This window comes from Anomaloglossus baeobatrachus, chromosome 4 (assembly GCF_048569485.1).
Source record: "Anomaloglossus baeobatrachus isolate aAnoBae1 chromosome 4, aAnoBae1.hap1, whole genome shotgun sequence".
In the NCBI taxonomy this organism is placed as follows: domain Eukaryota; kingdom Metazoa; phylum Chordata; class Amphibia; order Anura; family Aromobatidae; genus Anomaloglossus; species Anomaloglossus baeobatrachus.
The window spans coordinates 19,040,253-19,172,752 of NC_134356.1; the positions used below are offsets into that span (position 1 = coordinate 19,040,253).

Genomic DNA, 132,500 nt, shown 5'->3' on the forward strand with positions numbered 1-132,500 from the left:
TTTATAGTGTGGTGGTGTTTTTTTTTTTTTTTTCTTGTTAAAGTCCATGTATATAGACACCAGAAAATATGACCTAAACACTTAATTTTACACCACATTTTTAGGGATCTATGCACTTTTTTAGCAAGAAAAGTGTGTGTGTGTGTGTGTGTGTGTGTGTATGTTGCATAGATCCCTAAAAATGTGGTGCAAAATTAAATTTCTTTGTCGCTCCATTGGGAGACCCAGACAATTGGGTGTATAGCTTCTGCCTCCGGAGGCCACACAAAGTATTACACTTTAAAAAGTGTAACCCCTCCCCTCTGCCTATACACCCTCCCGTGGATCACGGGCTCCTCAGTTTTATGCTTTGTGTGGAAGGAGGCACACATCCACTCATGCATTCTCATTTTAGTTATGTCGGTTGGAAGAAAAGAGGGCCCCCACGGGGCCCCCGGCATGTTCCCTTCTCACCCCACTACGTCGGCGGTGTTGTTAAGGTTGAGGTACCCATTGCGGGTACAAAGGCCGGAGCCTCATGCCGTCTCCTTCACCATCCCTTAGCGGCTCTGGGAGAAGTGGGATCCTGAGCGGTCATCCATTTGCTGGGACCGTGCTCCCTCCGCAGCCCCTGTGGGAATCTGCCGGACCGGAGTCTATTCAACCTCAGGGACCGGGCCCTGCAACTCTAAGGTACTCTGTGTCCCCATTGGGGTCTGTGCAGGAGCGCACCTTCTTCCCGGACGCTGCGGCAGCTGCTGAATTGAGAAGGCCAGCGGACTCCGCGCCGACCGTGCCTGCTTGTCGGGCGCGGTCTCAAATTTAGTCCCCGGCTTCATCGCGGCCTAGTCGCAAAAATCCCGCCCCCGGGCCTGCCTGTCAGGGGTAAGGGCGGGACTGCCGACCTGACGTCGGATGTGAGAACTGGAGCATCCTGCATGTTTCCTCCCCCCTCACTGATCACTGTGGGGACCCCAGATTCCCGCACTTCTCTGGCGCCGCCCACGGCTCCTCTCCTCCCCTGAGAGCTCCGGCAGCCATTTTTTGGGCATTCTGCCGGTGGAGGATTCTCAGGAACAGCTCTGCAGCTCCGGGGGACCTAAGGCAGGGAATCTGGAGGACACACACTCTCCGCTTGTTAGCGGTCGGTAAGCCACACCGGTCACCCGGTGCTGGTCCCCCCCTAGGGTGCCGGAATAGATACGTATTTATATATATATATTTCTGTTCGGTCGGGCTGTATACCCTTTTTTGCCCATATACCCTCAGTGATCATTCTCCTAGGAGACAACAGCATGTCGTCCACAAGGAGCAAAGCTGCTAAGGCACAGGGTTTTTTTGCGGCCTGTACCTCTTGTAGGGCTATGTTACCTGCGGGTTCCACCTACCCTCACTGTGAGCAATGCTCGACCCCTGTTTCGCTTGCTCAGCCGGAGCCTCGGTCACTAGTGGGCCCCTCGGCTCATGTAGACCCCCCTGCTCCCCCTGTCCAGGCGGCAGGGACAGAGTTCGCCTCTTTTGCTGAGAAACGCTCTGAGTCACTTTCACAATCCATGGCTCAGTCTATGGACAAATGGTCTGCCAAGCTGCTAGAAGCTTTGCAGTCCAGACCGGTCCTTACACAGGCCCCAGCCCCTGTTGGATCGTCGCCTCCAGGCCCCTCTCGGTCCGCGCCGCAGCGCGCTCCCAGGTCGGGCCCTAGGTCCCACGTGGAGGACTCCTGCCCGGACCACAGTCCTAGACTGGCTAAGCGGGCTCGCTGGGAATCTTCCCCGACTTCTTCACGCTGCTCGGGTTCCCAGCTTGAGGACTCTCTGGAGGACGAGGCGGACGTCGCAGCTCAGGGCTCTGACCCTGACGTCGCCCTTAACCTTGATACACCTGAAGGGGACGCCTTAGTGAATGATCTTATCTCGTCCATCAACCAGGTGTTGGATCTCTCTCCCCCGCCTCCTACTGAAGAGGAGTCGGCGTCTCAGCAGGAGAAACACCAGTTTCGGTTCCCCAAACGTACACGTAGTGCGTTTTTCGATCACTCTAACTTCAGAGACGCTGTCCAGAAGCCCAGAGCGGTTCCGGACAAGCGCTTTACTAAGCGCCTCACTGACACGCGTTACCCCTTCCCCTCTGAAGTCGTTAAGGGTTGGGCTCAATGCCCCAAGGTGGATCCTCCAGTCTCTAGATTGGCGGCTAGATCTGTGGTATCGGTTGCAGATGGCTCATCGCTAAAGGATGCCACTGACAGGCAGATAGAGCTCCTGGTGAAGTCCATCTATGAGGCCACGGGCGCGTCTTTTGCCCCGGCCTTTGCAGCCGTATGGGCACTCCAAGCTATCTCAGCTTGTCTGGCTGAGATTAATGCTGTCACACGTAATTCTGCTCCGCAAGTTGCGTCTTTGACTTCTCAAGCGTCAGCTTTTTCTTCCTACGCCATGAACGCAGTCCTAGACTCTGCTAGCCGTACAGCTGTGGCATCTGCTAACTCTGTGGCAGTCCGCAGGGCCATGTGGCTGCGCGAATGGAAGGCAGACTCGGCCTCCAAGAGGTTTTTAACCGGTTTGCCGTTTTCTGGCGAACGATTGTTTGGCGAACGATTGGATGAGATTATTAAGGAATCCAAGGGAAAGGACTCCTCCTTACCCCAGTCCAAACCTAAGAGACCTCAGCAACGGAAAATACAATCGAGGTTTCGGTGCTTTCGTCCCTCCGCCAAGCCCCAATCCTCTTCGTCCAGCAGGCCGGAGAAAGGCCAGAGGAACTCCTATGCGTGGCGGTCCAAGTCACGCCCCCAAAAGGCCGCAGGAGGCACTGCCTCCAAGGCGGCCTCCTCATGACTCTCGGCATCCCCTAGCCACATCCTCGGTCGGTGGCAGGCTCTCCCGCTTTGGCGACGCCTGGTGGCCACATGTTCAAGACCGATGGGTGAGAGACATTCTGTCTCACGGTTACAGGATAGAGTTCAGCTCTCGTCCTGCGCCTCGTTTCTTCAGAACCTCTCCGCCCCCCGCTCAGGCCGACGCACTTTTTCAGGCAGTGGACGCTCTGAAGACAGAAGGAGTTGTGACCCCCGTTCACCTTCAGGAACGTGGTCGCGGCTTTTACTCCAACTTGTTCGTGGTGCCAAAAAAGGACGGATCATTCCGTCCCGTTCTGGACCTCAAGCTGCTCAACAAACATGTGAGAACCAGACGGTTTCGGATGGAATCTCTCCGCTCGGTCATCGCCTCGATGTCACAAGGAGACTTCCTAGCATCGATCGACATCAAGGATGCTTATCTCCACGTGCCGATCGCACCCGAACATCAACGCTTCTTGCGTTTCGCCATCGGGGACGAACACCTTCAGTTCGTGGCATTGCCTTTCGGCCTGGCGACAGCCCCACGGGTTTTCACCAAAGTCATGGCATCCGTCGTGGCGGTCCTACACTCTCAGGGCCACTCGGTGATTCCCTACTTAGACGATCTCCTAGTCAGGGCCCCTTCTCGGGTGGCGTGTCAACACAGCTTTACCGTCGCTCTGGCGACTCTCCAGCAGTTCAGGTGGATCATCAACTTCCCGAAATCCAAGTTGACACCGACCCAATCACTGACTTACCTCGGGATGGAGTTTCATACACAGTCAGCGGTAGTCAAGCTACCACGGGACAAAGAGCTTTCTCTGCAGGCAGGGGTGCAATCACTTCTTCGGAGTCAGTCACACCCCTTAAGGCGCCTCATGCACTTCCTGGGGAAGATGGTGGCAGCGATGGAGGCAGTGCCGTTTGCGCAATTCCATCTACGGCCACTCCAATGGGACATTCTCCGCAAATGGGACAGAAGGTCGGCTTCCCTCGACAGGAACGTCTCTCTTTCCCTTGCAACCAAGACGTCACTTCAGTGGTGGCTCCTTCCCAATTCTCTATCGCAGGGAAAATCCTTCCTACCCCAACCTGGGCTGTGGTCACCACGGACGCGAGCCTGTCAGGGTGGGGAGCGTTTTTTCTCCACCACAGGGCTCAGGGAACCTGGACTCCGATAGAGTCTTCCCTTCAGATCAATGTCCTGGAGATAAGGGCAGTGTATCTAGCCCTATTGGCTTTCCATCGGTGGCTGGAGGGCAGGCAGATCCGTATCCAGTCGGACAACGCCACTGCCGTCGCATACATCAACCACCAATGCGGCACTCGCAGTCGTCAAGCCTTCCAGGAAGTCCGGCGGATTCTGCAGTGGGTGGAAGCCACAGCCTCCACCATCTCCGCAGTTTACATCCCGGGCGTAGAAAACTGGGAAGCAGATTTTCTCAGTCGTCAGGGCATGGATGCGGGGGAATGGTCTCTGCACCCAGAAGTGTTTCGAGAGATCTGTCGCCGCTGGGGAACGCCGGATGTCGATCTCATGGCGTCACGGCACAACAACAAAGTCCCGGCATTCATGGCACGGTCTCAGGATCACAGAGCTCTGGCGGCGGACGCGTTAGTTCAGGATTGGTCGCAGTTTCGACTGCCTTATGTGTTTCCTCCTCTGGCGATGCTGCCCAGAGTGTTACGCAAGATCAGGTCCGACTGCCGTCGCGCCATTCTCGTCGCTTCAGACTGGCCGAGGCGGTCGTGGTACCCGGATCTGTGGCATCTCACGGTGGGTCAACCGTGGGCGCTTCCAGACCGCCCAGACTTGCTGTCACAAGGCCCATTTTTCCATCTGAATTCTGTGGCCCTCAACCTGACTGTGTGGCCATTGAGTCCTGGCTCCTAGCGTCTTCAGGGTTATCTCCGGATGTCATTGCCACCATGAGACAGGCCAGGAAGCCAACGTCCGCCAAGATCTATTACAGGTCTTGGCAAATCTTCTTATCCTGGTGCTCTGATAACGGTTTTCCTCCATGGCCGTTTGCCTTACCCACTTTTCTTTCATTCCTTCAATCCGGAATGGACAAGGGTTTGTCACTCGGCTCTCTCAAGGGCCAAGTATCGGCGCTCTCCGTATTTTTTCAAAAACGTCTAGCCAGACTTCCGCAGGTCCGCACGTTCCTGCAGGGAGTTTGCCACATAGTCCCACCTTACAAGCGTCCGCTGGAACCCTGGGATCTTAACAGGGTGCTAACGGCTCTTCAGAAACCACCTTTCGAGCCGCTGCGGGATGTCTCCTTATCACGCCTTTCGCAGAAGGTGGCCTTTCTAGTGGCAGTTACATCACTCCGGAGAGTGTCTGAGCTTGCAGCGCTGTCATGCAAAGCCCCCTTCCTGGTGTTTCACCAGGATAAGCTGGTTCTGCGTCCGGTCCCGGAATTTCTCCCTAAGGTGGTATCTCCTTTTCATCTCAATCAGGATATCTCCTTGCCTTCATTTTGCCCTAATCCAATTCACCAATGTGAAAAGGATTTGCACTCTTTGGATCTGGTGAGAGCACTCCGGCTCTACGTGTCTCGCACAGCGCCCCTGCGTCGTTCAGATGCGCTCTTTGTCCTTGTCGCTGGCCAGCGTAAGGGTTCGCAGGCTTCCAAGTCAACCTTGGCTCGGTTGATCAAGGAACCGATTCTCGAAGCCTACCGTTCTTCTGGGCTTCCGCTTCCTTCAGGGCTGAAAGCCCATTCTACCAGAGCCGTGGGTGCGTCCTGGGCTTTGCGGCACCGGGCTACGGCTCAGCAGGTGTGTCAGGCAGCTACCTGGTCTAGTCTGCACACTTTCACGAAACACTATCAGGTGCATACCTATGCTTCGGCAGACGCCAGTCTAGGTAGGTGAGTCCTTCAGGCGGCGGTTGCCCACCTGTAAGAGGGGGCCCTTTCGGCTCTTTTTATTGAGGTATTCTTTTACCCACCCAGGGACTGCTCTTGGACGTCCCAATTGTCTGGGTCTCCCAATGGAGCGACAAAGAAGAAGGGAATTTTGTTTACTTACCGTAAATTCCTTTTCTTCTAGCTCCTATTGGGAGACCCAGCACCCGCCCCTGTTCCCTTCGGGCTGGTTGTTCTTTTGTGTGCACATGTTGTTCAGATTGAATTGTTCTTGGTTATGGTTTCAGTTCTCCGAACATCCTTCGGATTGAATTTACCTTAGACCAATTTATAAGTTTCCTCCTTCCTGCTTTTGCACCAAAACTGAGGAGCCCGTGATCCACGGGAGGGTGTATAGGCAGAGGGGAGGGGTTACACTTTTAAGTGTAATACTTTGTGTGGCCTCCGGAGGCAGAAGCTATACACCCAATTGTCTGGGTCTCCCAATAGGAGCTAGAAGAATAGAAATTTACGGTAAGTAAACAAAATTCCCTTCGTTTAGGTCATATTTTCTGGTGTCTATATACATGGACTTTAACAAGAAAAAAATGCGTGTGTGTGTGTGTGTGTGTGTGTGTGTGTGTGTGTGTGTGTGTATATATATATATATATATATATATATATATAATATAATATAATATATAATATAATTTTATAAAAAAAAAATGTATTTTATTTTTTTGTGGGGGGGGGGGGGGGGTCTTTTAGTCTGAGAGCAGCTAACTCCAATTTTCCTCCCACGCTCCAAAGACAGTATTAGAGAATTCGGAGTGAGCCCCAATGGTGACAGTGGTGACAATGTTTGTAAAGTGCTGCAGAATGTAAAGGAGCTACAAGTATCCAAAATAAATATATATTGCACTTGCATATTTCCGTGTGGTTTACAATTATGTGTCTTTTTGTTTTTTCAATGTTTAATATCTTCCTCCTCTCAGATATTTGACTTCTCGCTGACTGACCAGGAAATGAAGGACATTGAAGCCCTAAACAAAAACATTCGTTATGTGGAGCTGTTAATGTGAGTATATAATAAATGGCTCCTTTTTTATACTTTGCGAATAGAGGGATCACCACAGTCTCAGGTTTATAATTCAGTCTGAATTGATTAGTCTCCTACATTCCCTTCTTCACCAGAAAAATCTGGAGCATGTACTGGGCGACCACTCGACAATGCTCTCCTTGACCCACCCAGTGTCATCTTTCAAGTTTAGTGTACAGGGATGCGCATATGTGCAAGGAAAGCTCAGTGTATGCGCCATGTGCTCATGGGATGGCGCACGCATAAAGGGAAGGATGTAGGTTGATGGTATGAATTCTGAGATGGGAGACATGACCATTTTTACAGGTGCTATGCTAAGAAGGTACCAGTTCATTACATTTGTTTTACTACATAATAGGAGATTACTAGATGAGCAGCCATATAGGAACAGTAAGATGAATCATTCCCATGTTGTCATTTTAGATGGAGAGATCATCCAGAATATCCCTTCAATGATGAATACTGAGGTGTGACATATACAGGATTATTCCTCTAGTCCACTTTGTGGTGATGAGGATGACCCACCTACTCTCATTCGATGATGAGAATCAATGCTGAGGCCTCTATCAAGCCTGTACCATGATCGTCTGCAGCAGTGTTTCTCAACATTCCTGCCTCGATACTTCCTTCCTGTCCACAATGGTATTATGGAACCAATATTTTAATAAACAATTATTTATACAATTCTTTGTGTTATTGACTTTGATTTTTATTACTGTATGTCCAGTTATTAATACTTAGGATCCCACCTCCCATTGATTGTTACCCAAAAACAGGCGTCCAATCGGGGCTACCACTACCCGTCAAGTACAGGTGAAGAAACTTGGCACTTGTGGTATCGAGAGGTTTAGAAAGTCCTGAGAGGTGTCTTCATATTTATTTAGTTGGGGAGGAGTGTGAGGCCTAACAACTGTTTACACACTTTTTTTCTTTCTTTGGGTGAGGATGACAACTAGGACATCCGAAAGAAGAAATGACCAGTTCTTAGTTTTTGGATTTTCCTTCAACTTGCTCAGGTTCTGGTTCTGGTACAGGTGATGTACTAGTATTAGTTGACAAAAATAATACTAATATCCATGCACCGTGATAGATCAGAATTCCTTAGGGGTGCTTCACACATAGCGAGATCGCTACTGAAATCACTGCTGAGTCACGGTTTTGGTGACGCAACAGTGACCTCATTAGCGATCTCGCTGTGTGTGACACTGAGCAGCGATCTGGCCCCTGCTGCGAGATCGCTGCTCGTTACACACAGCCCTGGTTCGTTTTCTTCAAAGGCGCTCTCCCGCTGTGACGCACAGATCGCTGAGTGTGACAGCGAGAGAGCGACGAAATGAAGCGAGCAGGGAGCAGGAGCCGGCATCTGGCAGCTGCGGTAAGCTGTAACCAAGGTAAACATCGGGTAACCAAGGTGGTTACCCGATATTTACCTTAGTTACCAGCCTCCGCAGCTCTCACGCTGCCAGTGCTGCCGGCTCCTGCTCTGTGCACATGTAGCTGCAGTACACATCAGGTTAATTAACCCGATGTGTACTTTAGCTAGGCGAGCAGGGAGCCAGCGCTAAGCATTGTGCGCGGCTCCCTGCTCTCTGCACATGTAGCTGCAGTACACATCGGGTTAATTAACCCGATGTGTACTGTAGCTAGGAGAGCAAGGAGCCAGCGTTAAGCATTGTGCGCGGCTCCCTGCTCTCTGCACATGTAGCTGCAGTACACATCGGGTTAATTAACCCGATGTGTACTGTAGCTAGGAGAGCAAGGAGCCAGCGCTAAGCAGTGTGCGCGGCTCCCTGCTCTCGCGGTTATGATCGCTGCTTCGGCTGCTGTGTTTGACAGCTAAGCAGCGATCATAACAGCGACTTACAAGGTCGCTGCTACGTCACAGAAAATGGTGACGTAACAGCGACCTCGTTGTCGCTGTCGCTTAGTGTGAACTAGCCCTTAGTCTAAAACTAAGCTCCTACCACAGTGATAGTGATCAGAGATAACCATTTACTCCTTAGCGTCTGCAGTTAATATTGATTGTGGTGTCTAGGCCGTTGGAAATCGATCAGCTTATTTATTGCCTTCCTATTCTCAAAATGCTTCTAGCAATGTAGTAAGATGTAGGTTGAAATTGGGTATATACCGCGCTGATACTCAATGGTATATTAATATAAATATATGCCTATGCGTTTCAGAGACATCCGTCTCCTTCCTCAGGACATCAAAAGAACAAAGGCTGTACGAACAATAAAAGAATTATATTAATATACCATTGAGTATCAGCGCAATATATACTCAATTTCTACCTATGTCTTACTACATATCCTGTACTTCGGGGCTGCAGCTGATACCACTACTGAAGGTGTTACATAGGTGCTGTGACTTTCACAACCCGAAAAGGTGAGTGTACCATGATCCCTTTGTGTCCTATATCCCTACCAGGTAAGACCCTAGTGTGCTCTCTCTTCCACAGCATTTTTTTACTGAATGCTTGTAGCAAGACTTGGCCAAGAGGTAAACCATAGCATCCAGGCATAGCTGAAGCTGACCAAATGGATTCCAGGGTAATCATACTTGGCTCCAATGTTACAAATAAAAAATTGGATTTGTGCAAACTTAAAGGCAATCTGCCATTTTTGCTCTGGTTTTTGTTTGTTTTTTTATGTAAACCACCCCAATGTGGTTTAAATGATGCATTGTGCATCCCTAAAGTTGTTTTTAATTACATGATTTTTCTTTTTATTCTTTTTATCTTGAAAAAATAATTATATATATATATATATATATAATATATATATATATATATATATATAATATTTAATGTGTATGTATATAATATATGTATATTGGCAATATAGGCAATAAATACCTTAGGTTTCAGTCATAGGGGTGGAGCTTGTGCTGGGATCAGTCACTTTCACTCAAGTTCAGGCCAGATTCATTTTATAACTTGGTCACAACCACTTTTCTTCTGCTGATTTTTACCACAGGTCCTTCACTATCACTACTCTTCTGAGCTCCGCCCATTATGGTCACATGATCATGACATCAGCACAGGCTCTTCACCACCAGTTCTCCAATGCACATCTCTGGCGCTCAGCATTGGAGAAGTGCTGGTGAAGGACCTGTGGTGTAATTAATTATAATGTTGGCAGCATGACTAAGTTCAAAAAAGAATCCTGCCTCAACTTGAGTGACGGTGACTGATCCCAGCAAAAGTGCCACTGTAGCGCCCCTGAACCCAACAGGGCACTACAAGGCACTGCATCCTGTCAAAGATGCAGGGCCTACCCCCAGGGACCTGGAAGACTAGTGCTGGTAACAGAAAAAAAACATTAAAATCCCAGTGGTCTCCCCATCCACAGACTTGTGACAGACTAGAGTGGACCCAATGGATGGCCACCCAGGGGTGGAGCCGATCCAGTCCACTAGACGACAACCAGGTGGGAGGGGACAGACAGTAAGACAGTTAGTAAGTGAGAGTGAGAGGAGACTAATGTAACTGCACTGACACGGGAGAGTGACAATGACCTGAGGGCCTAAGCGTGTGGTTGCCAGTGGAGTACTCCTGGAACCATAGCACAGGCGGGGTACAGAGCCCTAGGTCAGGCAAACGCTCCAGGCAGACCTGATAAAATCTGCACAGTGAGGGGACCATCAAGGACCTCCCTGACCTTAGTAGTCCGGGGGCACCACAAGTAACTGGAGAACCAGGGATCGGAGCAGAACACAGACTCTACAGGGTTCACACTGCCATATGGACCAGAGACTGTGACTAACAGGAGGGGACCCCCAGACGCTCCAAACCATTTGGACCCACCAACCAGAGACAGGTGTAGGGGAAAGAAGCCACCAGGTCACTAAACTGGGACTAATGGGACCAGCGGTGAGAACCAGCCTTCCTCCGGGTACCAGTTACCATCCACTGTGAGTAAAGAGAACTAGTTACACAGTAACCCCTCATGTGGCCTACCTTACTTTCCACGCCTAACACCATCACCAACCCCCCTGGGGCCCCGGCCCTACTTGCGGACTTGCGGAGGGCCCAACATCTAGGCCGCTGTCGCGGGCGGAGGAGGGGACGCCGCGCTCTCCCTCTGCTGCTTGGGTCCGGCTGCTGCGGCTGCTGCGGCCTGCCGCTGCTCGGTGGCTCGAGCTATGGGCCGGATCCCGGGGACTCGAGCGGCGCTCCTCGCCCGTGAGTGAAAAGGGGAATTGGTGTTTTGGAATAGTTTATTGTCCGTGACGCCACCCACGGTTGTGGTGATTGAATGTACACCACCGCTGCTCTGGCTGGGGATCCCGGGAGTGATGGTGTGGAGCAGCCAGTTGTTGTGTTGCCCCTCCGTGGGTAGGGGTTGGTGATCCCGGGGCCCAGTGATGGGGTTGGGATGGTGGACAGGCGGGTATGGGGCCTGTGGAGGTTCAGGGGCGCGGGGACAGCGCTGTGCCGCACGGCACGGTGGTGCTCACTCAGCCCAATGAAGCACACAGAGTCTCTGCTGAAACAAACGGCTGGATGGACGGGTCCCACAGGCGGCTGCCGTGTTTTTCCCCTGACCCCAGGTTGTTAGTGTAAGTCCTTTCCTTCGCCTCCGTGCACACTCTTCCTGCTCTCCGGTTTCCAGCTGGCTCCCCGATTCAGTACCGGGGGGCCACCGCCCAGCCCCGGCTACCTGCGGTTCCACCAACTGGCTCCCCGGCTCCCTGCAGACGGCCACCACCGTCTGCCTGACTTTCTGCACAGGGGCCCTAGGCTCCAACCTAGGCCCCAGTCTGCGTCTGCCTCTCTGCAGACTTCCTCTCTCCTTCACTCCTGAACTTCTCTCTCCGCTTGTTTCCTGCCTCCGGCCAGCTCACTCCAGGGTGGGCGTCCTCATCTCCTGACTCCGCCCACCTGGTGTGTCAGTCTGAGCCCGAGGCAGAAAGCAGGTCCCTTTGGGGATGTCTGCTGTGAACTGCTGGGGGTGGGTGTGTGTGTGTGTTGTTACCTGTGTCCCCTGGCTTGTCCAGGGCGACACACCGCCATCATCATCAGCCCCAGTGGAGAGATTGTGCAGCAGCAGCTCTATCTCTATAACCGCAACCTGCAAGTGGCGTCACGACAAACTGTATTCCTTGTACACAACCCCTTTTAAAGCGACCCCCCACCCACCCCCTCAGGGTCACGGAAGCGGGCAACAGCCACCCAGTGACACATCCCAGTAGTACACCGCCCAGGACAGAGTACCCCATAGAACCTGGGGCGAGTCACCACCCCTATGACTGAAACCAAAGAGATTTACTGCATTCACCTAAATATAAAGTATATTTTTAAGATAAATACAGACATGTTCCCTTTAAATATTTCCCAATCTGCTTTACATACATCCAGGAAATTGGCAGCCAACTGGACAATATTTAGGTCAATTGGGAAGGGGTTAAAAAAATTGCATTGACCTCTCCCTGCCCGGTCCTCACGCCTCATTCTTCTTCACAAGTCCCGTCTGGCCCACGGCGCCTGACTAGTCTTTGTAATGTTGTGAGGCCCAGTCAGTGCCTGATGGGACCTGTGACTGAAGACTGCCCCAGACATGTGAGGTGCATCAAGAGTTGAGAATCTTCTCCCTTTTTTACTTTTATCTTTTCTTAAATCTTTTCCTTTTTAGTTCTGGTTAGTAAGGACAAGGGTTACCGTCAAAATGAAGAAAAGATTTGATTGCCCGAAGATCAATGTTCAGATTTGGCATCACAGCCACATGCTTAATTTCCAAATTTGATACATTGCTTGCAGATGGGTTAACATTTCAGCTGCCTGCGATTTAAAGTTGAGTGGTCCAATGGATTTCACTGGCTCAGCGTCCTTACACTGCAAGGAAAGTTACATGACTCCCCCCAACTCCACCTGGGGTACCGGTACTTAGGCTGAAACATTTGGATCTCGCTCATGTCCTGGAAATCTGATCAACTAACGACCAAAAGCATATTGTGCTGTTGGTGCACACTGCAGGGATTATATGTTGAATTTAGGTAATCTAAATTATATAATATATATTTATATAATATAATCTAATATATAAATACGACTCTGAGGCCAAGTGTGTAAGATTGTGTAATGTGGAATCCGTCCAAGAAGGTTATAATTCTGCTACAAGCCCTGAGAACATCGTGAAATGTTTTCTAAGCCGGAGAAGTGTAAGATCCGTGTCTGCGGTATTAATGATATTTTTACAGTTGGTGCTGCCATAAAGGAGGCTCGCTGTAATAAAACTATAAATATACGGTAACCAAACGACACCATCATGGGAAGAGTGCCAAACAATTCAACTTTACTTTCAGTGCCCTTATATTATTGCTTGGCACAGTATTAAATGGGTTTTACAACAAAGTATATTTTAATTAGTAGATATTGGAATAATAAGTTACACTTTTGGATGTGTTTTTAATAAAAAAAAAAAACAAAAAAAAAAAACACTGTTCTTGTGCTGAGAATTTTAGACTTCCCCCTACTATATACTATTATTTGCTTTGTTTGACCATGCAGAGCTGTTTCAGATCATGGTCAGCAAACACCACAGCTCCTGGCCAGAGGAGGAAGTTTAAGTAACCCTTAGGCCCCTTTCACACATCAGTTTTTTGCCATCAGTCACAATCCGTTGGCTCAACGGATCTGTCACAGATTGTGGAGAAACTGATGCGACGGATCCGTTTATCGACGCATCCGACAAGCGGATGCGAAATAATAAATTGGAGCATGCTCAGTTACAAAAAAAGCAGAATCAATCGCCGGATTCCGTTATTTGACAGGTTACAACGGATCCTGCGCCTATAGGCTTCCATTCTACCGAATGGCGACGTATCCATCGCTGTCCGAATTTTTGATGTAGACAAAAAAGTTACTTTGTCCGTTGTCTCCATCCGCAGGACAAACCATTTTCGTTGGGTCTGTTGAACAACGGATGGAACGTGAGGCCATCGGTCGCTAATACAAGTCGATGAGAAAAAAACTGATCCAGCGGCATCAGTCGCCGGATCCGTTGTTTTCAAAATTTGATGAATTGTGACTGACGGCAAAAAACTGATGTGTGAAAGGGGCCTTTACAGGTAAAACCGCAGGGGCTCGCACCTGCTGCTTTCTGCGGTAACACATTTCCCTGCCTGTTTTATCACAGGACTGAGTTCTTCTGCCACATCTCCAGCCTTTTGAGCTCCTCAGAAATCATATATCATATATGTGACATATATCTGCTCAGTTTCTGCCGGAGATCCTACATCACTGGCTTGATTATTGATGAGTCCAGAGGGTTGGAGATTGATTCACTCCTGTGATAAAACACGCAGGGATTTTTTTTTTTTATTTTTTTTTTTTTAAACACACATCCAATTATAGAACTTATTATTGATCTATTCATTAAAATTATACCTTTCTCAAACGGCAACCCGTTTAATCCCTGCTGGAATGATCCCATTATAGTGATTTCTATACTACACTGTATGCAGAATTATTAGGCAAATGAGTATTTTGATCACATGATACTTGTTATACATGTCGTCCAACTCAAAGCTGTATAGGCTGAGAGCCAACTACCAATTAAGTAAATCAGGTGATGTGCATCTCTATAATGAGGAGGGGTGCGGTGTAATGACATCAACACCCTATATAAGGGGTGCTTAATTATTAGACAACTTCCTTTCCTTTGGCAAAATGGGTCAGAAGAGAGATTTGACGGACTCTGAAAAGTCCAATATTGTGAGAGGTCTTGCAGAGGGACGCAGCAGTCTTCAAATTGCCAAACTTTTGAAGCGTGATCACCGAACAATCAAGCATTTCATGGCAAATAGCTAACAGGGTCGCAAGAAGCGTGCTGGGCAAAAAAAGGCACAAATGAACTGCCCATGAATTGAGGAAAATCAAGCGTGAAGCTGCCAAGATGCCATTTGCCACCAGTTTGGCCATATTTCAGTGCTGCAACATTACTGGAGTATCAAAAAGCACAAGTTGTGCCATACTCAGGGGCATGGCCAAGGTAAGGAAGGCTGAAAAACCACCACCTCTGACCAAGAAATATGAGATAAAACGTCAAGACTGGGCCAAGAAATATCTTAAGACTGATTTTTCAAAGGTTTTATGGACTGATGAAATGAGTGACTCTTGATGGGCCAGATGGATGGATCAGAGGCTGGATCTGTAAAGAGCAGAGAGCTGCACTCCGACTCAGATGCCAGCAAAGTGGAGGTGGGCACTGGTATGGGCTGGTATCATCAAAGATGAACTTGTGGGACCTTTTCGGGTTGAGGATGGAGTGAAGCTCAACTCCCAGACCTACTGCCAGTTTCTGGAAGACAACTTCTTCAAGCAGTGGTACAGGAAGAAGTCGGTATCGTTCAAGAAAAGCATAATTTTCATGCAGGACAATGCTCCATCACATGCATCCAACTACTCCACAGCGTGGCTGGCCAGTAAAGGTCTAAAAGATGAAAAAATAATGACATGGCCCCCTTGTTCACCTGATCTGAACCCCATAGAGAACCTGTGGTCCCTCATAAAATGTGATATCTACATAGAGGGAAAACAGTACATCTCTTGGAGCAGTGTCTGGGAGGCTGTGGTGTCCACTGTGTTGTATCCTTTCACAGGACCTGCAATGTAGTACTTGGCACAACAACAGTACCATTATAAGAGAAGCGCAAAGTTACGACCCATAAACGTCTTGCTGTAGTGGTCCAATAATTATTGCCCTTCACTGTACCCATTTAGTGTTGACCTCAGGGCTTTTTTTATTTATTTTATATACAGTTGTGCTTAAAAGTTTACATACCCCGGCAGATTTTTTTCTTTCTTGGCCTTTTTTCAGAGAATATGAATGATAACACGTTCTTTTTTTTCCCCACTCATGGTTAGTGGTTAGATTGAGCCATTTATTGTCACTACTGTGTCTTCTCTTTCTAATTAATAATGTCAACCAAAAACATCTAAATGACTCTGATCAAACGTTCACATACCCCAGTTCTTAATACCGTATATTGCTGCTTCTAACATCAATGACAGCTTGAAGTCTTTTGTGGTAGTTGTGGATGAGGCTCTTTATCTTCTCAGATGATAAAGCTGCCCATTCTTCTTGGCAATGAGCCTCCAGTTCCTGTATATTCCTGGTCTTTCTTGCATGAACTGTTCCCTTGAGTTCTCCCCAGAGTGGCTCAATGATATTGAGGTCAGGAGACTGAGATGGCCATTCCAGAACCTTCACTTTATTCTGCTGTAGCCAATGACAGGTTGACTCGGCCTTGTGTTTTGGATCATTGTCATGTTGGAACGTCCAAGTACGTCCCATGCTTAGCTTCCGGGCTGATAAGTGCAAACTTGCCTCCAGTATTTGCTAATAACATGCTGCATTCATCTTTCCTTCAATTTTGACCAAATTTCCTGTGCCTTTTGTAGCTCACACATCCCCACATCATCGGTGATCCACCTCCATGCTTTACAGTAGGATGGGTGTTCCTTTCATCATAGGCCTTGTTGAAACCTCTCCTAATGTAACGTTTTGGAGTGATGAGATCAAAATCAAACTTTTTGGCCTCAACCATAATTACCTTGTTCCACAAGTTTGGACACTTGTCTCTGTGTTGTTTAGCGTATTGTAGGTGAGATACTTTGTAACATTTACGCAGTAATGGCTTTCTTCTGGCAACTTGATCATGCAGCCCATTTTTCTTCAAGTGCCTCCTCATTGTGCATCTTTAAACAGCCACACCGCTAGTTTTCAGTGAGTCCTGTATTTCAGCTGATATTATTTGTGGGTTTTTCTTTCCATTTCAAACAATTTTCCTGGCAGTTGTGGCCGAAATGTTGGTTGGTCTACCTGTTTGTGGTTTTGGTTTTTACAGAGCCCCTGATTTTCAATTTGTTAATCATAGTTTGAACACTGTTGACTTGCATTATGAACTTCTTGGATATCTATTTGTATCCCTTTCCTGTTTTATATAGTTCAACTATCTTTTCCCATAGATCCATTGACCATTCTTTTGCTTTCGCCATGACTCACAATCCAGAAACGTCAGTGGCTGGATGAAAAGATGTAAGAGTCTGGATACCAGAAAGTCGCTCAGCTTTTATGCACACACACTGATTACAAGCAAACAGGTCACAGGTGAGGATGTTACCTTTTATTAGCCATTCACACCCATTTGTGTCACCTTCTGTGCATGTTATCAGCCAAAATCACCAGGGTATGTGAACTTTTGATCAGAGTCATTTGGATGTTTTTGGTTGTCATTATGATTTAAAGAGAAGAAACAGTAGTTTGACAACAAATGGCTTCACCCGACCGCTAACCATGAGTGGGAAAAAACATTGTGTTATCATTCATATTCTCTGAAAAAAGGCCAAAAAAAGATAAAAATCTTCTGGGGTATGGAAACGTTTGAGCACAACTATATGAATTTGTGTATGCATATGTATATATGTATGTATAGCTATACCTTGCCATGGTGCCAGCTGTGATTTGCTTTCTCTGAGCTCTGAATGTTAAGGGTATGCAAACTAGGCAGAAGGGCAGGCACTATTTATAGGACCAATAGGGGCTCACTGCTTGGCGGTTTATCCAGCTTCTGTTTATTTTTTTGGTGCACCCTTTCTTCTGTAAGTCATTTATCTAGTTTTAGCCCCAAAAGACGAGTGAGCATACTCTGCGCTTGTTCAAGCATCGGGATGCTCAGATCCTCCCAGTGTTTGGCCGACTATCGCAGGTGCTGAGATGTGTCGTTCATGGAAAACCTAACACAAAGCACAGGCTCACTTCACTGTTCCAATGTTGGGACCCGGCACCACCATGAGAGTCACTTGCAGTCTCTGGCTCTCACCAGGGGTTAGACAAAATGTATTCAAATGTGGTGTGTTCCCAAAAAAAAAACAAAACCCTGTCCTCCCTCCCCAGAAATACTTTGTTTATGGCTGCCTGTATGTGTGCGGAGAGCTGAACTGCCTAATCATTGAATTCCATTATATTCTTTACTCAAGTTGGTCTCATCTGAGTAGTGAGCACGTTTGCCCACCATGTATAATTGGTAGATTCTAATTCCATTACCTTCTTCTGTAATCTGATAATGGAGGTCCATTTCTTCTCCAGTTGGCCAGCGTATTTCTTGTCTAACTCTTCATTCATGTACTAAATGGTTAAACTCACTGAAAAAGACTTGGGTGTATGGGTGAACGATAATGATGAGGGAGTGTGTCGGCACTGCTTCGCGATCGCATATTGGCTTTCTTGGGTATGCTTGGTACTCGGCTGAGTAACTTGGGTGCTCGGGTGTGCTATGCGTAAACGATCCATCACAAAGAGCCAGCTCCCTTCAGTGAAAGATTGGATCCAGCACCAGGCTCTATTACTGGAAGATGCACGCAAACCTCACATCCAGCCTACTGTATATTACTAGGGAGAGACCCACAAACCTCAAATCCAGCCTTTATTACAGGGAGAGACACACACAGATCTCACATCCAGCCTATATTACTGGGAGAGATACACAGAGCTCACATCCAGCCTATATTACTGGGAGAGATACACAGAGCTCATATCCAGGCTATATTACTGGGAGAGACACACAAAGATCTCACATCCAGCCTATATTACAGGAGGAGAGACACACAGAACTCACATCCAGCCTATATTACTGGGAGAGACTCACAGAACTCACACCCAGCCTATATTATAGGGAAAGACACACAGACCTCACATCCAGCCTATATTACTGGGAGAGACACAAAAACCTCACAATCCAGCCTGTATTACTGGGTGAGACACACATATCTTACATCCAGCCTATATTACTGGGAGAGACACACAGACCTAACATCCAGCCTATATTACAGGAGGAGAGACACACAGAGCTCACATCCAGCCTATATTACTGGGAGAGACACACAGAGCTCACATCCAGCCTATATTACTGGGAGAGACACACAGAGCTCACATCCAGCCTATATTACTGGGAGAGACACACAGACCTCACATCCAGCCTATATTACTGGGAGAGACACACAGAGCTCACATCCAGCCTATATTACTGGGAGAGACACACAGACCTCACATCCAGCCTATATTACTGGGAGAGACACACAGAGCTCACATCCAGCCTATATTACTGGGAGAGACACAGAGCTCACATCCAGCCTATATTACTGGGAAAGACACACAGAGCTCACATCCAGCCTATATTACTGGGAGAGACACACAGAACTCACATCCAGCCTATATTACTGGGAAAGACACACAGAGCTCACATCCAGCCTATATTACTGGGAGAGACACACAGAGCTCACATCCAGCCTATATTACTGGGAAAGACACACAGAGCTCACATCCAGCCTATATTACTGGGAAAGACACACAGAGCTCACATCCAGCCTATATTACTGGGAGAGACACACAGAGCTCACATCCAGCCTGTGTTACAGGGAAAGACACATAGACCTCACATCCAGCCTATATTACTAGGAGAGACACACAGACCTCAGTTACAGCCTGTATTACTAGGACTCTACATCAAACCTTCATCCATTATTGCGGACTAGTAGAGCCTCTTTACACCAATGGTCTGGACATTTCTGTCATGTCATACTTAAAGGTCTCCTACTCCAGATCTTCCCCAGCAGCCTGTAGTTCAAGATTTCACCATCACTGGTCTGCAGCCCAGAAGGAGAACGTGAGCCAACCCCTCCCCACAAAGGAGTAATTAGGCCGCCACATAGGGATCTCAAAACTAATTGAAACAACCATCACAATAAGATTATTCTTATTTTAGGTTTATTATGACAGATAAATATCATGGCCTGAGGCCGAGAGTGAGATTGTGTGATATAGAACATTCAATCCTTCCAAGAAATCTGTCCAAAGATCCGTCCATGCACAAACCCAGGGAGAATATTTTGAAAGATTTTCTACATTGGAGAAATAAATCTGTGCAATAGTAAAAAAAAAAAATTGGAAGAATGTGGGGACAATGTGGTAGTTTTATGGTGGGAGCATTAGTAAAGGGACCCAAAAATGTTGCTATAACTATCAAAGTGTATGAAATTAGACAGTATCTCAATTATGGACATGACAAGGTATAAACCGATCACTGTGTACATTATCCCTGTTATACTGTGACATCACTGTGTGTATTATCCCTGTTATACTGTAACACTGTGTATTATCCCTGTACTGTGACATCACTGTGTGTATTATCCCTGTTATACTGTAACACTGTGTATTATCCCTGTACTGTGACATCACTGTGTGTATTATCCCTGTACTGTGACATCACTATGTGTATTATCCCTGTACTATGACATCACTGTGTGTTATCCCTGTTATACTGCGACACCACTGTGTGCATTTTCCCTATACTGCGGCATCACTGTGTGTATTATCCCTGTACTGTGACATCACTGTGTGTATTACCCCTGTACTGTGACATCACTGTGTGTATTACCCCTGTACTGTGACATCACTGTGTGTATTATCCCTGTACTGTGACACCACTGTGTGTATTATCCCTATACTGCGACACCACTGTGTGTATTATCCCTATACTGCGACACCACTGTGTGTATTATCCCTATACTGCGACACCACTGTGTGTATTATCCCTATACTGCGACACCACTGTGTGTATTATCCCTATACTGCGACACCACTGTGTGTATTATCCCTATACTGCGACACCACTGTGTGTATTATCCCTATACTGCGACACCACTGTGTGTATTATCCCTATACTGTGACATCACTGTGTGCATTTTCCCTATTCTGCGGCATCACTGTGTGTATTATCCCTGTACTGTGACATCACTGTGTGTATTACCCCTGTACTGCGGCATCACTGTGTGTATTATCGTGACATCACTGCATTATCCCGATACTGTGACATCACTGTGTGCACAATCCTTGTGTATTATTCCTTCACGGTTACATCACTGATTTTATTATCCCGATACTGTGACATCACTGTTTGTTATTCCTGTTCTGTGACATCACTAATTTTGGAATATCCTGATATAGTTACACTGACGAGCAAAATGGTATGAATGTTCTGAACTTTTGACTTTCAGTCTTCACATCTCACCGTCCACTACAGCTCTGAGCGTGAGATGGCCTTCATTTTATAGACAATAATCTTGGCTATCTCATACATAAATGTGACTTGAAACTATTTAGCATATGTTTAGTTACTGTTTTGCGCCTAAAAATCAAAAATTTTATTTTTATTATTTTGATCCTTCTGGTCATGCTCTCAATCAGATTCAATCATGTTTCTATCTAAATCTGATCCCAGGCCTCTTCTACTCATTCCCAATGTTGGTACTTACTGGTCGGCTCATTTCGGTATGTATAAAGCTCTTTCTTCAACTCTATCCGCAAGTGTTGGATTGGGTTGGGGTCTGGGGACTGTGGGGACAATTCCGCACCTCTACTTCATTACCATTGAACCATGTCTTTATGAACCATGTCTCGCCGTATGCTTCGCGTCGTCCTGCTGGAACACTGTCGTCCTTTTCATACCCATAGTATTCATGTGTATGAAGCATCTCTTTTTGTAGGATCCTCACATATAGATCAGCATTGAGACCACCATTGATCCTGGTCAAGTATCCAACGCCTTTGGATGAGAAACAGCCCCATATCATCAGGTTTCCTCCACTGAACTTGACAGTTTCTTCAATTTCTCTGTCTCTTTCCTTTAGCCCCTTTTTCCCTTGTTTGTTACAGACCCATTTGCTCTCATAACTGCCGTCTATTGACTTTCATCTCATCACTCCAAATCATCGGTTTCCAATCTTCTACTGGCCACTTTTTGTACTTTTCAGAAAACTCGAGCCAATGCTTCTTATGATGATATTGTAGTCAAGCCTTCACCTTTTTTCGAGCCACCATTCCAGACTTGTGTAACGTGTGTCACATGGACATCTGTGATCTCACTATTATGAAGTATACAAGCCACCTCTACTGCCGGGTTTGTCGCCAGAACTGATAAACTTTGTGATGAGCCAACTCGTTGACTCCGATATTTTCCATGGACTTCACCTCTTGGCTTTTGGATTGATGGATGGACCTCAATTCGTGTTCTTCTTCCTGTCATGGCCTCACATGATGCAGTTTGGCAATTTTCTTGGTCGAGAGACCACTATCGATGAGCTGGATGATGCTGTTTCTCTTTAGGAAATCTTCATGGCTTTTGCTCAATTAGAGCTTGGGAATCAACCTAATAACACACTGAGGTATTAGGGAATGTGCAGAGCAAAACTCAGCACAGAAGTCCGCTCCTCCCAGGAGACGGTTTCATGGAGATTGAATTTGATTAACGCTTTTGAGTTCCTTCTAAAATAAAGGTTGAGTTTTATTTATTATTACTAATATCAGATGCTACACACAAAAAATTAAAAGATCATCCTGTATAACAAAGGTGACAGATTAATTACATAGGCTAAATATGGCGGCATTCCGAGGATGTACAACAGCAATGCTCAGACCATTTTCTTCAGTATTCATCCTTAAAGGGGTACTCGGGATGAACAGCAAATCTGTAAAATATGGAAAGTATAGAGTATATGAGACCATCACGGAAAAACGCTATTATGTGAGGATTCTGATTAATAAATCCCAAATAAAAGCTGAATTCTAGGATCACTGTTGTTATTCTTGAAAAAAAAAAACACCCTAAATTTCAGAAGAAAACTGGGAGTTCAGATCAGAGCATCTTAACCCCATCTGCCCCCGGGCACTTTCCATTTTTGCGTTTTTGTTTTTTGCTCCTTTTCTTCCGAGAGCCGTAACTTTTTTACTATTCCGTCAATCTTGCCATATGAGGGCTTGTTTTTTGCGGGACGAGTTGTAATTTTAAATGAAACCATAGGTTTTACCATATATTGTACTGGAAAACAGCAAAAAAATTCCAAGTGTGGAAAAACTGCAAAAAAAGTGTAATCACACAATAGTTTTTGGGATGTTTTATTCACCGTGTTCACTATATGATAAAACTGATGTATCTATGTGATGCCTCAGGTCGGTGCGAGTTTGTAGACACCAAACATGTATAGGTTTACATGTATCTAAGGGGTTAAAAAAATTCACAACTTTGTCCAAAAAAAGTGGCGCACGTTTTGCGCCATTTTCTGAAACACGTAGCGTTCTTATTTTTTGGGATCTATGGCTCAGTGATGGCTTATTTTTTGCGTCTCGAGCTGACGTTTATAATGCTACGTTTTGATCGCCTGTTATTGCATTTTGCGTAAAACTTGCGGCGACCAAAAAACGTAATTTTGGCGTTTGGAATTTTTTTGCCACTACGCCGTTTACCAATCAGATTAATTTATTTTATATTTTGATAGATCGGGCATTTCTGAACGCGGCGATACCAGATATGTGTATATTTATTTATTTGTTAACTCTTTAATTTTCAATGGGGGGAAAGGGGGGTGATTTGAACTTTTAGGTTTTTTTTTGTTTTTTTTTTATTTTTTAAAACTTTTTTTTTTACTTTTTTTTTTTTTTTTTTACTAGTCCCCCTAGGGGGCTATAGCGATCAGCAATCCGATCGCTATTATCTATCTGCTGATCACAGCAATACAGCTGTAAACAGCAGATTCAGTCACTTTGTTTTTCCCTCTGCTCTCGGCCGAGGGAAAACGAAAGTGAAACTTCGTAGCTGCAGGCGTAATCACATGACCCTGTGCTACGATGGCAACCACCGATAGTCACGTGATAACACACGTGACTTCCGGTGGGGGCGGCGGTAAGTAAAAAACATGGCCGCGCGCATTTAGATCTTGCTGCCAGACTTTGGCAGCAAGATTTAAGGGGTTAATGGCCGCGGGTGGAAGCGATTCCACCCGCGGCTAGCAGGCACACGTCAGCTGTTAAAAACAGCTGACATGTGTGCCGATCCACGCCGCCTGCCCGCGGCAGGGGGCGGGGCTTAACGGGACACTATCCTGGATGGATAGATCCGTCCAAGGTCGTGAAGGGGTTAAAGTTGAAAAATTTCAAAACTTAGTGTTAGCCTAAAATTAGCTTTTAGGGAGTGTCTGTAGGGTGATGCTTTACCTGATGCCACTTATAGGACCCTAACTTATAGGTGGCACTATACACAGTGCAGAATTATTAGGCAAGTTGTATTTTAGAGGATTTTTTTTATTATTGATCAACAACTATGTTCTCAATCAACCCAAAAGACTCATAAATATCAAAGCTTAATATTTTTGGAAGTTGGAGTGTTTTTTTTTAGATTTGGCTTTCTTCTGAGGATATCTGTTTGTGCAGGTAACTATTACTGTGCAGAATTATTAGGCAACCTAATAAAAAAAAAATATATTCCCATCTCACTTGTTTATTTTCACCAGGTAATCCAATATAACTGCACAAAATTTAGAAATAAACATTTCTGGCATGCAAAAACAAAACCCCAAAAACTTAGTGACCAATATAGCCACCTTTCTTTATGATGACAGTCAACAGCCTACCATCCATAGATTCTGTCAGTTGCTTGATCTGTTTACGATCAACATTGCGTGCAGCAGCCACCACAGCCTCTAGACACTGTTCCGAGAGGTGTACTGTTTTCCCTCCCTATAGATCTCACATTTTATGAGGGACCTCAGGATCTCTATGGGGTTCAGATCAGGTGAACAAGGGGGCCACGTCATTATTGTTTTAGACCTTTAATGGCCAGCCACGCTGTGGAGTAGTTGGATGCATGTTATGGAGTACTGGCCTACATGAAAATCATGTTTTTCTTGAACGATACCGACGTCTTCCTGTACCACTGCTTGAAGAAGTTGTCTTCCAGAAACTGGCAGTAGGTCTGGGAGTTGAGGTTCACTCCATCCTCAACCCGAAAAGGTCCCACAAGTTCATCTTTGATGATACCAGACTGTTATGATTTAGGGACCTAGAAGGATAAAAAAATGCGGAAAACCAAAAAGGTAACAGAGTGGCTGGAACCTTAATGGACTGCAGACCTAATACTGACACACAACTAGAAGAAGCCGTGGGATGAGCCTACGATGACCTGGTCGTCTCAACACAGCCGGATAACTAAATATTCTTACAGAGAGAAATATTAGAAAAGCTAATCTGCCTCAGAGCAATCCCCAAAGAAGAGATAGCCCCCCACATGTAAAGACTATGGTGATATAGGAAAACACAAAGAAATACAAAGCAAGAAAACAAAAAAATACAAAGCTAGAAAAAAAAAAAACTATCTTTATAGGAAAGGATAAAAACCCTAATAAATACCAGCACGCCTGATATGGAAAAAAACCTGATGTCACACGACTTCTCCCACACTATATCAGCACACTGTTACTGGAATCCAAAAACACTAATATATATGAGGGACTGAATTAACACCAAGCATGACAAAACGCATTGCAGAATCATGGAGCTAAGTATACAGACACTCCCAGCAGGGAATGATCCAATTCTACAAAGAACTCCATGCAGACAAAATTGGAATCAAGCATTAGTATCAAAGCAGAAAAAAACAACAAGAAAGTGGAAACAATAAGCAGGGGTACAAAGACCACTTATCTGAGAGGAGTTCTGGTAGTGAGCAGGGCTGGTTACAGAATGTCCTTAACACACAGGATATCCATTGAGCACCGGTAAGTAACAGGAGAAAACTGCTCAGTTATATAGTCCAATCAGAAATACCTGATTGGCAGTCCTCCACAGGTGTGTGGCTTTCATTCCACACATTAACTGCACCACCAGAACTGACCACAAGAGGGAGCCCCAAACTGGAAAATGTATTCACAACACCAGCCCATACCAGTACCCCACCTCCACCTTACTGGCGTCTGAGTCGGAGTGGAGCTCTCTGCCCTTTACTGATCCAGCCTCTGGCCCATCCATCTGCCCATCAAGAGTCACTCTCATTTCATCAGTCCATAAAACCTTTGAAAAATCAGTCTTAAGATATTTCTTCAAAATAGTAATAGTTCTGGCACACTAAAGGGGGCTTTACACGCTACGATATCGTTAATGTTTGGTCGCCGGGGTCAAGTTGTTAGTGACGCACATCTGGCGTCATTAACGATATTGCAGCGTGTAATACTTACCAGCGACTTTAGGCGACCTCAAAAATGGTGAAAATCGTTCACCATGGAGAGGTCGTCCCAAAGTCAAAAATCGGTAAGGGTTGTTTAGCGTTGTGGTTCATCGCTCATGCAGCAGCACACATCGCTATGTGTGACACCGCATGAGCGAGGAACGTCTCCTTACCTGCCGCCGGCCGCAATGAGGAAGGAAGGAGGTGGGCGGGATGTTACGTCCTGCTCATCTCCGCCCCTCCGCTTTGATTGGCCGGACGCTTAGTGACGTTTCGGTGACGTCGCTGTGATGCCGAACGTCCCTCCCCCTTGAAGGAGGGATTGTTCGGCAGTCACAGCGACGCCGCCGACCAGGTAAGTATGTGTGACGCTGCATAGCGATAATGTTCGCTACGGCAGCGATCACAAACAATCGCATGCGCGACGGGGGCGGGTACTTACACGGTCGCTATCGCTAGAAATTGCTAGCGATATCGCTACCGTGTAAAGCCCCCTTTAGAGGAATGAGGACAAGATTGTCCTCATTCCTCTTAGTGTGCCAGAACTATTACTATTTTGATTGTCTCCTATTTTTTCTGGGCACCTAATTTATACACAGTGAGCCAGACATATTCGCTCTCTTAAGATATTTCTTGGCCCAGTCTTGACGTTTTATCTTATGTTTCTTGTTCAGAGGTGGTGGTTTTTCAGCCTTCCTAATCCTTACCTTGGCCATGTCCCTGAGTATGGCACACCTTGTGCTTATTAATACTCCAGTAACGTTGCAGCTCTGAAATATGGCCAAACTGATGGCAATGGTATCTTGGCAGCTTCACGCTTGATTTTTCTCAATTCATGGGCAGTTATTTTGCGCCTTTTTTGCCCAACACACTTCTTGCGACCCTGTTGGCTATTTGCCATGAAACGCTTGATTGTTCGGTGATCACGCTTCAAAAGTTTGGCAATTTCAAGACTGCTGCATTCCTCTGCAAGACAGCTCACAATATTGGACTTTTCAGAGCCCGTCAAATCTCTCTTCTGACCCATTTTGCCAAAGGAAAGGAAGTTGCCTAATAATTAAGCACATTTTCTATAGGGTGTTGATGTCATTACACCGCACCCCTCCTCATTACAGAGAGGCACATCACCTGATTTACTTCATTGGTAGTTGGCTCTCAGCCTATACAGCTTGGAGTAGGACGACGTGTATAAAAAGCATCATGTGATCAAAATACTCATTTGCCTAATAATTCTGCACACAGTGTAGGGACGATAATTTTTTAGTTTTTTGTCTTTTCTAGTAAAGCTAATTCTTTAACTTCATTATTTAAAATTCCACATTTTTCTTCACATCTGAATTACCTTGTTGAATACTTTTTATTTTTATTGGACCTAATTGTTTTTGTAATTCTTCTTCTTTTTGTCAGCAGGGCTCTGGATAATGTTTCTTTAGGATGTTGTAATGATAAATGGATATTCTTCTAAATATTAACTGATAAGAATATGTTTTAGATTTCGGGAATATGTTGGAGTTGTGGAGTCAGAACATTTCACAAAGCCCCATTGTTATAAGTTGATGGTGATTATGGAGAGTTTCTTTTTTTTTTCTTCTTCATTACTTTTAGTCTTGAGGGGGGTTAGTTTTCGTTGCCAAAATCTATTCCTGGCAACCTCGCTTTGGCTCGTTCCCCCATACACCTCAGCGCTAATGGAGGCCGCTCATGAACTGTTTATATCAGGGGATGTGATTGCACCACAGCTCTGTTTCCCCTCCAGCCAAGAAGGAAATGAATGTTTTAATTTGTACAGATTTATGTTAACAATGAGACCCAAAGGGATCGATGCGGCTCAAAAGTCCTGACAAAATCTAAACATTTCTTATAAAAAAAAAAGAATTAAAATATAGTTTTGAAAAAACAATTTAGAATTTTCGCTGACTTAACAAAAAACAAACAAAAACCCTTTAAGACCTAAAATTTATTTTTGAAATAACATTTTACAATTTCCTCTGACTTTAAAAAAAAAATCCTTAAAAAAAAAAATATATATAGTTTTGTTTTCACATCATTTTTCAAATCTCTGCTTCTGGTGGCTGCAACTGGGCCGATGGATTTACTTTTATCCAAGCTGAAACATTGGAACCATTACCCTGGAGATCAGGGTTAAATTTATCAATTTTGTTTCAATTTACGGACAGAGAATATAAATCATGAATACTTGAATTTTAACTTAACCCTTCCCGAAGTAGCATCGGCTCTTTAAACATGGACGGGCTCAGGAGCTGAGGCCGAACCATAACCGGAAGATATCCACTTTGATTGTTACTGTTTAACAATTTAAATATCAATCACAGGTCACATTCACTAAGGGGACTAAAAAATATAATAAAAAAAAAGTTTTTTAAAAATTAAAAAAAAAAAACTAAAAACAAATGATAAAAAAAATCATGCCTGGTATTGCCGCATTCGTAAAGTTATATAAAATTATAAAATGAGTGCAGTAAACAGTATAAAAAGAAAATAAGACTATAACGTGCCAGAACTGCTTTTTTTTTCCAGTTGCCAAGAAAAAAAATTTCATAAAAACCAGTCGAACATGGTACCAATAAAAAATGGTATAGAAGCAATCCCTTTATTAAGTATTTGATACACCGTCAATTTTGCATGTTTTCCCACCTACACAGAATAGAGAGATCTGTAATGTTTATCATAGTTAACTTCACCTGTGAGAGACAAAAATCCAGAAAATCACATTGTATGATCTTTAAATACCGTAATTAATTTGCATTTTATTACAGAAAATAAGTATTTGATATAATTGAAAAACAGAACTTAATATTTGGTAGAAACCTTTGCAGCTACAGAGGTCGGACGTTTCCTGCAGTTCTTGACCAGGTTTGCAGACACTGCAACAGGGATTTTGGCGACTCCTTCATACAGATCTTCTCCAGATCTTTCAGGTTTCGGGGCTGTCACTGGTTAACATTGAGTTTCAGCTCCCTCCAAAAATTTTCTATTGGGTTCAGGTCTGGAAACTGGCTCGGCCACTCCAGGACCTTGAAATGCTTCTTACGGAGCCACTCTTTAGTTGCCCTCGCTGTGAGTTTTGGGTTATTGTCATGCTGGAAGACCCACCCATGACCCATCTTTAATGCTCTTACTGAGGGAAGGAGGTTGTTAGCCACAATTTTTTGATCTATGAACCCATCCATCTTCCCTTCAAGACTGAGCAGTCGTCCTGTCCCCTATGAAGAAAAGCACCCCCAGTCTCAAAGATTACCATTAGTAACACACTTCATCATCATGGGTTAAAATCCTGCACGCAAGGCAAGGTCCCCCTGCTCACGCCCAGGCCTGTTTGAAGTTCACTAATGCCCATCTGGATGATCCAGAGAAGATCGCAGTCAGATGAGACAAAAATAGAACTTTTTGGTATCAACTCCATTCGCTGTGTTTAGAGGAAGAAGAAGGATGAGTACAACACCATGATCAACGTCCCCATGCTTTATAGGCGGGACGTTGATCATGGTGTTGTACTCATCCTTCTTCTTCCTCCAAACACAGCGAATGGAGTTGATACCAAAAAGTTCTATTTTTGTCTCATCTAACCACATGACTTCTCTGGATCATCCAGATGGTCATTGGTGAACTTCAAACGGGCCTGAGCGTGAGCAGGGGGACCTTGCCTTGCCTGCAGGATTTTAATCCATGACGATTTTAATGTGTTACTAATGGTAATATTTGAGACTTTGGTCCAGCTCTGTTCAGGTCATTGAGCAGGTCCTCCTGTGCAGTTCTGAGCTGATTCCTGATGACTTTTCTCAGAATCATCCTTACCCCACAAGACGAGATCTTGCATGGAGCCTCAAACTGAGTAAGATTGACAGTAATCTTGTGTTTCTTCCTTTTTTTAATTGCACCAACAGTTGTTGCTTTCTCACCAAGCTGCTTGCCTATTGTCATGTAAACCATCCCAGCCTTGTGCAGGTCTAAAAATGTGTCACTGGGGTCCTTAAACAGCTCTTTGGTCTTGGCCATGGTGGAGAGGCTGGAGGGTGTCTGAGTGTGTGGAAAGGAGTCTGTTTACAGATAATGAGTTCAAACAGGAGCAATTAATACAGGTAATGAGTGCAGAGTAGGAGAAAAAATAACATATCTATGAGAGCCAGAATTCCTGCTGGTCGGTCGGTGATAAAATACTTATCTCATACAATAAAATGCAAATTAATTATTTAAAAATCATACAATGGGATATTCTGGATATTTTTTGTGATTCTGACACAGTTGAAGTTGCCTATGATAAAAATTGCTTTTTTTCTAATAAATTGAACGATATAAAATAAATATTAATAAAATAAATAATATTGTAATAAATATAACGTACTGTGGTATTGCCACATAGCGCAGGTTCTTGTTGATTCCATGAATGTTTTTTATGTCCCCGGTTGTCAATTCAAAGTCAAAAACCTGCAGGGAGAAATTAGTTCCAATAAATAAAGGTTTAATTGGGTTCAGTAGAGATGCGGCATCTCTTTCATGTATACCAGGCACAGTGCCACACTTTTAATAGTGGCTATGTTTGGTATTACAGCTCAATGCGACTGTCCTATTAAGGCTAGTTTCACACATCCGGCTTTTCGTCGGTTTGCCGGATTCGGCGCATGCCAGTACAGTGTATACAGTACAATGGCAGCGCGAGAAGCGCCGGTCCCATGCTATCATGTGACCAGAGCATGTGACCCAGAAGTTGCGGCGCTGCAATTTACTGTATACACTGTACTGGCGTGTGCCGGATCCGGCAAACCGGCGAAAAGCCGGATGTGTGAAACCGGCCTAAGGCTGCTTTCACACATCCGTTTTTTGCCATCAGGCACAATCCGGTGAAATGCGGATAAAACGAATCCGGTGCCGGATCAGTTTTATTCACCATTGACTTGTATTAGCGCCGAATGGCTTTGTGTTGCATGTGGCGAAGAAATTTCTTAAGCGGGCTTCACACGCTGCAATCTCGCAAGCAATCGTACCCGCCCCCGTCGGTTGTGCGACACGGGCAAATCGCTGCCTGTGCCGCACAACCTAACTTACCACCGTCACACGGACTTATCTGCCCTGCGACATCGCTTTCTAAGGGGGCGGGTCGTGCGGCGTCACAGCGACGTCACACGGCAGGCGTCCAATAGAAGCGGAGGGGCAGAGATAAGTGGGATGTAACATCCCGCCCACCTCCTTCATTCCGCATTTCCGGTAGAGGCAGGTAAGGAGATGTTCGTCGCTCCTGCGATGTCACACATAGCGATGTGTGCTGCCACAGGAACGAGGAACAACATCGCTAATAACCAGAAAACAATTTTTTGTTTCAGGACGACCTCTCCGCGTTAAACGATTTTGACCGCTTTTGCGATCGTTTAAGTTTGCTCATAAGTGTCACACACGATATCGTTAATGATGCCGGATGTGCGTCACAAACACCGTGACCCCGACGATAATTCATTAACGATATCGTAGCGTGTAAAGTCCGGCTGCTGGAAGGTACGCAGCATGGAACATTTTTTGTCTCCGGCAAAAAAAAAAACGGACCACGCCATCCTGCATGTTGTATAATGGAAGTCTATGGGCGCCGGATCCGTCGTCATCCAGCATATGACGGAATCCAATGACTCATCTGGTTTTTTGAACTGAGCATGCTCAGTATCACAACGGATCCGCCAAAAAATGGAAGTAATGCATGGAAAAGACTAATGCGACGGATCAGTTTTTTCGCCGGATCGTACCCGATGGCAAAAAACGGATGTGTGAAAGCAGCCTAAAGTGAATAATGCTGAGCTACAATAATAAGCACAGCCTCTACTGTTCGTACGGCCCTGTTCCTGATATACTTGTAAAGGTCAATTGAATAATCACTAAAAATCCAGATTAAAATATATGTGGTATATTTTTTTTTTTGCCTTGAAGTTTTCTCTGATTCGTGCTGGAGTATAACTTTTGGTGATGGCCACTACTCCACGCTGGATTTGGTAGCGAATGACAATGTGTGCTGAAGTTTTACCATATTTCTTCCCAATTTCCACTAATACAGGGTCTTCCAGTAAGACGGGGGAGTTCGGATCCACCCTGAGGATATTAAAAGTGGTAATTTATTTAATTTTATTAAAAAAGAAAATCCAATAAAAGATAGTTATGTGTCTCATTGCAGGCTGTGAATTGTATCCGCTGCTTGCTGTAATGTATTACAGTATCTTGTTGCCACCACTGGAGGGAGCTGTCTGCAAAGAGATTTGTACTGCTCCCCTTCAGTTGAATACAGACTGCATAAATCTATATGCAATGACCTCCCTCTAGTGGTGGCTGCAACTGGACAGAATTATAGACATATACAGTGGAATGCAAAAGTTTACGCACCCCTGGTCGAAAAAAAACTTATTGTGAACAGATATGCAAGTTGAAGATTAAATGATCTCTATAAGGCATAAAGTTAAAGATGACACAGTTCCTTTGTATTTCAGGCAAAAAACAACACTTTCATCTTTTACATTTTTAAATTAACAAGAAAAGAAAATGGGATGATGCAATAGTTTGGGCACCCTGCATGGTTACTTCCTAGTAGCACCCCCTTTGGAAAGTATCACAGCTTTATAAACACATTTTGTAGTAACCAACATTCTTTCAGTTCTTGTTTGAGGGACTTGCATACATTCTTCCTTTAAAAAGTCTTTAAGTTTCATGATATTCCTGCCTCTTCTTCCAGTTCTGTGAGATTCCTGTCTCATCTTTCAGTTATGTGAGATTCCTGGCTCTTCTTCCATTTCTGTGAGATTCCTGGCTCGTCTTCCAGTTCTGTGAGATTCCTGGCTCATCTTTCAGTTATGTGAGATTCCTGGCTCTTCTTCCATTTCTGTGAGATTTCTGGCTTGTCTTCCAGTTGTGTGGGATTCCTGGCTCATCTTCCAGTTCTGTGAGATCCCTGGCTGGTCTTCCAGTTCTGTGAGATTCTTGGCTGGTCTTCCAGTTCTGTGAGATTCCTGGCTCGTCTTCTAGTTCTGTGAGATTCCTGGCTAGTCTCCCAGTACTTTGAGATTCTTAGCTCGTCTTCCAGTTCTGTGAGATTCCTGGTTCATCTTCCAGTTCTGTGAGATTCCTGGCTGGTCTTCCAGTTCTGTGAGATTCGTGGCTCGTCTTCCAGTTCTGTGAGATTCTTAGCTCGTCTTCAAGTTCTGTGAGATTCATGTCTCGTCTTCCAGTTTTGTGAGATTCTTGGCTTGTCTTTCAGTACTTTGAAATTCTTAGCTCGTCTTCCAGTTCTGTGAGATTCCCGGCCCGTCTTCCAGTTCTGTGAGATTCCTTGCTCGTCTACCAGTTCTGTGAGATTCCTGGCTCATCTTGCTTGCTCTGCTCTTTTGAGGTCTAGCCACAGATTTTCAATGATGTTTAGATCAAGGGACTGTGAGGGCCATTGTAAAACCTTCAGTTTGCGCCTTTTGAGGTCGTCTATTGTGGATTTTGACGTGTTTAGGATCATTATCCATGTGTAGAAGCCATCCTCTTTACTCTCTTTTCTCCTCTTTTCATCTTCAGCTTTTTATTTTTTACAAACGGTGTTATGGTTGCATCAAAACTTTGTTGAAACTTAATTTAATCCATTATTCCTTCTACCCGTGAAAAGTTTCCAGTGCCATTGGCTGCAACACAACCCAAAAGCATTATTGATCCACCCCCATGCCTAATGGTTGGCAATATGTTCTTTTCCTGAACTTCTGTGCCCTTTTTTTTCTCCACACATACCTTTGATCATTGTGTCCAAAGAATTCTATTTTAACCTTATTGGTCCACAGGACTTGTTTTCAAAATGCATGAGGCTTGTTTAGATGTTGTTTTGCAGTCTTCTAACATTGAATTTTTATGGTGAGAAAGCAGTAGAGTTTTTTTCTGATGACTCTTAAAGGAAGGCCATATTTGTGCAGGTGTCTGTAAACAGTAGAATAATGCACCATAACTCCAGAAGCTGCTAAATCTTCCTGAAAGTCTTTTGCAGTCAGGCATGGGTTCTGATTTGTCTCTCTAGAAATCCTATGAGCAGTTCTCAAAACTTTTGCTTGGTTTTCCAGACCTTATCTTGACCTCCACTGTTCCTGGTAACTGCCAAGTCATAATTATTTTTCAAAGCGAGGAAAGGGCAACTTGAAAACTCTTTTTTATGCCTTTTCCTGCGTTGTGGGCCTCCACCATGTTCATTTTCAGAGTGCTAGGCAGCTGCTTAGAAGAACCCCTGGCTCTACTTGGCCTTTTTGTAATTTCTAAAATGCAAATGATCAAATGAGATATATATATATATATATATATATATATATATATATATATATATATATAAAATTATTTTTTATTTTATTTTTTTTGCCTAAAATACAAAGGAAATATATCATCTTTAAATGTATGCCTTTTAGAGATTATTTCATCTTTAACTTGTTTAACTGTTCACAATGACAGTCATTTTGACCAGGGGTGCCCATACTTTTGCTTGCCACTGTAATAGATCAAGTCAGAGAACTAGCGCACCAATAAAAGATTATTCATTCCCAATTTTGGGTCCTAATCTTATATGTATATACTTTAAAGGAGAGGTGGAAAACTAAAGAATTTGAATAACTTAAAAAATGTAAAATCTTACTATTTTAAAGTTTTTTGTTTAAATATTATTATTTTTAATTGAGCAAAATATAAAAAAAACAAACAAAAGTTTGATATTTTTCACTCTTAAACACAAGGGGGAGCAGCTGGAGTAAAAATAGGCAGAATCTGCTCTCTGATGTCACGCATCTACCTCCATTCTAAAGGGTCAAGGGAAGATTAAGTTTAGGTACACAGTGCGGAGCCATTTTGTTGGTGACAGCAAAGTGATCCTGATATGTCTAAAGTTTCACCAAGGACAGCTGGCATAGTGCTCCACTTGTATACTGTATTCCACTGTATACTATGCCCCATATACTCTGACACCATATTCCTGTGCTTCCATATACCATGGCCTGATATTTCTGTGATCCTATAATTCTGTGATCCCATAATTCTGTGCCCCCATATACTGTGCCCCAATATTTCTTTGCCCCCATATTTCTGTGGCCCTATATTTCTGTGGCCCTATATTTCTGAGCCCCCAAGTTTCTGAGCCCCTATATTTCTGTGCCCCCATATTCCTGTGTCCCCGATATTCCTGTGTCCCCGATATTCCTGTGTCCCCAAACTTCTGAGCCCCCATATTCGTGCCTCAAATTTGAGCCCCCTAATTTCTGAGCCCACCAATTTTTGAGCCCCCCTATTTCTGGGCCCCCATATTGATGAGCCCCCCTATATGTGTGCCTTCCTATATCTGTGCCCTTCCTCTTAGCTCTAGTCAGCCTGCTGTCGCTCGGAAGCTCCTCGTGGCAGTGCACAGAGCAGCTGCTGAGAGCGGAGCTCCAAGGTGAGTACATGATGCGGTGAGCGGTGATCACAGCCTGCCATCTATAATACAATACCAGGCTCACGCTGCAGATTGCCGCTGTGCTCAGGGTGAAAGTGGAATGCACAGCATACAGTGTGGGCTCTAAAATGATGGCGGAGGTCTCCTCCCCGAGCTGTGATCTGAACAGCAGGAAGCACACAGTGTAAAAGATAGGGTTGGAGCATGACTATCAGCCTTTATGCACAGGGGTTGTCATATTTGAGGTGTGTAATCCAAGATGGCAGCTCCCAGTATTTCAGTAAAAGTAGAATTAAATAAAAACTAAATTAACAGTGAATTTCAGTTTGTATTAAAAATAATTGATTCCATAATCACTATTACTAATACAAAAAATAAAAAACACGACATCTTCCTTTTAAGTGAGGTCCACAAGCTCCCAACACCAATGCATATTGCCCTTGAAGCAGGGTTGTTGCTATGTTGCTGAAACTGGAGTCACTTTTGAACACTTTGTCTGAGGGGCCTAAAGCCCCTGTGACATGTAAGACACTAGTAATATAAATAGCACATGTTAGTCAGGAGAAAATTAGGATCTCAACAGTTTAACCCCCTTTAGATGCTGCACTCAATAGTGACGTCAGCATCTAAACAATCACTTACTAAGGACCAATGAAAACTGTAGCTAAAATGAAGCCACAACACTCTACATACCCGTACTTGTTTCTGTGTGACCCCAGAACGCTGTACCCAGAAAGCAAGATGTCCTTGGATTTGCAGTATTTCAGCAGGTTGCTCTGGTTCAAGTATGGGTGACATTCAACCTGAAAAATATCATATATTAGACAGAATTATATAATGTAAGGATCTTCCTTCAGCCACCACTAGGGGGAGCTTAGGAGGCAACTGCAGATTGTTTATTCACTTAACTCTATTGTATAACAGTCTGCAATAAATTCCTAATCTCCCCCTAGTGGTGAATGAAGGAAGTCATAATATTAATATGTAACTGTATTTCATCTCTTCAGGCAGAGGATTTAGAGCTCCTTATAGGGATAGAATAAGAAGTTAATGAACACAGAATTTTGGCTCTATCAGAATTGTTTTTGACTACCTGGTTCAAGACTGGTTGATACTTCAGTCCGGGCTTATTGAGAATCATTTCCAGCTGACGTCGGTTAAAATTGGACACTCCAATGGATTTCACCAGTCCGGCGTCTTTACATTTCTCCATGGCCTATAAATAAAGGACATTCATTGGATGAGAAGAAAATCCCCCTTTTGCAATGCATTTATGATCATTAATGGGAGCGTAATGTATATATTTTTTATGTATACAAAGCGTCAAACTCCTTCATAGCCATAGGGTTACCATAAATAATACAATTCTATTTGCAGCCACCACAAGAGGAAGCTCTGTAACTCATTACATACTGTCTATATATTAGACATTGTGCGGTGAGCTCCCTCTAGTGGTGATTTTACCTGTGCTGTGACCTGCTCAATCAGCTGATCATAGGAGATAAGTAGGCCCCCACCAATCTGATATTGATGACTGGGAAAAGTGGAGTGAAATCTTAAAATAAAACCCTTTCAAGCTATCATACAAAAGCTCTACCTTTCCTGACCAATTTGTTGTGAGGACTTAACATTTCAATCCAATGCGATCACTTACCTCCCAAGTCGCACATAGGTCCGTACTGGTGTCAATAAGAAATTTCCCATTTTCATCCTTAGGGTGTAAATTTCCTGCAGCCTAACAAATAAGAGCAATTTATCAATCCTGATGGCTCCTCATAGAGTTTATAACAAGACTGGAAAATAATCTGGTATCTGAATCTAACTGGTGAAAACCAAACCCTCAAGGGACTGGGGCTAGGTGTTCATCTCAATGTCATGGTATGTACATGTGACCGTGTGGAGCTTACGCAGTAATGGTCGCTACCAGAATAAATGGAGAAGAAGGAAGAGGAGCTAATTGGAGAACCTGGTGGCATGGGTGGGACAGACTGGAGAAGAGTTGACTATGCTTTTGTAGCCCCTTCCAGGTCATCATAATCTGTAAATATGATGGATGGCCAGTCATGGTAGAATTTTACTCTACAAATGCTTCTTCCATGGTCAAAATGTCCTACCTGGAGAGAAATGGGCCAGTGTATGAGGAAAAGGTCCATGTAGTCCATCTGAAGGGTCTCCAATGATTGTCGCAAATTTGGTTCCACCAGATCCGGTTTGTGAAATGTCGACCATAGCTAAAGAGAAATATATATATATATATATATATATATATATTAGAAATGTAGACCCATGAGAATAGTAGAGGAATATGCTCTGCTTTACAACTTTCTGTGTCCACTTCAGTGCCCAGGTTGTGGTCACCTAGACAGTATGCCAATGGGTAACTTAAAAGTCTCGTTCATCTTGGCCCCTAGAATGCTCAGTCAACCAAAACCTTAAGTCTCTTTGGATTAGTGGGGGTATAGGGGAAGAGGGCATCTTATAGAGGTCCTCCTGAGCTGACAGGGTCTATTTGATGGAAGAGGCCCATTGACCTGCAGATGTTTGGCACAGAATAAACCGCAAATCCTTCCCACAGCCAGCAGCACAAGTTAAGACACCGAAGCTTCGTAATATGTTTTACATGCAGATATTTGACCCCTGCCTGGAGTACGTTGGCTGTCCTCCATTTCTAATAGCAAGAAACTTCCATTCCTCAAGGAATAGACGGCTTAATCCATCCACATGTGTTCGAGACCGTGTCCAAAAACACATTTACTGCTGGAGTTCCTCGGTCAGGAAGAGGCCACCTGAAGAGGGAAGCGCTGCAGGAGGACGAATGGAAATTCACAGTAAATATATAATACACCGAGTCATCCTGTTATAGCTGCAATCAAAACTGTTAATTTGGTATATCGGCAAGATTTACGAGTTTTCTGCTATTTTCAATAAACAAATGAGATGAGAACAATGTCAACATCTAAACACAACTGTGCCGCCCCTTCAGCGGTCGAACCGCTCGGATCCGGGGGTGGTTACTCGTGACTCAAGGGTCTCCGGACCCGGGGGCTTGGGGCCACTCTAAATGTAATGGGGGATTATTTACAGGGGGTAGCTATATAGGATGTGACGCCACCCGTGTTGTGCGGTAACGGGGAGTACCGCTGCTGCCTGTGGAAGTACCCGGGTGATGGAATGGGGGCAGCCAGATGACATTACCCTCCACAAGTAGGGAAGGCCCCGGGACTCTGGATGATGGGGTTGCGGGGAGCACAGGCTCGCTGAGAGCAGGGAGGAACGCAGGTACTCACTCAGATACAAAAGCAGACACTGAGAACGTGGTAAACCAAGTGTCTGGTTGCCGCTGCCCTCTTGGGAGAGCTCGTCTGGGTATCCGTCCCCTGCAGTACTGCCTGATGGTCCAGAGCCTGCCTCCGTGCACAAATTTTAGTAGTGTCCAAGCGGCCCGTAAGCTTGAAGCTGTCCGGGCCCCGCTTCCCACTTTTTGAGTGAAGGAGCTGTGCTCTCAGGAGCTCACGCTTGGGATTTCAGTGGGCTGCTTTGCTTGGAAAGCCCTATCCCCCTCGTTGCGCTAGTGACCCCGATCTCTGAGCTTCGTGGGGACAGTCCATAAAGGCCCTATCCTCCGCAGGTTAATTGACGGGTTGCTTGAAGCTTCTCCCCGACCTAGGGTCCAGTACCCCGACGTGCTTTCAGTCCCAGATCGGCTATTGTACTTGCTGCTGACCGTCCTCCGAGACTAAGTCAGGCACCCAGTCCCAATATGCCGCGACCGGGTGTCCGACTCCTCCGGGTCCAGACCACCGTCTGCAACCCAATCTTTTACTCAGCTTCCCTGGGAGCTCCAAATCCCTCCTAGCTCCTCACTGCTCGATGGCTACCACTCAACTGACTTGTCACCTCCCTGGCTGACCCCTAGGTGGGCAGCCCTATTCCAGCTTAGCAGCCCACTGGTGTGTCTGACAGGGTGTTGTGCAAGGTGTGATTGGGATTTTTGGATGCTGATGGAGGCAGTGCTGCAGGTTAGGAACCCAGAACCAAGAGGGGTTGAGTCCTGCACTAAGAGTAAAGAGCGTGCAGTACCCTGTGACGCCCTGACTAGTTCAGGGGCGTCACACAACTAACAAGCTTTTTTTTATTTTGTTTATTTTTTATGTGTAGCAAAAAATGCAACTTTTATTTATTCCTGCAGTCTCAGGACTATTCATCCCTCCATTACCAGCATCTCTGGCTGTTATGACTCACTGACCTTCTGACTGTTGTGATCTGCTGCCCCTCTGGCAGTTGTGAAGCGTTGCCTCTCTGGCATAATAGCCAGAGGGGCGCAAGATCACAACAGCCAGAGGGGCGCAAGATCACAACAGCCAGAGGGGCGCAAGGTCACAACAGCCAGAGGGGCGCAAGGTCACAACAACCAGAGGGGCGCAAGGTCACAACAGCCAGAGGGGCGCAAGGTCACAACAGCCAGAGGGGTGCAAGGTCACAACAGCCAGAGGGGCGCAAGGTCACAAGAGCCAGAGGGGCTCAAGGTCACAACAGCCAGTGGGGCACAAGGTCATAACAGCCAGAGGGACCGGTAGCAATATGTTATATGCTGTACGGCTTCTAGGGGTCTGACTACTTATTTGTGAGCACCACAAGCAAGTGGGAAGTCACTGGTACTGGAGAAAGTGCAGGAAGCTGAGAGAGATATAATGGCTGACAACACTGCTTAATAAAGAGCCTGAAGATATCCACTGAGTGTGATTACTGAGAGACGCAACAAAAAGAACAGGGCCCAAGGTCATAAGAGCCAGAAAGGCCCAAGGTCATAACATGCAGAGGGGCACAAGGTCATAACAGGCAGAGGAGTATAAGATCATAACAAGCAAAGGGGATCTACTAGGTGCCTATGTAGCGCACTGTGACGCCCTGGACAAGCCAGGGGTCACAGGTCATAACACCACACGCACCCCACATTCCCTGCAGGAACACCAAGGTGAGACCAGAAACCCTTGTTGCCTTCCTCCAGGGGCTGGTGTCCACACCAGGGGGTGGGCCAGGCGGTTGGCTCCACCCACCGAGGAGTTCACAGCTCTGGAGGCGGGAAAACCAGGCAGTTGAGTCTAGTGAAGAGTTGAGAGTAGAAGGAAGTGGTAAAGGAGCAAGTGACAGTAGTGGAAGAGACAAGAGAAAAGTGACAGCAAGAAGCCTGAAGTTGATCCGGGTGTGTGCCCCGGACTGAGACAGCAAGGTTGACAGACGGCGGTGACCGTCTGCAGGAGAGATTGCTCGGAGGTTGCCGAAAGGACCGTGGACGGGTGGTGACCCGGCGGTACCGGAGCGGTATACAAAGAACAGTCAGCACCAGGGCAGGGGCCTTTCGGATCCCGGCAAGGCTAGGAGTCGCCATAATTTGCCAAATCCGTCAGTGAAGGGGACCTCTGTCTCCCAACAACCAAGTCCCGTTTGAAGGCAACAGTCCGACCGTTAAGGGGAGACACCGCCACCGCCAAGGCACCAGTTTCCCAGGGCCAGCGCCTGCGGGCAAGAGAGGGGCTCCTCCGGCTCATATCCAAGCTGGGGAGCGGGTTACCGGTGGGAATCCATCGCTACCAACAGACTACACATAGGTGCAGGAAGAGACCGTTACCGTCAACTGCAGGGAACATCAGCACCGTAACCGTCCGAGGGACCCGTCCAACCAGCCGTTTGTTTACCGAGAACTGTGTCGTGTTTACTGGCTGAGTGAGTACCTCCGTGCCGTGCGGCACAGCGCTGCCCCTCCGCCCCTGCACCTCCACAGGCCCCATAACCCGCCTGTCCACCATCCAACCCCCTCACTGGGCCCCGGGATCACCAAACCCCCTACCCACGGAGGGGCAAATCAACAACTGGCTGCTCCATACCATCACTCCCGGGCTCCCCAGACAGAGCAGCGGTGGTGTCCACTCAATCACCACAACCGTGGGTGGCGTCACGGACAATAGACTATCCCAAAAACCAAACCCCTTTCACTCACGGGCGAGGAGCGCCGCTAGAGTCCCCGGGATCCGGCCCATCGCTCGAGCCACCGAGCAGCAGCAGGCCGCAGCCGCAGCGGCAGCCGGACCCGAGCAGTGGGAGAGCGCGGCGTCCCCTCCTCTGCCCGCGACAACTTGGCGTCACGAACAGGATCTTACCGCTCTGCCGTCTAGTAGAGGTGCGCCTTGTTACCACCGGAGGTGTCCGGCCAGAAAATTTCAGAAGCCGCCATCTTTGGCGCGAAGAGTTCCCGCTCGAGCATCTTCTCGAGTAGCAGAGGTGCGAAGGCCAAAACCCCGCCCTGATAGAGGAGGGGCCGGAAAGAAGCTAAGGGGGACGGAATGGCGGCTGGGCGCATGTGAGTGTGGCGGTGCAAAGAGAAACGCTGAGACCCCATGATCCGCCGACCTTCGCAAAGAATGTCCATCCCGCCTAGTTATGCGGAGGCTACCGAGCTGGTGCCCGGGACAGCGGCATGGCTGAGGGCCCGAACGGCAGGGATCTGCCGGCACTACCGGAGCCTGATCTGCAGGCTGATGGAACAGTGGACCGCAGAGGTGGAGGATGCAGCTGCGGTTGCACGGGTGTATGGGATGGAGGCCATGATGAAGGAGCTGGTGAGTAACCCACGCCCCTGTGTGCCCGAGGGACCGGCCGCTGCGGCTGAGGGACCGGGTCTACCCCTGGCCCCCATGCCACCTCCGCCCTCCTTGCTCGTGCACCGCACTGCGCCTGGCCCGTCGGGCGTATATCCCTCTGTGACAGTGGCGGAGAGAGTGGCAAGCCTGGAAGCTGAGGCAGCTGGCGGCAACCCGCCTGACGCAAGGACGGACGACAGTGACTCTGGGCCTGATACCGAACCCGTTTCGGAGGAGGATAAAGGAGTCGTCGCCCTGCATGGCATGGAGGCCACGTATGTCCCCCGAAGTGGAAATAACCGGGTATCGGGCGGCCCTTCCACGCCGTGCTTGCTACGCATTGGAGGGGCTGGTGCCCGTGTTCTTCCACCCAGAGCCGGGTGAGGAGGACGAAAGTGCACAGTAATGGCAGCGGAGCACCGTTGCACCGTCCCCGTTGGGACCACCACTGTGTTTGTTTGAAAAAGTTTGAAAGTTTGCAAATGAGAATGATGACAAATGATTACCGTGAAAGTCACCTGATCTAAAGCTGTGATTTGGAAAACCGGCCGTTGCCGGCATCGTTGTCCCCGTGGGGACCGTTTAAAAAGTTGCATGAGGAACTGCTCATGGACAAGCCCGTGAACTTGCAGGGCAACCACAAACGTTAGTGGCATGTAAATAAGTTATGTTACCGGTACCGTTTCCGCAATTGCCGCCTCCGGAGAGGCAGATTGGAGGGAGGGCCCGCAGCAGAGCAGGCTGGGGCCCAGCCACCACCGGAACCGGTGGCTACCCTCTGGAGGGGAAGGACAGATCCCGCTCGGGTGACTTGGTGCAGGACTGGGGTCAAGGGGTGCTGCCTGTTTTCTAGGGGCAGCATCAGGGCCAGGTTGCTTGGGTGGGAGAGAGCGGAAACCGTAACCGTTAACCGTTAAAACCGTAACGTTTAAGAAATGTGCCTCCCGATGTGGGATGATGTTTTTCTATATGTATTATGCTTTATCTTTTTCAGAAAAACAAAAAGGAAAATAAAACCGGTGTTGGACGGGCAGCCCGAGGACGGTCTGCGTTTTACTAAGGGGGAATGTGACGCCCTGGGCAAGCCAGGGGTCACAGGTCATAACACCACACGCACCCCACATTCCCTGCAGGAACACCAAGGTCAGACCAGAAACCCTTGTTGCCTTCCTCCAGGGGCTGGTGTCCACACCAGGGGGTGGGCCAGGCGGTTGGCTCCACCCACCGAGGAGTTCACAGCTCTGGAGGCGGGAAAACCAGGCAGTTGAGTCTAGTGAAGAGTTGAGAGTAGAAGGAAGTGGTAAAGGAGCAAGTGACAGTAGTGGAAGAGACAAGAGAAAAGTGACAGCAAGAAGCCTGAATTTGATCCGGGTGTGTGCCCCGGACTGAGACAGCAAGGTTGACAGACGGCGGTGACCGTCTGCAGGAGAGATTGCTCGGAGGTTGCCGAAAGGACCGTGGACGGGTGGTGACCCGGCGGTACCGGAGCGGTATACAAAGAACAGTCAGCACCAGGGCAGGGGCCTTTCGGATCCCGGCAAGGCTAGGAGTCGCCATAATTTGCCAAATCCGTCAGTGAAGGGGACCTCTGTCTCCCAACAACCAAGTCCCGTTTGAAGGCAACAGTCCGACCGTTAAGGGGAGACACCGCCACCGCCAAGGCACCAGTTTCCCAGGGCCAGCGCCTGCGGGCAAGAGAGGGGCTCCTCCGGCTCATATCCAAGCTGGGGAGCGGGTTACCGGTGGGAATCCATCGCTACCAACAGACTACACATAGGTGCAGGAAGAGACCGTTACCGTCAACTGCAGGGAACATCAGCACCGTAACCGTCCGAGGGACCCGTCCAACCAGCCGTTTGTTTACCGAGAACTGTGTCGCGTTTACTGGCTGAGTGAGTACCTCCGTGCCGTGCGGCACAGCGCTGCCCCTACGCCCCTGCACCTCCACAGGCTCCATAACCCGCCTGTCCACCATCCAACCCCCTCACTGGGCCCCGGGATCACCAAACCCCCTACCCACGGAGGGGCAAATCAACAACTGGCTGCTCCATACCATCACTCCCGGGCTCCCCAAGACAGAGCAGCGGTGGTGTCCACTCAATCACCACAACCGTGGGTGGCGTCACGGACAATAGACTATCCCAAAAACCAAACCCCTTTCACTCACGGGCGAGGAGCGCCGCTAGAGTCCCCGGGATCCGGCCCATCGCTCGAGCCACCGAGCAGCAGCAGGCCCGCAGCGGCAGCCGGACCCGAGCAGTGGGAGAGCGCGGCGTCCCCTCCTCCGCCCGCGACAACTTGGCGTCACGAACAGGATCTTACCGCTCTGCCGTCTAGTAGAGGTGCGCCTTGTTACCACCGGAGGTGTCCGGCCAGAAAATTTCAGAAGCCGCCATCTTTGGCGCGAAGAGTTCCCGCTCGAGCGTCTTCTCGAGTAGCAGAGGCGCGAAGGCCAAAACCCCGCTCTGATAGAGGAGGGGCCGGAAAGAAGCTAAGGGGGACGGAATGGCGGCTGGGCGCATGTGAGTGTGGCGGTGCAAAGAGAAACGCTGAGACCCCATGATCCGCCGACCTTCGCAAAGAATGTCCATCCCGCCTAGTTATGCGGAGGCTACCGAGCTGGTGCCCGGGACAGCGGCATGGCTGAGGGCCCGAACGGCAGGGATCTGCCGGCACTACCGGAGCCTGATCTGCAGGCTGATGGAACAGTGGACCGCAGAGGTGGAGGATGCAGCTGCGGTTGCACGGGTGTATGGGATGGAGGCCATGATGGAGGAGCTGGTGAGTAACCCACGCCCCTGTGTGCCCGAGGGACCGGCCGCTGCGGCTGAGGGACCCGGTCTACCCCTGGCCCCCATGCCACCTCCGCCCTCCTTGCTCGTGCACCGCACTGCGCCTGGCCCGTCGGGCGTATATCCCTCTGTGACAGTGGCGGAGAGAGTGGCAAGCCTGGAAGCTGAGGCAGCTGGCGGCAACCCGCCTGACGCAAGGACGGACGACAGTGACTCTGGGCCTGATACTGAACCCGTTTCGGAGGAGGATAAAGGAGTCGTCGCTCTGCATGGCATGGAGGCCACGTATGTCCCCCGAAGTGGAAATAACCGGGTATCGGGCGGCCCTTCCACGCCGTGCTTGCTACGCATTGGAGGGGCTGGTGCCCGTGTTCTTCCACCCAGAGCCGGGTGAGGAGGACGAAAGTGCACAGTAATGGCAGCGGAGCACCGTTGCACCGTCCCCGTTGGGACCACCACTGTGTTTGTTTGAAAAAGTTTGAAAGTTTGCAAATGAGAATGATGACAAATGATTACCGTGAAAGTCACCTGATCTGAAGCTGTGATTTGGAAAACCGGCCGTTGCCGGCATCGTTGTCCCCGTGGGGACCGTTTAAAAAGTTGCATGAGGAACTGCTCATGGACAAGCCCGTGAACTTGCAGGGCAACCACAAACGTTAGTGGCATGTAAATAAGTTATGTTACCGGTACCGTTTCCGCAATTGCCGCCTCCGGAGAGGCAGATTGGAGGGAGGGCCCGCAGCAGAGCAGGCTGGGGCCCAGCCACCACCGGAACCGGTGGCTACCCTCTGGAGGGGAAGGACAGATCCCGCTCGGGTGACTTGGTGCAGGACTGGGGTCAAGGGGTGCTGCCTGTTTTCTAGGGGCAGCATCAGGGCCAGGTTGCTTGGGTGGGAGAGAGCGTAAACCGTAACCGTTAACCGTTAAAACCGTAACGTTTAAGAAATGTGCCTCCCGATGTGGGATGATGTTTTTCTATATGTATTATGCTTTATCTTTTTCAGAAAAACAAAAAGGAAAATAAAACCGGTGTTGGACGGGCAGCCCGAGGACGGTCTGCGTTTTGCTAAGGGGGAATGTGACGCCCTGGGCAAGCCAGGGGTCACAGGTCATAACACCACACGCACCCCACATTCCCTGCAGGAACACCAAGGTCAGACCAGAAACCCTTGTTGCCTTCCTCCAGGGGCTGGTGTCCACACCAGGGGGTGGACAAGGTGGTTGGCTCCACCCACCGAGGAGTTCACAGCTCTGGAGGCGGGAAAACCAGGCAGTTGAGTCTAGTGAAGAGTTGAGAGTAGAAGGAAGTGGTAAAGGAGCAAGTGACAGTAGTGGAAGAGACAAGAGAAAAGTGACAGCAAGAAGCCTGAAGTTGGTCCGGGTGTGTGCCCCGGACTGAGACAGCAAGGTTGACAGACGGCGGTGACCGTCTGCAGGAGAGATTGCTCGGAGGTTGCCGAAAGGACCGTGGACGGGTGGTGACCCGGCGGTACCGGAGCGGTATACAAAGAACAGTCAGCACCAGGGCAGGGGCCTTTCGGATCCCGGCAAGGCTAGGAGTCGCCATAATTTGCCAAATCCGTCAGTGAAGGGGACCTCTGTCTCCCAACAACCAAGTCCAGTTTGAAGGCAACAGTCCGACCATTAAGGGGAGACACCGCCACCGCCAGGGCACCAGTTTCCCAGGGCCAGCGCCTGCAGGTAAGAGAGGGGCTCCTCCGGCTCATATCCAAGCTGGGGAGCGGGTTACCGGTGGGAATCCATCGCTACCAACAGACTACACATAGGTGCAGGGAAGAGACCGTTACCGTCAACTGCAGGGAACATCAGCACCGTAACCGTCCGAGGGACCCGTCCAACCAGCCGTTTGTTTACCGAGAACTGTGTCGTGTTTACTGGCTGAGTGAGTACCTCCGTGCCGTGCGGCACAGCGCTGCCCCTGCGCCCCTGCACCTCCACAGGCCCCATAACCCGCCTGTCCACCATCCAACCCCCTCACTGGGCCCCGGGATCACCAAACCCCCTACCCACGGAGGGGCAAATCAACAACTGGCTGCTCCATACCATCACTCCCGGGCACCCCAGACAGAGCAGCGGTAGTGTCCACTCAATCACCACAACTGTGGGTGGCGTCACGGACAATAGACTATCCCAAAAACCAAACCCCTTTCACTCACGGGCGAGGAGCGCCGCTAGAGTCCCTGGGATCCGGCCCATCGCTCGAGTCACCGAGCAGCAGCAGGCCTCAGCCGCAGCGGCAGCCGGACCCGAGCAGTGGGAGAGCGCGGCGTCCCCTCCTCCGCCCGCGACAGCACCACAGGGCAAGGGGTTAACCTTCTCGTTGCTGAGCCGGTGTCTCAGATCTTGAAAGGTAACAGGTGGCTCTGCCCGGTTTCGTGGCTCCGAGGCATACAGTAATGAGGAGGAGACATGATGGAAGATGGGGGTGGATGATAGGGATTGTTGTCGTGACGCTACATGTGGTATTCGGCCATGGATCTGCCGCCGCTGCAGGGTTCCTTGCTGGGGCTGGTGAGGATGCAGCTCGGGTGTTATTGCTCCGCATAGGTGGAGCGTGCCCCTGGAGGATGATGTGAAGGTAGTGGTGCAATGGAGGTGCAGGACTGGGACGCCGAAGAAACTGGACGACACAGGCTGGAAGTTTCCTTTTTATCTTTACTGTTCGGGTGATATACAGTTAGGTTCAGAAATATTTGGACAGTGACACAATTTTCGCGAGTTGGGCTCTGCATGCTGTCGCGGGCGGGGAGGAGGGTGTCGGCACACTACGCTCACCCCTTCTGCTCGGGTCCGGCGGCTGCTGCTCAGTGGTGGCTCGAGCGGTGGGCCGGATCCCGGGGGTTTCTCGAGCGGCACTCCTCGTTCGTGAGTGAAAGGCGGGTTGTTGGGTGTGGGGATGATTATTGCCCGTGACGCCACCCACGGTTGTGGTGATTTCACCACCGCTGCTCTATACGGGGCTCCCGGGGATGGTGATGCGGAGCAGCCAGGTGTTGTGTTGCCCCTCCGTGGGTAGGGGTTGGTGATCCCGGGGCCCGGTGATGATGAGGGAGGTGCAGGGCCTGGTGGGCGCAGGGACGCGGGGGCAGCGCTGTGCCTTGCGGCACTGTGGTACTCACTCAGCCCAAGACGTTGACACAGTTTTTACGGTAAACCAAACGGCTGGATAGACGGGTACCCTCAGGCGGCTGCGGTTGTTGTTTCTCCCCTGACCCAGTTTGATGGTGTAAGTCCTTTCTTCCACCTCCGTGCACCCCTCTCCTGCACTCCAGCTTCCAGCTGGCTCCCCGACTCCGTACCGGGGGGCCACTGCCCAGCCCCGGCTACCTGCGGTTCCACCAGCTGTCTCCCCGGCTCCCTGCAGACGGCACTTAGCATCTGCTGGACTTTCTCTACGAGGCCCTAGGCTCCAACCTAGGCCCCTGGCTCCGTCTGCCTCTCTGCAGACCTTCACTCTTCCTCTCCTAGGACTAGACTGGGCTTGTTTCCTGCCTCTCGTCAGCTCACTCCAGGGTGGGCGTTTCATCTCCTCACTCCGCCCACCTGGTGTGTCAGTCTGAGGCAGAAAGCAGGTCACTTTGGGGATGTCTGCTGTGAACTGCTGGGGGTGGGGGTGTGTGTGTGCTGTTACCTGTGTCCCCTGGCTTGTCCAGGGCGACACATTCCCCCTTAGCAAAATGCAGACCGTCCTCGGGCTGCCCGTCCATCACCGGTTTTATTTTTCTTTTAAACTGCAAAAGATCAAAACAGTAACACAACATTTTTCAATCCTCCCAAAACGGGATGCACATTACTTTAACATTACAGTAACAGTCCAACACTTTTAATCATAACAGTATAACGGGTCCTTCAGTCACCCACCCAAATAACCTAGCCTTGGTGCTGCCCCTAAAGCCCAGGCAGCACCCCTTGACCCCAGGCCAGGAACGGCTCCAAATTGGTCAACGGGACCGGTACTTCGCTGCCGTTGCGGCCGGGCGGACTGCCGGAGCCGTCGTCATCTCCGTCGCGGCCGGGCGGACTGCTGGGGCCGGTGGCATGGCGGTGACAAAGGTGAGGCCTGGGGACCCCAGGTCTGGGTCCTCCCCCACAGACGCTGCGGACTCCGCTACCGGTAACAGGGGTAACGGGTCGGTGCATCACTGCGGCGGCCTCTTCCAGGAACCAAATGCTGGCAGAGTCCTGGCGTCCCTGCTTCTACAGCCGCGGTTCACATGCGGCCGGACGCCATCCCGTCCCCCTTAGCTCTTTCCGGCCCCTCCTCTCTCGGGGCGGGGTTTTGGCCTTCGCGCCTCCACTACTCGAGAAGACGCTCGAGCGGGAACTTTTTGCGCCAAAGATGGCGGCTTCTGAAATTTTTCTGCCGGATACCTCCGGCGGTAACAAGGCGCACCTCTACCAGACGGCAGAGCGGTAAGATCCTGTTCGTGACGCCAAGTTGTCGCGGGCGGGGAGGAGGGTGTCGGCACACTACGCTCACCCCTTCTGCTCGGGTCCGGCGGCTGCTGCTCAGTGGTGGCTCGAGCGGGGGGCCGGATCCCGGGGGCTTCTCGAGCGGCACTCCTCGCCCGTGAGTGAAAGGGGGGTTGTTGGGTGTGGGGATGATTATTGTCCGTGACGCCACCCACGGTTGTGGTGATTTCACCACCGCTGCTCTATACGGGGCTCCCGGGGATGGTGATGCGGAGCAGCCAGGTGTTGTGTTGCCCCTCCGTGGGTAGGGGTTGGTGATCCCGGGGCCCGGTGATGGTGAGGGAGGTGCAGGGCCTGGTGGGCGCAGGGACGCGGGGGCAGCGCTGTGCCTTGCGGCACTGTGGTACTCACTCAGCCCGAGACGTTGACACAGTTTTTACGGTAAATCAAACGGCTGGATAGATGGGTACCCTCAGGCGGCTGCGGTTGTTGTTTCTCCCCTGACCCAGTTTGATGGTGTAAGTCCTTTCTTCCACCTCCGTGCACCCCTCTCCTGCACTCCAGCTTCCAGCTGGCTCCCCGACTCCGTACCGGGGGGCCACTGCCCAGCCCCGGCTACCTGCGGTTCCACCAGCTGTCTCCCCGGCTCCCTGCAGACGGCACTTAGCACCTGCTGGACTTTCTCTACGAGGCCCTAGGCTCCAACCTAGGCCCCTGGCTCCGTCTGCCTCTCTGCAGACCTTCACTCTTCCTCTCCTAGGACTAGACTGGGCTTGTTTCCTGCCTCTCGTCAGCTCACTCCAGGGTGGGCGTTTCATCTCCTCACTCCGCCCACCTGGTGTGTCAGTCTGAGGCAGAAAGCAGGTCACTTTGGGGATGTCTGCTGTGAACTGCTGGGGGTGGGGGTGTGTGGGTGTTGTTACCTGTGTCCCCTGGCTTGTCCAGGGCGACACACATGCCACCACATTGGATTTGAAATGAAATCTCTACAACAGAATTCAAGTGCAGATTGTAACGTTTAATTTGAAGGTTTGAACAAAAATATCTGATAGAAATTGTAGGAATTGTCACATTTCTTTACAAACACTCCACATTTTAGGAGGTCAAAAGTAATTGGACAAATAAACCAAACCCAAACAAAAATTTTTAGTTTCAATATTTTGTTGCGAATCCTTTGGAGGCAATCATTGCCTTAAGTCTGGAACCCATGGACATCACCAAACGCTGGGTTTCCTCCTTCTTAATGCTTTGCCAGGCCTTTACAGCCGCAGCCTTCAGGTCTTGCTTGTTTGTGGGTCTTTCCGTCTTAAGTCTGGATTTGAGCAAGTGAAATGCATGCTCAATTGGGTTAAGATCTGGTGATTGACTTGGCCATTGCAGAATGTTCCATTTTTTTTGCACTCATGAACTCCTGGGTAGCTTTGGCTGTATGCTTGGGGTCATTGTCCATCTGTACTATGAAGCGCCGTCCGATCAACTTTGCGGCATTTGGCTGAATCTGGGCTGAAAGTATATCCCGGTACACTTCAGAATTCATCCGGCTACTCTTGTCTGCTGTTATGTCATCAATAAACACAAGTGACCCAGTGCCATTGAAAGCCATGCATGCCCATGCCATCACGTTGCCTCCACCATGTTTTACAGAGGATGTGGTGTGCCTTAGATCATGTGCCGTTCCCTTTCTTCTCCAAACTTTTTTCTTCCCATCATTCTGGTACAGGTTGATCTTGGTCTCATCTGTCCATAGAATACTTTTCCAGAACTGAGCTGGCTTCATGAGGTGTTTTTCAGCAAATGTAACTCTGGCCTGTCTATTTTTGGAATTGATGAATGGTTTGCATCTAGATGTGAACCCTTTGTATTTACTTTCATGGAGTCTTCTCTTTACTGGTGACTTAGAGACAGATACACCTACTTCACTGAGAGTGTTCTGGACTTCAGTTGATGTTGTGAACGGGTTCTTCTTCACCAAAGAAAGTATGCGGCGATCATCCACCACTGTTGTCATCCGTGGACGCCCAGGCCTTTTTGAGTTCCCAAGCTCACCAGTCAATTCCTTTTTTCTCACAATGTACCCGACTGTTGATTTTGCTACTCCAAGCATGTCTGCTATCTCTCTGATGGATTTTTTCTTTTTTTTTCAGCCTCAGTATGTTCTGCTTCACCTCAATTGAGAGTTCCTTAGACCGCATGTTGTCTGGTCACAGCAACAGCTTCCAAATGCAAAACCACACACCTGTAATCAACCCCAGACCTTTTAACTATTTCATTGATTACAGGTTAACGAGGGAGACGCCTTCAGAGTTAATTGCAGCCCTTAGAGTCCCGTGTCCAATTACTTTTGGTCCCTTGAAAAAGAGGAGGCTATGCATTACAGAGCTATGATTCCTAAACCCTTTCTCCAATTTGGATGTGAAAACTCTCATATTGCAGCTGGGAGTGTGCACTTTCAGCCCATATTATATATATAATTGTATTTCTGAACATGTTTTTGTAAACAGGTAAAATAACAAAACTTGTGTCACTGTCCAAATATTTCTGGACCTAACTGTAGTCCAGGAATACGGTGGTCCGGTCAGCCCAGAAGCAGCGTGAGTCTCTCCTTGCCTGGCAGGATAAAGACCTTCCTTAATACGCTTTTGGTGGGAGTCGCTGTGGCCTGGAGCAGCACAGCGTCCCCTTCTCTCTCTCTCTGGTAGATGACTGTCCCCTGTGATAGGCAGCGCGAACCAGTGATGGGACCCGCTTGTATTACTGCGATCCCGGGCTCTATATTGCTGCTGCATCGTGGAACTATTGAGGGCCAGGAAATGTAGAATCTCCTACCCTCCGGGTTTTAATACTAGGCCGTTTGCACCCAGTAGCCGAGGACCCCGGGGTCCTGTTCTAGCGCTTGGTCCCGGAAAGTTCACACTACAGCTCTCAAACAGACTCCTGTGACCACTGGAGTGCCACACTCATATATTTGTAGACCTTTAGTCTAGGGGAGGCATGACACTAGGATAGGGCACCATCAACCTTGCCACGGTTGATGGACACACAAGAATTGGACAATTTTTGCGCAAAGAACCTTTGTTTTTCTAAGTATATTCTATGTAGCATTGATGCAGTTTAAATTTCACATATTCTATGTTTGCATATGTCTTGGCACCTACACAATGCTGCTGTATTTATTTTGCTTGTGTTTAAGAACTAGAGATGCTGACTATAAAGGGCTTGAATAATTCTGAGTACAGTAGTCAGTAAAGATGTCATTTTTTATGGATTTGGAAAAACAACTTGGTACATTAGTTGTGTTCAGTTATTGTTCTTGCTTCATTGATTTATTCTATTCATGAATCAGACAGATCAGGATGAGCAGATGTAAAGTCATGTAATGAGTGGGAGCGCTCGCCTTTCCAGTGTAAAACAGCTCTTCTCGTCTTACGGTCCCATCTGCGATCTTCTTCTTAATCGCCCAGCCAACCTCCTTTTCATTGCGGTACAGGTGAGCCCCGTCAATGTGGCGAAAACCAACTTCTGTCGCAACTTCAGTGGCCAATTCACTCTCAGAGACCGGAGTCTGGAAGTAAAGACGGAAAAATGTAGATCTACAGTTACAGATGGGAGAACATAGGAAAAGAAACACATAGCGAAGAACATGGAGACAGCAACAATGTCCAACCAAAAGCATGAAGATGTGCGTATATGTGTAGACACACCTGCCCTTAATGAAGCTCAGGGTTTGGTTAATATGAACAATTGTATAATAAATCTGTAAAGGGGACTCAGGGTAAGAGATGTAATAAATTATAGAATTATTTTTGCCTGTGGCTACCACGACATGAAGAAAACCTAACGAGAGCTCTAAAAATCAGACAGCAGTGAGCGCCCTCTAATTGTGGCTTCAGGGAACTGTTAGGACAGTGCCGAACGGGCAGGGAAGCAGTCCAGCGTCAGTACAGGATTAGTAATGTAATGTATGTACACAGTGACTGCACCAGCAGAATAGTGAGCGCAGCTCTGGAGTATAATACAGGATGTAACTCAGGATCAGTAATGTAATGTATGTACACAGTGACTGCACCAGCAGAATAGTGAGCGCAGCTCTGGAGTATAATACAGGAGGTCACTCAGGATCAGTAATGTAATGTATGTACACAGCGACTGCACCAGCAGAATTGTGAGTGCAGCTCTGGAGTATAATACAGGATGTAACTCAGGATCAGTAATGTAATGTATGTACACAGTGACTGCACCAGCAGAATAGTGAGTGCAGCTCTGGAGTATAATACAGGATGTAACTCAGGATCAGTAATGTAATGTATGTACACAGTGACTGCACCAGCAGAATAGTGAGCGCAGCTCTGGAGTATAATACAGGAGGTCACTCAGGATCAGTAATGTAATGTATGTACACAGCGACTGCACCAGCAGAATTGTGAGTGCAGCTCTGGAGGATAATACAGGAGGTAACTCAGGATCAGTAATGTAATGTATGTACACAGTGACTGCACCAGCAGAATTGTGAGTGCAGCTCTGGAGTATAATACAGGAGGTAACTCAGGATCAGTAATGTAATGTATGTACACAGCGACTGCACCAGCAGAATTGTGAGTGCAGCTCTGGAGTATAATACAGGAGGTACCTTAGGATAAGTAATGTAATGTATGTATACAACACAAAAACATTGAACCAAAGCACATCTCGCATCAGAATCAACGCCACTCCATAAGGCACATGACCAAGGAAGAAAGAACTGGAGCTTACAAAGGCTGTTCGTATAAAATATCAAAAAGCTTTATTATATAAATTTCTTTTTTTAAAAAATTGGTTTCAATCATTTTAGAAGATATACATATATGGTGCTAATAGAGGACAAGGTGAATTACCACATATAAGTGGGGGAGCAAAGGTGATACACACCCCAAGTAGGGGATAATTACTAACAGGGACAAAGGGTCATGAGTAGTCATGAAGTAGATAGCTAATAAGTATGGCGCCTCTGTCCTGACAGGATACGTAAATATGTATAGCCAAATCGGCATAAGTCGTTTAGACAGGGCAGAGGTTCCAAAAATCAGACTAATCATAGAAGAGAGGTCAAAAATGACTAGCTAACAGATATGGCGCCTCTGTCCTGGCAGGGCACATAAAAAAGTATAGCCAAATCGGCATAGGTCCGTTAGACAGGGCAGAGGCCACCCAATAACAGACTAGTCATACGAAAAAGACCCTAAAAACCCATAACTTACACATAGTCAGAAGGGTGATCACCAGAGCGTCCCCCACCAGTGAAAGGAGCCTTGGTTAGATTAAATCCATAAGTTAAAAGGTTAACCTATGGATTTAATCTAACCAAGTTGCTGTTTTTGCTCACGATTCCATTTTTTGCATATATTATAAAGACGTGAGGAACATAGCTTTCTCCCGTCTTGGATGGTCAGACGACCATGTACGTACGTTTCTGAATTTTTACATGACAACATTCAGTTTATTACCCATACTGCTTATAAATACGTATATCCTATGTCTAACATCCATGTTATTGGTTACACAGCTTCTTAAACAAATCTAATCTAATAAGAGGACGTTAGTCATCCTACCATCTATGTGAGGGTATTAAGGTAATTACACTTATCTCCTATAGTGTCATTGTCCTTTGATGACTCATATGACCTCATCTCCGTTTGTGCATTTAACTTTACTCATGCTATTACTGATTTATCCCTCTCTTGGTCTTAGGCTATAAGGGTATGTGCGCACGTTGCTTTTTACCTGCTTTTTACCTGCTTTTTTGCTGCTTTTTCTTCTGCGCTGTTTAATGCCAAAATGGATGTGTTCTTCTATTCAAGCAAAGTCTATGGGAATTTGGGTTTCTTGTTCACACTATGTTGTTCAAAATGCTGCCTTTTTGAGGCAGAACTTTGGTCAAAAACTCAGCTTTTCAAAGAAGCAACATGTCAATTGTTTTTGCCATTTGGGTTTTGCACTGCAAAGCTGAGTTTTTGACCAAAGTTCTGCCTCAAAAAGGCAGCATTTTGAACAACATAGTGTGAACAAGAAACCCAAATTCCCATAGACTTTGCTTGAATAGAAGAACACATCCATTTTGGCATTAAACAGCGCAGAAGAAAAAGCAGCAAAAAAGCAGGTAAAAAGCAGGTAAAAAGCAACGTGCGCACATACCCTAAGAGTGAGATATATATAAAATCCATGCGAGTGAATATCCCATGTGATACACATCACACCATAACCCTTTGAGGTTTGTGTAAGGGTATGTGCGCACGTTGCTTTTTACCTGCTTTTTACCTGCTTTTTTGCTGCTTTTTCTTCTGCGCTGTTTAATGCCAAAATGGATGTGTTCTTCTATTCAAGCAAAGTCTATGGGAATTTGGGTTTCTTGTTCACACTATGTTGTTCAAAATGCTGCCTTTTTGTGGCAGAACTTTGGTCAAAAACTCAGCTTTGCAGTGCAAAACCCAAATGGCAAAAACAATTGACATGTTGCTTCTTTGAAAAGCTGAGTTTTTGACCAAAGTTCTGCCTCAAAAAGGCAGCATTTTGAACAACATAGTGTGAACAAGAAACCCAAATTCCCATAGACTTTGCTTGAATAGAAGAACACATCCATTTTGGCATTAAACAGCGCAGAAGAAAAAGCAGCAAAAAAGCAGGTAAAAAGCAGGTAAAAAGCAACGTGCGCACATACCCTTATTCAGCAACTTCCTTTGATATCTTTCTTCTGTTTTTCTTTTCATTGAAAATATGATGTATGAATACTGTCAAAATGAAATATTGTATTTAACTTCATAAAAATTGAGAGCTCTTGCGGAGAATACTTATTGTAATCCCTGTTTTTCCTTTCCCTATTGGGTCATTTATTTATTTTTATTTTTCTTTCTACATTTTGAAATAGTTCCTACTGTAACTGTATGTTTTACTTTACTGTTTGTGATTATCTTCTTTGACATATTGTTTCTATTTCACAGTCCTTGAAACAGACCATAAGTTTTGGTCGAAACGTTCGACTTGTTCACATACGATTTTTTTATATCCTCACAAGAACAATAAAATATATTCAAACGAAATATCATCTTTGGAAATTACTTTATTTAGTGTGCCGGATTCTTTATATCTACTGGACTTATTTTTTCCGAGCACCTTAAACTTCTTCGTCTTAGTGAGCCAGGCATTTCTACTATACTTATTATACATGGAGGCCTGGGGAGTTTGGCTGCATTATACACGGAGGCCTGGGGAGTTTGGCTGCATTATACATGGAGGCCTGTGGGGGCTGCATTATACGTGGACTATAGGGGTGTATTATACATGGAGGTCTAGGGGGCTGCATTATACATGGAGGTCTATGGGGCTGCATTATACAACATGAAGGACACCTTATACATGGACTATAGGGGTGCATTATACATGGAGGAGTGTGGAGCTTCATAATACAATATGAAGTTTTATGGGGTTGTGTTATAATACATATAGGCCTATGGGGGCTACATTATAATATATGGAGGACTATGGAGCCTACGTTATATATGGACTATGGGGGTACATTGTAAAACATGGAGGATTATGTGGTGTAGTATAATATATGGAGTACTATGGGGTGAATTATAATACATGGAGAACTATGGGAAATGCATTATAATACATGGAGGACTATGGAGCTGCATTCTAATATATGAAGGATTATGTGGGACCCTTTATACTATTTGGAAGGCTATGTGGGGGCCATTATAGTATTTGGAGAATTATATACAAGGGGGGGGGGGCAAAGATACAAGCATGGGATGGGAATATTTTGTGCTGAGGGAAAAGGCTCCTTCCCTCAGCACCCAGCTTTACCATGCTCTGATATGGGAAAGCTGGGTGCTGAGGGAATGATGTATAGCAGAGCATGGGGAAGCTGGGTGCCGAGGACAAGATGGATATCAGAACATAGGAAAGCTGGGCGCTGATAGAGGGATTTCAGATCATGGGAAACCTGGGTGCGGTAAGAGCCAAGTGTCAGCGTCATTATCCTGTACCCCGAGTGTCAGTTTCATTATCCCGTACCCCAAGTGTCGTGTATATGGAGAGGTGAGGGGGCCCCAGGTCCGAACTTTGTACTGGGGCCCATCAAACTCTAGTTACGCCACCGCTGTTATGTAACCTCCTCCAAGATAGGACAATTTCATGTAACCTTAAAGCTAAATGCTTCTCGCAACCTCAAAACTAAGTGCCCCTCATTTATCCTTATCACCTCCAACCTAGGTGCCACACATGTAACCTCAAAGCTAAGTTCCTCTCTGCCCTCCTTTGGATAAATCAGACATCCAGAAGAAGTGAGGGCTTCAGGAGCTCTGTCACTTCCTATGGTTGTTTGAATTTTATGAAGGAGGGGAGAGTGAAGCAGCCATCGTTATACCAGCCCAGCCCCATACATGTCATGGTTGCCATGCCCTGATGGCGCCTCTTCGAACCCTATATGAGGAAAGGCGCCTGCACCGGAGGTGAGTATAGCGGATGTTTATTTGGTGCCACTCATGTAACTTCGAAGCTAAGATTCAGTTAATGCCAGATTAAAGAACGTTCCTAGAATAAATAACATAAGAAATGTTGTGGACTTAGATTTACTTTTTGATTGGAGTCAACTGAATGTTTAATGTAAAATAATTGGGTATTTTTAATACTGATTATTGAAAACTAAGGCAGCTATGGTGTCCCCATAACACAGCCAGCCACAATGTCCCCATATCAGAGCCAGTCATAGTGCCTCTGTGGCGCCCTGGACAAGCCAGGACGTCACAGGTACTACAACAACACACCCCACACCCCGGTTAGGCACATCAGTCACACACACAAATCCTTGTTGCCTCCCTTCAGGGGCTGATGTCCACACCAGGTGGGGTGGAGCCAGGCGGTTGGCCCCACCCACTGAGGAGTTCACAGTCCTGGAGGCGGGAAAAGGAAGGCAGTTGTTTTGGAGAGAGCAGTTGGAGAGTGAGGGAAGTGGTAGCGGAGCAGACTGGCCGTGTCCGGGTACGTGCCCCGGGCACAAACAGCAAGGTTGGCAGACGGTGGTGACCCCGACCAGGCTTGGAGTCGCCGTTAAACCGGTCAAATCCATCAGCGACGGGAACCTCCGGGGTTTCCCAGCAGCAAAGACCCGACTGAAGGCAACCGCTCAACCGTGAAGGGAAATACAGCTACCGCCACAGATAGAGTTCCCAGGGCCAGAGCCTGCGGGCAAAAAAAGGGCTCCTCTGGCAAATACACTGCTGGGGAGCGGGCTACCGGTGGGAAGCCATCGGAGCCGACAACACAACATAGGTGTAGGGAGAGACAGTCACCGCCAACCTACCAGGAGTGACCATCGCAGCCGGCTGCGGGACCCGTCCATCCAGCCGTTTGTTTTACCAGAGACTCTGTCTACATCATTGGCTGAGTGAGTACCATCGTGCCATCTGGCACCGCGCTGCCCTCCCGCGACCCTGCACCTCACCAAACCCCGCCATCCACCTTCCAGTCACCATCATCGGGCCCCGGGACCACCAAATCCCCCTACCCACGGAGGGAAGAGAAAAACATCTCGGCTGCTCCCTGTCATCGCTCCCGGGATCCCCATCTAGAGCAGCGGTGGTGTCCCAACCTCACCACAACCGTGGGTGGCGTCACGGACAACATCCCCAAACCAAACCATCCCCTTTTCACTCATGGGCGAGGAGCGCCGCTCGAGTCCCCGGATCCGGCCCACCGCTCGAGCCACCGAGCAGCAGTAGCAGCAGCGCCGGACCCGAGCGTGGTGAGCGCAGCGCGCCCTCCCCGCCCGCGACACCTCCATAACATAACCAACGAACAAAGAGATGGCGTGCCCCCATAACAGTACCAGCCAGAGTGCCTCCATAACAGTACCAGTCAGAAAGCCACCATAAGAGTAGCAGCCAGAGTTCCCCCATAACACTACCAGTCAGCCCCATAACAGTACCAGCCAGAGTGCAACCATACCAGTACTAGACAGAGTGCCACCATAACAGCTTCTATAAAGAAGTCAATATAAGGCTGTAAAAACACACAAACTAGTCAAGAAAAGGATATGTTAAGGAATCTCAAGAAGCTTGGAACTGTGACGTGGATACTCGTGAAATCCGTGCCATTAATTACTAAATTACTTTACGAGAACCCATCAAAGAGTAAAAAAACAGCATAAACATATCAAATTCTGTGTAGTCCTATAGTCCTAGTCCAAAGGAAGCAATGACAAGCTCCCGAGGAATAAGACAATCTACTGTAGCGGCAGACCCAATGGATATATATATGGGGGGAGGATACACAAATACTGTACATTCAGATCTGTCCTGCAGTGACATGGACAATTTCATTATCACCAGTAATTGAGGGATTAGCCATTTTCAAGTCTCTGTGACTTTCTACAATACTCACATAATCAGGAGAGTAGGTCCCGAATCCAAGAATCGGGATCTGGTTTCCATCATTCATTAAGAGTGAGTCTGCTGCCATTGTCGGAGGCCCGGAGAGCGATGTATGTGAGGGTGCCGTGTGCGTGATCTTGAGTTTTTCCCATAGCTGGAAAGGTAAAGTTGCTTTACTGGAGCCAGTTAGAATCTGAAATGTAAATGGGCTGCGTGTGACTTTTACCTGGTGATCGTTATCTGTTGAAAATGCAAAAATAATGGGATTCATGCAAAGAAAGCTAAACCAAACCACAGCTAAGATGGGGAGAGGTGTGAGATTCAGCTGCAAGCGGTGGCCCCATGGAGCCAGAACTGAAATTACTGCTGCAGTCACTTCTACATGTGAAGACGTGCTACTTTAAAAGCTAATACATAAAATAGAATAATTCAATTTGAGCTGATTCAGAAAACTCAAACAATAAATTCAACCAGTAAATAATAATAAAATCGATCTGAATCAAGTATCACCAAAAAAACATTTATTATGGTCTCAGTTTCTCCAGAAGCCAACCTATAACAAACGGAGAGGAGGGAAATCCTTAAAAATGGTAAGACTTATACTCACTTGACCATACACCGCCTCTGCCACCGCCACAGCTCAATGACATACCTGGCCCCATCAGGTGTCTCGTGAGGCCAGTCAAGAGCCTTGAAAAAAATGAAGCCCAAGGAAGATGCTGCGTAAGTAGTGTAGTGTAAGGACAATTGTGTGTCCAGGATGTGAGTACAATGTATTTTATTACTTTATTCCCTTCCCTGTTCCAAAAAGATGACAGCAAAATGGTCGTCAGCTGGCCATCATAGTGGATTTGGCTTGGACAGAATCTGATATTTTTGGGACTTATGATCACTTCCACCATCTCAGGGAGGACCTGTGATTATCGCTACCACCACCACCACCACGAGGACTTGTGATCATCTTTATTACTATTTCTGGGAAGATTTGGGATTATTGCCACCATGTTCAGGAGGACTTGTGACCATCTTCATCGCCTCTAGAAGAATCTGTTCTCTATTGCCTTTGGAAGAACCTCTGATCATCTATTCCATTTCCAGGAGGACCTATTATCTCTACCACCTCAGGAGGACTTGTTATCACTTACACCACCGGAGGAGGACCTGTAATCATTGTTACCACCTTCATGAGGACCTGTGACCATCATCATCACTTCTAGGAGGACCTGTGAAAATCTCCATCATCTCCAGGAGGGCCTGTGGTCATCAGTGATCCCCACTTTCAGGAGAATTTCTGATCATCTTCATCATTTCAGGATGACTTGGGTTCATCTCCACCACCTTTGGGAGAGACTGTGATCATCTCCAGCACCTCTGTAAAGAGGACCTGTGAACATCCCCTCTGCCTAAGGCCCCTTTCACACGTCAGTGATTCTGGTACGTTTGTGCTTTTTTTTAAACGTACCAGAATCACTGACATACGCAGACACATTATAATGAATGGGTCTGCTCACACGTCAGTGATTATTCACTGCACGTGTCTCCGTGCAGAGTACCCACGTGTGCGTGTTTGCCGCACGGAGACTATGTCCATTTTTTTCTGGCATCACTGATGTCCCACGGACCACGCAGTGGTGTGGTCCGTGAAACACGTGCCAGAAAAAAACGTGCATTTAAAATAATAAACATTTTTACTCACCCGGCTTCAGCCGCGCTCTCTGCAGCCCGTTCTCCCTGCTGCTTCTAAGCCGGCTGATTACTGTCGCGCATATTAATGATGCACGACACAGCCGACCCGGAAGCAGCTGCTGCAGGGGTCAGCTCCGGCCAGATGCTGCACCGCGGGAGCGATCAGCACCATGGAGAGCGGGAGTGGGCGCAGGTGAGTTGATTTCTAAAGGCAATCACGGGCCACGGAGAACGGAGCCCGGATTGCACTTAGACAACCCACGTGTGCCGTGATTCACGGCACACGCAGGGACATGTGCGTGTTTTACACGCCAGTGAAAAACGTCTGTGTTTTTCACTGACGTGTGAAACGGGCCTAAGGCCTGAAACACACATCCGTGAAACACGTGCGTGTGTGGTCCGTTTCCGTGTATACTGGAGACACGGCCAAACGTGCACCAATGTTATTGTATGATAAAAGCTCCACGTGCGTTTTTGATGCATGTCCGTTTGTCCGTGTCCGTGATCCGTACCTGTGTGCATTTTGCACGGAAGCATGTCCGTTTTCTGCACGCAACATGCAGCACGGACCCAATGAAAGTCAAAGGGTCTGTGCGCACGTCCGAGTGACACGGACGCATCTCTGTTTGCTCCCTGTACGTTTTGTGCTTTTTTCATGTGATGTCGGTCTTTTTTCTTTTTCTGTTTCGTTCTCTCCCTCAGTCCGTCGGTCGGTCTCTATGTCTGTCGGTCGGTCTCTCTGTCTTATCTGTCCCTCTCGCTGTCTGTCGGTCAGTTCCCCCCCCTCTCTCATACTTACCGTTGCCCGATCTCCGGCGCGGCGCTGCACGGCTGTTATAAAAACTCCGGCAGCTTTTACTATTTTGAAAAAGCCGGCCGCCCATTAATCAATCTCGTATTCCCAGCTTTACCCGCCCACCGGCGCCTGTGATTGGTTGCAGTCACACACGTCCACCACGCTGAGTGACAGCTGTGTCACTGCACCCAATCACAGCAGCCGGTGGGCGTGTCTATACTGTGCAGTAAAATAAATAAATAAATAATTAAAAAATCCGGCGTGCGGTACCCCCCCATTTTAATACCAACCAGATAAAGCCATACGGCTGAAGGCTGGTATTCTCAGGATGGGGAGCTCCACGTTATGGGGAGCCCCCCAGCCTAACAATATCAGTCAGCAGCCGTCCAGAATTGCCGCATACATTATATGCGACAGTTCTGGGACTGTACCCGGCTCTTCCCGATTTGCCCTGGTGCGTTGGCAAATCAGGGTAATAAGGAGTTATTGGCAGCCCATAGCTGCCAATAAGTCCTAGATTAATCATGTCAGGCGTCTCCCCAAGATACCTTCCATGATTAATCTGTGACAGTTAAAAAAACACACACACACCTGAAAAAATTAATTTATTAGAAATAAAAAACACTAACAAAGTCCCTCATCACCAATTTATTAACCCCGACAAAGCCCTCCATGTCCGGCGTAATCCACGGACCTCCAGCGTCGCTTCCAGCTCTGCTACATGCAGGTGACAGGAGCTGCAGAAGACACCGCCACTCCTGTCATGGATCCGCCTTAGCTGAGGACTCTGAGTGATGGCAGCGGAGCACCGTTGCACCGTCCCCGTTGGGACCACCAGTTTGAAAATTTTGAAAGAGAAAAATGAAAGTAATCAACCGAAGCCTCAGCTGATTGTCAACCGTGATTGGAACCGGCCGTTGCCGGCATTGTTGTCCCCTGGGGGGACCGCACGCCGGTTTTTTAAATTATTTATTTATTTCTATACTCCATAGTGACACGCCCACCGGCTGCTGTGATTGGGTGCAGTGAGACACCTGTCACTCAGCGTGGGGGCGTGTCTCACTGCAACCAATCATAGGTGCTGGTGGGGGGAGAAAGCAGGGAATACGAGATTGTTTAATGAGCGGCCGGCTTTTTCAAATTAGAAAAAGCCGCCGGAGCAGTGTGAACGCCATGCAGCGCCGGTGATCGGCGATCGGTGAGTATGAGAGAGGGGGGGGGGGGACACTTCAGTCACTCGGGGGATTAGCGGTCACCGGTGAATCCTTCACAGGTGACCGCTAATCAGTACACGGCACACAGACAGAGCCGCAGCATGACAATGAAGTCGGGTGAAGTTCACCCGAGTTCATTCTCATCCCGCTACTCTGTCTTCCGACATGTAGTTACGACATTTTGCATCGCACACGTACATTTCACACGGACAACACACACACATGTCAGTTATTTCACTCACGCACACACGGACATTCCACACGTACATACGGCTAGCATACGGGATACACACGCAGGCCACACATACCATAAAAACGGACCTAAAAAACGGAAAATGGACCCGAAAAACGGCCTAAAAGAGACTTCTGATTTTTGCCACCATCTCCAGGGGAACTTGTGATCATTTTTACCACCTCAGGAGGATTGGTGATCATAACCACCACATTCAGGAGGGCTAGGAAGACCTGTGACAATCTCCAGCACCACCAGGAGGACTTTCATTAATATGCACCCCCTTTGTAAAAACCTGTGATCATCTCCATCACTTTCAGGAGGACTTGTGATCACCTCAATCCATGAACTTTCTTCCAAGAGACATTGTTTATGGAGTCCAATTCTAGCTTTCAGGCCTCCACTTAGCCTTCTGCTTGGTTTAGCAAAAATAATAGTGTCCCAAAATGCAGACAGCGGACTTAACAGTATCAACACCATCAGTGAAATTGAACATCACCTTACTTCTGAAGAACCATTCCTGACAGCTTCTGTGATCACATCAATTTGAAAAGAAATGTTTTATGAGCACAAAAGTTGTGCAAAATGTACACTCGTTGGAGCAGGTGGGAAGCATTTGAGCAGTAGGATAGCTGCGGCTCTTCTATCCTGTTGCCCGTTCTGACCCTGCGGTAGCGATGTCTTCTCCTTTGCTGATGGTCTTGAATCACAGGTCTTCATGTTGCTGGCCATTTGTGGTATGACTGCCAGGACCCAACTACCACCATTTCCCCCCCCTAGAAAGACACGACACCGTTCTCTTATAAATTAAAAATACTTTTATTTGAATTTTCCATTTTTTTGGAGAGAGGCATGGGGAAAAACCACTCTCATCTTTTGGCATAAAATTTGGTCGCAGCTTTTTACCAGGCATTAACTTGCCAACATCACGGGGTTCAGGTAAATGTACCGCCTTCCGGCCGTCCGGCGCGGGTAATTCACCACCACTTTTCCTACCCCTTCCGCTGCTGCGACTTAAACACCGTAAACTCAATCAAAATAGGAAAAACAAAAGGGAGGGAGGGTGGGAAACAGGTCCGGGTTCTGCAGCAGAGAGGCCGGAAGCTGGGCAACACAGTGATATGTATCCAGGAGGCGGGGCTTAGGCCAGTCACACCACAGAAGGCGGGGGCGGCAGGTCAGTGTCTTTCCAGGGGGGAGACCTCTATTTAAACATGCATAGGGGCCAGCAGTCAGGGGGCAGCATCTCAAGTTTCTGGCTGCAGTGCCCCTCAGACTGCCAGGACCCAACTACCACCATTTTCCCCCCCTAGAAAGACACGACACCGTTCTCTTATAAATTAAAAATACTTTTATTTGAATTTTCCATTTTTTTGGAGAGAGGCATGGGGAAAAACCACTCTCATCTTTTGGCATAAAATTTGGTCGCAGCTTTTTACCAGGCATTAACTTGCCAACATCACGGGGTTCAGGTAAATGTACCGCCTTCCGGCCGGCCGGCGCGGGTAATTCACCACCACTTTTCCTACCCCTTCCGCCAAGGAGCAGCACAGCACCAGCAAGCTGCGACCCCCCCCAAAAACTAAAAAATACCTGAGCCGTCCCAGGCATTTCCGCAACCACCATATCCATAACATCATCATTTGGGATATACCCATCCAAGCTTAAGGACAGCCAAATATTGCCTTCCAGCTGGCGGTGCCAGACCAACAACTTTTTTTTTTTTTTCTTTTTAAACACTTTATTAACAGCACAACTTGGGTAGGCCCTGATTGACCATGCGCCAGGAGAGATCCTTATCACATTCTTCCATAGCTCCAAGCCCCCTGGGCCAGAGGGTTACCTTCGACCGGATCGTTGTAACACTCCGAACTAAAACAGGGAAACTTGTACTTCTCTGACCGGATAATGGTAAGAGGCCTAGCTAGACGGCCTTGGACCAGCTACTTGAAGCCTATGTGTATCACCAAGTCGGTTGGAGAAAAGAGAGCTCACGCAATCTTGATCGCCTCTGATAGACCCACAGCTGAGCCAAGCTCCGGCAACCTCTCCAATTACATCCACTGTAACCGGAACAAGGAACCGACCACCAAGGCGAAGATCCGCTCTCCTCACAGCCAATATATATGGAAGTAACCTCGGACCCAGTCACTAGGCCGACTTGGATCTGAAAGAAAAACAATGTCAGAACAGGAATTCTCGTAACCATCAAACACCTCTTCTCTCCAAGGAGGTACTGGCAAAACCCACAAACTTTTTTTTTTTTTTTAAAAAACAAATCACAATCATGTCATTTTACATTAGCCCTGTACGCTGTTCTGAATCTTCTTACATGACTAATAAAACCAGATTTCAAAAACCAACTCAGTCCTGACGTCCCTCTTAATGCATTTCAATTGCAGTCACCTAATCCACTGAAACTGTGCTCATGTATGCTGGCCCCTGAAGCCTTGGAACGCCCCAACTCTGGGAGAATACGTACCGGGTACCACGGCTGGCAAACACCAAAATAACGGGGAACCGTCACATTACCAACCAAAAATAGCCCACAAAATGTAGGCTAACTCCGTGACGCTAAACTGAAGGGCCGTCGTCGTGGGTAAAAACTAGTCCCATCACGCCCGCTCGCCTAAGAGACATAACCGACAACGTCGGGACACCCGCCGAGTGAGGGAAAAGATCCAAAACATCAAGGTATAGATTCGCAATGGGGCGAACGATCCAAACCCCACTTTTTTTTTTTTTTTTTTTGGAATAATCCATGGCTAGAAAAGAATAGACCTACTGTGATCCACTCGCTTGCCGCCAATCATCCAACCCTTAAATAACTTACACCCCACAAGACCCACATCGCTTCAGTAAAGTTCCACAATTTAAAAACGGGAAGACCGACCTCGTAACAGGTTGCTTGCAACCGAAAATGGTGCACGTTCGCTGAATACTACAGGATGTGTATTACTAAAGGGTGGCTTGGGAAATCGTCACGCACATCAGCCACCAAACACACCCGCTGCATAACGTACCATAGAACCGTCAGGTCAATGCAAAATGGGGGCCCGGATCATAAGCCTAACTTCACCGAACACCCCACCATCTAGCTGCGCACTCCCAGCCTTGATCCTGCTGGTGGGTGGAGTTACCAAAATACCTGGGATTGGGATTGCAATAGGGTGAGCGATACTAACCCGGAAACCAAATGCCTGTATTGACTTCAACCCTGTGTTGACCCATAAGCATTCCAAGCCACAAAAAACCTAAACAGCCTGATTACTTATTTGAGGAGGGGGCTGTAGTTGGTTAAGACTATTACCCACCGGCATCGTCGAACCACTGGTCATCCTCCTATTTCCCAGTCTACCCCCCCTTTTGTTCAGCTGAACCTAAATAGGGGGAAAGGCGCAATCAAAGTTAGGTTACCGGACCATGCCCGCCGGGCCCAGCATAGGGAACTCTTTTTTTTTTTTATATATATATAACTATATAAACACATTGTATTGCAAATAATCCCAAACAGCTGGCCCTGCAACGCCGGAAATAATCCACCTACAAATCTGTCTGTTCCTGCTCTTGAAATTATTATGGCACGGCACAATGGCTCAGTGGCCAGATGCAGCCCTGGGGTCCTGGGCCCAAATCCCACCCAGGACACCATCCGCAAGGAGCCTGCACGTTCTACCCGTGTCTGCGTGGGTCTCCTCCGGGCACTCCGGCCTCCTCCCACACCCCCAAAAACACACAGGTAGGGAATCCAGACCGTAAGCCCAAATGGGGACAGCGTCCACAACACATGCAAAGCACAGCAGAATATGTGAGCGCTATATAAAATAAAGGTTTCGTTTTTTTTTTTGTTTTTTTTTTTTAAAAAAATTGGCAATTGGCACTTGACGAGAAATTACACTACACCATCAGGTCCCCATTTAGGGGCGCCCATATCCTGGTTCCATGTTACGGAACACAAGTTAAAACTTACCGCTCCTGAAGTTGGACACATGTACCAAAAACCCGGGCCACCCAACACTGCCACTTAGTAATACCCTTGGTAGCCATGGTAAAGGCACATGGGAAAAACTAATGCTGTAGACACGACCTTACAAAGTTAAAGTATTCCCTGTGGGTTCCCAGAGATGGAGTGTAGAGCGTCCAGGTAACGGGTAATAGTGAATAAACCTGTCTCCATGTGGCCAAGCATTCCGAATAGAGGCAAATCCTATAAGAGGTGTGTGTTTTTTTTTTTTTGGTTTTTTTTTGTTTTTTTTTTTATATATATATATATATATATATATATATATATATATATATATATATAATACAATTGCTTCAAATAATATAGTTAGTCGGCACCCTCTATCGTATAATATTAGAATAATCTCCGTCTGGTAAAACATTGCATAGCCATTTGTCAGTTATATACCTGAGATCAAAAAATAAAATTGAGTATTTTTTTTTTTTTTTGAGGGGATATTCATGTGGACATAATTATGCAATTAAATAAAATATAAAGATGCAAATTTTGCACATCACTTGCTCACTTATGTCTGTCAAGATGAAGCACAAACCAGCAGCGAAAAGGTACCAAACCTGCAACTTTTCAGCTACAGCACTAAGTTATAATGGAGATCCCATTTTCATGCATAAATACCTGTTTGTATAAAGGACTGGCACAAGACTTTTTTTTTTTTTTTTTAAATTAAATAGGAAAGGGTTTTTTACAGTTAGAGCAGTCAGGTTGTGGAATGCCGACCACAGTATTCAGTAACAGCAGATACTACAACTGCCTTTAATATCAGGGTGTGAGATTTCCACAGTCCATCCACAGTGTTGGTCATACATAACTCAGTAGAAAGAATGTAGAATTAGGTGGGAATCCTGTTGCCTGGTGACATCACGTTACCCCTCCCCTGGGGCACTTATCCCACCCAAATTCCACATAGTGGTACTTACCAGAAGATGCAGGAAAAAGCAGACCCTACTTCTGGAAATTGCACGCCCGGTTCCAACGGCAACTCCGCTGTCCGGACCAATGTACCCAGATGCTGTTCGTCCCGCAGCGGGACCTCACCAGACTTAGTCTGAGGACGAGAATGCGTTTGCCACGCGGCGACCTCGACCATCCGCCGCAGTGGTGGGATCTATCTCTACCGATGTGACTTTTTTTTTTTTTTCTTTCTTCTTCCTCCATGACGATGCTCAAAGCCCTGATGCCCACGCCGATGCTATCGTGAGGCTGACTGACTACGGTCGCCGCAGCTACCCGCACCATGTTTTGACTACTACAATGGCCGGGGTACCTGCAAATGACCGCATAGCACGTTGTTCAATGTCATCCCAACCGCCGCCATCCCACGCCGGAACCCCGGGGGGGTGGTGTGGGGGGGGGGCGGTTTGTTCTGCCTACAGCCCCAGTGCATACAGTGTCACGATGGGGTATATGAGAAGATGTGGGGTGGTGGGGGGCCGGTACAGGGGAGCGGAGCTCATTACTCTAGCAGGTCAGCGCACCCACCGCTGCAGCGCTTCCAACTTGCCCCTGCAACAGGGACCGCACCAACCCACAGATCGCCCCCGTACCCCCCCCCCTTCCGGCAGTGGTAGGGCGGCGGGCGGGCGGCGCCGTAGAAAAAGCGCGCAAAGCGCTCCTTTTTAAATTTAACAGCAACTCAAACTAACCGGCGGGCGGGCAGTTCCCTCAGAACGCCGCTCGCCGGCACACATAACTTAAGCCTCAGCAGGGAGGGAGCCGCTCACAGCTAACAATGCCATGAGCAGCACGCTTCCCTCCCTGCTGAAAAGGGGGGGGGGGTGGTTTGGGCAGATTGACGGCGAGCACAAGCTGACCGGCGGGCGGGTAGTTCCCTCAGAACGCCGCTCGCCGGTACATGTCACTTGTGCCTCAGCATGGAGGGAGCCGCTCACAGCTAAAAGCGCCGTGAGCAGGACGCTTTCCTCCATGCTGATTTTAGGGGAGGATGGAGGGAGGGAGGGAGGTTTAGGATGGAGAGAGGGGGGGGAGGGGGGGAAGGGTGTTAAATAATGGCGAGCACAAGCGGACCAGCGGGCGGGTAGTTCCCTTAGAATGCCGCGCTCACCGGCACACATCGCTTGTGCCTCAGCAGAGAGGCAGCCGCTCACAGCTAACAGCGCTGTGAGCTGAAACGCTTACCTCCCTGCTGATAGCTCTCTTACCGCCTCCAGGAGCGGGTCCCTGTGTCCGGCTGCCCAAACAGGTCCGGGTTCTGCAGCAGAGAGGCCGGAAGCTGGGCAACACAGTGATATGTATCCAGGAGGCGGGGCTTAGGCCAGTCACACCACAGAAGGCGGGGGCGGCAGGTCAGTGTCTTTCCAGGGGGGAGACCTCTATTTAAACATGCATAGGGGCCAGCAGTCAGGGGGCAGCATCTCAAGTTTCTGGCTGCAGTGCCCCTCAATCTCTCTTTGGTCTCCCTGTTGAGGCAGGACTGCATTCGCTTGCGTGTCTCCGGAGAGCTGATGCATGCATGTGAAGGTTACTTGTACTCCCATACCTGCAAGTGCTGTCATTCCTCCAGAACTGGTTTTCTCCTTTCTTCCTTGGCTTTACTGCTGGTAGAGCAATTGAGGAGCATCGTCATCCTCTGAGAATTTGGAAGCATCAAATTTCTTTCCTTGCCCTATTACTCGAGATTGGAGAAACCTATCTACTGGTCTGACCCTGGACCATGACAATGCCTTGTTGAGAGACACCCTGTCTGGAAGAACTACTGGAGTGTTTCTTTTTTTTAAGATGGTTATAAAATTGGTGAGAAAGACTATTGGCCCATTTAATCAAGACCATAATTTTTCACACTAATTCTGATGCTGTGCCTTAAGGAATTAGGTGAGGCGCGAAGTGGTGTGCGAATCTATGTGCACCTCACCACAAAGTAAGACTTGTGGAGTTAGGAAAGTTTCTGCTCGTTATGAATTAGATGAATGGGGTCACCATTTCCCATCACGCCGCTGCTCCAAACACTTTGTCAAAGCTCGGTGAAAATTGTGTAAAAAAAGGAAAAAGTTATTGTGTCGCCCAGGGTTATGGGGTACTCGGCCCCGGGCAGTGTATAAAGGGGGAATGTCACTTTGGGGGTCGTTGCCCGGTTCCGTGCCCTGAGTCCTTTTTGAAAAGGGGAATATTTACAGGGGATTAGAATAATGTTCACACGTGACACCACTTTCGTTTTTGCAGCTATGTAGATGGAGCCGCCGCTGCACAATGTCCACTACTGGGGCTGGTGTTAATGGCAATCTGGATGTTAGATCCTCCGAAAGCAGGGTCAGGCCCCAGAGGAAAGGTGAAAGGACAAGTGTCGGAAGAAGGGAGCCCACACATGGGGTTCAGTGCAACTGGTTCTTTACTCACTTTCTGGTGGTAACTGGTCTCCCGAGGCCGACTGGTTTCACCTTCAGGTCCCCTTTCTCCCAGTGCCAGTGTAGTAATCTGGTGCCTTCTTTCCCTGCACCTGTCTCTGGTTGGTGGGTCCCCGTGGAGTACAGCAACTGGGGGTCCCCATCCGGTGGTTTTCCACTGCAGTCTGTATGACGGTAGCGTGAACCCTGTGGGGTTAGAGTCTCTGGTCCTGACTCCCTTTGCTACTGCGTCTCGGATTTTTAAAGTCAGTGAGGGCCTGGATGGTCCCCTCGTTGTGCAGGTGTTATCAGGCCTGCCTGGAGCTTCTGCCTGACCTAGGGTCCTGTACCCCGTTGGTGCGTAGTTCTGGGAGTATTCCACCGGCATTTACCCTCCTGGGCACTAGGTTACTTTTCACTCCAAGACAGTGCGTCCCCTCACGTCCACCTTCACTGTCTCAGCCCAACTGACTACTGTCCACAGTCTGCCCCTCCCACCTGGTCCACTAGTGGACTGGATTGGCTCCACCTCTAGGCGGCCATCCATTGGTCCGACCCTAGCCTTGTACCACTCTATGGGGGATTGTTGGGGAAAACTGGGATTTTGTGAAGTGTTTTTGTGTGACCAGCACTGGTCTTCTGGAGCCCTAGGGGGTAGGCCCTGCATCCTGGTGGGGATGCAAAACCTTGTAGCTCCCTGAAGGCTTCAGGGGCGCTACAATTACATTTTTGTACAAGAAATTGGCGCCTTTTACGTCAGAAAAATCTTTGATGAATCAGGGGCAATATTTTTCTCTTGGTCTGACAGATAGAAGTGAATATCATCAGCCTTCACTCTTATTGTATTATTTCCATCATGAACTTCTGGACTTGGTCGCACCCGTGTATTCCTTTACCAGAGTTATGGATTACATTAAAAAAATAAATCTGGTATCACGAGTAGGTAATTAAATCAGCAAATAGCCGAAAGCTCCAGGAAGAGCAAACGATCTGTGTATTTTTCCCAGTAGCCGAGGGCTGCTAATATATATGGGAGGATATAATTGCCCCTCAGGTAGACTACGTTTCGAGCATTGCATGGCACAACTGAAATGTAATATCTTCATGCCAAGTCTATCATAATCTGATATCAACACTGTCCACGAATATATCTGTTATCGGGGCACATAATCATTTCTATGGTTCCGAACGCCAAGGTTTTCAGCCTAGACATGTTTGGTGTGTCCGGGATGGTGAAGCTATGCTCAGACATATAGAAGTCGTATTATTCCACTAGAAGGTTCCTGTGGAAAAATATGGCCTAAATTAAAATTCTGTCCTGTACCCGTCTTTCCTTGCATATGTTGCGGGTGGGGGCCGCTTCTCTGGGCCCGCTCGGATCCGTATTCGCTGCTGCGGCTCGAGTGATGACCGGACCCGGGCTCTCACGGCCGTCCGTCCTCACAACCGTCGGAAAGGGGGTATTTACAGGGGATTTTGCCTAAATTAAAATTCTGTCCTGCACCCGTCTTTCCTTGCATACAATTAGCCATCCTCCTATAACCTGACCAGGAAGAGTGGCGACGGGTGAGGATGAAACTCTAATATCTCATCCACGAAAACTCACGGTCAGAATCAGGAGTCACATCGTGCATCGTAGAGCTGAGTGTCCAAAGTTATGTAGTAACTCCTCTGCCACAAGATATCACAGATTCTGTGTTTAACCCTTTTATTATTGACTTTTAGATATGTTTTTCCTTTTTTTATTTTATCTTTTTGTTACATACTTTGTAAGTACTGTATTTTTTTTTCGCATATTAAATTTAAAGTTTTATGTTTTTCCTAGTTAGGGCACCTTCTATCCTGCCCGGTTAGCTACAGCAACTTCTGCCCTGCCCGGCTAGCTACAACAACTTCTGCCCTGCCCAGCTAGCTACAACAACTTCTGCCCTGCCCGGCTAGCTACAACAACTTCTGCCCTGCCCGGCTAGCTACAACAGCCTCTGCCCTGTCCAGCTAGCTACAGCAAATTCTGTCCTGCCCGACTTGCTACAGCAACTTCTGTCCTTCCCGGCTAACTACAGGAAATTCTGCCCTGCCCGACTTGCTACAGCAACTTCTGTCCTGCCCGGCTAACTACAGCAACTTCTGCACTGTCCGACTAGCTACAGCAACTTCTGCCCAGCCCGACTAGTTACAGCAACTTCTGCCCTGCCCAGCTAGCTACAGCAACTTCTGCCCTGCCCAGCTAGCTACAGCAACTTCTGCCCTGACCGGCTAGCTACAGCAACTTCTGCACTGCCCGACTAGCTACAGCAACCTCTGCCCTGTCCAGCTAGCTACAGCAACTTCTGCCCTGCCCGGCTAGCTACAGCAACTTCTGCCCTGCCCGGCTAGCTACAGCAACTTCTGCCCTTCTCGGCTAGCTACAGCAACTTCTGCACTGCCCGACTAGCTACATTAACTTCTGCCCTGCCCGGCTAGCTACAGCAACCTCTGCCCTGCCCGGCTAGCTACAGCAACTTCTGCCCTGCCCGGCTAGCTACAGCTACTTCTGCCCTGCCTGGCTAACTACAGCAACTTCTGCCCTGCTCAGCTTCCACCACCAGGCTAACTCAACACCAGTCTAGGCACAGTCTACCACTTCGAGGCAACATTTAACAGGTTTTCCTAGCACTCCATGCGCTCACACCACATACTGTTCCTACTTTCTGCAAGCAGTTTCTTATACTGTATATCTGGGTGGCACGGTGGCTCAGTGGTTAGTACTGCAGTCTTGAGGTGGCTCAGTGGTTAGTACTGCAGTCTTGTGGTGGCTCAGTGGTTAGTACTGCAGTCTTGAGGTGGCTCAGTGGTTAGTACTGCAGTCTTGTGGTGGCTCAGTGGTTATCACTGCAGCCTTGTAGCACTGGGGTCCTGGGTTCAAATCCCACCAAGGACAACATCTGCAAGGAGTTTGTATGTTCTCCCCGTGTTTGCCTGGGTTTCCTCCCACACTCTAATGATTGATAGGGACCTTAGATTGTGAGCCCCAATGTATGTAAAGCGCTGTGGAATCAATTGCACTAAGCACATAAGCAGGGCCGTATTTACCATTAGGCACCCGTGGTCCGGTGCCTAGGGCGGCAGATTGTGAGGGGCGGCACCTTCTGGCAGCAAAAAAAAAAAAAAAAAAAAAAAATTTTTTTTTTTTTTTTTTTTACATTTTTTTTTGTGGCCGCCGAGCACAGGGAGCTGATTGACCCCGGAACTGCCGGCGCCTGCACTTCCGGGGTCACGGGCGCGCGCCAATCAGCTCCTTCCTCTGTGCTGCGTCCACTGCTGTGTGGACGTCACATGCATGCAGAGCTCACAGCAGGACGCCGCGGAGGACGCCGTGATGGAAGCCGGTGTCAGAAGAGGATACTCACGTGAGCCAGGAAGATGGCGGCGGGCACTGGAGCAGGTAAGTGGATTCATAAGGAGCGTGGGAGTGTCTCTAATGCAGACCAGAGATCTGCGCATGCGGGGGGGGGGAGGCGGCAAAGGCTGATACTGGAGGGAGGCAGAGGCTGAGACTGGGGGGAGGCTGGAGGGAGGCAGAGGCTGAGACTGGGGGGAGGCTGGAGGGAGGCAGAGGCTGAGACTGGGGGGAGGCTGGAGGGAGGCAGAGGCTGAGACTGGAGGGAGGCAGAGGCTGAGACTGGGGGGAGGCTGGAGGGAGGCAGAGACTGTGGGGAGGCTGGAGGGAGGCAGAGGCTGAGACTGGGGGGAGGCTGGAGGGAGGCAGAGGCAGAGACTGGGGGGAGGCTGGAGGGAAGCAGAGGCTGAGACTGGGGGGAGGCTGGAGGGAAGCAGAGGCTGAGACTGGGGGGAGGCTGGAGGGAGGCAGAGGCTGAGACTGGGGGGAGGCTGGAGGGAGGCAGAGGCAGAGACTGGGGGGAGGCTGGAGGGAGGCAGAGGCAGAGACTGGGGGGAGGCTGGAGGGAGGCAGAGGCAGAGACTGGGGGGAGTCTGGAGGGAGGCAGAGGCTGAGACTGGGGGGAGGCTGGAGGGAGGCAGAGGCTGAGACTGGGGGGAGGCTGGAGGGAGGCAGAGGCTGAGACTGGGGGGAGGCTGGAGGGAGGCAGAGGCTGAGACTGGGGGGAGGCTGGAGGGAGGCAGAGGCAGAGACTGGGGGAGGCTGGAGGGAGGCAGAGGCTGAGACTGGGGGGAGGCTGGAGGGAGGCAGAGGCAGAGACTGGGGGGAGGCTGGAGGGAGGCAGAGGCTGAGACTGGGGGGAGGCTGGAGGGAGGCAGAGGCTGAGACTGGGGGGAGGCTGGAGAGAGGCAGAGGCTGAGACTGGGGGGAGGCTGGAGGGAGGCAGAGGCAGAGACTGGGGGGAGGCTGGAGGGAGGCAGAGGCAGAGACTGGGGGGAGGCTGGAGGGAGGCAGAGGCAGAGACTGGGGGGAGGCTGGAGGGAGGCAGAGGCTGAGACTGGGGGGAGGCTGGAGGGAGGCTGAGGCAGAGACTGGGGGGAGGCTGGAGGGAGGCAGAGGCAGAGACTGGGGGGAGGCTGGAGGGAGGCAGAGGCAGAGACTGGGGGGAGTCTGGAGGGAGGCAGAGGCAGAGATTGGGGGGAGTCTGGAGGGAGGCAGAGGCTGAGACTTGGGGGAGGCTGGAGGGAGGCAGAGGCTGGGACTGGGGGGAGGCTGGAGGGAGGCTGAGGCAGAGACTGGGGTGAGGCTGGAGGGAGGCTGAGACTGGGGTGAGGCTGGAGGGAGGCTGAGACTGGAGGGAGGCTGAGACTGGAGGGAGGCTGGAGGGAGGCTGAGACTGGGGGGAGGCTGGAGGGAGGCTGAGACTGGGGGGAGGCTGGAGGGAGACTGAGGCTGAGACTGGGGGGAGGCTGGAGGGAGGCTGAGGCTGAGACTGGAGGGAGGCTGAGGCTGAGACTTGAGGGAGGCTGAGGCTGAGACTGGAGGGAGGCTGGAGGGAGGCTGAGGCGGAGACTGGGGCAGGCTGAGGCTGGGGAGAGGCAAAGGCTGAGACTGGGGGAGAGAGGCTGATGCTGAGGGAAGATAGAGGCTGATGCTGGGGGAGAGAGGCTGATGCTGGGGGAGTGGGAGAGAGGGGCTAATGCTAGAGACAGAGGACAAGGGATGAGGGATAGTGCAATGACAAAATCGATTGAGTGGGGGGAGTGTAAGGACTCAGAATAAGAGGGGGCAGCATTGGGAGCTCATTGTGAAGAAGGGGCAGCATGTGTGGGATCAGTATGGAGTGGAGAAATGTAGGGGAGTCAATATCAAGAGTGGGGTAGTGTGTGGGGGGGGTCTCAGCATAAGCGTTAGTGTGGTGGTCTTAGCATGAGTGGGGCAACATGAAGGTCTCATTATGGAAAAGAGGAAGGCAGCATTAGGAGCTCATGGAGAGGGACAGCATGCATGGGACATTGTGAGGAGGGAGCAGCATGCATGGGACATTGTGAAGAGGGGGCAGCATGCATGGGACATTGTGAGGAGAGAGCAGCATGCATGGGATATTGTGAGGAGGGGGAAGCATGCATGGGACACTGAGGAGGGGGCAGCATGCATGGGACATTGTGAGGAGGGGGCAGCATGCATGGGACATTGTGAGGAGGGGGCAGCATGCATGGGACATTGTGAGGAGGGAGCAGCATGCATGGGACATTGTGAAGAGGGGGCAGCATGCATGGGACATTGTGAGGAGAGAGCAGCATGCATGGGACATTGTGAGGAGGGGGCAGCCTGCAAGGGACATTGTGAGGAGGGGGCAGCATGCATGGGACATTGTGAGGCGGGAGCAGCATGCATGAGACATTGTGAGGAGGGAGCAGCATGCATGGGACATTGTGACGAGGGAGCAGCATGCATGGGACATTGTGAGGAGGGGGCAGCATGCATGGGACATTGTGAGGAGGGGGCAGCATGCATGGGACATTGTGAGGAGGGGGCAGCATGCATGGGACATTGTGAGGAGGGGGCAGCATGCATGGGACATTGTCCTCACATCATGCTGCTCTCTCCTCACAATGTACAGATCATATTTCATAATCGAGGAAGGTGTGGTGGATATACAGTAGTTTATAAGGGAGGGCAGAATGGTGTTTTAGTTTATTAGGGGCAGTGTGACAGTCACAGTATATAAGTGGGGACGGTGTGGTGGGAATATTTTATACTCATGCTATGTTTTGATGTGCCTGTGGTGATTCCCATTGGGGGGGTTAGTTTCTTATTGATACTTTTTAAAGTGTGCTACAGAGTAGATCTGCCTTAAACAGATGTCGTGTGCGAAAACTCAGTTTTACGTTGTCACTAAGGGGCGCGACCACTTAAAGTGCCTAGGGCAGCATGAAGGCAAAATACAGCCCTGCACATAAGGGAATTAATATTATTATTCTATTATTAATATCTTGCTGCAGTAGAGCCATCTAGTGGCCATGTATAGGAACACAACAAGCCATATGATGCTAATATTTTTCTGCTGAAAAATCCTAGATCCTGACATTGGCTGACAGCACAATAGTTTTGGGGACACAAGGGAAACCTGCACAATATCTGGCAATGGGTTTAAGGTTATTGCTAATATGGCCCATAGTACCCAGAGTAGCTGTCACGCCTTGGACCCTTGTGATGGACAGTACTTTAAAACATGGAACCCCATTTCCCATTTTTCCTAATAATCTGAGCTTAAACATTATAGTGCCATATACATCAACATACAGTCATATGAAAAAGTTTGGGCACCCCTATTAATGGTAACCTTTTTTCTTTATAACAATTTGGGTTTTTGCTATTTCAGTGTCATATATCTAATAACTGATGGACTGAGTAATATTTCTGGATTGAAATGAGGTTTATTGTACTAACAGAAAATGTGCAATCTGCATTTAAACTAAATTTGACCGGTGCATAAGTATGGGCACCTCAACATAAAAGTGACATTAATATTTTGTAGATCCTCCTTTTGCAGAAATCACAGCCTCTAGTCGCTTCCTGTAGCTTTTAATGAGTTCCTGGATCCTGGATGAAGGTAGATTTGACCATTCCTGTTTACAAAACAATTCCAGTTCAGTTAGGTTTGATGGTCGCCGAGCATGGACAGCCGCTTCACATCATCCCACAGATTTTCAATGATATTCAGGTCTGGGGACTGGGATGGCCATTCCAGAACATTGTAATTGTTCCTCTGCATGAATGCCTGAGTAGATTTGGAGCGGTGCTTTGGATCATTGTCTTGCTGAAATATCCATCCCCTGCGTAACTTCAACTTCGTCACTGATTCTTGCACATTATTGTCAAGAATCTGCTGATACTGAGTTGAATCCATGCGACCCTCAACTTTAACAAGATTCCCGGTGCCGGCATTGGCCACACAGCCCCAAAGCATGATGGAACCTCCACCAAATGTTACTGTGGGTAGCAAGTGCTTTTCTTGGAATGCCGTGTGTTTTTGCCTCCATGCATAACGCCTTTTTGTATGACCAAACAACTCAATCTTTGTTTCATCAGTCCACAGGACCTTCTTCCAAAATGTAACTGGCTTGTCCAAATGTGCTGTTGCATACCTCAGGCGACTCTGTTTGTGGCGTGCTTGCAGAAACGGCTTCTTTCGCATCACTCTCCCATACAGCTTCTCCTTGTGCAACGTGCGCTGTATTGTTGACCGATGCACAGTGACACCATCTGCAGCAAGATGATGCTGCAGGTCTTTGGAGGTGGTCTGTGGATTGTCCTTGACTGTTCTCACCATTCTTCTTCTCTGCGTTTCTGATATTTTTCTTGGCCTGTCACTTCTGGGCTTAACAAGAACTGTACCTGTGTTCATCCATTTCCTTACTATGTTCCTCACAGTAGAAACTGACAGTTTAAATCTCTGAGACAGCTTTTTGTGCCTTCCCCTGAACAACTACGTTGAATAATCTTTGTTTTCAGATCATTTGAGAGTTGTTTTGAGGAGCCCATGATGCCACTCGTCATAGGAGATTCAAATAGGAGAACAACTTGCAAGTGGCCACCTTAAATACCTTTTCTCATGATTGGATACACCTGCCTATGAAGTGCAAAGCTCAATGAGGTTACAAAACCAATTTAGTGCTTTAGTAAGTCAGTAACAAGTAGTTAGAAGGGTTCAAATCAAGAAATTGATAAGGGTGCCCATACTTATGCACCTGTCAAAATTTGTTTAAATGAGGATTGCACATTTTCTGTTAGTACAATAAACCTCATTTCAATCCAGAAATATTACGGAGTCCATCAGTTATTAGATATATGAGACTGAAATAGCAAAAACCCAAATTGTTATAAAGAAAAAAGGTTAACATTAATAGGGGTGCCCAAACTTTTTCATATGACTGTAATACCACCATGTATAGCCAATATAGTATGGCATAATACCACCCTAGTGTCTAAGTAATATACAACATCTATATAATGTTCCTTACACTGCATGTGTAATATCATCATATAGTGCACGTATGATACAATTCATTTTCCAAATACTACCGTCCCACCGTATGGTGCTTATAGATTACCTTTGGTCTCCATTAGGAGAGAAAGTGCCCACCTAGAATACAGCCATGACATTACTACATGTACTGATCTAACCCTATAATATCAAGCAAGGAAACTTTCACCCAGAAGGGCTTAAACTTTTTGTAGAGCAATCTGTAAGTAAATGCCAGAGTGTTAAAAATGCCTTGAGACATGACTAAGGATATAAGTCAAACTGGACATTCATCACTGTACTGGTGAAATGGGGGTGTAATGTACTGGATGGATTGGTGAGACTGTGCATGAGGAAAGCTGGGTGCTGAGGACAAGATGAATAAAAGAACATAGGAAAGCTGGGTGCTGATAGAGGAATTTCGGATCATGGGAAACCTGGGTGCTGAGGGAAAGAGCCAAGTGTCAGCGTCACTATCCCGTGCCCCAAGTGTCAGTGTCACTATCCCGTGCCCCAAGTGTCAGCATCACTATCCCGTGCCCCAAGTGTCAGCGTCACTATCCCGTGCCCCAAGTGTCAGCCTCACTATCCTGTGCCCCAAGTGTCAGCCTCACTATCCCGTGCCCCAAGTGTCAGCCTCACTATCCCGTGCCCCAAGTGCCAGCCTCACTATCCTGTGCCCCAAGTGTCAGCGTCACTATCCCGTGCCCCAAGTGTCAGCATCACTATCCCGTGCCCCAAGTGTCAGCGTCACTATCCCGTGCCCCAAGTGTCAGCGTCACTATCCCGTGCCCCGAGTGTCAGCATCACTATCCCGTGCCCCGAGTGTCAGCATCACTATCCCGTGCCCCAAGTGTCAGTGTCATTATCCTGAAAGCCGAGTGTCGATGTATGGTGGGGAGGCTCAGGTCCAAACTTTACACCAGGGCCCATCAAACTCTAGTTATGCCACTGGTAGAGAGTGCCTAACTGGCGCTGACTATGTAGAGGGCAGCAGTCAAGATCAGGTTGTCATCGGCTGCTGCACTCTGCATAGGCAGTAACCAAGATATCAAAGCTCTCGGAAAAAAAGAAGAAAGCTTCGTGTTCTCAGTTGCTGCCTATTGTTACTCACATGTCCCGACTACAGTGGCATGCCTTGCTGCTTACTGCTCATATGGCCCTCTCTCCCTGTACTATCATGTGTGGTGTCACTCTGGTAAGTCGGCAGACATCTTTATTGTTATAATTCAATGCCTTGTGAGGATTTCTGAAGCAGCCATGAGTTGCCTTAGTAAACAGGAAAATATAGCATCTTTCTTCTAGCAATTGCTTTTTTAGGTGTTAGCCTCATCTTTCTTGAGCCTTTGTTCCAGCTAGGTGACTAAATATCCTCCCTGTGACTCCTACCTGCTTTCCAGCATCCAACTACTACTTTATAGCTCAGTCCAGTCAATCCTGTCCTTATTGCTTTCTTAGTTCTGCTGAAACAAGCTACAAGTTTCAAACTAATTCCTGCTATCAAGGCTTTGCTTGATAATCCTAATCTACTCTCTGATAGTCCTGTGGTTAACTGTCTCCCTGCTGCAAGTTCCTGATTGTATATACATCTTTTGAGTCCTGTGGTTAACTGTATCCCTGCTGCAGGTTTCTGATAGTATATACATCTTTTGAGTCCTGTGGTTAACTGTATCCCTGCTGCAAGTATATATTTTTCTCTGCTGCTCCAATATATAACTGCCCTCCAGCTTCATTTACTGCTTTTTTATAAGTTACAAATTCATTTTTACTATCAAATTACATGTCTCAAATATATCTCTGCTAATCCCTCTGTAAATCCCTTAATTGGCTCCTAATTCAAGAACATATCCAGTTCAAACCACTAACATTGACCTACAAAGCCATCCATAAACTGCCTCCTCCATACATCTTCAAAATAATCTCCTGATAATATCCAATACGCAATCTATGGGCCTCCCTAGTCCTTCTTCACTCTTCCACACTTATATGTTCCTCACCAAATTGCTCCAAGACTTCTCCCGAGTATCCCTCATTCTCTGGAATTCTGTGCCCCATTCTATTATCCGCTAGGCTTGGAATTTTCAGAGGAAACGTTAAAACCCATCTCTTCAAGAAGGCTTACAGACTGCAATGTGCACACTGCCACCTCACCACCACCAAGAGCTGCTGAAAACCCTTTAATACTCTCCCCTCAGTATCTGTTTGTCATTGTTAGCTTATTCTCTGAAAATTATATTTTGTATGTAACTCCTTCTCATGTATAGCACCAGGGACTCAATGGTACTCTATACATAATAATAATAATAACAATCCTGTGGTTAACCATATCCCTGTTTCACGTTCCTGATTGTATAAACATCTGCTAGTCCTGTGGTTAACTGTATAACTGCTGAAAGTTCCTGATTGCATATTTTTCTCTGCTGCTCTCATATATAACTGCCCTTCAGCTTCATCTACAGTTTTTCTATAAGTTACGAACTAATTTTTCCTATCAATTGCATTTATATCTCTGCTAATCCTTTGGCAAATCCCATAATTGGCTCCCAACTACCCAGCATATACAATTCAAACCACTAACATTGACCTGCAAGCCGTCCATAATCTGCCTCTTCCATACATCTCCCAAATATTCTCCTGATATTTTTCAATACGTAATCTCCGCTCTTCCCCAGGCTTTCTTCACTTTTATACTCCTTACACTTATTGCCTCCAAGACTTCGCTCAAGTATCTCCCGTCCTCTGGAATTTTATGCACATTCCGATTAACTGCTACACTTGGAACTTTCAGAAAGAACTTAAAAACCCATCTCTTCAAGAAAACTTACAACCTGCAAGGCACCCGATGCCACATCACCAGGAGCTCCCGAAAAACCCCTAATCCTTTCCCCTCTGCACCAGTTTTTCATTGCTAGCTCATTCACTGAAATTTGTATTTTGTATATAACCCATTCTCATGTACAGCACCATGGAGTCAATGGTATTTATAATACTTTATAAATAATAATAATAACAACAGCAATCCTGTGGTTAACCCTATCCCTGCTGCAAGCTCCGGATCTCTGCTAGTCCTGTGGTTAACTTTGTCCCTACTGCAAGTTCCTGATTGTATAAACGTCTCTGCTAGTCCTATGGTTAACTGTGTCCCTACTGCATGTTCCTGATTGTATAAATGTCTCTGATAGTCCTGTGATTAACCATGGCCCTACTGCAAGTTCCTGATTGCATATGTTTCCCTGCTGTTCCTGTATATAACTGCCCTCCAGCTTCATGGTGGGAAGGATGCAATGAGTGGTAATGGTCCATGAATTGGGCAACACAAAATCCTTGTTTTGCTGGATACTCCTGCTCTGCGGCCATGGTGGTATACCTTTGATGCAGCTCTGGAAGGATAATTTGACATGCTATTTGCCATTATGACAGTGTAGTAATTACACTTTTTGTAAATGCAGTTCACAGACTCAGCCACCAGGTGGCGATGTTTGCCATTATGATGCTTTTTTAACGTCTACAGTGGTCATGATTGAGGCGTAATATATTTATATTCCCCCAAAATGAATAAGGTAAAACAATAGTAGATAGTGGGACCTGGGGGCAGTTTTAGTTTATTGCTGCTATTTTCTCACATTAAAGAATATATACTAAGATTGCAATATATTCTCACTCTCCATATGACAAATGCATCATCATATACCCAATATACAATATTTTAAAGAGGACATTGCTCTTTAATAAGGAAAATAACACCCCCTGCTGAAATCCTCTGTGCTGCTGGAGGCTTTTCACTTGTCTCCATTTACCTCATAAGCTTATAATGACATTATCATAAGGCCCTATCCTCACATGCCACTGCCCCTAATAAAATCAGAAGACCTCTCCTTAAATCCTCTGTGCTGCTGGGGAAAACTAATACTTCTAATAACTCTACGACCTCCGGATTGTCTCCTCTCGATTCTGGAAGTTATTACAGAGAGATCAGCACATTCTTATCTCCGCAGGTGCCGCCCTCATATCTCTGCTCATATAGATGAAATGTATAAGATAAGGAGAAAGGATTTCCGACCTTGGCTCGTGAATCAGCAAAATGTGAGCAAGGAAGAAAAAACACCTGAAACACCAGTGACATGTGCGGTCTATAGAAGATGCCTAATGTACCGGATACCCCCACTACACAGCAATCCTCACAGCAGCCACTGCCATCTGCTATAGGAGCCACCAGCAGAATAGTGAGTGCAGCTCTGGAGTGTATAATACAGGATGTAACTCAGGATCAGTAATGTATGTACACAGTGACTGCACCAGCAGAATAGTGAGTACAGCTCGGGAGTATAATAAAGAAGGTAACTCAGGATCAGTAATGTAATGTATGTACACAGTGACTGCACCAGCAGAATAGTGAGTACAGCTCGGGAGTATAATACAGGAGGTAACTCAGGATCAGTAATGTAATGTATGTACACAGTGACTGCCCCAGCAGAATAGTGAGTGCAGCTCTGGAGTATAATACAGGAGGTAACTCAGGATCAGTAATGTAATATATGTACACAGTGACTGCACCAGCAGAATATTGAGTGCAGCTCTGGCGTATAATACAGGAGGTAACTCAGGATCAGTAATGTAATGTATATACACAGTGACTGCACCAGCAGAATAGTGAGTGCAGCTCTGGAGTATAATACAGGAGGTAACTCAGGATCAGTAATGTAATGTATGTACACAGTGACTGCACCAGCAGAATAGTGAGTGCAGCTCTGGAGTATAATACAGGAGGTAACTCAGGATCAGTAATGTATGTACACAGTGACTGCACCAGCAGAATAGTGAGTGCAGCTCTGGAGTATAATACAGGAGGTAACTCAGGATCAGTAATGTATGTACACATTGACTGCACCAGCAGAATAGTGAGTGCAGCTCTGGAGTATAATACAGGAGGTAACTCAGGATCAGTAATGTATGTACACAGTGACTGCACCAGCAGAATAGTGAGTGCAGCTCTGGAGTATAATACAGGAGGTAACTCAGGATCAGTAATGTAATGTATGTACACATTGACTGCACCAGCAGAATAGTGAGTGCAGCTCTGGAGTATAATACAGGAGGTAACTCAGGATCAGTAATGTAATATATGTACACAGTGACTGCCCCAGCAGAATAGTGAGTACAGCTCTGGAGTATAATATAGGATGTAACTCAGGATCAGTAATGTAATATATGTACACAGTGACTGCCCCAGCAGAATAGTGAGTACAGCTCTGGAGTATAATATAGGATGTAACTCAGGATCAGTAATGTATGTACACAGTGACTGCACCAGCAGAATAGTGAGTGCAGCTCTGGAGTATAATACAGGAGGTAACTCAGGATCAGTAATGTAATGTATGTACACAGTGACTGCACCAGCAGAATAGTGAGTGCAGCTCTGGAGTATAATATAGGATGTAACTCAGGATCAGTAATGTATGTACACATTGACTGAACCAGCAGAATAGTGAGTGCAGCTCTGGAGTATAATACAGGATGTAACTCAGGATCAGTAATGTAATATATGTACACAGTGCCTGCACCAGCAGAATAGTGAGTGCAGCTCTGGAGTATAATATAGGATGTAACTCAGGATCAGTAATGTATGTACACATTGACTGCACCAGCAGAATAGTGAGTGCAGCTCTGGAGTATAATACAGGAGGTAACTCAGGATCAGTAATGTAATGTATGTGTGTGACGCCCTGGGCAAGCCAGGGGTCACAGGTCACAACACCACCACACCCTACACCCCAGTTAGGAACACCCAAGCTAACCAAAATCCTTGTTGCCTTCCTCCAGGGGCTGATGTCCACACCAGGGGATGGGCCAGGCGGTTGGCTCCGCCCACCAAGGAGTTCACAGCCCTGGAGGCGGGAGGAACCAGGCAGAACAGTTTAGGAAGTGAAAGTGGAAGGAGGTGGTAGTGGAGCTAAAGAGAAAAGCTGAAGTAAAGTGACAAGTGACAGTAGTAAAGTCTGAAGTTGGTCCGGGTGTGTGCCCCGGACTGAGACAGCAAGGTCAGCAGACGGCGGTAATAGTCTGCAGGGGGACTGCTTGGAGGTTGCTGGAAGGACCGCGGACGGGTGGTGACCCGGCGGTACCGGAGCAGTATACGAAGAACAGTCAGCACCAGGGCAGGGGCATTTCGGATCCCGGCAAGGCTAGGAGTCGCCATAATTTGCTAAATCCGTCAGTGAAGGGGACCTCTGTCTCCTAACAACCAAGTCCCGATTGAAGGCAATAGCCCGACCGTGAAGGGGAGACACCGCCACCGCCAGGGCACCAGTTTCCCAGGGCCAGCGCCTGCGGGCAAGAGTAGAGCTCCTTCGGCCCAGCTTGAAGCCGAGGAGTGGGTAACCGGTGGGGACCCATCGCTACCAACACAGGAACATAGGTGCAGGGAAGAGATCATCACCGCTAACTGCAGGGAACATCAGCACCGTGAACCGTCCGAGGGACCCGTCCAACCAGCCGTTTGTTTACCAACAACTGTGTCGTGGTTACTGGCTGAGTGAGTACCTCCGTGCCGTGCGGCACAGCGCTGTCCCTGCGCCCCTGCACCTCCACAGGCCCCATACCCGCCTGTCCGCCATTCCAATCCCATCACTGGGCCCCGGGAGCATCACAACCCCTACCCACGGAGGGGCACATCAACACCTGGCTGCTCCATACCATCACTCCCGGGCTCCCCATACAGAGCAGCGGTGGTGTTAACAAATCACCACAACCGTGGGTGGCGTCATGGACAATAAACTATCCCAACAACCCAATCCCCTTTTCACTCACGGGCGAGGAGCGCCGCTCGAGTCCCCGGGATCCGGCCCATCGCTCGAGCCACCGAGCAGCGGCAGCAGCAGGCCGCAGCAGCCGCAGCGGCAGCCGGACCCGAGCAGTAGGGAGAGCGCGGCGTCCCCTCCTCCGCCCGCGACAACTTGGCGTCACGAACAGGATCTTACCGCTCTGCCGTTGGGTAGAGGTGCGCCTTGTGACCGCCGGAGGTATCCGGCCGGAAAATTTCAGAAGTCGCCATCTTTGGCGCGAAAAGTTCTCGCTCAAGCGTCTTCTCGAGTAGCAGAGGCGCGAATGCCAAAACTCCGCCCCGAGAGAGGAGGGGCCGAAAAGAGGCTAAAGGGGACGCGATGGCGGCTAGCTGCATGTAGCCTCGGCTATACAGATAAGGACGCTGTGGCCTCACGATCCGCCGACCCCTGTAAAGAATGTCCGCTCCCCCTAGCTATGCGGAGGCTACCGAACCGGTGCCCGGGACAGCGGCATGGCTGAGGGCCCGGACGGCAGGGATCTGCCGACACTACCGGGACCAGATCTGCCGGCTGATGGAACAGTGGACCGCGGAGGTGGAGGATGCAGCTGCAGTTGCACGAGTGTATGGAATGGAGGCCATGATGGAGGAGCTGGTGGGTGACCCACGCCCCTATGTCCCCGAGGGACCGGCCGCTGCGGCTGAGGGACCCGGTCTACCCTTGGCCCCCATGCCACCTCTGTCCTCCTTGCCCGTGCACCGCGCTGCGCCTGGCCCGTCGGGCGTACACCCCTTCGTGACGGTGGCCGAGAGAGTGACAAGCCTGGAAGCTGCAGCAGCTAGCGGCAACCCGCCTGGCACAGAGACGGACGATAGTGATTCCGGGCCTGACACCGAGCCCGTCTCGGAGGAAGATGAAGGAGTCGTCGCTCTGCAGGGCACGGAGGCCACTTATATCCCCCGGAGTGGAGACAACGGGTATCAGGCGGCCCTTCCTCGACGCGCTTGCTATGCGCTGGAGGGGCTGGTGCCCGTGTTCTTCCACCCAGAGCCGGGTGAGGAGGATGAAAATGCACAGTAAGGGCAGCGGAGCACCGTTGCGCCGTCCCCGTTGGGACCACCACTAAGTGTGTTTGTTGAAAGTTTTGAAGATGAAAAATGGAAAAAATGATTACCGAACAGTAACCAGATTGTCTGAAACCGTGATTTGCAACCGGCCGTTGCCGGCACCGTTGTCCCCGTGGGGACCGCTTGAAAAGTTTGCATGAGGAACTGCTCATGGACAAGCCCGTGAACTTGCAGGGCAACTACAAACGTTAGTGGCATGTAAATAAGTTGTTCTACCGTTACCGTTTCCGCACTTACCGCCTCCGGAGAGGCAGGTTGGAGGGAGGGCCCGCAGCAGAGCAGGCTGGGGCCCAGCCACCACAGGAACCGGTGGCTACCCTCTGGAGGGGAAGGACAGATCCCGCTCGGGTAACTTGTGCTGGACTTGGGTCAAGGGGTGCTGCCTGGGCTTTAGGGGCAGCATCAGGGCCAGGTTGCTTGGGTGGGAGAGAGCGGAGACCGTAACCGTAAACCGTTTGCAACGTTTAAGAAATGTGCCTCCCGATGTGGGATGATGTCATAAATTGTTATGTTACCGTTTACCTTTTTATATATTTTCAGAAAATAAAACCGGTGTTGGACGGGCAGCCCGCGGACGGTCTGCATTTTGCTAAGGGGGAATGTGACGCCCTGGGCAAGCCAGGGGTCACAGGTCACAACACCACCACACCCTACACCCCAGTTAGGAACACCCAAGCTAACCAAAATCCTTGTTGCCTTCCTCCAGGGGCTGATGTCCACACCAGGGGGTGGGCCAGGCGGTTGGCTCCACCCACCGAGGAGTTCACAGCCCTGGAGGCGGGAGGAACCAGGCAGAACAGTTTAGGAAGTGAAAGTGGAAGGAGGTGGTAGTGGAGCTAAAGAGAAAAGCTGAAGTAAAGTGACAAGTGACAGTAGTAAAGCCTGAAGTTGGTCCGGGTGTGTGCCCCGGACTGTGACAGCAAGGTCAGCAGACGGCGGTGATAGTCTGCAGTGGGACTGTTTGGAGGTTGCTGGAAGGACCGCGGACGGGTGGTGACCCGGCGGTACCGGAGCAGTATATGAAGAACAGTCAGCACCAGGGCAGGGGCATTTCGGTTCCCGGCAAGGCTAGGAGTCGCCATAATTTGCTAAATCCGTCAGTGAAGGGGACCTCTGTCTCCTAACAACCAAGTCCCGATTGAAGGCAACAGCCCGACCGTGAAGGGGAGACACCGCCACCGCCAGGGCACCAGTTTCCCAGGGCCAGCGCCTGCGGGCAAGAGTAGAGCTCCTTCGGCCCAGCTTGAAGCCGAGGAGTGGGTAACCGGTGGGGACCCATCGCTACCAACACAGGAACATAGGTGCAGGGAAGAGATCATCACCGCTAACTGCAGGGAACATCAGCACCGTAACCGTCCGAGGGACCCGTCCAACCAGCCGTTTGTTTACCGAGAACTGTGTCGTGGTTACTGGCTGAGTGAGTACCTCCGTGCCATGCGGCACAGCGCTGTCCCTGCGTCCCTGCACCTCCACAGGCCCCATACCCGCCTGTCCGCCATTCCAATCCCATCACTGGGCCCCGGAAGCATCACAACCCCTACCCACGGAGGGGCACATCAACACCTGGCTGCTCCATACCATCACTCCCAGGCTCCCCATACAGAGCAGCGGTGGTGTTAACAAATCACCACAACCGTGGGTGGCGTCACAGACAATAAACTATCCCAACAACCCAATCCCCTTTTCACTCACGGGCGAGGAGCGCCGCTCGAGTCCCCGGGATCCGGCCCATCGCTTGAGCCACCGAGCAGCGGCAGCCGGACCCGAGCAGTAGGGAGAGCGCGGCGTCCCCTCCTCCGCCCGCGACATGTGCACAGTGACTGCACCAGCAGAATAGTGAGTGCAGCTCTGGAGTATAATACAGGAGGTAACTCAGGATCAGTAATGTAATGTATGTGCACAGTGACTGCACCAGCAGAATAGTGAGTGCAGCTCTGGAGTATCTCTGTATGCAGGGATTTCCTCTAATGGTGGTTGCAGGTAATAGAACTTTAATCATATAGTGCAGCGCAGGTCGTTATGCCACTGATCGCGTTAGTGAATCAGTCCCATTGGTTTATTCAGGTCCCACCAGAACTCTGGTATAATCAGTCCTTTTTATGTCGCACGGATTCTCCTATTTTCCTATGCACTTATTGTTGATTTTGCATTTTGCTTGGTCAGACAAGGTTCAGCCGGTTGTATATAATCCCCTCCCACAGCTGATAGCACTCACAGCCGATCCTATATATGCAGGAGAGGTGACAGCGTCCCGTCACTGACAGTATGGCCCTGACGAAGGACACCCGCATCACCCTGAACGATGGACATACCATGCCCATCATAGGCCTGGGCACCTACGCCTCCCCTGATGTCAGTCACAGTGATTTCCTAGAGGAGGGCGGTGCTATTTGTGATACGGTTTGGCAGCATATTTTATGCCAAGGAAAATTAAAGGGGAAGTGAAATGAAAACAATCTGATATGATGTCTGTGACCTCAGAAAGGGCCGCGGAGAGGGAAAAGTGCAAGCTTATGTGACAATTCTGAGTAGTCGTGTTTTTTTTAATTTATTTTTTATTTGTATTTTTTTGGGATTTCTTTATAATATAGGTCCCAAAAAGTCTCGGAGAAGAGGCCACAAAAACAGCCATCGATCTTGGCTACAGGCACATTGATTGCGCTTATATATACGGGAATGAGGTTCAGATCGGGAGCGCCATCCGTGCCAAAATCGCCGACGGCGCGGTCAAGAGAGAGGACGTGTTCTACACGGGGAAGGTGAGAAGAGCCATCAGATCATGCGCATATATATATATATATATATATATATATATATATATATATATATATATATATATATATATATATATATATATATATATATAGTATATATGCAGTGTGTGTGTATGTATGTGTATGTATGTATATGTATATATATATATATGAGATTCATGAGTCATTCATTCATCAATTTGTATTTTCTTTCATTTATTCATTTACTCATTCATCTATTCGCTCTCTCATTCAGTTATTATAACTTTTTGTTCCTATATTTATTTAATCTTTTTTTATATCATGTATTTACCCATTAATTATTTTTTTCATTCCTTATCAGTTCTGCCTTTCCTGAATGTACTGACGTTTTTACTTTGCTCCGTCATTCATGTTATGATCAATCGTTTAGTTTTTTACCTTTTACAACATCAAAGTTTGGGTCCCCATTGACTTCTATGGAGTCCATGGTTAAGTTCCGGGTCCTGAACCGAACTTTTAACTAAGGTCTGGCCGAAGCCGGGCGAACCTGGGTCCGTTCATCTCTAGTGTTTTTTAATTTGTGTTTTTTATCCATATTTTTCTACAATAAATTCTTACTAATTAACTCATTACTTTATTTTTTCTTTAGCTGTGGTGCACTTTTTTTTCACCCGAACTCGTCCGCAAAGGTCTAGAAAAATCTCTGCAGGATCTTCAGCTGGATTACCTGGACCTGTTCATCCTGCACTGGCCTTTCTCGCTGAAGGTCGGTCTTAAATCCCAAATTATTGATAATAGTGCCACCTGCAGGTCATATGAGGAAAAACAGGTTCAACTACTGCCCTAGAAGTAAAGTAACTGATTGGATATTTGTGTTCTTCAGCCCGTCGGAGCCGAGTACCCCAGTGACCCGGATAAAGCTTTCGTCTATGATGCTATCGACTTCTGCGCTACTTGGGAGGTTCGACACTGACCGAAGCTCAGAACAGAAAGTAAGGTCTACATGTCCGAACACATTGACCCCCATGATCTCTGATCTGATTGCAGGCTGTGGAGGCGTGTAAGGACGCCGGTCTGGTCAGGTCCATCGGAGTCTCCAACTTCAACCGGAGACAACTGGAGCGTCTCCTGAGCAAACCCGGACTGAAGTACAAACCCGTCTGTAACCAGGTGAGACGCAAAGAAGGGCAAGGACACTGACACTGGGGGTACGAGATAATGACACTGGGGGTACGAGATAATGACACTGACACTGGGGGTACAGGATAATGACACTGACACTGGGGGTACGGGATAATGACACTGGGGGTACGGGATAAGGACACTGACACTGGGGGTACAGGATAATGACACTGACACTGGGGGGTACAGGATAATGACACTGACACTGGGGGTACAGGATAATGACACTGGGGGTACAGGATAATGACACTGGGGGTACAGGATAATGACACTGACACTGGGGGTACGAGATAATGACACTGACACTGGGGGTACAGGATAATGACACTGACACTGGGGGTACGGGATAATGACACTGGGGGTACGGGATAAGGACACTGACACTGGGGGTACAGGATAATGACACTGACACTGGGGGGTACAGGATAATGACACTGACACTGGGGGTACAGGATAATGACACTGGGGGTACAGGATAATGACACTGGGGGTACAGGATAATGACACTGGGGGTACAGGATAATGACACTGGGGGTACAGGATAATGACACTGACACTGGGGGGTACAGGATAATGACACTGACACTGGGGGTACAGGATAATGACACTGGGGGTACAGGATAATGACACTGGGGGTACAGGATAATGACACTGGGGGTACAGGATAATGACACTGGGGGTACAGGATAATGACACTGGGGGTACAGGATAATGACACTGGGGGTACAGGATAATGACACTGACACTGGGGGTACGAGATAATGACACTGACACTGGGGGTACAGGATAATGACACTGACACTGGGGGTACGAGATAATGACACTGGGGGTACGGGATAATGACACTGGGGGTACAGGATAATGACACTGACACTGGGGGTACAGGATAATGACACTGACACTGGGGTACAGGATAATGACACTGACACTGGGGGTACGAGATACTGACACTGGGGGTACAGGATAATGACACTGACACTGGGGGGTACAGGATAATGACACTGACACTGGGGGTACAGGATAATGACACTGACACTGGGGGTACAGGATAATGACACTGGGGGTACAGGATAATGACACTGACACTGGGGGTACAGGATAATGACACTGACACTGGGGGTACAGGATAATGACACTGGGGGTACAGGATAATGACACTGGGGGTACAGGATAGTGACACTGACACTGGGGTTACGGGATAAGGACACTGACACTGGGGGTACAGGATAATGACACTGGGGGTACAGGATAATGACACTGACACTGGGGGTACAGGATAATGACACTGACACTGGGGGTACAGGATAATGACACTGGGGGTACAGGATAATGACACTGGGGGTACAGGATAATGACACTGACATTGGGGGTACGGGATAAGGACACTGACACTGGGGGTACAGGATAATGACACTGACACTGGGGGGTACAGGATAATGACACTGACACTGGGGGTACAGGATAATGACACTGACACTGGGGGTACAGGATAATGACACTGGGGGTACAGGATAATGACACTGGGGGTACAGGATAATGACACTGGGGGTACGGGATAATGACACTGGGGGTACGGGATAAGGACACTGGGGGTACGGGATAAGGACACTGACACTGGGGGTACAGGATAATGACACTGACACTGGGGGTACGGGATAATGACACTGGGGGTACAGGATAATGACACTGACACTGGGGGTACGGGATAATGACACTGGGGGTACAGGATAATGACACTGATATTGGGGGTACAGTATAATGGCACTGGGGGTTCAGGATAAGGACACTGACACTGGGGGTACAGGATAATGACACTGACACTGGGGGTACAGGATAATGACACTGGGGGTACAGGATAATGACACTGACACTGGGGGTACAGGATAATGACACTGACACTGGGGGTACAGGATAATGACACTGACACTGGGGGTACAGGATAATGACACTGACACTGGGGGTACGGGATAATGACACTGACACTGGGGGTACGGGATAATGACACTGACACTGGGGGTACGGGATAATGACACTGGGGGTACAGGATAATGACACTGATATTGGGGGTACAGTATAATGGCACTGGGGTTCAGGATAATGACACTGACACTGGGGATTCAGGATAATGACACTGGGGGTACAGGATAATGACACTGACACTGGGGGTACATTATAATGACACTGACACTGGGGGTACAGGATAATGACACTGGGGGTACAGGTTAATGGCATATACATAAGCACATAGGTTACACGCTCTGCTCTGTATACACTTGTTGCTCTCCATGTTCTTTTGCACTTAGAACATTTGATATCTTTCTGCAGTTTAATGATTAACGCTAATAATTGCTTATAAGTGACTGCTCTGATTGTTCTGTACAATTTGTGTTCATCGTAAAGATACAGCGCTGAGCCCTCCGTGTGCTCATATCCAGAGCTGGGGCTGATATTCACAGCCTCACACATGTGTAAACTAACAAATAATTATATTATTTAGCATGAAATATATCATTACTATCTTTTATGAAAGTTCTCTGCTCACTGCTCCCCGAGAGATGGATGGATAAACAGACACTGCTCAGGGCTGCTGTATAATGTCCTCCATGCTGCTGCTTTCTGTATTCACAGTTACACTGCTCAGTACTGCTGTATAATGTCCTCCATGCTGCTGCTATCTGCATTCACATCTACACTGCTCAGTGCTGCTGTATAATGTCCTCCATGCTGCTGCTTCCTGCATTCACCTCTACATTGCTCAGTACTGCTGTATAATGTCCTCCATGCTGCTGCTTTCTGTATTCACAGTTACACTGCTCAGTACTGCTGTATAATGTCCTCCATGCTGCTGCTATCTGGATTCACATCTGCACTGCTCAATGCTGCTGTATAATGTCCTCCATGCTGCTGCTATCTGGATTCACATCTACACTGCTGAGTACTGCTGTATAATGTCCTCCATGCTGCTGCTATCTGGATTCAAATCTACACTGCTCAGTGCTGCTGCTGTATAATGTCCTCCATGCTGCTGCTTTCTGTATTCACCACTACACTGCTGAGTACTGCTGTATAATGTCCTCCATGCTGCTGCTATCTGCATTCACCTCTACGCTGCTCAGTGCTGTTGTATAATGTCCTCCATGCTGCAGCTTCCTGCATTCACCTCTACACTGCTCAGTGCTGCTGTATAATGTCCTCCATGCTGCTGCTTCCTGCATTCACCTCTAAGCTGCTCAGTACTGCTGTATAATGTCCTCCATGCTGCTGTTACCTGGATTCACCTCTACACTGCTCAGTGCTGCTGTATAATGTCCTCCATGCTGCTGCTATCTGTATTCACATCTACACTGCTCAGTACTGCTGTATAATGTCCTCCATGCTGCTGCTACCTGGATTCACATCTACACTGCTCAGTACTGCTATATAATGTCCTCCATGCTGCTGCTATCTGGATTCACCTCTACACTGCTTATTACTGATGTATAATGTCCTCCATGCTGCTGCTATCTGCATTCACATCTACACTGCTCAGTGCTGCTGTATAATGTTCTCCATGCTGTTGGTATCTGCATTCACCTCTACATTGCTGAGTACTGCTGTATAATGTCCTCCATGCTGCTGCTTTCTGTATTCACAGTTACACTGCTCAGTACTGCTGTATAATGTCCTCCATGCTGCTGCTATCTGCATTCACATCTACACTGCTCAGTGCTGCTGTATAATGTCCTCCATGCTGCTGCTTCCTGCATTCACCTCTACATTGCTCAGTACTGCTGTATAATGTCCTCCATGCTGCTGCTTTCTGTATTCACAGTTACACTGCTCAGTACTGCTGTATAATGTCCTCCATGCTGCTGCTATCTGGATTCACATCTGCACTGCTCAGTGCTGCTGTATAATGTCCTCCATGCTGCTGCTATCTGGATTCACATCTACACTGCTGAGTACTGCTGTATAATGTCCTCCATGCTGCTGCTATCTGGATTCACATCTACACTGCTCAGTGCTGCTGCTGTATAATGTCCTCCATGCTGCTGCTTTCTGTATTCACCACTACACTGCTGAGTACTGCTGTATAATGTCCTCCATGCTGCTGCTATCTGCATTCACCTCTACGCTGCTCAGTGCTGTTGTATAATGTCCTCCATGCTGCTGCTTCCTGCATTCACCTCTACACTGCTCAGTGCTGCAGTATAATGTCCTCCATGCTGCTGCTTCCTGCATTCACCTCTAAGCTGCTCAGTACTGCTGTATAATGTCCTCCATGCTGCTGTTACCTGGATTCACCTCTACACTGCTCAGTGCTGCTGTATAATGTCCTCCATGCTGCTGCTATCTGTATTCACATCTACACTGCTCAGTACTGCTGTATAATGTCCTCCATGCTGCTGCTACCTGGATTCACATCTACACTGCTCAGTACTGCTATATAATGTCCTCCATGCTGCTGCTATCTGGATTCACCTCTACACTGCTTATTACTGATGTATAATGTCCTCCATGCTGCTGCTATCTGCATTCACATCTACACTGCTCAGTGCTGCTGTATAATGTTCTCCATGCTGTTGGTATCTGCATTCACCTCTACACTGCTGAGTACTGCTGTATAATGTCCTCCATGCTGCTGCTATCTGCATTCACCTCTACGCTGCTCAGTGCTGTTGTATAATGTCCTCCATGCTGCTGCTTCCTGCATTCACCTCTACACTGCTCAGTGCTGCTGTATAATGTCCTCCATGCTGCTGCTTCCTGCATTCACCTCTAAGCTGCTCAGTACTGCTGTATAATGTCCTCCATGCTGCTGTTACCTGGATTCACCTCTACACTGCTCAGTGCTGCTGTATAATGTCCTCCATGCTGCTGCTATCTGTATTCACATCTACACTGCTCAGTACTGCTGTATAATGTCCTCCATGCTGCTGCTACCTGGATTCACATCTACACTGCTCAGTACTGCTATATAATGTCCTCCATGCTGCTGCTATCTGGATTCACCTCTACACTGCTTATTACTGATGTATAATGTCCTCCATGCTGCTGCTATCTGCATTCACATCTACACTGCTCAGTACTGCTGTATAATGTCCTCCATGCTGCTGCTATTTGCATTCACATCTACACTGCTCAGTGCTGCTGTATAATGTTCTCCATGCTGTTGGTATCTGCATTCACCTCTACACTGCTCAGTGCTGCTGTATAATGTCCTCCATGCTGCTGCTATCTGCATTCACCTCTACACTGCTTATTACTGATGTATAATGTCCTCCATGCTGCTGCTATCTGCATTCACATCTACACTGCTCAGTGCTGCTGTATAATGTTCTCCATGCTGTTGGTATCTGCATTCACATCTACACTGCTCAGTACTGCTGTATAATGTCCTCCATGCTGCTGCTATCTGCATTCACATCTACACTGCTCAGTACTGCTGTATAATGTTCTCCATGCTGCTGCTATCTGTATTCACATCTACACTGCTCAGTGCTGCTGTATAATGTCCTCCATGCTGCTGCTATCTGCATTCACATCTACACTGCTCAGTGCTGCTGTATAATGTTCTCCATGCTGTTGGTATCTGCATTCACCTCTACACTGCTGAGTACTGCTGTGTAATGTCCTCCATGCTGCTGCTATCTGCATTCACCTCTACGCTGCTCAGTGCTGTTGTATAATGTCCTCCATGCTGCTGCTTCCTGCATTCACCTCTACACTGCTCAGTGCTGCTGTATAATGTCCTCCATGCTGCTGCTTCCTGCATTCACCTCTAAGCTGCTCAGTACTGCTGTATAATGTCCTCCATGCAGCTGTTACCTGGATTCACCTCTACACTGCTCAGTGCTGCTGTATAATGTCCTCCATGCTGCTGCTATCTGTATTCACATCTACACTGCTCAGTACTGCTGTATAATGTCCTCCATGCTGCTGCTACCTGGATTCACATCTACACTGCTCAGTACTGCTATATAATGTCCTCCATGCTGCTGCTATCTGGATTCACCTCTACACTGCTTATTACTGATGTATAATGTCCTCCATGCTGCTGCTATCTGCATTCACATCTACACTGCTCAGTACTGCTGTATAATGTCCTCCATGCTGCTGCTATCTGCATTCACATCTACAATGCTCAGTGCTGCTGTATAATGTTCTCCATGCTGTTGGTATCTGCATTCACCTCTACACTGCTCAGTGCTGCTGTATAATGTCCTCCATGCTGCTGCTATCTGCATTCACCTCTACACTGCTTATTACTGATGTATAATGTCCTCCATGCTGCTGCTATCTGCATTCACATCTACACTGCTCAGTGCTGCTGTATAATGTTCTCCGTGCTGTTGGTATCTGCATTCACATCTACACTGCTCAGTACTGCTGTATAATGTCCTCCATGCTGCTGCTATCTGCATTCACATCTACACTGCTCAGTACTGCTGTATAATGTTCTCCATGCTGCTGCTATCTGTATTCACATCTACACTGCTCAGTGCTGCTGTCTAATGTTCTCCATGCTGCTGCTATCTGCATTCACATCTACACTGCTCAGTGCTGCTGTATAATGTCCTCCATGCTGCTGCTATCTGGATTCGCCTCTACACTGGAAAAACCACAAAGAACTATATAAAAAAACCACCAAAAAGGAGCCAAGACAAGTGATATGTGCACACACAGAATGTGGTGAGCCTTCCTCATAAAGATGACTGCAGCCGAGGTGCAAGATGCTGATGTCACAGCCACTCAACCTCCACACTAGAGGGGAGGGGCGGCTGCTTAGCATAAGACATGCACACTAATAAGGCTTGCACTGGGAGCCCATCATATAATGAGTGGAATGCACGGTGTCTGAACTGTGACCTATAGATGACGCCAGAAACCCAGGTCAGGCGGGCTAAACAGCACTATATAGGTGCATCTCGCACGGATACACGAGACGCACAGTGTCTGAATAATGGCCTATAAATGACGCACAACACCAGGTCCAGGCGGGTCAGTTAGCACTATGAGTACATAACACATGACAGGCTCACCATTTAACCACCTGAATTCAAAAGGTCCACACACATCCTGCAAAAATGGATAAAATGTGCCATACCTCAAATAGTGAGATATTAGTTTATATTTTGGCCCAAAATATTATATGATGGGCTCCCAGTGCAAGCCTTATTAGTGTGCATGTCTTATGCTAAGCAGCCGCCCCTCCCCTCTAGTGTGGAGGTTGAGTGGCTGTGACATCAGCATCTTGCACCTCGGCTGCAGCCATCTTTATGAGGAAGGCTCACCACATTCTGTGTGTGCACATATCATTTGTCTTGGCTCCTTTTTAGTGTTTTTTTTTATATAGTTCTTTGTGGTTTTTCTAACTTATTCAGTGTAGGGACTCGCAAGTGTGAGAATCCTTGACGTGGATTGCGAGCTTACATATTTTGGGCCAAAATATAAACTAATATCTCACTATATGAGGTATGGCACATTTTATCCATTTTTGCAGGATGTGTGTGGACCTTCTCAATTCAGGTGGTTAAATGGTGAGCTTGTCATGTGTTATGTACTCATAGTGCTAACTGACCCACCTGGACCTGGTGTTGTGCGTCATTATTCAGACACTGTGCGTCTCGTGTATTCGCCTCTACACTGCTCAGTACTGCTGTATAATGTCCTCCATGCTGCTGTTATCTGCATTCACATCCACACTGCTGAGTACTGCTGTATAATGTCCTCCATGCTGCTGCTATCTGCATTCACCTCTACGCTGCTCAGTTCTGCTGTATAATGTCCTCCATGCTGCTGCTATCTGTATTCACCACTACACTGCTGAGTACTGCTGTATAATGTCCTCCATGCTGCTGCTATCTGGATTCACATCTACACTGCTCAGTGCTGCTGTATAATGTCCTCCATGCTGCTGCTTCCTGCATTCACCTCTAAGCTGCTCAGTACTGCTGTATAATGTCCTCCATGCTGGTGTTACCTGGATTCACCTCTACACTGCTCAGTGCTGCTGTATAATGTCCTCCATGCTGCTGCTATCTGTATTCACATCTATACTGCTCAGTACTGCTGTATAATGTCCTCCATGCTTCTGCTATCTGGATTCACATCTACACTGCTCAGTACTGCTGTATAATGTCCTCCATGCTGCTGCTATCTGGATTCACCTCTACACTGCTTATTACTGATGTATAATGTCCTCCATGCTGCTGCTATCTGCATTCACATCTACACTGCTCAGTGCTGCTGTATAATGTTCTCCATGCTGTTGGTATCTGCATTCACATCTACACTGCTCAGTGCTGCTGTATAATATCCTCCATGCTGCTACTATCTGGATTCGCCTCTACACTGCTCAGTGCTGCTGTATAATGTCCTCCATGCTGCTGCTATCTGGATTCACCTCTACACTCCTCAGTGCTGCTGTATAATGTTCTCCATGCTGCTGCTATCTGGATTCACCTCTACACTGCTCAGTGCTGCTGTATAATGTTCTCCATGCTGCTGCTATCTGGATTCACCTCTACACTGCTCAGTGCTGCTGTATAATGTCCTCCATGCTGCTGCTATCTGGATTCACCTCTACACTGCTCAGTGCTGCTGTATAATGTTCTCCATGCTGCTGCTATCTGGATTCACCTCTACACTGCTCAGTGCTGCTGTATAATGTTCTCCATGCTGCTGCTATCTGGATTCACCTCTACACTGCTCAGTGCTGCTGTATAATGTCCTCCATGCTGCTGCTATCTGGATTCACCTCTACACTGCTCAGTGCTGCTGTATAATGTCCTCCATGCTGCTGCTATCTGGATTCACCTCTACACTGCTCAGTGCTGCTGTATAATGTCCTCCATGCTGCTGCTATCTGGATTCACCTCTACACTGCTCAGTGCTGCTGTATAATGTTCTCCATGCTGCTGCTATCTGGATTCACCTCTACACTGCTTATTACTGATGTATAATGTCCTCCATGCTGCTGCTATCTGCATTCACATCTACACTGCTCAGTACTGCTGTATAATGTCCTCCATGCTGCTGCTATTTGCATTCACATCTACACTGCTCAGTGCTGCTGTATAATGTTCTCCATGCTGTTGGTATCTGCATTCACCTCTACACTGCTCAGTGCTGCTGTATAATGTCCTCCATGCTGCTGCTATCTGCATTCACCTCTACACTGCTTATTACTGATGTATAATGTCCTCCATGCTGCTGCTATCTGCATTCACATCTACACTGCTCAGTGCTGCTGTATAATGTTCTCCATGCTGTTGGTATCTGCATTCACATCTACACTGCTCAGTACTGCTGTATAATGTCCTCCATGCTGCTGCTATCTGCATTCACATCTACACTGCTCAGTACTGCTGTATAATGTTCTCCATGCTGCTGCTATCTGTATTCACATCTACACTGCTCAGTGCTGCTGTATAATGTCCTCCATGCTGCTGCTATCTGCATTCACATCTACACTGCTCAGTGCTGCTGTATAATGTTCTCCATGCTGTTGGTATCTGCATTCACCTCTACACTGCTGAGTACTGCTGTGTAATGTCCTCCATGCTGCTGCTTCCTGCATTCACCTCTACACTGCTCAGTGCTGCTGTATAATGTCCTCCATGCTGCTGCTTCCTGCATTCACCTCTAAGCTGCTCAGTACTGCTGTATAATGTCCTCCATGCTGCTGTTACCTGGATTCACCTCTACACTGCTCAGTGCTGCTGTATAATGTCCTCCATGCTGCTGCTATCTGTATTCACATCTACACTGCTCAGTACTGCTGTATAATGTCCTCCATGCTGCTGCTACCTGGATTCACATCTACACTGCTCAGTACTGCTATATAATGTCCTCCATGCTGCTGCTATCTGCATTCACATCTACACTGCTCAGTACTGCTGTATAATGTCCTCCATGCTGCTGCTATCTGCATTCACATCTACACTGCTCAGTGCTGCTGTATAATGTTCTCCATGCTGTTGGTATCTGCATTCACCTCTACACTGCTCAGTGCTGCTGTATAATGTCCTCCATGCTGCTGCTATCTGCATTCACCTCTACACTGCTTATTACTGATGTATAATGTCCTCCATGCTGCTGCTATCTGCATTCACATCTACACTGCTCAGTGCTGCTGTATAATGTTCTCCATGCTGTTGGTATCTGCATTCACATCTACACTGCTCAGTACTGCTGTATAATGTCCTCCATGCTGCTGCTATCTGCATTCACATCTACACTGCTCAGTACTGCTGTATAATGTTCTCCATGCTGCTGCTATCTGTATTCACATCTACACTGCTCAGTGCTGCTGTCTAATGTCCTCCATGCTGCTGCTATCTGCATTCACATCTACACTGCTCAGTACTGCTGTATAATGTTCTCCATGCTGCTGCTTCCTGCATTCACATCTACACTGCTCAGTGCTGCTGTATAATGTCCTCCATGCTGCTGCTATCTGCATTCACATCTACACTGCTCAGTGCTGCTGTATAATGTCCTCCATGCTGCTGCTATCTGGATTCGCCTCTACACTGGAAAAACCACAAAGAACTATATAAAAAAACCACCAAAAAGGAGCCAAGACAAATGATATGTGCACACACAGAATGTGGTGAGCCTTCCTCATAAAGATGACTGCAGCCGAGGTGCAAGATGCTGATGTCACAGCCACTCAACCTCCACACTAGAGGGGAGGGGCGGCTGCTTAGCATAAGACATGCACACTAATAAGGCTTGCACTGGGAGCCCATCATATAATGAGTGGAATGCACGGTGTCTGAACTGTGACCTATAGATGACGCCAGAAACCCAGGTCAGGCGGGCTAAACAGCACTATATAGGTGCATCTCGCACGGATACACGAGACGCACAGTGTCTGAATAATGGCCTATAAATGACGCACAACACCAGGTCCAGGCGGGTCAGTTAGCACTATGAGTACATAACACATGACAGGCTCACCATTTAACCACCTGAATTCAAAAGGTCCACACACATCCTGCAAAAATGGATAAAATGTGCCATACCTCAAATAGTGAGATATTAGTTTATATTTTGGCCCAAAATATTATATGATGGGCTCCCAGTGCAAGCCTTATTAGTGTGCATGTCTTATGCTAAGCAGCCGCCCCTCCCCTCTAGTGTGGAGGTTGAGTGGCTGTGACATCAGCATCTTGCACCTCGGCTGCAGCCATCTTTATGAGGAAGGCTCACCACATTCTGTGTGTGCACATATCATTTGTCTTGGCTCCTTTTTAGTGTTTTTTTGATATAGTTCTTTGTGGTTTTTCTAACTTATTCAGTGTAGGGACTCGCAAGTGTGAGAATCCTTGACGTGGATTGCGAGCTTACATATTTTGGGCCAAAATATAAACTAATATCTCACTATATGAGGTATGGCACATTTTATCCATTTTTGCAGGATGTGTGTGGACCTTCTCAATTCAGGTGGTTAAATGGTGAGCTTGTCATGTGTTATGTACTCATAGTGCTAACTGACCCACCTGGACCTGGTGTTGTGCGTCATTATTCAGACACTGTGCGTCTCGTGTATTCGCCTCTACACTGCTCAGTACTGCTGTATAATGTCCTCCATGCTGCTGTTATCTGCATTCACATCCACACTGCTGAGTACTGCTGTATAATGTCCTCCATGCTGCTGCTATCTGCATTCACCTCTACGCTGCTCAGTTCTGCTGTATAATGTCCTCCATGCTGCTGCTATCTGTATTCACCACTACACTGCTGAGTACTGCTGTATAATGTCCTCCATGCTGCTGCTATCTGGATTCACATCTACACTGCTCAGTGCTGCTGTATAATGTCCTCCATGCTGCTGCTTCCTGCATTCACCTCTAAGCTGCTCAGTACTGCTGTATAATGTCCTCCATGCTGGTGTTACCTGGATTCACCTCTACACTGCTCAGTGCTGCTGTATAATGTCCTCCATGCTGCTGCTATCTGTATTCACATCTATACTGCTCAGTACTGCTGTATAATGTCCTCCATGCTTCTGCTATCTGGATTCACATCTACACTGCTCAGTACTGCTGTATAATGTCCTCCATGCTGCTGCTATCTGGATTCACCTCTACACTGCTTATTACTGATGTATAATGTCCTCCATGCTGCTGCTATCTGCATTCACATCTACACTGCTCAGTGCTGCTGTATAATGTTCTCCATGCTGTTGGTATCTGCATTCACATCTACACTGCTCAGTGCTGCTGTATAATATCCTCCATGCTGCTACTATCTGGATTCGCCTCTACACTGCTCAGTGCTGCTGTATAATGTCCTCCATGCTGCTGCTATCTGGATTCACCTCTACACTCCTCAGTGCTGCTGTATAATGTTCTCCATGCTGCTGCTATCTGGATTCACCTCTACACTGCTCAGTGCTGCTGTATAATGTTCTCCATGCTGCTGCTATCTGGATTCACCTCTACACTGCTCAGTGCTGCTGTATAATGTCCTCCATGCTGCTGCTATCTGGATTCACCTCTACACTGCTCAGTGCTGCTGTATAATGTTCTCCATGCTGCTGCTATCTGGATTCACCTCTACACTGCTCAGTGCTGCTGTATAATGTTCTCCATGCTGCTGCTATCTGGATTCACCTCTACACTGCTCAGTGCTGCTGTATAATGTCCTCCATGCTGCTGCTATCTGGATTCACCTCTACACTGCTCAGTGCTGCTGTATAATGTCCTCCATGCTGCTGCTATCTGGATTCACCTCTACACTGCTCAGTGCTGCTGTATAATGTCCTCCATGCTGCTGCTATCTGGATTCACCTCTACACTGCTCAGTGCTGCTGTATAATGTTCTCCATGCTGCTGCTATCTGGATTCACCTCTACACTGCTCAGTGCTGCTGTATAATGTCCTCCATGCTGCTGCTATCTGGATTCACCTCTACACTGCTCAGTGCTGCTGTATAATGTTCTCCATGCTGTTGGTATCTGCATTCACCTCTACACTGCTCAGTGCTGCTGTATAATGTCCTCCATGCTGCTGCTATCTGGATTCATGTCTACACTGCTCAGTGCTGCTGTATAATGTCCTCCATGCTGCTGCTATCTGGATTCACCTCTACACTGCTCAGTGCTGCTGTATAATGTTCTCCATGCTGTTGGTATCTGCATTCACCTCTACACTGCTCAGTGCTGCTGTATAATGTCCTCCATGCTGCTGCTATCTGGATTCATGTCTACACTGCTCAGTGCTGCTGTATAATGTCCTTCATGCTGCTGCTATCTGGATTCGCCTCTACACTGCTCAGTACTGCTGTATAATGTCCTCCATGCTGCTGCTATCTGTATTCACATCTACACTGCTTATTACTGATGTATAATGTCCTCCATGCAGCTTCCTCTTCTGAATAGGTGCTACATGTAGATAGGGGAGGAGGAATTCCTCTCGTTTGTCTGTGCCATGTATGGGAGACATTGGACAGAGTATTAGAGCCAATACTTACACCATTGTCCTGTGGATGACAGGTGGAGTGCCACGTATATCTGAGTCAGAGCAAGCTGCAGTCGTACTGTAATTCTAAGGATATCGTGCTGGTGGCGTACAGCGTGCTGGGGTCCCACAGAGACAAGGACTGGTAGGTGTCATGGTGTACATACCATCATTCCACCTTGTGGTGTTACTGACATTGGTGCCGTTTGTAGGGTGGACCTGAGCACTCCTGTCCTGCTGGGAGATCCAGTCCTGGCCAACGTGGCAGCGAAATACAACCGTTCTCCAGCAGAGGTCGCCATGCGCTTCATCCTACAGAAGGGCATTGTGGTATTGGCCAAAAGTTTCAGTGCGGCCCGACTAAAGCAAAACCTCGGGGTAACTATGACTTCTTATACACTCAGTACCCTGCTATATTATCAGAGATCAAATAGGAAATGTACCACGAAAAAGAAAAAAATTGTGTTTATTTCATAGCCTATATCTATAGAAAAATGATAACATATTCCTGTCTTTACATATGCAGTGAAGCTCACACAGTAAGCGGAAATGTACTATTTTCTGTGTTTCACATTTCAAATTTGCTGTGTAGATTGGGACAGAATCAGCAGAGTCATCTCATTATCATTAAAAATATAATTTCATTACCACTAGTGTCACTATCCCCTAATGATCTCTCTGTCATTAGAGGGCAGCGACAGGAGACTCATTTCATTATCATTACAGGGCAGGGTCCAGTAGAGTCATTTCATTATCAATAGAGGATAGGGACAGCAGTCTCATTTCATTGTTGTTAAAGTGCATGGTCAATAGAGTCATCTTATTATTAATAGGGACAGATTCAGTGGAGTCATCTTATTATTAATAGGGACAGAGTCAGTAGAGTTATCTTATTAATTGGGACAGGGTCAGTAGCGTAATCTTATTAATAGGGACATGGTCAGTGGAGTCATCTTATTAATAGGGACAGGGTCAGTAGAGCCATCTTATTAATAGGGACAGGGTCAGTAGAGCCATCTTATTAATAGGGACAGGGTCAGTAGAGCCATCTTATTAATAGGGACAGGGTCAGTAGAGCCATCTTATTAATAGGGACAGGGTCAGTAGAGCCATCTTATTAATAGGGACAGGGTCAGTAGAGCCATCTTATTAATAGGGACAGGGTCAGTAGAGTCTTCTTATTAATAGGGACAGGGTCAGTAGAGTCATCTTATTAATAGAGACAGGGTCAGTAGAGACATCTTATTAATAAGGACAGGGTCAGTAGAGTCATCTTATTACTTGACACAGGATCAGTAGAGTAATCTTATTAATAAGGACAGGGTCAGTAGAGTCATCTTATTAATAGAGACAGGATCAGTAGAGTCATCTTATTAACAGGGACAGGATCAGTAGAGTCATCTTGTTAACAGGGGCAGGATCAGTAGAGTCTTCTTATTAATAGGGACAGGATCAGTAGAGTAATCTTATTAATAGGGACAAAGTCAGTAGAATCATCTTATTAATAGGGGCAGGGTCATTAGAGTCATCTTATTATTAATAGGGACAGTATCAGTAGAGTCATCTTATTAATAGGGACAGGGTCAGCAGAGTCATCTCACCATTCTCAGATCTCATGAGGAGCAGGGCAATGAGGCTCCTATTCCTCCTGGAGACATCCCCCCTGCTGTCTCGCCTGTACCCCCGCTGTCTCGCCTGTACCCCCGCTGTCTCGCCTGTACCCCCGCTGTCTCGCCTGTACCCTCGCTGTCTCGCCTGTACCCTCGCTGTCTCGCCCGTACCCCGCTGTCTCGCCTGTACCCCTGCTGTCTCGCCTGTACCCCGCTGTCTCGCCTGTACCCTCGCTGTCTTGCCCGTATCCCCACTGTCTCGCCTGTACCCTGGCTGTTTCGCCTGTACCCCACTGTCTCGCCTGTACCCAGGCTGTCTCGCCTGTACTCCGGCTGTCTCGCCTGTACCCCCGCTGTCTCGCCTGTGCCCCGGCTGTCTCGCCTGTACCCCCGCTGTCTCGCCTGTACCCCCGCTGTCTCGCCTGTACCCCCGCTGCCTCGCCTGTATCCCCGCTGTCTCGTATGTATCCCCGCTGTCTCGCATGTATCCCCGCTGTCTCGCCTGTACCCCGGCTGTCTCACCTGTACCCCGCTGTCTCGCCTGTACCCCCGCTGTCTCGCCTGTACCCCGGCTGTCTCGCCTGTACCCCCGCTGTCTTGCTTGTACCCTCGCTGTCTCGCCTGTACCCTCGCTGTCTCGCCCGTATCCCGCTGTCTCGCCTGTACCCCTGCTGTCTCGCCTGTACCCCGCTGTCTCGCCTGTACCCCACTGTCTCGCCTGTACCCAGGCTGTCTCGCCTGTACTCCGGCTGTCTCGCCTGTACCCCCGCTGTCTCGCCTATGCCCCGGCTGTCTCGCCTGTACCCCCGCTGTCTCGCCTGTACCCCCGCTGTCTCGCCTGTACCCCCGCTGCCTCGCCTGTATCCTCGCTGTCTCGCATGTATCCCCGTTGTCTCGCCTGTACCCCGGCTGTCTCACCTGTACCCCGCTGTCTCGCCTGTACCCCCGCTGTCTCGCCTGTGCCCCGGCTGTCTCGCCTGTACCCCCGCTGTCTCGCCTGTACGCCCGCTGTCTCACCTGTTCCCCCGGCTGTCTCGCCTGTACCCCCGCTGTCTCGCCTGTACCCCCGCTGTCTCGCCCGTACCCCCGCTGTCTCGCCTGTACCCCCGCTGTCTCTCCTGTACCCCCGCTGTCTCGCCCGTACTCCCGCTGTCTCGCCCGTGCTCCCGCTGTCTCGCCCGTACCCCCGCTGTCTCGCCTGTACCCCCGCTTTCTCGCCTGTACCCCCGCTGTCTCGCCTGTACCCCCGCTGTCTCGCCTGTACCCCCGCTGTCTCGCCCGTACACTTTCTGGATGTCTTCTCTTTTTCAGGTTTTTGATTTTGAACTAAAGTCTGAAGACATGAAAACTCTAGAAGCGCTGGATAAGAACCTGCATTATGGACCTTTTAAGGCGTGAGTTGCCCCTCTGAGGACCCCAGAGAAGAGGACAATTCCTCCTTCTAGTAACACTAGACAGGATTTTTTGTATAATGATGATTTATGTGTTTTGTATTTCTTCAGAATGAAGGATCATCCTGAATATCCGTTCCATGACGAGTACTGAGCAGCGCGCGCCGCTTACACCGCAGCGTTACATGTCTACATTCCTGTATATTACATGCTAAGACAATGTCTGTGACGTCACCAGTAAATGAGATAAAAACAAAAAGTTCTCTTTTTTCCCATTTTTATTCTGTGGTATCAGAAGAACAAGCAATATAGAACCAGAGATTTTATTTTTATATTTTTTTTTTACAATTTTTTATGGTTTTTAAAGGGTCTTTCTGTGACGGGGTGTACATCAGAGCAAAGAGAGACAACAGGCCGAGGATGATCCAACAGGTTTACTAACAGGAATACAGGAGCAGCACACGACAAGTCCAAATAAAACAGATTCGGGGGCACCTCCCGATAATCCAAAGTGCCAGATCACGACGAAATAGTCCTCTTCAGAGTCCCAGAAATCCCACACAATGCACTGGACGGCGAGATCTGTCCGCAGAATCAGATCTCGCTCCCTTCCTCTTCAAAACTCAGCTCCCAACTGCACTTAGAAACAGGAGTGTATTGTCTGAGCTCGTGGGCCCGCCCCTCAAGGGTAGGGGTCTATGCAATGGTTGGGCCCACTAGAAGATTCTAGAAGGTTGGCTCCGAGATGTCTACAGGTTTGTGTAGTTGGCGTTATCCACTGCTTACGAAACAATGGGAAGTTCCCCTGGCTGTGTGGACAAGAGATAATTGCATTATGGGCCCAGAGACACAGGAGATGGGGGGAAGGTATGGTTACTTACATCCCAAGACATTTCAAAGTGTTCAGTAAGTACAACCAAAGGAAAGTGACATCACATCCTGACATAGTATTACAGCAAATACAGTGCGAAGGTAAAATACATCCCATGGCATCTTATACAAAAATATGGGATGGAGAAAAGCACATACATCATGACAATCCCTTTCCCTCCCAACTTGTGTACGTACTAGGGACCTCTACAGGTCGCTGGTTAAGTACACGCAGGCATGGCTGACAGGACTCAAGGCTCCTCTTGCCTGGACAGTCCGTCTGCATTCTGGTGTTGGCTTCCACACTTGTATTTGATGGAAAAGCTGTTGGTAATCCCTTGTAGAGCGATAGGGTTGGAAGGACAAGGTTCCTTTTGTGTCCTCCCTCACTCAAACTCGGCTTTCTGCACCCACAAATCGGCATTGTATATCTCCCACATCATTGACTAGGAGTATGTCTGCAGGAAGGCCGCTCATCACACCGATTATGCATTGTTTTGCCCCAAAGCCATAATCCAGGGTCACACTCGCTCTTGGAATGTATCTTTGAGTACCTCCAGCCAATTCAATGGCAATTCCTGGTCCCTGTTGAATTGCTTCTGGTTGAATTACTCGGGGATCTGCGATGGTGAGAAAAGCCCCAGTGTCACGAAAGCCAACAACTTTTTGGCCATCCAGCACGACCTCCTGTAGATGTTTATGCCGAAGATCAGAAGAACGGGTGGCTGTGGCTCGCACTCCATAGACTCCTGGTAGGGAAGTCAACATATCAGAGTCACTTGGCAAATCATCAGGGCCTGAATCCAGCTCTTCTCCTGCTGAAGGTGTCTGTAGATAATGGACAGGCAAAGGTGGTCTGCAGCTGTTCTGTCTCCGAACACCTGGACAGTGAGCTTGCAGATGACCAGGCTGCCCACATTGATAACATCTGCGCTGCGTCTCACTCCTTCCAGTTTGCCTTCTGGAGAAGTAGGTAGGAGACCTTGGTGACTGATAGGGAGGTGCAGGTGCTGGAGGTGGTTGTCGATTTGGAGGATGACTCCACTGGATAGATGGGCATGTGGCCCGCAGATGTCCGGGATGCCCACAGCTATAACATCTTCGCTCTTCTACTTTCTCTCCTCGTCGCATTCCAGAAAATGTGGTAGAAACAACTGGAGGCACATACACACGGGTATCCACATGAGGTGGTGATCTAGGAGGTTGAGGAACATTGGGCACTGAAGGACAAGGAACCTCTGGTGTTGGGGAGCTGGTCATTTTTGCTCCCTCTGCTAGCAGCTTCTTCCACTGAGGCTTGATAGTGAGCACCTCATCAGCTAGAGCAGCAGCTTGTTCCACTGTCTCTGGTCTCCTCTCACGCACCCATTCCCGGATCTCAGCAGGGCACTTGAAGTAAAACTGCTCTTTTAGGAGGACCTGGAGGACGGTCTCCAAGGTTAAGGCCTCCTCTGCCTCCAGCCAACGATGCCACAGATGTTTGAGTTTGTGGGCATACATCTTGAAAGACACTTCCTCATCACATGCTAAAGTACGGAACTGAGTCCTGTAAGTGTCTGGCGTTACAGCATAATGTTCTAGAATAGTCTGTTTAATATCCGCATACTCACAGTTCCACCGAGGGTCCATAGCTCTATAGGCTGCGGCAGCTCCACCCTCTAAGAGCCCAACCAGATGCCGGACGCGCTCCCTTTCTGGGACTTCCATTAATCGACACTGATGCTCAAAGTCCTGGAAGAAGCCCTCAATGTCGCCTGCAGCCTCATTAAACTGCTTGAAGTCTTTGCGGGACACTCTGGGAAGTTCCCTCATGGTGGGTGCTGGGGTTACAGTCTGTCTGGAACCTCTAGCGGCTTCCACAGCGAGCTGCTTATCCAGAAATTCCATCTCCTCCATCCTGCGCTCCTTCTCTTTAGCTCCACGCATGACCTCCATCTTATATTCTATGGTGGTCTCCTCTCCCAACAAGGCCATCTCCTCCTCGTACCACACAACCCACTGACTTTTTTGGGTATTTACCTCCGGCTGCCGTCTTTCTTCCATTTGCTGGGAGGATCCTTCCTCAGCGTCATTTTGCGAGCAAACTCCTTCCAACGCCTCAATCAGCTGCTCCTTGGAGAGTCCCTTGTAGCTGACTCCCAGTTCACGGGCCTTTGTTTGTAGGTTCACCACAGTCCAGTTCTTGTACTCTGAGGTTCTGGTTCCAGCTGTTGATGGGCCGTTGTCCTCCATTCCTTCTGCTCTGATCCCAACGCTGCCACCAGTTTGTGACGGGGTGTACATCAGAGCAAAGAGAGACAACATGCCGAGGATGATCCAACAGGTTTACTAACAGGAATACAGGAACAGCACACGACAAGTCCAAATAAAATAGATTCGGGGGCACCTCCCGATAATCCAAAGTGCCAGATCACGATGAAATAGTCCTCTTCAGAGTCCCAGAAATCCCACACAATCCACTGGACGGCGAGATCTGTCCGCAGAATCAGATCTCGCTCCCTTCCTCTTCAAAACTCAGCTCCCAACTGCACTTAGAAACAGGAGTGTATTGTCTGAGCTCGTGGGCCCGCCCCTCAAGGGTAGGGGTCTATGCAATGGTTGGGCCCACTAGAAGATTCTAGAAGGTTGGCTCCGAGATGTCTACAGGTTTGTGTAGTTGGCGTTATACACTGCTTACGAAACAATGGGAAATTCCCCTGGCTGTGTGGACAAGAGATAATTGCATTATGGGCCCAGAGACACAGGAGATGGGGGAAGGTATGGTTACTTACATCCCAAGACATTTCAAAGTGTTCAGTAAGTACAACCAAAGGAAAGTGACATCACATCCTGACATAGTATTACAGCAAATACAGTGAGAAGGTAAAATACATCACATGGCATCTTATACAAAAATATGGGATGGAGAAAAGCACATACATCATGACACTTTCATCCACATGATGCAAATTCCACTACATAAAAGGTTAAATATAGGACATATCCTCTACAGCAAAATATATTCTCACCAGCAGAATAGTTAGTGCAGCTCTGGAGTATAATACAGGAGGTAACTCAGGATGAGTAATATAATGTATGTACACTGTGACTGCACCAGCAGAATAGTGAGTGCAGCTCTGGAGTATAATACTGGAGGTAACTCAGGATCAGTAATGTAATGTATGTACACTGTGACTGCACCAGCAGAATAGTGAGTGCAGCTCTGGAGTATAATACAGGAGGTAACTCAGGATCAGTAATGTAATGTATGTACACTGTGACTGCACCAGCAGAATAGTGAGTGAAGCTCTGGAGTATAATACTGGAGGTAACTCAGGATCAGTAATGTAATGTATGTACACAGTGACTGTACCAGCAGAATAGTGAGTGGAGCTCTGGAGTATAATACAAGAGGTAACTCAGGATCAGTAATGTAATGTATGTACACAGCGACTGCAGTAGCAGAATAGTGAGTGCAGCTCTGGAGTATAATACAGGATGTAACTCAGGATCAGTAATGTAATGTATGTACACAGTGACTGCACCAGCAGAATAGTGAGTGCAGCTCTGGAGTATAATACTGGATGTATCTCAGTGAACATGGCTGCTCTCTGAGCTATAGGTCCAATTTTCATCGTAACATTGTCCATATTCTAATCTAAAGCCGCACATGCACATTAGATTGTCTATACTCGCTCATATTGACGTTTCAGCCAAAAATCTATTGTGGATGGGACCAGGGCAATTTATTGTTGGAGGAAATATGGATTCACGTGTGATTTTGATCTGCCTACAGATCATCTCCCAGATATAAGGCGTCGGGCGGCGGCTCTAGTAGAGAACAGAAGATCGGCGTTAATTGGGCCGACAGTCATCTCATGTGTAGAGTTGAGCGCGGTTCGTGGTTCGTGGTTCTCCAGTTCTAGGCTCGAGTGATTTTGGGGCCTGTTCTAGATCGAACTAGAACTCGAGCTTTTTGCAAAAGCTCGATAGTTCTAGAAACGTTCGAGAACGGTTCTAGCAGCAAAAAAACAGCAAATTCCTAGCTGGCTTTCCGCTGTAATAGTGTAAGTCACTCTGTGACTCACACTATTATGACATTTCAGTGTATAGTGTGCGTGAACAGCGCCTTCAGATCACTGCTGTTTCTATAATGGCGATCGCCATTTTTTTTTTTTTTTCCTTGTCTTCCTTCCCTAAGCGCGCTTGTCTTGTGGGGCGGGCCAGCATGTCAGCCAATCCCAGACACACACGCAGCTAAGTGGACTTTTAGCCAGAGAAGCAACGGCATGTGTGATAGGATGTCCATGTCACATGTCCCTGCATTATAAAACCGGACATTTTCCTCCAGGACGCCATTATCTCTTCTGCGTCCTTGGTGTCAGACATCACTGGCGCAGCTCCGTCCTGAGTCCTATCGCCGATATTGGATACGCTGGACAGCATAGGGATAGCACTATCTATCAGTCCTTTTAAGGGCTCGTACGGGCAGGGTCAGAGTTAAGGTGACAGGTCCTGAAAACAGCGACAGCGTCTGTGTAGCAAAGGTCAGGGATTTCGTCGCTGCATTTCCCCATTAGGAGGGAATAGAAAGGCAGGCTTCCATTCCTCTACCCAGAGCCCCACAACCCTGCCACTGTACCCTCCTGTCCTCTGCACACTCCAACTCATTATAACTAAGCCATTATACTAGCAAACACCCAGTGTACCTACTGGCATCCTATACGTGGCTATTGGACTTTGCTATAGTCCCACTAGTGCAAAGACATTTGCAGCACCTCTACCTGCATTGCACACTCCAACTCATTATAACTAAGCCATTATACTAGCAAACACTCAGTGTACCTAGTGGCATCCTAAACGTGGCTATTGGACTTTTGTCTAGTCACACTAGTGCAAAGACATTTGCAGCACCTCTACCTGCATTGCACACTCCAACTCATTATAACTAAGCCATTATACTAGCAATTGATGCTGCCAGTTTAAGGGCCGTAGTTGCATTGTCAGGGATATTTATTCTTTATTATTCTGCTGTTAATAAAGCTAGACCACCGCTGCAATCTACACCACCTCTCAATTTTTACTACCACATTTTCAGTGCACAATCTTGTCGCAATCAACATGAGTGGCAAAATGACAGATGCTTTTGGAAAGGGGAAGAGGCGTGGTGGAAAAGGAAAAAAAGGGTTTGTCCGTGGGGAAGGTGGCAAAGCTCCATTATCATCTGCTGAAGATAGACCATCTACCAGCAAAAGTAAGATGTCTACTACTTACCGAGGACAATCCGATGTGCTCCCTTTTTAACGGACACGAACAACAGGAACAAAGGTAGATGATGGCCAAAAAAGAAAAACGCTTGAATGGATCTCAAGTGGTCCAACAAGTGCCCTCTCAGCCACTTCAAGTACCGCATCCAAAAAACACCAGTCCTCTGAATTGTCATCCCAATCAAACTTGCTTTCTCCCAGCTCTGAAGTCTCCATCAGCCCTGCCAAGTATGGTGGAACTGAGATGGCTGAGTCTGCAGAGCTGTTCAGTCACACTATAGCCTGGGAATCAGAGGTCTGCTCCCAAGCTACAGTGAGTACAGAACAGGAAATGGTCTGCAGTGATGCCCAGAACCTTTGTGACTCTGATTCAGGCCGTGAGGACCAAGTTTCTGAGCATAATGTTGACCCTTTGTCACAAACTGTAACACCTGTGGTTATAGACAATGAGGAACATACTGATGAAGATGAGACGCAGATACCCGATTGGGATGACAACTTAAATATTTGGTCAGGGCAAGAAGAGGCTCGGTCTGAGGGGGAGGGGAGTGCAAACACAACAATTGATGATGAAGTTCTAGATCCCACCTACTGTCAACCCCCAGTCAGGCACTCGAGGAGGTCAACAGAGGCGGTGGAGGAGGATGCAACCGACGACGAAGTTACCTTGCGCCTTCCTGGACAGAGTCGGAGCACTGGTAGCACGTCTACAACTGCATCCTCAGCCACCACTCTGCCTATGAGCATTATTCGGGGTGGATCAACAGGTCGCATGGCCTCTAAGCCTTGCCTAGCCTGGTCCTTTTTTGACATAGAAAAAGATCGCCCAAATTATGTGATCTGTAAACTTTGTCATGGTTCTCTTAGTAGAGGTCAAAACCTCAGCAGTTTGACAACTTCTTCCATGAATCGTCACATGAATAAATATCATAGGTCCCGGTGGGAAGCTCACTGTGCTGCAATGCGGCCTAGCTGAGCGAACCATCCACGGCCTGCCCCTTCCAGTGCATCCGCGCGCTCTTCATCTTCCAGGACTGTGGGGACAGCTGTCACACCTGTTTTACCACGCACAACTTCCACCACTGTAACCGCAACAGGCAGTTTGCTTGGTAGGTCGTCAGTTGGTTTGGAAGGGGAAACAAGTGAGTGTGTACAGCTCTCTCAGACATCGAAAGCACCAACGTTGGATGAAGGCAACATCATGTCTCCGCCTGCACTTTCCTCACAAACCTGCATTTTTCCAGGGACACCCTACTCAACACCGTCTACACACAGCAGCCAGATCTCTGTCCCTCAGATGTGGTCAAATAAAAGGCCACTTCCTGCGACCCATGACAAAGCTAAGAGGTTGACTCTATCCCTCTGTAAGCTCTTGGCTACCGAAATGCTGCCTTTCCGCCTAGTGGACACACAGGATTTTAGAGACCTTATGTCTGTCGCTGTGCCCCAGTACCAGATGCCTAGTCGCCACTACTTCTCTAAGAAAGGTGTGCCCGCGCTACACCAGCATATCGCACACAACATCACCGCTTCCTTGAGAAACTCTGTGTGTGAACGGGTGCATTTCACCACCGATACTTGGACCAGTAAGCATGGACAGGGACGTTACATGTCGCTGACTGGGCACTGGGTAACTATGGTGATAGATGGTGAAGGGTCTGCTGCACAAGTCTTGCCGTCCCCACGACTTGTGTGTCAATCCTCTGTCTGTCCAAGTTCCGCCACTGCTTCTGCATCCTCCACCTCATCTGGGTCCTCCACCTCCGCCCCAAGCCTGCCTGGTCAGGCCACCAGCGTTCTCACTGCGTAGAAGGAATCACGCACCCCTCATTACTATGCTGGCAGCAGAGCGCAACGGCATCAGGCGGTCTTTAGCTTGACATGTCTTGGGAATAAGAGTCACACAGCTGAGGAGTTGTGGTCAGCTCTGCGGTCCGAGTTTAATAAATGGTTGTCTCCACTCAACCTGCAGCCTGGTAAGGCCGTGTGCGACAATGCTGCAAACCTGGGTGCGGCCCTTCGCCTGGGCAAGGTGACACACGTACCTTGTATGGCTCACGTGTTGAACCTTGTCGTCCAGCAATTTTTAACACACTATCCCGGCCTAGACGGCCTTCTGAACAGGGCACGAAAACTGTCTGCTCACTTCCGCCGTTCAAGCGCCGCAGCTGAGCGACTTGCATTGCTGCAGAGGTCTTTCGGCCTGCCGGTTCATCGCCTGAAATGCGATGTGGCGACACGCTGGAATTCAACTCTCCACATGTTACAGCGACTGTGGCAGCACCGCCGAGCCCTGGTGCAATACGTCATGACGTATAGCCTGGGCCAACGAGATGCAGAGGTGGGGCAGATCACCCTGATGGAGTGGTCTCAGATCAAGGACCTATGCACCCTTCTGCACAGTTTCGACATGGCGACGAATATGTTTAGCGCTGACAATGCCATTATCAGCATGACAATTTCAGTCATTTACACGCTGGAGCACACGCTAAACACTATTCGGAGTCAGGGGGTGGAACAACAGGAAGGGGAGGAACTACAGGAGGATTCATATGCGCAAGACACAACAACATAACCAAGGTCCAGACGTTCATCATCACCAACGCAGCAGGCATGGGACCATGGGGGACAGGGATCAACAAGGGCGCATAGTAGCAGGCGAAATGTTGAGGAGGGTGCAGGAGAACATGAAGAAATGGAGGACAAACTGTCCATGGACATGGAAGACTCAGCGGATGAGGGAGACCTTGGTCAAATTTCAGTTGAAAGAGGTTGGGGGGAGATGTCAGAGGAAGAAATAACGGGTAGCACCTCTATGCCACAAACACAGCGTGGACTTGGTCCACATGGCTGCGCAAGACACATGAGCGCCTTCTTGTTGCACTACCTCCAACATGACTCTCGTATTGTCAAAATTAGAAGTGATGATGACTACTGGCTTGCCACACTATTAGATCCCCGGTACAAGTCTAAATTTTGTGACATAATTCCAGCCATAGAAAGGGACGCACGTATGCAGGAGTATCAGCAGAAGCTGTTACTCGATCTTAGATCGGCTTTTCCACCAAACAACCGTGCAGGTGCAGGGAGTGAATCTCCCAGTTGTAACTTGCCAAACATGGGACGGTCTCGTCATCTTCAACAGTCTACCCGTACCAGTAGCACCGTATCTGGTGCTGGGAGCAGCAATTTTATGGAATCTTTTCATAATTTTTTTAGACCCTCTTTTGCAAGGCCACCAGAGACAACAAGTCTGACACATAGTCAACGTCTGGAGAGGATGATACAGGAGTATCTCCAAATGAACATCGATGCCATGACTTTGCAAATGGAGCCTTGCTCATTTTGGGCTTCAAATCTAGAAAAATGGCCAGAGCTCTCCACTTACGCCTTGGAGATCTTGTCGTGTCCAGCTGCCAGCCTTGTCTCTGAACGTGTCTTCAGTGCTGCTGGGTGTGTGCTGACAGATAAGCGCACGCGTCTGTCCAGTGACAATGTGGACAGACTGACGTTCATCAAAATGAACAAGTCATGGATCCAGAAGGAATTTACTACCCCTGTGTCATCCTGGGGCGAGTAAATGCTTGTGGATTTGGAATGTGCTTGATGCAAATCTAGCTGTGAAGTGCACAACTAGGGCACAAGTGCTGCCACTGAAGGGGTGGGTGTGTGTGGGGCACAATTTTTGGAAAAAAAGGGAGACTCCGCTTGGAGTAACCCTTGCTTGCTGTGTTTTTAAAAGAAGCCAAGATGAACAGAGCTGGGATCAGGAAAGACTTTGCTACCTACCCCGGTGTCATCCTGGGGACGGTTAATTAGGCCGTATTTTTGAATGTGCTTGATGCAAATCTAGCTGTGAAGTGCACAAATGGGGCACAAGTGCTGCCACTGAAGGGGTGGGTGTGTGTGGGGCCCAATTTTTGGAAAAAAAGGGAGACTACGCTTGGAGTCCCCTTGCTGTGTTTTACATGATTTTAGAAGGGCGTGCCATGCCTATATCTGTGTGTCCTCCTCTTTTTCCTTGTCCAGCTGTTTTGTTTTCGCATGAGTATTTGTCCTTGTCACTTTCTCATGTGTTTGTGTTGTGTTTGAGTTATTTGTCACCTTTTGGACACCTTTGAGGGTGTTTTCTAGGTGTTTTTATGTGTTTGTGATTGCCTGCCATTGTTTCCTATGCAGTTCGAGTTCGGTTTGTCGAACGTTCGACGAGCCGAACTCGAACGGGACCTCCGTTCGGCGAGCCGACCTCGAGCCGAACCGGGACCGGATCGCTCATCTCTACTCATGTGTACGTCCAGTATTTATGCAGCTAACAGAATTGTTCTGGAAAGATCCGTGAATGTGACCTTGTATAGTTTTGTTATCAGCTTTGCAGGATGCTGCTCTTGCTCCCGCATATTATATTCTGGGCGGTGATATCTGTGGAGTGTAGAGTCCATCACTTTATGGTTTTATTACTGAATAAGTCACTTTCCTCACGGTTCACGAATAGAACACTAGAACTGGAGAGAAGACTGACACCGAAAGAAGAGCCGCAGCAGTAAGGACAGGGGAAGACTGCAGGGTGACACCAATATGCCATTACCATCTGCCCAAAAATATGAACAGCTTCCAGAAGTTAAAAAAAACAGCAACACCAAAAAATAAAGTATATGTTGTATTGCAGACAAGTTCCAATAACCTTAATAGAACTGTATGAACTCCCCCTAGTGGTGGCTGCAGACAGGATCTTATCATGTATCTCTGTATACAGGGAGCTCCCCCTAGTGGTGACTGCAGACAGGATCTTATCATGTATCTCTGTATACAGGGAGCTCCCCCTAGTGGTGGCTGCAGACAGGATCTTATCATGTATCTCTGTATACAGGGAGCTCCCCCTAGTGGTGGCTGCAGACAGGATCTTATCATGTATCTCTGTATACAGGGAGCTCCCCCTAGTGGTGGCTGCAGACAGGATCTTATCATGTATCTCTGTATACAGGGAGCTCCCCCTAGTGGTGGCTGCAGACAGGGTCTTATCATGTATCTCTGTATACAGGGAGCTCCCCCTAGTGGTGGCTGCAGACAGGGTCTTATCATGTATCTCTGTATACAGGGAGCTCCCCCTAGTGGTGGCTGCAGACAGAATCTTATCATGTATCTCTGTATACAGGGAGCTCCCCCTAGTGGTGGCTGCAGACAGGATCTTATCATGTATCTCTGTATACAGGGAGCTCCCCCTAGTGGTGGCTGCAGACAGGATCTTATCATGTATCTCTGTATACAGGGAGCTCCCCCTAGTGGTGGCTGCAGACAGGATCTTATCATGTATCTCTGTATACAGGGAGCTCCCCCTAGTGGTGGCTGCAGACAGGATCTTATCATGTATCTCTATATACAGGGAGCTCCCCCTAGTGGTGGCTGCAGACAGGATCTTATCATGTATCTCTGTATACAGGGAGCTCCCCCTAGTGGTGGCTGCAGACAGGATCTTATCATGTATCTCTGTATACAGGAAGCTCCCCCTAGTGGTGACTGCACACAGGATCTTATCATGTATCTCTGTATACAGGGAGCTCCCCCTAGTGGTGGCTGCAGACAGGATCTTATCATGTATCTCTGTATACAGGGAGCTCCCCCTAGTGGTGGATGCAGACAGGATCTTATCATATATCTCTGAATACAGGGAGCTCCCCCTAGTGGTGGCTGCACACAGGATCTTATCATGTATCTCTGTATACAGGGAGCTCCCCCTATTGGTGGCTGCAGACAGGATCTTATCATGTATCTCTGTATACAGGGAGCTCCCCCTAGTGGTGACTACACACAGGATCTTATCATGTATCTCTGTATACAGGGAGCTCCCCCTAGTGGTGGCTGCAGACAGGATCTTATCATGTATCTCTGTATACAGGGAGCTCCCCCTAGTGGTGGCTGCAGACAGATCATGTATATCTGTATACAGGGAGCTCCCCCTAGTGGTGACTGCACACAGGATCTTATCATGTATCTCTGTATACAGGGAACTCCCCCTAGTGGTGGCTGCAGACAGGATCTTATCATGTATCTCTGTATACAGGGAGCTCCCCCTAGTGGTGGCTGCAGACAGGATCTTATCGTGTATTTCTGTATACAGGGAGCTCCCCCTAGTGGTGGATGCAGACAGGATCTTATTATATATCTCTGAATACAGGGAGCTCCCCCTAGTGGTGGCTGCAGACAGGATCTTATCATGTATCTCTGTATACAGGGAGCTCCCCCTAGTGGTGGCTGCAGACAGGATCTTATCATGTATCTCTGTATACAGGGAGCTCCCCCTAGTGGTGGCTGCAGACAGGATCTTATCATGTATCTCTGTATACAGGGAGCTCCCCCTAGTGGTGGCTGCAGACAGGATCTTATCATGTATCTCTGTATACAGGGAGCTCCCCCTAGTGGTGGCTGCAGACAGGATCTTATTATGTATCTCTGTATACAGGGAGCTCCCCCTAGTGGTGACTGCAGACAGGATCTTATCATGTATCTCTGTATACAGGGAGCTCCCCCTAGTGGTGACTGCAGACAGGATCCTATCATGTATCTCTGTATACAGGGAGCTCCCCCTAGTGGTGGCTGCAGACAGGATCTTATCATGTATCTCTGTATACAGGGAGCTCCCCCTAGTGGTGGCTGCAGACAGAATCTTATTATATATCTTTGTATCATTTTCCGGCCTCTCCTGTCTGCCAATCTCTTCACTGCCTCCCCTATACTCGAACTCTTTACCCCAACACATCAGACTTTTGCCCACCGCTGAAACCTTCAAAAGGAACCTGAAGACCCACCTCTTCCAATAAGCCTTAAATCTGCTGTACCCCCCCCACCCACTCCACTTTACCGCTGCTCGTCCAGCTCTACCCTCACCTATTGTATCCTCACTCCCCTCCCCTGTAGACTGTGAGCCCTCGCGGGCAGGGTCCTTTTTCCTCCTGTACCTGTCTGTGCCTTATATTCATGTACTTGTCCTTATTATGTATACCCCTTTTCATATGTAAAGCGCCATGGAATAAATGGTGCTATAATATTAAATAATATGGAAAACGGTAAATTTAGATTTTATTTTGTACTATTAATATTAGTAGTAGTGTGAATTTTTACTTTACTTTTCAATAGGAAAGCAAAAAGTAATTCCATGATATATATTATACAGTATATGTCATTCTAAATTCTACTATATAAAAAGTTGAAATGTAAGTGACACCCGGTGGACACACTTGGTACTGCAGGTTTATAGTAAATTCCAAAACATATTGCCGTCTTGTACTGGCAGAGAGTTATAATGGGGGTTTCCAAATGGGTTAATATCCATGATAGAGATTAAAAAATCCCTTCTTAAATGTACTTACATACATCTCATAGTGGTTTAAAGAAACAATTAATATTATATAATTGTACTAGTGAGTAGTTTATTACATAGTTTAGGTTAGTGAAAAGGTTAATAGTGACAATCTGTCTTAAGTCAACTTCTACAGAGGTCCAAATCCACAGCTTTGCATCACAAGGGCAAGGAGTTGCATGCTAACATCCAGGCTGCCTGCAGCCACCACTAGAGGGAGCTCAAGACATAACAGTATAATAACTCAGAATGCCGTGAGCTCCCTCTAGTGGTGGCTGCCGGTAGCCTGAATTTTATCAGTGGAGAGTTGTAGCTCTGTATGAGATCAATGGATCCTTGACTACTATCAATGTAAATTAATTAATAAGGACAGATTAAGTAATATCTGATCTACAGGGGCAGAATTATTCCATAATCTGCAGTCATTTGTATTCAGTATTCATCGGCAAAAGGGAACTTTGGATGATCCTTCCATCTGAAAGAAAACATAGTACAAAGGAAAAAATATATTAGGACATGTTCAGTTGGGACATTGTGAAGATACAAACACCTCCGCGAGCTGCAGCAGCACTATACTGGAATATATGAGAATGTGCTGGTCACAGCTGATACAGAGCTCCAAACCTGGGCTGCAACTGTCCACAAACTCCGCAACAGTCTGTAAAATAGGGCACTATATTGCATTGTCAATTAAAAAAATGTCAGGCGTCCAGAATTATTTTTTGAAGCTGAAAAAATGACGTACAATATTTAGACTGTAGCTATCATCATTTTACAGTATACAGTGAATGCAGCTGATGTCCTCATATCAGATTATGGGCTGCAGACATGTATCACTTATAATCATAATAGTTTAATTTTTGATAAGCCATGCAAAAATACCAAAAAGTCAAGTTGGCAACGCTGCTCCAACCCCCTTGCTTCATTTAATTCTGCCTGTAGCAGTGGAGGCTTTATATAAATCTGTATGTAGTGAGCTCCCTCTAGTGGTGACTGTATAATCTGTATGTAGTGAGCTCCTTCTAGTGGTGGCTGTATAAATCTGTATGTAGTGAGCTCCCTCTAGTGGTGGCTGTATAAATCTGTATGTAGTGGCTCCCTCTAGTGGTGGCTGTATATTCTGTATGTAGTGAGCTCCCTCTAGTGGTGGCTGTATAATCTGTATGTAGTGAGCTCCCTCTAGTGGTGGCTGTATAAATCTGTATGTAGTGGCTCCCTCTAGTGGTGGCTGTATATTCTGTATGTAGTGAGCTCCCTCTAGTGGTGGCTGTATAATCTGTATGTAGTCAGCTCCTTCTAGTGGTGGCTGTATAAATCTGTATGTAGTGAGCTCCCTCTAGTGGTGACTGTATAATCTGTATGTAGTGAGCTCCCCCTAGTGGTGGCTGTATAAATCTGTATGTAGTGAGCTCCCTCTAGTGGTGACTGTATAATCTGTATGTAGTGAGCTCCCCCTAGTGGTGGCTGTATAAATCTGTATGTAGTGAGCTCCCTCTACTGGTGACTGTATAATCTGTATGTAGTTAGCTCCCCCTAGTGGTGGCTGTATAAATCTGTATGTAGTGAGCTCCCTCTAGTGGTGGCTGTATAATCTGTATGTAGTGAGCTCCCCCTAGTGGTGGCTGTATAATCTGTATGTAGTGAGCTCTCTCTAGTGGTGGATGTATAAATCTGTATGTAGTGAGCTCCCTCTAGTGGTGTCTGTATAATCTGTATGTAGTGAGCTCCCCCTAGTGGTGGCTGTATAATCTGTATGTAGTGAGCTCCCTCTAGTGGTGGCTGTATAAATCTGTATGTAGTGAGCTCCCTCTAGTGGTGGCTGTATAAATCTGTATGTAGTGAGCTCCCTCTAGTGGTGGCTGTATAATCTGTATATAGTGAGCTCCCTCTAGTGGTGGCTGTATAATCTGTATGTAGTGAGCTCCCCCTAGTGGTGGCTGTATAATCTGTATATAGTGAGCTCCCTCTAGTGGTGGCTGTATAATCTGTATCTAGTGAGCTCCCTCTAGTGGTGGCTGTATAAAAATCTGTATGTAGTGAGCTCCCTCTAGTGGTGGCTGTATAATCTGTATGCAGTGAGCTCCCTCTAGTGGTGGCTGTATAAATCTGTATGTAGTGAGCTCCCTCTAGTGGTGGCTGTATAATCTGTATGTAGTGAGCTCCCTCTAGTGGTGGCTGTATAATCTGTATGCAGTGAGCTCCCTCTAGTGGTGGCTGTATAATCTGTATGTAGTGAGCTCCCTCTAGTGGTGGCTGTATAAATCTGTATGTAGTGAGCTCCCTCTAGTGGTGGCTGTATAAATCTGTATGTAGTGAGATCCCTCTAGTGGTGGCTGTATAATCTGTATGTAGTGAGCTCCCTCTAGTGGTGACTGTATAAATCTGTATATAGTGAGCTCCCTCTAGTGGTGACTGTATAAATCTGTATGTAGTGAGCTCCCTCTAGTGGTGGCTGTATATAAATCTGTATGTAGTGAGCTCCTTCTAGTGGTGACTGTATAATCTGTATGTAGTGAGCTCCCTCTGGTGGTGGCTGTATAAATCTGTATGTAGTGAGCAATTTTTCATGACGGGAAGCAGCAGGAGTAGCTCAGTGCCAGTCCTCTTCTCACAACAGATGCCCTAGCGGTGGCATATTCTGCAGGTATAGTAGGTATGCTACCAACTGTTCCATATTTTTTACCACACTAACAAGGTCGATCTTCTGTTCAGGCCTTTGAGAAAGCTGGATAACAATTTAGTAGCAGCTGTAATAGTGACTAGTCCAGAAAAAAACAGAGAATCCTAATTTACTCACAGTTTGGCCTCAACGTAGCGATAATTTCTGTTGAGAGCTCCAAGCTCTGCCAAGTCTTCAGGGGGTAAGTGAAAATCAAAGACCTGTGAAGAATATATATATATATATATATATATATATATATATATATATATATATATTTATTTATATATATCTCAACAATGAATAAATAATTTTACCAAAAAATTCACATAAACAGTGCTGCAATAATGTGTACATATAACTATCATAAATTATAACGCTGTAATAAAAAGTATACAAATAAAAAATCCCTTAATGAGAGCTGCACCAAAGTTTCCATATTAGTATGCCACACCATGGGGTAAACAGATACTGAATAGGAGCTTGATTTCTGCCTCCATAAAAGCTCCACCATTTCAAGCATGGAACTATAAGAATCTACCGTCCACCACTAGAGGGAGCTCAGTGTATACAGGAACTAGCTGTAGAAATACCTCTGTATTGTGCTCCCTCTAGTGGTGGCAGTAGGCAGCACAAATTGCTTTTTGTTACTGTTTCAGACAAAATTGAGGACTCCCATGTTTTATTTTCTTTCCCATCCAAACCTGAATGTTTTCTTTAATCCTCTTGGGGTTGAAGCTTTTCGCCAGGACTACGACCCCGAGCTGTAGAAAATATCTTATGGCCACCTGAGCCGGGGTCTTATGGTGTCTTTTGGCAATTGTGATCAATACGGGATCCTCAAGGACGACTGGCGAATTTTGGTCAATCCTAAGAAAATGTAATGTCAGTCCCATATAATCTATATATATATATAGTCATTTTCCTGATTTTATCATTTTTCACTTTTTGTATTGAGCTTTCTACTGCCCTCTAGTGGAGAAATAAGCAGATATCAAAGGGGAAGTTACCTTAGGTCACAAACGTCTCAACTTTTCTTATTTGTTTATGTTTCCAACCATTTCACAAGCAAATGATAAATAATTAAATCAATTTTGAAAATATTCCTGAGTTAAAATCTCCACTCGTTTTGGGTACACAGCTCCTATGCAGAGCTATGTGTCTCCACAATTAAAAACTGTATGAAATTCTATTCTGCAGTCCTATACTATGTTCACAAAAAGGATTGAAGTGACCCACGACGTCTCTAACCACAGAGACACATATTGCAGCAGAGGAGCAACTGTAGATGCACAAAATGGGAGGAGATTTGAAAAATATGAACACTATACAATAAATAAGTTGCAAAATTCTACACACCCTTTAAAGAGGGCCTTTCAGTAGGTAAAGTGGACAGATTTTGCTATAATTTTACACTCACGACAAGTAAAAGGGTAACAATGTGACTTTCAGGCTCCATATCTCACCATCCTCTACAGCTCTGAGCGTGCGATGACCTTCATTTTATAGACAATCATCTTCTCTATCTCATACATAAATGTGACTTATAACTATTTATCATATGATTAGTTATGCAGATTCTTGTCATTGTTACTGTTTTGCTCCCTTTTCTTCCTGTATACTACAAATTACAACCTGTTCTCACATTTCTTCCCATATACTACAAATTACAACCTGTTCTCACATTTCTTCTCATATACTACAAATTACAACCTGTTCTCACATTTCTTCTCATATACTACAAATTACAACCTGTTCTCACATTTCTTCCCACATACTACAAATTACAACCTGTTCTCACATTTCTTCCCACATACTACAAATTACAACCTGTTCTCACATTTCTTCCCACATACTACAAATTACAACCTGTTCTCACATTTCTTCCCACATACTACAAATCACAACCTGTTCTCACATTTCTTCCCATATACTACAAATTACAACCTGTTCTCACATTTCTTCCCATATACCACAAATTACAACCTGTTCCTTACATTTCTTCCCATATACTACAAATTACAACCTGTTCTCACATTTCTTCTCATATACTACAAATTACAACCTGTTCTCACATTTCTTCTCATATACTACAAATTACAACCTGTTCTCACATTTCTTCCCACATACTACAAATTACAACCTGTTCTCACATTTCTTCCCATATACCACAAATTACAACCTGTTCTCACATTTCTTCCCACATACTACAAATTACAACCTGTTCTCACATTTCTTCCCACATACTACAAATTACAACCTGTTCTCACATTTCTTCCCACATACTACAAATCACAACCTGTTCTCACATTTCTTCCCATATACTACAAATTACAACCTGTTCTCACATTTCTTCCCATATACCACAAATTACAACCTGTTCTCACATTTCTTCCCATATACTACAAATTACAACCTGTTCTCACATTCCCTAATAGCTCAGTGTGTTATTAGGTTGATTCCCAAGTGAAAGGTCACTGGTTGGAACCAAGGAGCCGCCAAGAAGAAGATTTCCCAAGAAAAGAGAAAAAGCATCATCTAATTCATTTGCAGCAGTCTATCGGCCAAGAAAATTGCCAAACTGCATCATGAGGACATGACAGTGAGAAGAATACGAAATGAAGTCCATCCTTCCATTAAAAAGCCAAGAGGTGACGTCCAGGCAAAATATCGGAGTCAACAAGTTGCTCATCACAAGGTCTATCAGTTCTAGAGCGACGGTGCAGTGGAGGCGGCTCGTCTGCTTCATAATAGTGACATCACGGACGTCCATGCAAGAACCGAGTGACGCACGTTACACAAGTCTGGAATGGAGGCCCAGAAAAGGCGAAGAAGGCTCGACTACAATATCATCATAAGAAGCGTCGGCTCGAGATTACAAAGAACGGAAAGTGGCAGATTGGAAACGGGTGATTTGGAGCGATGAGATGAAAGTCAACAGACAGCTCTAATGGGGGAAATGGGTCTGGAAGAAACAAGGAACATGGGTCTAACAGATCGAGAAATTGAAGGAACTGTCAAGTCGGTGGAGGAAGCCTGATGATATGGGGGTGTTTCACAGCCCAAGGCTTTGGATTCTTGACCAGGATTGATGTTGGTCTCAGTGCTGATCTATATGTGAGGATCCTACAAGAAGAGTTACTTCATGCACTCGAGTACTATGGGTATGAAAAGGACGACATAGTGTTCCAGCAGGAGAACAACCAAAGCATACATCGAGATTGGTGAAGAAATGGGTCAATGACAATGAAGTAGAGGAGCTGGATTGTCCCCACAGTCCCCAGACCTCAACCCAATGCAACACTTGTGGGTAGAGGTGAAAAAAAGTCATATACATCCCCAAGAGAGTCGACCAGTAAACACCAACACTGGGAACATGGAGAAGAACTGGGGACGTGAAGAAGAGACCTGACCAGTATACACCAACACTGGGGATATGTAGAAGAGGCCGGGGAGCAAGACATGCTTGAATCTGATAGGACTCAGGAAGGGTGATGCCAATGCTGGATTTACAAAATAATAAAAAATTAGTTTTATAGGAGCAAAACAGTAACAATGCAGCGGCAAGACAAGAATCTGCATAACTAATCATATGCTAAATAGCTCCAAGTCACATTTATGTATGAGATAGCCAAGATGATTGTCTATAAAATGAAGGTTGTCTCACGCTCAGAGCTGTTGTGGATGGTGAGATATGGAACCTGAAAGTAAAAAAAAATCAAAACATCGTTACCCTTTTTGTCGTCAGTGTATTCCCATTGCTCCTCTGAGTATGCTGTTCTTTATTTTGTTAAAATCTACTATACAGTTCCAGAGATATGGGCTTTTTTTAATTAACGCAAATTTCTCTGGTCTTTACAGGGGATGTGGCTTACAGATTCCTCGGGGGTGTAGCTCACAGGATCCTCGGGGGTGTGGCTCACAGGATCCTCGGGGGTGTGGCTCACATGATTCTCGGGGGCGTGTCTTCAGCTGTTCTGCATTATTATCAATTACCCATAAAAATTTGCACTAAACCAAAAAAAAACCCCATATCTCTGAAACCATAGGATGGATTTAAAAAGAATGAAAAACATAATATTCAGGGGAGAAGCAGGAATAAAACAAGAGCAAAAACTGGTCACTTTTTACCTGGTGACAGGTCTTCTTTATTCTCCATAGAACAAGGTAGATATATTTCATATGTGTTCATAGACAAATATAGGCCTATAGGTATAATGGGTGATTATTTACCAATTTTCATCCCGGCTGGACCCCAGGACGCTGTATCCGACGAGGACGATACCTTGTGAGCTGCAGAAGTCCAGAAGCTTTCTCTGATTCAGATAAATATGACATTCCACCTGTAGGGGGCAGAACGTTCCTAGTGAAAAGAATCATAGTGGCTATAGATAAAGACCACTATACGTCAGGTACGAGATTGTACTACGGAGAGACTCTGCTGACAACGACTCTTCTGACTTCAGTCAGGTCCAATGTCGTCATGGAGGAGACCTTGTGTGGCTCCAGACCACCAAATACTTGATGTCCCCCGTAGATCCACATAGTAGGTGAGGTGGGATAGATAATGATGTGCATGGTGATTTAGACCACACAGTCTCCATGACAACACGGAATCTGACTGAAGTCAGAGTCTCGCAGTAGAGCAGCCTCAGGCTTTGGGCCTATATCTTCGAGACATCATATCTCAGTCCATGAGTGAGATATTAAGATACAGTTTTCACATTATGAAGATATAAAAGGATGATTATTCTGCGTATACACATAAGTGGCCATATTGTCCATTTTACCTGGTTGCACACTGGTTTGTACCTCAGTCCCGGCTTATTGAGGATAAGCTCTATTTGTCTACGATTAAAATTGGAGACCCCAATCGACTTCACCATCCCGGCGTCCTTACACCTCTCCATGGCCTGAAAATTAGATAGCAAGGATTTAGATCTTAGATCTTTAAGGTTATTTAAAGGGGATGGACAATTCTTTTTTTTTCCATGCCTCCCTCAATAATAAGCCAATTGGAAGTTATGTCATTGCAGGGAGCTCCAGTGATGAGCTGTGGCTTCCAGGGAAAAGTGTCCAATTTCCCTGCAGCACCCCCACAGGAGACACTGAGTATTACACAACAGGAGGACCATGCAATTTATGGACCTCCCTTTGTGACAAAATGTCTGAACAGGAGATGCCGTACTGCTATCTGGAGATCTATATCAACTAATCTGTCACAATTCCTATGTGCAGAACATTCTGTATTGTTCTGCTATGCTCTCCTGCAGAGCAGGTATCTATTTGCTTATGGTACAGAGTGTTTTGCAAGATGAATGCTCTGCTGGTTGTTTCACAGCTCTGGGTTCCACGCTTCCTGGGTGGTGCTCTCACAGATGCTTCTGATTATTCTGCTTCATTAGAGAGGAGCTAGCTCAGGATGCCGCCAGTTGTACTTCTTGGTTACAGTTGTGCTGTTGGCTCCCGTGGTGCGCAGTGTTCAGATCTTGGCCTCTCGACTCTGGACTGTTGTTGTTCTCTCCTGTTTCTGTTGTGACTTCCTGGCTTCTGACCTCGAATTTCCTCCAGACCACATCCTCGCCTGCTCCCTGTATTCTGTACGTTCTCTCATGGAACCCTGGCCTTCGGCTTGTATCCTGACCTCGTCTCTGTCTGCCCCTCATGTACTGTTGTATCCTCCTGGTTTATAATCTCGGTCTGTCTGACTACCTCTCCATTTACTGCATACAATTGTGTCTAGCGCCACCTAGTGACAGTCATCACATAATCCGAATACATTACAATCTAATTCAACAATGAAAGGCAGAGAAGTAAAGAGAATCTCAGACTCTCACCTCCCATGTGTCTCGGATGTCTGTATTGTGGAAAATGATTTGCCCATTTTCATTCATTGGAAATACATCGTCCCCGGGCTACAAAAGAAAATAAGACGGTGACAGCTCTGTGATTCTGCATGTGGTGTCCTGCATCTTGATTTTCTGGTAGATAATAAATGTTGCATGTGTCCCCGATCCTGAAATACAGGTCCCATCCTCATAACAACTGTAGGAGTGGCCCCATAACTAGTGTCAACGTGTCCTCATAACCAGTGTCATTACCAATGACAGTAAAGGAGTACCTCCATAAACAGTGGCAGTGTAAGCCTGCCTCATAAACATTACCTGCCACAATGTGTCTGCATGACACACCCACCCTGTAAACGCAGAAACAGTCCCTTACAGAAGTTGTCCCATAATCGTGCCATCTTGAGCGTATCCCATAAACCCTGCTTGTAGGAAATTGTCGCATAGGAGTTTGAGCCACTACATGCCTCATACACAATGTCTGCAAGCAAGTGTCCATATAAGAGTGCCAGCCGAAGCATGCCCCATAATCAGTGCCTGCATCACAGAGTGAGGAAGAGCATGACGAATAGGCAGTGTCTGCAAGCAAGTGTCCATATAAGAGTGTCAGCCGAAGCATGCCCCATAAACAGTGCCTGCATCACAGAGCGAGGAAGAGCATGATGAATAGGCAGTGTCTGCAAGCAAGTGTCCATATAAGAGTGCCAGCCGAAGCATGCCCCATAAACAGTGCCTGCATCACAGAGCGAGGAAGAGCATGATGAATAGGCAGTGTCTGCAAGCAAGTGTCCATATAAGAGTGCCAGCCGAAGCATGCCCCATAAACAGTGCCTGCATCACAGAGCGAGGAAGAGCATGACGAATAGGCAGTGTCTGCAAGCAAGTGTCCATATAAGAGTGCCAGCTGAAGCATGCCCCATAAACAGTGCCTGCATCACAGAGCGAGGAAGAGCATGACGAATAGGCAGTGTCTGCAAGCAAGTGTCCATATAAGAGTGCCAGCCGAAGCATGCCCCATAAACAATGCCTTCATAACAGACAGAGGAAGAGCATGACACATAGGCAGTGTCTGCAAGCAAGTGTCCATATAGGAGTGCCTGCCAAAGCATGCCCCATAAACAGTGCCTGCATCACAGAGCGAGGAAGAGCATGACACATAGGCAGTGTCTGCAAGCAAGTGTCCATATAAGAGTGCCAGCCAAAGCATGCCCCATAAACAGTGCCTGCATCACAGAGCGAGGAAGAGCATGACACATAGGCAGCGTCTGCAAGCAAGTGTCCATATAAGAGTGCCAGACGAAGCATGCCCCATAAACAGTGCCTGCATAACAGTGCCAGAAAGAGCATGTTAAATACACAGTGTCTGCAAGCAAGTGTCCACATAAAAGTTCTAGCTGGGGTATGCCCCATAAACAGCGCCTGGATAACTGTGCCAATCTTAGTGCCAGCAGGAGCATGCCCCATAACCAGTGCCTGCAAAACAGTGTGAGAAAGAGCATGCCACATACACAGTGTCTGCAATCAAGTGTCCACATAAGAGTATCAGCAGGAGCATGCCCCATACACAGTGACTGCATCACAGTGCCAGAAAGAGCATGCCACATTTGCAGTGTCCGTAAGCAAGTGTCAACATAAGAGTGCCAACAGGAGCATGCCCCATAAACAGTGCCTGCATAACAGTGCCAGAAAGAGCATGTTACATACACGGTGTCTGCAAGCAAGTGTCCACATAAGAGTGCCAGCAGGAGCATGCCCCATAATTAATGCTTGCATAACAGGGCCAGAAAGAGCATATCCCATAGGCAGTGTCTGAAAGCAAGTGTCCACAAAAGAATACCAGCAAAAGCAGGCCCCATAAACAGTGCCTGAATAACAGTGCCATAAAGGAATGCCACTTATAGTGTCTGCAAGCAAGTGTTCACATAAACGTGCCAGTTGGAGAATGACCCATAAGCTAGTGCCTGCATAACCGTACCAGACAGGGCATGTCACATACACAGTGCCTGCCAGAAAGTGTACAACAACAGTACCAGCTGGAGCATGGTCCCATGAACGTTCCCTACCAAATTGTGTACCCATACCAGTTCATGCCAGAACATGATTACAAAATGTTTCTGCCAGAAAGTGTTCCTGTAATAGTGCCAGATGGAGCATGCCCCATATATAATACTTGCCAGACAGTTTCACCATAACAGTGCCAGCCAAAGCAAGTCCAATAAAGAGTTTTTGTCCAAAAGGTATCCAAATAGCATTCCCAGCTGGGACATCATGCCATCATAAGCAACGTCTGCCAGAAAACATTAGCTGCCAGAAAGGGTCTATATGATAGTGTCAGCCAAGACAAGCCCCCAAAACATTGCCTGCCAGAAAGTGTGCAATAACAGTACCGACCGCTGCATGACCCCATGAACAGTCCCTTCCAGAAAGGGCAGCTACGGCATAGCCAATAAAGAATATATCCCAATAACAGTGCCAGATCAAACATGCCACCATAAACAGTACCTAACTTGGGAAAAATATTTTTTTTCTATCTTTTTAGTTTTATTTTTTACAGTATTTACAATGACATAAAATAATGTGATAATGCATAATACGTGATGTTTTGGCCGTAGCGATGCCTCTTGTATGACCATTATTTGGTGCCGACAAGTGTCCCCTACCTACAACCCAAGGTCCCATAAAGGTCCAGTCCTCACGCTTTACACCCTGTGTGTGTATATGAGGGTTATAATTCATTATATTTGTTTTCCATTAACACCTTCATTTCCAGAGGATTGTGAATAATGAACAGGTCCATGTATTCCAGCTGTAAGTCCTGCAGAGACCTCTCCAGGGCCGGTTGGACAAGATCAGGGGTTTGAAACGTGCTCCAAAGCTGGTAAATAAAAGAAAACAAATTTTTCTAAATATCTGATGAAAGGATCTTATCATGTATCTCTGTATACAGGGAGCTCCCCCTAGTGGTGGCTGCAGACAGGATCTTATCATGTATCTCTGTATACAGGGAGCTCCCCCTAGTGGTGACTG

General features: G+C 47.5%; 4 protein-coding genes across 5 annotated transcripts in view; 2 read left to right on the forward strand and 2 right to left on the reverse strand.

Annotated features, from left to right (window-relative positions):
• The window catches only part of LOC142301065 (aldo-keto reductase family 1 member D1-like), a 46,697-nt gene extending 39,244 nt beyond the window's left edge, over window positions 1-7,453 (forward strand). Inside the window, exons 8-9 of the mRNA XM_075342085.1 lie at window positions 6,666-6,748; window positions 7,193-7,453. Of these exons, the coding sequence (XP_075198200.1) occupies window positions 6,666-6,748; window positions 7,193-7,235 (126 nt within the window). The 3' untranslated portion in view covers window positions 7,236-7,453. The remainder of the gene's footprint in view (window positions 1-6,665; window positions 6,749-7,192) is intronic.
• Window positions 7,454-22,143: 14,690 nt separating this feature from the next.
• LOC142302676 (aldo-keto reductase family 1 member C1-like) lies at window positions 22,144-69,681 on the reverse strand. The gene is made up of 10 exons (XM_075343777.1): window positions 69,634-69,681; window positions 59,533-59,715; window positions 52,511-52,678; window positions 37,367-37,483; window positions 36,907-36,987; window positions 36,346-36,468; window positions 35,946-36,055; window positions 31,747-31,912; window positions 30,186-30,268; window positions 22,144-22,295 (listed from the first exon to the last, which is right to left on the reverse strand). The coding sequence occupies exons 2-10, from the start codon at window positions 59,608-59,610 to the stop codon at window positions 22,253-22,255; spliced, it is 969 nt and encodes a 322-aa protein (XP_075199892.1). The 5' UTR covers window positions 59,611-59,715; window positions 69,634-69,681; the 3' UTR covers window positions 22,144-22,252.
• A 13,613-nt stretch (window positions 69,682-83,294) lies between these two features.
• On the forward strand, window positions 83,295-107,741 carry LOC142302674 (rho crystallin-like). Of its 2 annotated transcripts, none has more exons than XM_075343774.1 (9): window positions 83,295-83,443; window positions 89,721-89,888; window positions 90,514-90,630; window positions 90,748-90,825; window positions 90,912-91,034; window positions 104,533-104,642; window positions 104,710-104,875; window positions 107,419-107,501; window positions 107,610-107,741. In XM_075343774.1, the coding sequence occupies exons 1-9, from the start codon at window positions 83,360-83,362 to the stop codon at window positions 107,650-107,652; spliced, it is 972 nt and encodes a 323-aa protein (XP_075199889.1). In that variant the 5' UTR covers window positions 83,295-83,359; the 3' UTR covers window positions 107,653-107,741. The 2 variants fall into 2 exon arrangements, with proteins under 2 accessions (XP_075199889.1, XP_075199890.1); XM_075343775.1 differs by lacking the exon at window positions 83,295-83,443 and adding an exon at window positions 89,380-89,481.
• A 12,940-nt stretch (window positions 107,742-120,681) lies between these two features.
• The window catches only part of LOC142302673 (prostaglandin-E(2) 9-reductase-like), an 18,373-nt gene continuing 6,554 nt past the window's right edge, over window positions 120,682-132,500 (reverse strand). Inside the window, exons 3-9 of the mRNA XM_075343772.1 lie at window positions 132,232-132,348; window positions 129,465-129,542; window positions 128,418-128,540; window positions 127,861-127,970; window positions 124,332-124,497; window positions 123,766-123,848; window positions 120,682-121,443 (exon numbers count right to left, since the gene is read on the reverse strand). Of these exons, the coding sequence (XP_075199887.1) occupies window positions 121,401-121,443; window positions 123,766-123,848; window positions 124,332-124,497; window positions 127,861-127,970; window positions 128,418-128,540; window positions 129,465-129,542; window positions 132,232-132,348 (720 nt within the window). The 3' untranslated portion in view covers window positions 120,682-121,400. The remainder of the gene's footprint in view (window positions 121,444-123,765; window positions 123,849-124,331; window positions 124,498-127,860; window positions 127,971-128,417; window positions 128,541-129,464; window positions 129,543-132,231; window positions 132,349-132,500) is intronic.

Excerpts from the sequence above, each read along its gene's own strand:
- LOC142302676 (XM_075343777.1), bottom strand. The coding sequence starts at position 59,610 with ATGGCAGCAGACTCACTCTTAATGAATGATGGAAACCAGATCCCGATT. Across the intron at positions 37,484-52,510 it reads AGCTGTTTTACACTGGAAAG|CTATGGTCGACATTTCACAA; the intron begins GCGAGCGCTCCC and ends ATTTCTCTTTAG. Across the intron at positions 30,269-31,746 it reads GAATCAGAGAAAACTTCAAG|GTTTTTGACTTTGAATTGAC; the intron begins GCAAAAAAAAAA and ends TTCTCCCTGCAG.
- LOC142302674 (XM_075343775.1), top strand. The coding sequence starts at position 89,395 with ATGGCCCTGACGAAGGACACCCGCATCACCCTGAACGATGGACATACC. Across the intron at positions 90,631-90,747 it reads ACTGGCCTTTCTCGCTGAAG|CCCGTCGGAGCCGAGTACCC; the intron begins GTCGGTCTTAAA and ends TGTGTTCTTCAG. Across the intron at positions 91,035-104,532 it reads ACAAACCCGTCTGTAACCAG|GTGGAGTGCCACGTATATCT; the intron begins GTGAGACGCAAA and ends TGTGGATGACAG.